This window comes from Silurus aristotelis (assembly GCF_946808225.1).
Source record: "Silurus aristotelis genome assembly, chromosome: 5".
Classification (NCBI taxonomy): domain Eukaryota; kingdom Metazoa; phylum Chordata; class Actinopteri; order Siluriformes; family Siluridae; genus Silurus; species Silurus aristotelis.
Window position 1 is genome coordinate 3,386,997 of NC_139578.1, and position 108,439 is coordinate 3,495,435.

The 108,439-nt window shown below is 39.6% G+C and overlaps 2 protein-coding genes and 2 long non-coding RNA genes across 10 annotated transcripts; 2 read left to right on the forward strand and 2 right to left on the reverse strand.

The window, feature by feature from the left end:
- Nucleotides 1-252: 252 nt before the first annotated feature.
- Nucleotides 253-27,249, reverse strand: rem2 (RAS (RAD and GEM)-like GTP binding 2). Of its 3 annotated transcripts, none has more exons than XM_083541848.1 (7): nt 26,949-27,249; nt 24,636-24,960; nt 22,647-22,720; nt 11,924-12,101; nt 2,358-5,617; nt 769-2,221; nt 253-622 (listed from the first exon to the last, which is right to left on the reverse strand). In XM_083541848.1, the coding sequence occupies exons 1-5, from the start codon at nt 26,958-26,960 to the stop codon at nt 5,301-5,303; spliced, it is 906 nt and encodes a 301-aa protein (XP_083397974.1). In that variant the 5' UTR covers nt 26,961-27,249; the 3' UTR covers nt 253-622; nt 769-2,221; nt 2,358-5,300. The 3 variants fall into 3 exon arrangements, with proteins under 3 accessions (XP_083397974.1, XP_083397975.1, XP_083397973.1); XM_083541849.1 differs by having other exon boundaries at nt 769-2,325; XM_083541847.1 differs by having other exon boundaries at nt 253-2,221.
- Nucleotides 27,250-40,512: 13,263 nt separating this feature from the next.
- LOC310726407 lies at nt 40,513-42,960 on the forward strand. The gene is made up of 3 exons (XR_014533742.1): nt 40,513-40,554; nt 42,299-42,391; nt 42,641-42,960. It is a non-coding gene; the product is annotated as an uncharacterized lncRNA (long non-coding RNA).
- Nucleotides 42,961-49,255: 6,295 nt separating this feature from the next.
- On the reverse strand, nt 49,256-107,422 carry carmil3 (capping protein regulator and myosin 1 linker 3). 5 transcript variants are annotated; one of them, XR_014533671.1, is made up of 41 exons: nt 107,200-107,421; nt 105,049-105,143; nt 89,360-89,410; nt 89,223-89,282; nt 88,583-88,704; nt 87,084-87,178; nt 86,838-86,908; nt 86,680-86,753; nt 82,268-82,343; nt 81,618-81,706; nt 81,018-81,112; nt 80,431-80,517; nt 78,055-78,164; nt 77,672-77,749; nt 76,156-76,232; nt 74,912-75,016; nt 72,385-72,454; nt 70,479-70,560; nt 70,014-70,110; nt 69,030-69,084; nt 68,506-68,678; nt 66,655-66,723; nt 65,686-65,779; nt 64,438-64,536; nt 62,496-62,615; nt 62,276-62,389; nt 61,806-61,981; nt 61,620-61,707; nt 60,360-60,467; nt 60,056-60,122; nt 59,142-59,329; nt 58,045-58,124; nt 57,746-57,904; nt 54,030-54,219; nt 53,493-53,727; nt 52,592-52,698; nt 51,885-51,981; nt 50,747-50,821; nt 50,516-50,635; nt 49,915-50,334; nt 49,256-49,849 (listed from the first exon to the last, which is right to left on the reverse strand). XR_014533671.1 is itself a non-coding variant. In XM_083541625.1 (40 exons), exons 1-40 carry the CDS (start codon nt 107,357-107,359, stop codon nt 50,267-50,269), a joined length of 4,176 nt encoding a protein of 1,391 aa, XP_083397751.1. In that variant the 5' UTR covers nt 107,360-107,421; the 3' UTR covers nt 49,256-50,266. The 5 variants fall into 5 exon arrangements, 3 of the variants coding, with proteins under 3 accessions (XP_083397751.1, XP_083397752.1, XP_083397753.1); XM_083541625.1 differs by having other exon boundaries at nt 49,256-50,334; XM_083541626.1 differs by having other exon boundaries at nt 49,256-50,334; nt 50,474-50,635.
- LOC310726420 lies at nt 90,791-94,642 on the forward strand. Its single transcript, XR_014533755.1, has 3 exons — nt 90,791-93,584; nt 93,635-93,692; nt 94,244-94,642. It is a non-coding gene; the product is annotated as an uncharacterized lncRNA (long non-coding RNA).
- Nucleotides 107,423-108,439: the final 1,017 nt, after the last annotated feature.

The following is a 108,439-nucleotide window of genomic DNA, read 5'->3' on the forward strand; positions in this document are numbered from 1 at the left end:
ACACTCCGTCTCCTTGACAACAGTTACCAAGCAACCATCATCAGTCATTCTCCTCCTCCTCCATCACCTCATGTCCCAACCATCTGCCCTTTGGACTGCATGGTCCAGTGTTTGCCCACAATTCAACAGTCGCTTTTATACACATGCTTCAACACCAGTAACGCTACAGTAGCAAAGCGTAGCGGGCCAAACATTCGCACGTAAATAATAAGTAATTTCAGACAAAATCAGACAAGCCAGAACAAGAAAAGAAGGAGTACAAATGATCTTTATTGTCCCCTTTTTGTCCCCCCCCCAAAAAAAAAAAAAAACACCATCCACTACGTTCATCGACAGTGAATAATGCATGAGCTGACAATGAAATGACATTGCGATGTTGACTTCAGAGCAACGTTTCCAGAACGTTTGTTTGGTGTTGCATAAGCGTGTGTGGCCAGCCCCCACAATGGTGCTCTCCGAGCTCTGATTCAAGTACGAACATGTAGAAAAAGGGATGAGCTGAAATGTAAGGACAAAACATTCAAATGAAATGCCATAAATGGTTTGCTATTTATCTCTCTAAAGCCAGGGTATTTAGTTAAAGTTATGTAACGATAGAGTTACATAAATATATAGTATATAACTATTATTATAAGTTCACCTTGGGTGAACTTAAGGTTTTTCAATAGTGTGTTCAACAAGACAGTGTTGCAGTTCAGAATTTTCTGTGATGCTGTTTTGAGACAATGTCTGTTGTGAAACGCGCTATACAAATAAACTTGACTTGACTATTATAGTTAGTCTTTGGACATATATACATGGACCTATATATATATGGACAATTTAAAATGGTTGTGTTTTGATTTTGGTTCTTTATCGTATCAATTTTCAACTCTATTTTGAATTCAAAGCAGAAAATTAAATGCTTCATTGTCTAACATTCTGTTTTCATCTTTGACCTTTGTTGCTAATGAGATCAAACGAAATTTCAATGAACGCATGTCAAAACTCATTCCTTGCCTAATCCAGCCTAAACATCCAGACTGTGGTCCGAGTAGCTTTTCTTTTTTTTTTTACCTGTTAGAAATCAGACATGATTGGATAAAGCTAGATAAAGATAAATTGGATACAGCCTTCCGTTCACACCGAGATGTGTTTTCGTTCAACGAAAACAGAGCTTTTTGAAAATGCGCTCTCGCTGATGCATTTTTAGTCACTGCGACATTTCAACGAGCCAGAAATTAAATAAACGGCAGGTGGAAACGGACCAATAACGGATTACGTTTTGGCAACTTTTGGGAAACGATTGAAAATGAAAGTGTGGACGCGAAGCGTTTTTAGACGTAATCACCGTTTTTCAAATGTATCCAGTTTATTGTGGATGTAGCCTAAAATACTTTCTTCTTGTTTCGGCTTCTCCGCCACAGCGGATCATCCGTCTCCATACCCCCCGTCCTCTACATCTGCCTCTTTCAACCCAACTACCTGCATGTCTTCCCTCACCACATCCATAAACCTCCTACTTGGTCCTCCTCTTTTCCTCCTTTCTGTCGGCTCCATCCTCAGCATTCTCCTACCGATATACCCCATGTCCCTCCTCCGCACATGTCCAAACCATCTAAATCCTCCCTTATCTTGTCTCCAAAACGCCCTACATGCGCTTCCTCTAATAAATTCGTTTTGAATCCTGTCCATCCTCATCACTCCCAACGAAAACCATCTTTTAGCCTAAAATACTTTGCTGTCGGTAAATCCAGACCGTCGGCCACCAATTGATGACCCCTGTTGATTGCCTCCTTCGAAAGTGAATCATACAACACTGTGGCTTACTGATTAAATAAACGTGGTTAAAGATTACATACCAAACCCTGCATTTCAACAGTGTTTTGTGGCGTTTACTCTCGTTAGGTTCACGCATTTTCCGTATAAGCTGTACGTATTGAAAGTTTGGTTCACACCTACTACATTTGCAGACTGTATGCGGAAGGTTCACGTGTATGTAAGTTATGGAATTGCTAAAAAGATTATGGTAATACGTGTTCATTTTAACCACAAACCGTGTGTGAACCATTAGCCATTCCCCCTAAAAATCCAATGCTGCAATGGGCATGGGCATTGCAAACGAAGTACACATGAACCTCTGCTTGGAATATGTACCGTATACGCACTGCAAGCAGGGTACACGTGAACCTCGGCTTGGAATGTGTACCGTATACCCACTGCAAACAGGGTACACGTGAACCTGAGCTTGCGAAATGTACCGTATACGCACTGCAAACAGGGTACACGTGAACCTGAGCTTGCGAAATATACCGTATACGCACTGCAAACAGGGTACACGTGAACCTGAGCTTGCGAAATATACCGTACGTGTAAACCTGGCTTTGCAATATGTGCTTTATACATACTGCAAAACAAAGTACACGTGAACTTTTCATTCGAAATATTTACCGTATATGTGCTGCAAACGAAGTTGGCCATTTTTTGTCTTTATTTCACATACGTTATTAAACATATTAACGTTTATGTAGCTATACAATCTATGGGAACTACACGACACAATTTTCTATGTGGTTAGTATAGAACTCCCCGTTGAGTTTATGCCTAGTCTAAGTTTTTTTTTTTTTTTTTTTTTTTTTTGGTTCAAAGACAAGAGCTTGTGTTTAAGTTGGGGGCCTGGATGCTAGTAATAGGATCTATTATCTATTATCTATTCAAAGAATCTCTACATCCAGTAGATCCAGGAGATTTTTGTAGACGAAGTACACAAACCGTGTACTCGAATTAAAATAGAGATGCACTGTATGTGCTCCCTTTGAACTTTCACTTGGGTAAAAGTACAAAAGTATTTGCCCTCAAATGGCTATAATCTTCCTATTAGCATTGTTGTCACAAGACGTTTTTTAATATATTTAATCAACTATTTATGTTAAGACACTGTTACTTTTAGCACACCGATCTATTAATAGAATGATGTTAACACTGATTAATATCTGTTAACGTTATCATGAGCCCCCCAAAAAAACAAACAACAAATCATGTGAAGTTGTGGCTAGTTCGAGTGCGCGCTCGACCCTGATTGGTGGCTTGCTGTGTGTTTGACCAGTGACTCATTAATAAAAAGGATTGACTGATTGTAGTAAAAAGTACGAGATTTGACTTTGAAATGTAGTGAAGTTTAAGTCAAATGGAAATACTTCAGTAAAGAACTGTTATGCAAAAAAAAAGCTACTTAAGTACAGTAACAAATTACATTTACTTTGTTTCTGTCCATCACTGGTCTAAATAGGACACCCAGACTAAGCGCATAACCCGACTCTGAATACGAGGAACTCTCCTCAAGTAAATCCTGACGTTTCTTTTGAACTCGCCTCAACAGACATCCAAACGTTCCCAGAACAGGATTGGAAAACGCAGGGTAAGACTGTACGTAAAGACGTCGGACTTCCGTAGTATTGCTTCCTTACTGTATATGTAACCAGACAAAAGACACACGGAGACAATTCTGGATATTTCCTTGCCTGTTTTGGATTTGTTACGAGTTTGTTACTCTCGGAGCATGGCTATAATCCATGTCTGTGTGGAACGTGGTTTTAAGTGCAAGCGTTGGTCTTGGAGGTAAAGTGAACAGAGTGAGAGTGTGTGTAGAAAAAAAATAATGATAAAATGTTTCTCACAGAGATTTGTCTGTCGGCCTGTGCTGTCCATTCATTTTTTTTTTTCGTTTTTTTTTCGTTTAGTGCAAAAGTTAGTGGCTGAAAGACTAAAGTGAAAATTGTCGAGAAAGTATTTCCACCACCTCACGTGCCAAATCGTATTGCTTACGTTGATCTATATATATTTTTTTTTTTTGGTGGCAGTGTACCGCCAGTTCATTCAAGAATAATAAGAATAACATTCTCCCGAATATTAAAGGGAATGCAAAATTCCTAAGATTTTTATAGATAAATATATACAACGCGAAGAAGAAGAAGAAGAAGAAAAAAAGTGTTCCCCTATAATGCCCTACATTCTTACGGGCACAGTTTTTAAATTCTATTTCGAAGACTGTTAGGGTCCATTTAGGGCGGGGTGGGCTATATGAAAAAAATCTACGTCCATGCACTAAAAACTATCGCATTTCCAGCTTCGTTTTGTTTCTTTTAGCATAAAGGTTTTCGACAAGCTACGCTACAACTGCTCGTAAATGCACGTTAAGGAGATTCTTCGTTTCGAGTAATGATTTATGAAACGAACAAAATATTAATAATAAACTTCAAAACACCCTGGAAGTCTGTTGTTATATACATATATATTGGTGTGGCAGCCTGGGAAACTCCTTGATATTTTTTCTTTCCGACGGTTTGTTTGCGCACGTCTCGAAGGTGTAGCCTTCGAAAAGCCTCGTAAAATTGGAAATAGGGAAAAATTCATTTTAAAGCGTTTAAAGCTTCTGGTCTAAGCCGACTGACAGACATCGTGCATACGTACTTCTACGGTTATAGCCTGATCTATGAGCTAAGGACTAAATTTGCAACCAGGAATAAGTTCTCGCTTTATTTATTGCCATCGTCTACATTTCTCATCACCTGAGATAAATAAAAAAATCATTTCTGTTGCCTTTTTATCAGGCAGGGTTGGGGTTTCTGATAACTGTAGAATCTATGCACAAATGTTTGTGGACAATGGACAACTGACCTTAAGATTGATGTGCTTTGTGAACATCCCATTCCAAATTGAGTCCCCATTTGCTCTTATACTACCCTCCCACTCTTCAGGAAGGATGTTCCACCAAATTTTGGAGTGCGTTTGTGGAGATTTGTGGTCATTCAGCCACAAGGGGGGTTTAATATAGTCAGGTAGTGAAATAGTTGAGGTGAGGATCTCAAAGGCATTCAAAGGGCTTGAGGTTAGAGCTTAATAGAAGGCCACTCAAGATCTTCCACTCACTCCAAGCCATGTAGATACCTTTATTGAGCTGGCTTGGAGACACGGTCATGCTGGAACAGGTTTGAGACTCCCAGTGAGGGGAAAGATTGAAGGGAATATTTCACGCTACCACATTATAAAGATGTTTTATACGTACAATTGTGTTTCTCGAACTTTGTGGAAACAGTTCGGTGAATAATTACATATGGCTGGAAAAAGTCGTGTCCTAATATAATAATATATATTACAAGCAGAATTAAAAACTTTGGTTTTTCAGAATACAGACTTTTTTTTTTTTTTTTTTTCCCAGACCGCCACATATAACAAATGCCAAAACAAAACATTATAACAGCTTTTTCTGGATTTAACCTGACAAGTCCTATGCACTGTCTACAGTTACGAATCCTTCCCCTCTACAGCAGCGCACTGAGGTCATGGCAGGAGCGCGATTTCTGCCGCAGCATTCGGCTGCCTCTATGGCGCTCCTGCTCGCGGATACGCTCGCGGCCATGATGTGAGCGCGGCACCAGCCCTGACAGAAAACGTTTGGCCTTGCTGGTAAGGCTTTCACGACGACCGCCTCCGGGGGATCCTTCGGTCCAGCCAGGTCCTAGGCTGTGGCCCCGGGCGGCCCTGACCGCCGTATCCAGGAGCTCGTTAGTGCCGTGATCCAGCGAGACCGAGAGCTCCAGGAAGACGCAGTCGAACATCATGGCGTGGGAATGGGCTTCTAGAAAAAAAAGCACAAGGAAGCAAGAAATCAGTAAATTTGTCTATAGCTTCGTTCTCAAAGTTGATATATTATCTTAGTGTTTTGTTTGGTCCGATCTACTAAATCTGGATTCGGAGGATCTTCTTATCTGCCTCAAAGATCCCTTAAACTATCAGTTTAATCTAATGAACAAAGCAGAGGCAATGGTGGTAAGGAAAATAGCCATGAGATGAAACCTTGGGAGGAACCAGACTTGAGCCCATCCTCATCCTCAAATGATCTGTACAACTGTGGTGAGAAGAAAAGCATGCACATCACTTAAAACCATTGGATGGATTTGCTTCAAAAGCAGAAGAAAATACCAGGGTCAAGGCAGGAAAAGTGGATACAAGATTGGAAAACTTTCTCCTTGGGGTCAACAGAATAAATCCATGGCCCCAATCTGCCTTGTCAACATTTCAGGCTGGTAATAGGGGTGTAATGGTGTGGGAAATAAATCCATTTGAAGAGGTCACTATAAAGATCACCACTGGCTACAGTGGGGACAGGTTTGCTGAGGTAAAACTGGAAAACTGCCTTCTCCCCTGATGAACCCTTGTGTCTGAAAAGTAAATCCATAGCCCCAACCTTGCCTTGTGCAGCATTTCAAATCCAAACTGTAGTTCACACCAGAAAATACTGAAACCATGCACTATTAACACGACTGAACATTTTGACAATCGTTTGCTAACAATGAGCAAATGAAAATTCAGAAAGATGAATTTCTTCTGAATGGCATCTATGAATTGGGGATTGGGGGGAGGTAACTCTTGGGAACAACCGATCAAGTCTAGCTACAGTATATGAAATTGTCGATACGAAAGGTTGTACCTTATACCAAGGTTATATTATGCATTTGTACCGACATTAACTCCTGTTAAATCTCAAAAGGAATCCAAGTTTTGGATTCGACAACTTTCAGACTCCATGATGAAAAGCAAAAGGGGGTCCTATTCAATACTGGGTTCCTAATAAAAAGTAGCAGTTCGGAATGAATAAAAGCCTACAGGAACCTTTCACTCTGAAATGCCATTGTGCTTCGGGAAAGGCTTGTATTTTCTTCAAGAAAATAATTAAGATAGCTGGGCTGAATATTCCATCCGCCAATTTTTCTCATGAATTTCATATTAACGCATGCGTTCCGTTCGGTTATTGAGAGTGCGCCTGAAAAAGAGAGAGAGAGAAAAAGAGATTGCTTTGATGAATATTAACTTTGACACTCCTCTTAGCTCGAAGGCTTTAATAATTTCTCATCCCCAAGTCCTTAGTACTTCGTCAGACAGGCCACAATTTTCATGATCCATTTTTATTTAAATAGCTCTGTCACAAAGTAGCTTCGCAGGAATCCGGATATAGATCTAGATTGAGCAAGCCAGAGAAGATGGGGGAAAAAAAAAAACCACACCCCGTATTAGCTTCTGTCATGAGCTACTGCTACACATAGAGAGGGGTCCGCCACTTTGCGTGATAAGGGAACCGATTTCGGAATCGAGGCCCGTTTATGGGCCTGGTTAAATGAGCTGTAATGCAAAATAGACTGGGCACAAGTGTCCGTTTCTGCAGGAGATGAAACTTTAAAAAAAAATTTTAATAGGCTTTTGAATGCTTTAAATACTCAAATAACTTCGTTTCCGTATGTAGTACTTACTCTAAGGCTCTAAAGCATCTAGCTTGTAAGGTCGGACTAGAAATATTCAAAAAAATATTAGACCATAAGCGCTTTAAAATTCTCAAACTGGACTACCACCAAATTTATTACAACAGGGCTCCAAAAATGTGTTTTAAACCTATAACATTTGTGGGAGGAGTTTCAGTTCAATTCACAGTGTGGTAGTGAAAGTCTGCATTGCAGGGGAACGAAGAGAAGAGAAGAGAAGAGAAGAGAAGAGAAGAGAAGAGAAGAGAAGAGAAGAGAAGAGAAGAGAAGAGAAGAGAAGGGGAGAGAAGAGAAGGGGAGAAAAAAAAAAAGAAAAGAGAACAGTAGAAAGAGAAAAAAAGTTAGAAGAGCAGAGAAGAGAAGAGAGGGAGTGAATAGAAGAGACAAGACGAGAGAAAAAATAAAAGAAGAGAAGAGAGTAAGAGAAGAGAGGTGACAAGATGAGAAGAGAAGAGAAGAGAAGAGAAGAGGAGTGGAAAAAAAAGAGAAGAAAGGAAAAAAGGAGAGAGAAAAAAAGAAGAGACGGGGAGAAAAAAAGAAGAGATGAGAGGAAAAATTTTGAAAAAAGAAAAGAGAAAAAAAAAGAAGAAAGAAGAAAAGAGACAAGAAGTTGAGAAAAAAAAAGAAACGGGAGGAGAAAGGGAGAAAAAAGAAGAAAAGAAAAGAAGGAGAACAGAAAAGAGAAAGGAAGTAAAAAGAAGAGACGAGAGGAAAAAATTAGAAGAGGAGAGAAGAAAAGAAAAGGGGAGAAAATAAAAGAAGAGAAGAGAGAGGTGACAAGACGAGAAGAGAAAAGAAGAAGAGAAGAGACGGGGAGAAAAAGAAGAAAAGAGAAGAGAAAGGGAGAAAAAAGAAGAGACGAGAGGAAAAAAGTTAGGAGAAGAGAAGAGAGGTGACAAAACGAGAAGAGAAAAGAAGAGAAGAGACGGGGAGAAAAAGAAGAAAAGAGAAGAGAAAGGGAGAAAAAAGTAGAGACGAGAGGAAAAAATTAGAAGAGAAGAGACGAGAGGAAAAAATGAGAAGAGAAGAGAAGAGAAGAGAAGAGAAGAGAAGAGAAGAGAAGAGAAGAGAAGAGAAGAGAAGAGAAAAGAAAAGAACATCCTATACAATTATGTGCCTTCGTGGTAAAAGTTTGTGAAGAAGCACATCTGGCTGCACTTATACTTTTGTCATTATACAGTATTTATATGCGCGTGTGTGTGTGTGTGTGTGTGTGTGTGCGCGCGCGCGCGTGAGGGAAAAATTGGTCTTTGACTTGGCACATCTGCTAAATGACAAGTAGACACAGAGAGACAGACATGAGAGTGAATAGGAAAAAAAAAAAAAGAAAAGAAAAAAGATAGCCATCATAAAATTGTCATATTCCCATAAACCCACCCGAATGAGAAGAGAAGATTTACAGAAAGAGGAGCAGAGTCCGTGATCGTGCTGAAATGAAGACGGCATGTGACACGGTGAGTAAAGATGGGCTTATATTGCTAAACGGTATCTTCCCTCCAACACAGCGGAGAGAGGAACCAATCGTTTTCTAATTTACGACCGTATCTCGGTCGGGAGCCAAATATGCGCTCAAAGTTCGATAAAAGAAGAAGAAGAAGAAAAAAAAAAGCGCGCCTTGGAGCATGAAGACGGAGTCTAAAAATATCCACGTTATAGTATTAGTGAAGAAGAAGAAACAAATAGGGTCTTCCTTCCTTTACTAATCTCTAACTCCTATAATATATATCTATATACATCTCACACACTATATTGCCAAAAGTATTGGGTCACCTAGTCATAAGAATGTTCTTTTTGAGCATCACATTCTACATTTAGTTCCGATTTGCTCTTATGATTCCCTCCACTCTTCTTTGTAAAAGTTCCACTAGATATTGAAGTGGAGATATGTGCTCGTTCAGACACCAGGGGGTAAAGTAAACTCGGGTACCGATGTAGGTGAGGTGAGGAGGCCTGGAGTGCAGTCAGCGTTTACATTCATCCCAAAAGTGTTCGAAAGGGTTTAGCTCTGAAGCAGGAGATCTTCCACTTTAACCCATACAGAGAATATCTTCATGGAGTACATCTTCTACAACTGTGGGCCTTCGGTTTTTTGAACCACATGGCCGGGATAGTCGGGCGACCCAATACTTTTGGCAATATAGTGTGTATACATATGATGCATTAACATACATTTGAATTAGCTAAAAAAAAAAAAAAATAAAAAAAAAAAATGTAAACAAAAACAGACGTTCTTTTCCTGTTCTGTCTCCAGGAAGCTGAAGCTCTACCTCTGCCATGTTGATCTGTATTCTATGTGACGAGGAGTAAGGAGAAATCGATCTACATATAAAATATTGGTCACAAGCGATTGGTCCCAGTCTAAATATTTTTAATATGGCGTATCCTTTAATAATTATATATAAATAAATTATAAAATTATAATTATAAAAAAAACTATGCATCTCATCATCCCTGATATATATTCAACAAATTCTAAATTCAAATTTTTTTTTTTACAACATCGGGAGCATAATTAGATCCAGACCAGAAACCTAAGAAGCAAACAATTTAGACAAGGAAAGGAAGTGCTCATGATCAGAAGGGTCCTATATTCCAGCAATGTCACTATTAACGAGCTCTCCCTCCCGACCACTACCTTATATTTATTAATAAATATCAATATCTCATCATTTATTATACTCCAGCACTTGCTACAGACTGCAATCGGCAGGATGCAGACCTACTTATATCTTCTTACGGTGTACTGTTGCGGTGTCCTCAGAAGACCTTGAGCTGGACATGGTTTACTAAGTACATGGGCGTTAAAATGGGACAGTGATTCCCGTTCTTGCTCCCAGGGGGATCTGTGTACCTCATTCAGTCAATTATCGAGGCGATGGAATCAGGTGCAATCAAACATGGAACTGTTCACAGCTCCCTCAGGTCTCTCTTCTGCGCACTCAGAGGACTGGAAAGCCAAATGCTAACGTTTGGACAATGTGGCATGTTGCGGAATTCGCATGATTGGGCCAGATGAGGCTTAAAGAAGAAGCACGTCAGGCAGATTTTAAAAACGGCATATTTGCGGTTTAGTTGATTCGGGTGCGAAAAAAAGTTGGTTGTTGCTTTATTTCTGATTGTTTATTATATACAAACGATTCATAACCGTCTCAAGAAATTTGATATCCATGACAATACGCTGGCTAAGCTAAAAGACAATTTGACTTGTATACGTATACACAGGTGCACCGAATGCAACACCTTTTACGTGCGAAACATAAAAATGTATTCGTATTAAGTGGCGGATTGCGAGTTTGGTTCGTCTCCGCCTCGCATTTTGAGCGCAGAGTCACGTTGTTATTTATGGATATTTATTATTATTATCATCAAACTTGCAGACATACACAACAATGAAAGAGGTATTAAAAAAAAAAAAAAAGAACTAAAGTTAGCGCAGTGTCACTACTTTTACTCACTCTATACGATAATACGATTCGTAGCACAGCGTTAAAAACGTGTTTTCCGCATGCATTGAAACGCTGCCAATCGAGTTTTTACGACGGTCTAGGGATATGGATTCTTTTGCGTTTTATTGAGTTTCTCTTAAAAAGGAGAAAATTCAGAGAACGGAGAGAATCTTTGGGGAGTTAAACATGCGCCAGGGTTACCAGTATCTTTCTTCTTTCCTTGATTTATCATGACGCCCTTCCACCGAATAGAGTTCCCTTTGATTTGAGAGCACCAAGTACAGCTGACAATGTTCTCCACAAGAAGATCCATGAGTTTTTTTTTGGAAGATTAAGAACCATGAAGATGGATTTGGACTGTGATTAATGTGCTTTGGTGGCTCAGGGCTGCAGTTGCCATGAACAGTTTTGCATTGAAGTGTGCATCAGAGAACAAAAGCGCAGTCCAGGGCTCTGATTCCAACTTCCTGACAGGTAAGGTATGTGAAAACCTTAGGGGCATGGTCACACAGTGGTTAAGGCTCTGGGTTACTGATCGAAAGGTTGAAGTTTCAAACCCCAGCACTGACACGCTGCTATTCTTGGGGCCCTTGAGCAAGACCCTTGACCCTTTGCACTGCATCATGGCTGACCTCAGCTTTCTAAAATCGCTGGGATACGCGAAGAAGGAATTGTAAAATGTGACAAGTAAAAAGCCTCTTTAACTCTTTCATAACGAAGGGACATTCGGTGTCCCCCAGATGACACCTTTAGAGTCTGGTTCCTCTGAAGGTTTCTTCCTCATCCCATGGAGTCTTTCTCTCTCTCATTGGGACGAACGTATAGGGACTGATTTATACATTTAGATTGTAAATTTGCAATTTCTTTCTATCTGTAAAGCTACTTTGGAACAATGTCCATTTTTAAAAGCGCCATACACATCAAATTGAACTAAAACGGACCGTCGGAGCAGACGGAAGATGTACCGCATGGTATTACGTGTCCTAAATTATTCAATTGAAACAACGCAAACAAAATCGATGTGCAGTCAGGCCGGTACGGTGAACGCAAGATGGAACGAATCAGGTGACCGTACTAACACCAATCAGATTCAAGGATTCCAAAGCGCTTATGTCGACACTGCTTATTACTAATTAACTAGGTGCCTGTTGAATAATTTAAAGTGCCCGCCTCGGTCTTTACCCTCTGTGCTGATCTCACGAGAGCGCACCAGGTCACTCTTGTTGCCCACGAGGATGATGGGAGTGTTGGGGTGGCTCTCTTTCAGCAGCAAGCGCAGTTGCGACACGCGGTGGAAACTACGGCGATCCGTCATCGAGAACACCAGTAAGCACACCTCGCACTGGAGCGCCGAGAGGTCCTGATAGATCACACAAAGAGAACCAGGGGGTTAGTCAGGAATACGACAACTCTGAATCGAGTGCAGCCTGAAAATTTTTCTATATAATTATATACGTTGTAGTAATACCTGAAATAAAAAACGTGGAAAAGTGGGAGGGAGGTGGTAGTTCAGCGGTTAAGGCACCGGACTTTGGGTCCGAAGGTGGTGAGTTCAAATCCCAGCCACACAACGCTGCCACTCCTGGGACCCTGAGCAAGGCCTTCAACCCCACAGCTGCTCAGTTGTATGATTGAGATAATGTAATTGATAACGGTGTCTACCAAATGCCATTAATGTAATAGAAACCACCTATTCTATGGAACTCCATTTGTGTCAAAAGTTACAAAGAAAATGTCTGTGGACACATGACTAAGTTTGTATGCGGTTTGTGAACATCCCATTCAACAACGTGTTCCCATTTGCCCTTAAAATAACCTTCAGGTTTTTGGTAACAGTTTGGACCACATATAGCTGCAAATGTTGTCCATATAATGTAGAGCCTTAATATCCCGAAAAAAACAATGTGCAACTCTGGAAAAGCAGAAGAAGCTTTTCTTATTCTCGTCAGAGTTCCCCCCAGATGGATGCTGAGCTCAGGTGTGTTCTATCATCGCCCCACTGCTCAAATCCCTCAATCCTTCCTTTGGCAAGCTGTAACTCAGACAGGCAGAGTGAAATAGAACGAGTGCACCTGCTCCCCCCCCCCCCCTCCAATCACATCCGTCAAACTCTGAGGTAGAAATACGGCGCTTCTTTATTTTATTGTTTCCTCCAATGTTAGTAATCCTGCAGACAGACGAAAAGCTAAAAGAGAAAGAGGTGCAAGGGGGGTGGCGAGCACCAGACAAGGTCAGTGTCATTTTCTTTAGTTTGTTTCAGGTGAAGTCCAAATACTCAAGAGAGGCCCCTGTGAAAAACAGGCACATCCCCTCATATAAGGCCTTTGAGATGATTTACAGGCCTGAATCCATTTTGGTAGAAAGGGGAGTTGAAAAGGAGGAAACTGAGGGCACACACACACACAAATAGCCAAGCCATAGCGTTTAATCCTGGATGGACAAGGATGGGCCAGATGACGATGACGATTGCGCCTCTTTCCTGAGATGGTTTGTAAAGGGCAAGCGGCAGGGGTGGGGTCGATAGTGTGAGGAAAGATGGGCAATCTCTGGGGAAAGCCTGACAAAAATAAAAGGTCTTTTCATCACGAGATGGATTTATACACTCACACAACCGCTAAGGGCCTTGCACTGGTTTATGGCTGCTCTTGCCATCTGTCAGTGTCCGCCTGCTCATGTACACACACACACACACACACACACACACACACACACACACACACACACACACACACACACACACACACACACACACACACACACAAAATCTTAGCTTTGGAGAGTCATAAATACAGTCACAGCTTTGGAAAATGAGCACACATTCAAATAAAGCTCAGCGTCTTGTAATATTTGCGCATAAACACTGAAACATTGCTTAATGCACTCTGTAATCACAGGCATTTCACAAAAAAATAATAATAATAAATTCCCTTTTCCTGGGCATAAGATTAGAAACACCAATTCATATTTAACTTGATTGCTGTAGTATTGTGTTCTCAAACGCACACAAAGCCGCTATACAGAAATCCGGATGTAGATTTAAAGCCCAAATAAACAAGCCAGAGGGGGGAAAAGCCCTGAGGAGGAATTCGCTATCTCTATGCATAGCCAACGATGGCATACATTAAATTTCAATCCAACACAATGTGAATAAATATGATGCTCTGCAATTGAACATGGTACAGAGTTTATTTCTTTGGTTCAAAGAACAACTGCCTTTCGACTTCTAACGCATGGCCCCTTCACAAACAGGCCTTTGTAGTGCAAAAAAAAAGGAAGAAAAAAGACCTGTTCGGTCTCCAGAAAGACACAGCTCTACCTCCACCATGTTAATCTGTATTCTCTGCGACTCTCAGAAATTAATGGTCACTTTCTAAATAATAAAAGTGTAGCGCATCTACTAATATTTATATATGGATAAATCATATTCAAAATCATGTTTCCAATGGACACAATTAATTTTTTTAAACTTACCATCCCTACTTTAAGAGGCCCAGACTTAAAATAATTCTTAAACTCAAATGTAATCATTCAAACTCCTCCTTTAATTAGACATCTGCTTATAATCGGGTAAAAACGGTTCTGTAAATCAATGCCACGCTTCCATTTAATTCAGTTGCATCCTTCCTTGTTACTTAAACACCTACAATGTCCTCTTTCCCTTCTGGCAAAATTAGCAAGCCAGGCCCCTTATCTCTTGCTAATCTTGATGCTTCAAAAGGAGTCGGTCGCGCCAAGTAAACAATAGCAGCTCGAATCAATTAGTTGCGACCCTAAGTTCATTTTCATCTTGTACGCCTGAACCTTTTTATTGCAATTACACAGTGCATAGATTTTCCATGCGATAGGCTACGAGTGTAACGATCGATAGCCAGGAGGGCTAATCTAAACTGGCGTGCAGCTTTGCTAGGTCTCCGAACCATTTGCAACGGCAATTACTTCTTCAAGACGAAGCACATAAGGCATAAAAAAGTAGGACAGAAACTAAAAATCCGAAAGGGAAGAGGGAGTCGCTTTTTGATTCTGGTAAGTATCCCACCGCCGTGTACACGGATTCTGGATTTGTATTTGGGATGAAGCGCATGAATCGCAAGACATATTCTCACATATATGTGCTGTGAAACCTTTCCAACTTACAAACCGCCATCAGCGAATTCAGGATAAAGGTTGTGGTAAATGGTCAAGAGCCAAACCATAGAAAACTGAGCAAATTAAGGCGTTGTGTGACTTAAGATCTCCCCAATCCTGGCACGAACCTCTCGCAGGCTAGGCGGGGCTAAACAGCAAGTTAGTCTCATTTGCTAGGGAGATTTGGATCGACAGCTCCTCAACCTGGCAGTAGTTTTAGGAAAATTTTGGATGCCGTTCTCTAGAAAGTTTGTAGTGAAAGTTCTCCAAAGTTTGCACCAACGAAGTCTTTACTTCCTTCAACTCTCACTAACCAATAAGAGTAAAGTGCTGTTAAGCCCCACCCTTTTCCAGAAGTTGTGTCAGGATGAAAACCCAGGCGCAATAATACTTCCCTTTGCGGAGTTGTCAAACTTTGGCTTTAGGAAGGAGCCTGAAATCTTAAACAACAAACAGGAAGCAAACGAGTTGGATGCTCACTCTGTATTTTTGATGAGCCTGTGCATTAATTATGCTTTATTGATTTTTTTTTTTTTGTGTTGTTTTGGTGGTTCTTTTCTTATAAGAATTTCTTTGAGTGTGAAAAAAATGAAAAGTAGAGCTCTTTACTGCACTGCTTTATACCTCCTTAATTCTGTTATGGACACCAGGGTATCTCACACACGCACACAATGTTCTTAAAAGTTGCTGATGCATTACAAGGGAGTCATGAATCTTTAACGCGGAACTCGCTAAACACTCTTTCCAAGCCACGCTTGTGCGCACACCCACAAAATAAAACACCCCTGTCCAAGCGTAAAACACACGTCTCTGCCAACATACAACACTTTAATTCTAGCCAAACAAAAACGAGACGCGGAAAACCACGCTGACATTTTAAGAGCACCTCCGTTTTTCTCGCACTGACAGGGTGTTAAAGCGTTCGGAGATCGACAACCCACTACGATTCACAAACGAGGAGCCATAAACAAAAAGAAATACACGCCACCACTCAGTCGCGCACAATTCATCTTTCGGAAACGAAGTGCACGGCTGTGGCTAGTGCTCGGACGTCCACTGAAGCGTAACAACCGAGAGATTTATTGATATCATGCTAAATAAACTGTTTCTTGCTAATCAGTGTCGGTCAGAATCAGGAAATATTTGTGCACTGTGGTATAAGAGAGAGGTTGTCTTAGGGATTTCCTCTCATTTCCTAAATTCAAGTGTGGTGTTCACCTTCAGGTCCCAGACACAGATGGAAAAGGTTGATGGTCTTTGGCTAGCTAACAGTCAAAGAGGAAGTGGATATAAGTGCAGGTATTTATTTTAAACATGCATGAACAAAAACTTCAACCTCAGCATAAGTCAAGATGGAAAATGAAGGAGAGATGAAGTGTACAGCACTATATGCTAATTATCTGCTAAAATCAGGTCACCGGGTGCAGTGGCTAATGGGAAACTTGCAGTGGTTTGTAAGAAATGTCCAATGTCTATTACAAACTAATCCAGACTAATACTACCTATTTCTATTTCAAAATTTAAGTACAGTTCATTAGCAAGTGTGACTTAAATCGTTTAAGGCATTCATTCAGTTCAATAGTAGAGGTCTGAGCTCTATAGAAGGCCACTCAAGATCTTCCACTCAAACCCATGTAAACCCTATTTTTATGGGAGACAGCTGAAGCTGGAGACACATAGAGGCATTGCCGTTCTGGAACACGTTTAGGTCTCCTAGTTCAAGGAAGAAGTAAAATGCTATGCTAATGCTAAAGAACCACTAACTACTGGAAGCAAAGTCAGGTGTCCTAACGCATGTCCATAAAGTATAAATTTGTGTCAAAAGGATTCACCTTGGATCTCTGTCCACACAGGCTGCTCAGGTGCTTGTTCAGTCTCTTGTCATTTCGCAACTGGACTACTGCAAGCTCTCTGCTGGCAGGTGTTCCTCTAAACGCTATTCGCCCACTGCAAATGATCCAAAATGCAGCTGCAAGACTGGTTTTCAACCAGTCCAAGTTCTCCCACACCACCCCACTGCTGCTACTCCCCATTACTGGCTTCCGGTAGCTGCACCCATCAGATTCAAAACACTGATTCTTGCCTACAAGTCCAAAAATGGACCAGCACCCTCTTACCTCATAGACCTTATTACTCCTCGCACTGCACCACACTGCCGGAGATCCTCCAGCACTACTCGACTGGTACCACCTTCTCTCAGGGTAAGGTTAATATACCATTAGGCTCTTCTCTGTTCTGGCAGCAAAGTGGTGGAATAAACTTCCCCTAGATGTCAGAACAGCTGAGTCAATGGCTATCTTCAAGCCACCCGAAACACTAACACTTGTCCAGGTCTGCTTTGTCTTTAAAAAAAAAAAAAAAAACTCTATAGGGTTGTAGGCTGATTTGTCTTAAGTCTGTAAATCAAGCGAACCAGTGTAGATCGATTCAATGCTAAAAACTAGAAGCACTTTCGGACGTCGCTCTGGCCGAGGGCAACTGCTAAATGGCGTGAATGTAATTGTAAGTATACGTCAAGCAAATTGGTTCCCGTCACGTTCCACTCTGTTGCCAAATCTTTCCATTCGTTTCTATGGAACTTTAGTACAAATATTTGAAACACTGGCATTTCCTTACAATGACAAGATGCGAAAATGAAACGCAATGTCAGCAACATAGTGTGGCAGTTTTACAACGCAATGTTTTTAGAGCAATGTACACACACACACACACACACACACACACACACACACACACACACACACACACACACACACACACACACACACTTCTCAAACACCTGTCCTTTTACTGCGTAGTCATCGTTTTGTCTGGGCTGAGTTTAGAGTGGTAAACAAAGCACAATGTTGTGGCTACACACCACTTTCTGCATACAGTTACGTCTGGTTTTCGGTTTCAGTCAAAGCAGACATGGACATATCATACATTTAGCTTGTTAATCTACAGTATTGTACAAGGTTTATTATATATTTGGGTCATAAAATACAGCAAGCTATTCGAGCTTCACATGTAACATAACCCCTGAGATCTTCCTGAGTGTAGTTTTTCAGTCAGAAACAGATTACTACTGAGGTGGATGGCTCCAGATGAACAGAAGGTTAGACCCAAGAAGTATGAAGATGGATTTAGACTGGAATTAATGTCTTAGGGCTACAAATGAATCAACAGTTCTGCACACAAGTATAACCTCGACAATGATGTAATTATAATGAATGGAGTTTCGGTGTCAACCGAATAAGGACAAGGATTCTGCCTCATAAAATCTCAAGGAGTTTTGCCTTGCCGTTGGTGCCACTGGCTTGTTCGTTAATAATAACCTGAAACTAATCTATAAAGTTAAAATGGCGTCAAAATATAAAGTGGCTCTGGGACAAAGTTCACTGGTAAAAGCGCTATACGAATACAATTGCACTAAAAGTAAACTGTGCAAAGACAATGTTAGCTAGTAACCCGTTGACAGTCTCTTTTGAAAAAGTGAACGGGGTAATAAGGTGGCAAAAAGACATGACAACCATGAAGACAAGTTACAAAAAAAGAACAATGAATGAAGAGAAATAGAAGAAAATTCAAACATAGCCCAAACAACGTTCTTTGCTTGCTATATGGCTTCCAATATGGTTATACTTAAAGGAAAGACATTGTCTGGGTCTTGTATGTAATAATAATTAAATGTATTAACCCAAGTGTATCTAAAAACCAAATGTTCCAAATATTAAGGGGTATTTTTATAAAAAAAAATTTCTGACCCACTTAATGTCCAAAATGAATCTTTCCCTTTACACCTCTAGCAAATCTGCCATTTTTGGGACAATTCCTGGGTAAGGTGCAGCAGTTATCCGCTTGGAGTTCGGTTTCCGCACCCAGGCTGCTTCTGAATAATAGAGTGAATTCGTTAGCCCAGTACCACTGGCTGACAGCAGGGACGGGACTGCTCTCTAACACGTGTAAGGACACGCTGTCTATTTTTGGAAACCTGGATGACTTATTAAAACCATTCCACTGCTACCTTCTACCTGCTGTCAGGCTCCTTTCAAGCCTCCAGGAGACCCAAAGCAAAGTCTACTCCAGGCAGTGTGCGCACATTTGGGGGTTTGCGTGTAGAAGCACAAGTGCATTTAGCATGTGGCGTATGCATGCGAGAGTGCGATGCAAACATCTGCATGTGCACGAGTGCTCGTGTATTAGGCATAGCGTGACGGCCGATTTTGCGCGTGCTTTCCTGCATACGTACGCCGATTATAGTGGATTCGGATGGCTGTCGGTTAACCAAACACTTCAGTAAGGTCATCAACAAAGAAACAAATCAGGGTCCCTAATCAGTTTGCGTTCCGAGTCACTGGAAACAAAATGAACTCCGTGAACGTGATGACAGGACGCACTGGGTGCATGCTTATTAAGGCTGCTTTAAGCAATCAGGATTTGCATAACACAGTTCAATCTAAAAGTAATTGGACTGTGTGCTTGAGTCAACATTGCACTTAAATCTATAGTTAGAATGAATGTGTAGGCTTCTCATGTAGTCAGATGATGGCATTATTCTATACCATGTTTTATATGTGGCTCCAAAAAAAAGTACAGATTTCCTGGATGGAAGTGGATTTCCCTCATCCAATCTACTGATGGAAAAATCCGAATTTAAACTCAAAATACAAACCCGAATAACTCAAAGTAAAAAAAAGATGGCAAGAAACTGTCAATATATTTACTCTTTTTATATGTATAGACCTAACGCAAGTCATTTGAGGTTATTTGAAATGGAATTGAAAATGACATGTTCCCAACCTGAATAAACTTTCTTTCGGCTTCTCCCATTAGGGGTCGCCACAGCGGATCATGCGCATGTTTTGATTTGGCACATATTTTTACACTGGATGCCATTCCTAACGCAACTCTTCCCATTTATCCAGGTTCGGAACCGGCACTAAGAGTGGCTGGAGTTGGTTCCCTGACCGTGGATCAAACCCGGGCCGCAGCGGTGAGAGCGCCGCATCCTAACCACTAGACCACCAGGGACCCTCTCCCAACCTGGATATATGCTTTATGATTGTATGCAAATAAATTGGTATGAAAAAAAGATGGTTTGAAACTATAATTAAAGGCAATTTTAATTACAAATTTTGAGCGAAAAAGGTTTCCATTTTTCCATCATTTTCAAACAATAAAAAATGCATTGGACAAAGACTGTACTGTCATGTTTGCAATTTTACAAGCTAAAACAATACACATTTCTTTATGTTAAAGGTGAATTAGCTAATCGGCATGGTGAATAAATTTTTTTACTTATTGAGCCTGGCCCAATTTCCACTCATGTACACAAAGCTCCGCCCCCAAAACCTCTGTTGGTCCAAACACGACTTACGTTAGCGAGGACACTCAAACATCCGAATGTTCAGCTAATAGACTGCTTTGTGTTATGAAGATCTTGGAACAAAATATCATTGCTACATAGGTTTCCAGACTGTACTAGTAAAAATAAAAAATAAAGTAAAAAAATTTGACTATTTAGAAACTTTGGCACAATGAATATTGATATGATTCAGTTTTCTTTTAAGACATTAATTTTACTATTTTCGAAGGAATCTCCTGTATCAGGAAACACATTTCTGAAGTGTCTTCAGGACTATTTTCTCAAAACTTCTGGTTCTGATTTTTATTTTTGGGAACACAGCTTTTTTTTTTTTTTTAAGAATTCCCAAGCACATTTACAACACATACATTCCCCCCAAAAAAGCAAAGGAGCTGAAAGCAAAAACACGAACCGATTAAAACCGAATATTTAAGCGTAAACAAACCGTTAATAGAGGCCCATTGGGGTAGGTTTCATGCTGCCCCATGCTCAAAAGACAAAGCTGAGAGTTCTACACAAATAATTAATTACCACAGCTTAGCAATGTGTTTTTTTTTTTTTTTTTTTTTAGAAACACAGGTTCAGGTAATGAGGTTATTCCTTAATACGCTGCTAAGACAGCAATTATTTATGGCCTCATCCGTCAGCTCGTGGGTATTCGGTTTAAAACGTGGCCTCATCTGCTCTAGAGGCAACACAGAAAAAAAAAAAAAAACACAGCATTTTCTGATCCATGGCCTACATAAAAGACACTACGATCAACCATGTTGAAACCGAAGCATTATTTGCATTAATACCACAATGTTGTTGAGTTCTTGATTGTGATTGGTCAGAACGTGTGGATTCGTTTTCTATGGAAGCTCCTTCAGCAAGGCAATTTTTTTTAGTTACAAGGCTGGATCGCGTTGGATCTACTAAACATCTCCGAGATTTAATTTCAGTTTGGACAATGACAAATCAATATGGAGAGTAACAAAAGGTTTATGTAGACTAAACAGTACCAGATGTATAGGCAAACACCTGTGTTTGGGAAAACGATCGTGATCGTTACACAATTATGCGAAAGTGAAGGTTTTGATTAACACGGCCGCCTCGACACAGGATTGTTCGCAACCTTTTAAACCATGAAAGGCAGGACTCTTGTTGTTCAGTCAGTCAGGATGTAATTAGTTGTCTTTGGCTTGTGTAGGATCCTTACTGATTACGCATAGACACAAAAAAAAATAAATAAATAAATAAATAAAGTTATGTAAAAAAAGTAATGGCTCTCGGCTTTTTCTGTAACAAAAGTGGAACTAAATTAGATGCGGAAAAGAAAAGTTCGTTTTAAAAAAAGGAGAAAAAGAAAAGCCTGGGGATAAAGTGAACAGTAGGCTTTGCATTACAAAAGAAACATTTCTAACTTAAAAACCTTTTTGTTTTGGGGACAAACTGGTGTGAAACATTTCAAAGTATCTGCTTGAGAGTCTTTTGGCATCTGTGTTTGCTATTCCCTCGCACATGCCATTTGGTCTGTCTGCTCCACATGAATATTGGAGTGGCGGCGTTGAATAAACATGTGTCAATGAGCGCAACGCAAGCAGCGTCGGTGTAATACACAAAACAGAGCGTAATAAGGGTTTTTTTCTGGATAAAAGTTTGTGGATGCCCGACCACAAGAGGTACAGACGCTCCCCACTTTACGAACGAGTTCCGTTCCGAACGACCGTGAATTTGTTCGTAAGCTGTTACTGTTTTCGTTACTGACTACGCATATCTCCTAATGATTTAAGAGCTATAAATGCTAGTGGTTAGGATGTGGCGCTCTCACCGCTGCGGGCCAGGTTCGATCCCCGGTCAAGGGAACCGACCCCAGCCATTAGGGTTGCACAAGCCTTAGTGCCGGTCCCAAGCCCGGATAAATGGGGAGGGTTGCGTTAGGAAGGGCATCCAGCGTAAAAACATGTGCCAAATTAAACATGCGGATGATCCGCTGTGGCGACCCCTAATGGGAGAAGCCGAAAGAAAGTTTTTAAATGCTATCAAATAAACAATAAAATATACAAAAACTAATTCAATTACTGTATACATATATCTTCGTGGAGGATACTTTGTGCACAGGGGACAGGTTTAGATCTCCTAGACCGTCCAGCCAGACAATGATGACCTGAACGCCATAGAATAGAAAATAGAAAACAGTGGGAACTTCAAAATTTGGAGGATCTAAAGAGATTTGGTATGCTCAGAATGCAGATCTATTGAAATATCTTTTGCATTATATCACGGAAGAAGATTCGAAGCAGCGCTTTTGGCAAACAGAGGTAAGCAATATATTGACTTAAAGGACGCCAATAATTGTGACCCGTATATATTTATCAGCGCTATTAATTCAAATCCTTTGCTCATATCTACCAAGGGTGCCAATATTAGTGTAAAGCAGTGTGTATGACTCACCTGCTTCCAGTTGTCATACACCAAGATTGAGCTATCCTCATCATCTATAGTCACCCGTCGAAGATATCCCTCATCTATAATAAATAAATAAATAAAACATTTTATGGCAATTTAAAAATAAATTCATAAATAAATCTTGTGTAACCATAGCTAATTACATAAAAAAAGTTATTAATATTTTATTGTTTATTTATTTTACCTATTCACCCCTAATCAACTACATTAAAATTGATATTTTATCCATTTCTAGTTACAATGAGTTTGAAAAAAGTAAAAACTAAATAATTATTGAAATTTTATGCCATGTAAAGTGTAAATAAAAAAAATAATTAATCATTAAATTATACACAAAATGATTATGAACGTTTTAAAAAGTTCTTTATTTTTCTGAATTTTTTTTTTACCAGTTGATAAAAAAATTTTTTTTATTGAAAAATATAAACTATATCAGCAAATACATATATAAATAAATAAACTGTTACAACAAAGTTTGAGGCACACAATTGTATAGGACGTCTTTGGATGTGGTCGCTTGAAATTTTCCCTTCACTGGGACTAGGAGATTCAAACCTGCTCCTTTACGTGGGTTGGAGTGGAAGATCTCGTGCTATAGAGCTCTGAACTCAACCCCAAAAGCTTTTGGATGAATTTGAACATCGAGTGCACCCCAGGCCTTCTGACCTGACCTACATCAGCACCTGACTTTACTAACACCCTTGTGTCTAAATGAAATATCTCAAATCTCCACAAGGACACACCAAAATCTGATAAAACATTTTCGCAGAAAAGTGGAGATTTGAACGGTAAATGGGGACTAAATGTGGAATGGGATGTTGAACAAAATTTGTGCGTGTTGCTTCGTTTTGCATCCAACATAGCAATTGTAACAGAAACGTATTAGAATGGATTTACCAACAATTTATTTTTCCCCAAAAAATAATTAATTCAGCTGCCATTTCGAAAAACAAAATCTCTAACCTGGTTAAACGAATGAGACGGATGAAAGACTCCGTGATTAGAGGAATGCCGCTGGCTTTTGAGATCGTTTCCCTGCCTCATTTTTCTATTTCCGTTGCACGTGTGTGTGTGTGTGTGTGTGTGTGTGTGTGTGTGTGTGCGTTAACGCGTACAACAGCTGTGGGGTTTGGTTCGAAATCAAGAAACAACCAAGCGAATGAATTGAACGTAAAATGTAATGTTTACGGACTGTCGTTAGTCTTGTTTGAGGAACCAAATCACAAATATATACTCATTCATATAATATATATATAAATTGTTGTATGATTGTATGATGTTTCAAATTTAGTCCCTGTTTGCTCTTAAAAGAATATCCACTCCTCTGGAAAGAGGTTCCACTTGATTTTGTGGAGATTTGTGCTCATTCAGCTACAAGGGTGTTAGTAAATTCAAGTACAGGCTAAGGAAGTTTGGGGTGCAGTCAATGTTCCAATTCATTCCAAAGGTCTTCAATAGGTCTGAGGTCACAGCTTTAGAGCAGGCTAATCAAGATCTTCCAATCCAACCTATGCAAACCATATCTTCATGGAACTGGCTTTGTGCACAGGAGTTCGAGATTGTCATGCTAGAACAGGTTTGGGTCTCCTAGTTCAAGTGAGAAGAAAATTTTAAGCTAGTGCATCCAAAGTCCTCCTATACAATTGTGTGGTTCCAACTTTGTGGTAGAAAATTGGGGATGGCTCATGTATGGTTGGTATTAGCCAATTGGCAGGGGTAAAAGAATGGCCAAAAAGATCATTGGTCAAGATAAGCAATCACTATTCCCAAGAATCTGGTCAAGCTGCTTATAAATAGTGCACCTTTCGACCTTCATAGGTGCTGTACCTATATATTTATGATTAACTTCCCATCTAAGTGAAGCTCCTATTGAGTAAATTGCAGGGGACAATTTGAAATTTGGAAGAACAAACACTGAAGCTAACAACAAGCTGGGTAGAAGGACCAAAGGACCGAGGAAGGTAGTTTTTTTACCGCTTGCTTGCGTTTCCGAGTCTACTGAAAGCGATCTGTCTGATAGACCGGCCAGAGAGAGGGCCAGAGACGATTTGCCCACTCCGTTCTGCCCCAAGAGGACGATTCGCAGAGGCCCGTGGTACTTCTGCTCTGGGGCCTTAAGAAGAAGCGGCGTGTCCTGAGCATCGCTGGTGCCGAGTGATGGAGCGGAAGGCTCATCAAGCCCTGGCGTCCAGTCGTAATCTTCAGTGACCGCTTCCTCCCGCCTTAGCAAGTGCTTGATCGGGAGTGGGGTGCTCCCTCGGCGCAGTGGGGGTGCAGCGGATAAAGTCAAGCCGTATACCTGAAGAACAGCACAAGAACAAAGCTTTTGCGAAACAATATATTCATAGGGAGTGTGGGGGTCATTTCTACAGGTGACTTCTAAAATTATACCATTGATTCACTTGAGCAGTTGGGTGAAAGATGGTGCTCAGTGGTTAAGGTTCTGGGTTACTGATCAGAAGGTTGGGGGTTCAAGCCAAACCGCCACCATTAGGGCCACTAAACAAGGTGCTTAACTCTCCGTGGTATTACTCAAGTTTTTGCAGTGCCTTGATTCAAACTCACAACCTTCCAGGCAGATATCTTACCCCCTTAAGCTTTGGATTTAGTTGCATAACTTCACCAGGCAATTTCCTATATTCGTTTCCAAGGAAATTCGCTAGCGACTGGCAAACCCGAGAATCTAAAAATCGATCTGACCCCCTCTCCTTGTTGGGATTTGATGAGCTGTGTGCGTTACATGGAAGTAGGTCAAAACCTTGCATGTGCCTTAAGATGGACACAAGCTCCAGCAGGCAGAAATCTATATGTATGAACCAGGCGACCCCGTAAGCAACTGGCCCTTTTTCTTTTTTACCTTTGGACAACTATCAGGTCCTGCGCAATGATGTCACCCCATGGCATTAATATTAAGCAATAATTCAAACCCTGGTGCTGTGTTTGTGTGTGCTGAGAACGGAGTTAGGCCAATCAACTACCACCACACAACACACACACAAATATGAACTCAATTACACAAATTGTAATAGGCTAATGAATTCATCTCGGTCTATTCTAAGGCGGATGTTGAGACAAAGTCGACTAATGAATTCATCTCAGTCTATTCTAATGCGGATGTTGAGACAAAGTCAATCTGTTCTGTCAAATCTGCAATTCGGCCTCTAACCCTGGGGTACGTTAAAGATTTTAGCCCACGTTCAAAAAATGCCGACCACAGGATTACACAGGAGGTACGTCTAAAATATTTAACAAACCAGTACACTTTTCCTACCTCCACTGCTTCCTTTGTTGGGACCTTTTAGGTTTAACAAATATGAAATACATTTTTAAAACCTTTAGCCCATGGTTTCTAAAGCTCTGCCCCCAGGATTTTAGGGTGGTCCTTGGAGTATAGTGTGTATAAACTATAGACTGACATAAATGTCAAGTATTCACTGCCACCCATATCGGGTTTGCAAAGGGACTAGCTATAAACATTTGGGACTGGAAGAACATTTTGGTAGATTTGCTTGATTAAAAGAGTAGAAATTAATTGCATTCAATCTGGTGGCTTTAATTGAGTTTATCCTGGATCCGGGACCCCCCAACTACATTTAAGTTCTCTTTTATAGGCTAACCTGCAAGTTTGTATTTTCCCAGTTTATTCCCATTACTATCTGTTAATTCCCATGGAAAGTTTCCAGTCTTTTCAGCAACCCTACACCCAATACACTAACTTTTTTCAACAGCTTTCTTCTACGATCTTAAGACTAGGTACAAAAAAAAAAGAAAAAAAAAAAGGTGTGCAAAACAAACAAACAAAAAAAAAAACACCCAGTGGTTTGCTGGAAGAACAACTGCCTTGTGGATGAGAGCTGTCAAAAGGAAAGTGTCCAAACCACTCCAGATGAACGTGGCTGCTTTGGGGTTGACTAGTGTACTTTAAATGAACACTTTGTACAACCATGGTGAGAAGATCAAGATTAGCTGATTAGATCAAGATTTGAATTCCTGTAAAGATAGAATAGGAATCTAAAACTAACACAAAAGCATGCAATTGATGATGATGATGATGATGATGATGATGATGATGATGATGGAGAGGTATGAAATGCATTTTTTAAAGGAAGTGTGCATACCTTGATATGGTGCATTTTTCTCTACATCTATAATTACATAAATGTTGCAGAGATTTGAGTCTTGTGCAATTGCATTTATTCCTGAATGGAGGTTCAGGGTGTGTGTATTCAATGCAAACCCGATTGTGTGTGTGTGTGTGTGTGTGTGTGTGTGTGGTGCTTGTCTTACCTGCTCCGACATCGTTGTCTGTTCGTGTGTTCTCCCAGGGGCACTCTTTCACCAGCTCGAGCTCCATGCACGACCTGACATGCCAGCGCGCATCCTCCTGGTGCGTGTGTTTTCTTTCTTCCCTTTGTTATATTGCTCGCATTTGTGCCTCCGCGTGCATGCACCAGACACCAGTACGGCGCGCGATGTTTTTGATGCTGCGCGGCTCGAGCGCTTGCGGATTACAACTACACCTGGCCCGGTGGCGCGCCGTGCGCGCACTCGTGAAAGCCTTTTGAAGCGGCTGCTCGGTGGCTCCGCCTATTTCCCCCCCTCTGCCGCGGCCATACACCTGCCTGCTCTTTAAAGTGGGAGGGGTAAACAAATCATGACCACGCCCCCACCCCGTGTCTGTTCACACTGCAATCCTGACACACTGAAATTCTGAATAGGTTTTTCGAAATGCCCTGAATTCTATTGTTTGGAATGAGAATAGTAGGAATTTGAGGTTAATATGATCTAAGGTTTGTGCACCCCTGACAACAAGCATTATAATATAACATAGAAAAGATTGATAATAGATTGATATCCTTACATTTCTAAAATTATATAGTTTTCGATTCCTTTTCTTGTCTGGCAGGAATTAAATAACTGATCTAATCAGGCCAGGTTAGACTTTTTTTTGCACAAAACTGATGTAAAGAGTGGGTATTTGTGATACCACAACCAGCCATGGAAGTCTCTACTACTTACAGAACTACCACTCTCTTGTTTTTTGTTTTTTGCACCATTCTGTACACACTCTGGGCTAGAAATGTTAAACAAGGCTGTAAAACAAGGTTTTTAAGAAGGTCAGCAGTTTCTGAAATACCAGCCTGGCATCAACAATGACGTGAAGTCTATAGATATAAAAAAAAATGTGATTCCTTTTTTGCAAAAATCAGTTTGAATGTATGAAAAATTATGGATTAGCTATAATTATTATAGATTTATTACGATACTATAGATGGATCATGTAGGCTAAGCTTATTTTCTAGTATATAAGCTTGATTGATATATATATATATATATATATATATATATATATATATATATATATATATATATATATATATATATATATATATATATACAGTGGGGAAAATAAGTATTTAAACACCCTGCTATTTTGCAAGTTCTCCCACTTAGAAATCATGGAGGGGTCTGAAATTGTCATCGTAGGTGAATGTCCACTGTGAGAGACATAATCTAAAAAAAAAAAAATCCAGAAATCACAATATATGATTTTTAAACTATTTATTTGTATGATACAGCTGCAAATAAGTATTTGAACACCTGAGAAAGTCAATGTTAATATTTGGTACAATAGCCTTTGTTTGCAATTACAGAGGTCAAACGTTTCCTGTAGTTTTTCACCAGGTTTGCACACACTGCAGGAGGGATTTTGGCCCACTCCTCCACACAGATCTTCTCTAGATCAGTCAGGTTTCTGGCCTGTCGTTGAGAAACACAGAGTTTGAGCTCTCTCCAAAGATTCTCTATTGGGTTTAGGTCTGGAGACTGGCTAGGCCACGCCAGAACCTTAATATGCTTCTTACAGTGCCGCTCCTTGGTTATCCTGGCTGTGTGCTTCAGGTCATTGTCATGTTGGAAGACCCAGCCTCGACCCATCTTCAATGCTCTAACTGAGGGAAGGAGGTTGTTCCCAAAAATCTCGCAATACATGGCCCCGGTCATCCTCTCCTTAATACAGTGCAGTCGCCCTGTCCCATGTGCAGAAAAACACCCCCAAAGCATGATGCTACCACCCCCATGCTTCACAGTTGGGATGGTGTTCTTGGGATGGTACTCATCATTCTTCTTCCTCCAAACACGTTTAGTGGAATTATGACCCAAAAGTTCTATTTTGGTCTCATCTGACCACATGACTTTCTCCCATGACTCCTCTGGATCATCCAAATGGTCATTGGCAAACTTAAGACGTGCCTGGACATGTGCTGGTTTAAGCAGGGGAACCTTCCGTGCCATGCATGATTTCAAACTATGACGTCTTAGTGTATTACCAACAGTAACCTTGGAAACGGTGGTCCCAGCTCTTTTCTGGTAATTGACCAGCTCCTCCCGTGTAGTTCTGGGCTGATTTCTCACCTTCCTTAGGATCATTGAGACCCCACGAGGTGAGATCTTGCATGGAGCCCCAGTCCCAGGGAGATTGACAGTCATGTTTAGCTTCTTCCATTTTCTAATGATTGCTCCAACAGTGGACCTTTTTTCACCAAGCTGCTTGGCAATTTCCCTGTAGCCCTTTCCAGCCTTGTGGAGGTGTACAATTTTGTCTCTAGTGTCTTTGGACAGCTCTTTGGTCTTGGCCATGTTAGTAGTTGGATTCTTAATGATTGTATGGGGTGGACAGGTGTCTTTATGCAGCTAACGACCTCAAACAGGTGCATCTAATTTAGGATAATAAATGTAGTGGAGGTGGACATTTTAAAGGCAGACTAACAGGTCTTTGAGGGTCAGAATTCTAGCTGATAGACAGGTGTTCAAATACTTATTTGCAGCTGTATCATACAAATAAATAGTTTAAAAATCATATATTGTGATTTCTGGATTTTTTTTTTAGATTATGTCTCTCACAGTGGACATGCACCTATGATGACAATTTCAGACCCCTCCATGATTTCTAAGTGGGAGAACTTGCAAAATAGCAGGGTGTTCAAATACTTATTTTCCTCACTGTATTTACAATTTTTCTTAGCTGTAAAATTAACCCTTGAACGTAGAAAATCGTTTTTTTTTGCTTCCTGACTTTTGAATCGAAAATCTTTTCATTTTGATGTCATAGCACAAGTACTTTAAATACATTTTATTTGTACAGTGTTTTTAGAATATAATAGAATAAAATAAAATAGAATAGAATTTATTTGTCACATATATATTACAGCACACTGAAATTCTTCACAAATCCCAGTTTGTTCAGAACCTGGGTTTAGAGCGCAGGGTAAGCCACAATATGGCCCCCCTGGAGCACAGAGGGTTAAGGGCCTTGCTTAAGGGCCCAAGAGTGGCAGCTTGCCGATACCAGGGCTTGAAACCCTGACCTTCCGATCAGAACAATGTAAATTGTCCCAAAGCAGCTGTACACAAATATAATAGATTGCGAATATAAATCAATAAATCAGTCTAGGGTTATCAATCTAAGATGGTGGAGAAACCTTGGGAGGAACCAGACTCAAAAGGGTGACACCTCAACTGTCCATTCACTATAATTCCATCATTGTTGAGGTGTTAAATGAACCTTGAATGCAAAACCTGTTCATGGTAATTGTTGTTATAAGCCATTGTAGCAGATTATGTTAATTGAAGTTCAAATCCATCTTCATTTTTCTTAGGTGTAACTCAGGTCAGGAACTTCATGGATCTTTAAACTGTTAATGGAGAACAATCTTTAGCAGTAGCCAGTGGTTAAAAGTCTTTTCTGAAATCAGGGGAATATTAGCATTTTCTGTCTGCCATTTTGGGCATAAATGTTGCTAGCCGCTAGCTGAAAAATTAACGAACACCTATGGCTACCTAGCTTGACTGGCGTTTAAAAAAAACGAAGGCAAACAATCGAACAGAGCTTTATAGATTTATATATTTACGTATTTAATGTATATAACGCACATTGTTCCACCAAGAATTATGAATATATACACTTCGGTTACGTTTCATTGTTGCAATTAAGCATTGCTGCGTTGTCCAAAAACAGAATTTTATATATGTTTATGTATACTACAACTGCCTAAAAGCCCATGATAAATGATAAATGACCCATTTATCATTTAGCATTGAAAATTTACACCTTCGCTCGCTATTTAGATCAATTATGAAATAAATCAATAAGATATATCCCTGTTTTTTTTATATATTGCATAGCTAGTGATTTGATCACAGCTTAATAATCATAATGTGAGGGAAACATGTTTAGCAAGCCAGCAACAAGCCATTTTTTGTCACACTGACTGATTTCCTCAGGTAATCTTTGTAGAAAATTTGATTTGCCAAAGCATGGTAAAGGCAGAGAATATTTATTATTTCGTTTTAGCCAGTTAAGTCCAACTTTCTCCACAAATTCCGTCAGTCAGTGTTAGCAAAAGTCACAAAACATTATTGTAATGGTGGTTGAACAGTGCACTGCTGTGTCCATTTTTAATTAATGCATCTCTGAAGATTTGCTTACAAGACATTTTTCGTTAGCGGACACCACTAAGTGGGCCGCTAAGTCAGCTCTGATCTTTTCAACACCCATGACTATGGTGACAAGCTCATAAATAATGCATTATATATTTTTTTCCTTTGCTGTCTTTAAACTATGTAAAAAAGTAATCAATAAGATCAGGGCCTTGGTTACAAAAGAACCTAGATGATGATGCTTGGTTTTAACATATACAGTAAATGAATATACTGTATTTATTACTCAGGTTTAAGACACTTTTCAGTTCAAGAACATTTTCTAATGAACCTACTTGGTCCTATTACACAAAATTCTGTACAAAACCAATTTTGACCTAGTAACCATGACCAGGCAGTAGTTAAGGATGATAAAATGTTAAATCCATTGCATAGTGACTCAGGTTACAATGCGATACAATAACAACTGTGGCCTTAATTCATCCTAAAAGGTTCCTATCTATCAGCTTGCACCGCAAGCTTCATATCTCACCATTCTTGTATCAATTATACATCTAATATATACAGGAAAGCTCCATAGATAAGATCTGCATCACTTGGCCACAGTAAATAATTACATTGTAAAAAAAAAAAAAAAAAAAAAAAAACCGCAAAACCATTTAAAGGCTTTGATTTGCTTGCTGGAGGTTTTTTTAACGGTTTGTTGAAAATATTTTGTATGCTTGCGTGTGTTAATATTGAAATGTAGGAGGTTTTAATGATTGAAGGGTTTAATATGATTCAAAGGTGTAAATGGTGAGCATGTTGCATTAATAATCATCTAAATGGATTAATGGATTTACACCCTAAGTGCTTCCTGATGTGGTTAAAAGAGTTTTTTTTCATAGCATGTCTTTATAGGAAGTAATAATTGAAGGCAAAGTGTAATGTAAATGTAGGATGTGTACAGATTTTCCACATGGACTCTTTTAGTAAATAGGGTCTGCCAAAAAGAACGGCTGTATGGACATAATAGGGAATAGACAGCAGGGTCATTTTCTATAAAACCTTTATTGAATATATATAAAACATTCGTTTGGCACAATGCTGCTCCTTGAACTCTCAAACTTCAGCACAGAAAAGAACAAAACGTTAACCACTGGTCCAATAAATCTTTACCAACCCAAATGTGTTCTGTGTGAGTGAAACGTTATATGTTTCCTATTTTGTGTATTATTAACTAGTCATTCTACAGCCAGTATATTGAGCCATTCAAAGATCCACTGATTCATCATCATTCATTATGCTATTCAGGGTCAGAAACAGTGCGGGTGGGAATATACCCTGGATTAGACACCAATCCATCAAACACAGACAAATTCACACCTTGGGGCAAATTGTGAGCAGGAAATCCATGTGGACTTGGGAAGAACATAGAGATCTCGGGATCAAACTGCAAACAAAGAAGCTGTGAGGACGCTACATGCTGCGTCACCATGCCGCCCAACCTGCTGCTCAACATGCATAATTTAATATGCCAACCTTAAAGAATGGAGTTCATGTTACTGAATGGTATCTGGTGTACCCTTAGGTAATGGTCAGAATCTGGGGAGTTCATGGATATTATAATAGAATAGGATGTTTTGATGGTATTACTATCAGGCAGGTTTGTAGAATGGTGGAATACTTTATATCCTAAAGTGCACTCAAGTCTGTGTTATCTTGTAGCATTCTTATTTTTTGCCAGAGTCCCTGCTTGGAGTCTTGGTCCAAAAGGTACTCTTTTAAACCAACATAAAGAATATGACTCTCTTAACATTTAGACTTGCTGATTCATAGTTCATTAGAACTTACCCTTGTGACCCCCTTTTTTGATGTTGTGGCTGGTTGTTGCAAATGGAAACACTAAAGATCTCAAGAAGTCTGACCTAGAAACCGTTGTGTTGAATAGTATATTCTATAGTTCAGTACTCTGATGTATTCATGTGTGCAGAGTGCTACAGACAAGTTTTTCCAGTGTAACCAACCAATCAGAGTACGGAAAAATGCTGACACTATTCTGGGCCAACTAGCTGCCCTGTGAAATCTGATTGGTTAAAGAAACAGAGCTTATTCTTAAGGAGACTATAATAAAGAAGCCAACAGTAATGACTTTGAAGGCCTTGGGCAGATTAGATTGACATGGCAGCACATAGAGGCTAAAATGTGATTGGAAATCTAACATACACATACTGGAAGCAGTGCAGCCAAGAGAAACGCTACGAAATGAAGTTGGGAATAAATTAACACAATTCCATGAAACAGATATTAGAATTCAGGTTGTAAATGTAGGTCAGAGCTTTTGATAGTGTTTGGGCCAGCAGAGAAGGCTTTGCTGGCCCTGACCGCCCACCACTGCTATAGTATAATCTCTAGTGTTTTGATTCACTTCACTACTACTACTACTAAGTCAGTAATATGCACTGGAAGAGCTGTTCCCCTTGAAGAGTTGATTTTGTAATAATCAGTTGCATCTGCTCAATTGAAAAGCTCCTATTCAGTGCCAATGACATGGCACGGTTTGTGGCCACCGCTCGGTTCTCATGCCACACATTTCACTAGCGGTGCATGATTAGTCTGCAAGCTCGTTTCATCCGCAGTGTTTTAATTACGCCTCATCAAGCCTCAGCAGCTCCACGTCGAGTATGAATAGCGCTTGATCAGAATGATGAGGACTCAAATTTATTCCTTAAATCCTTAAAAGTAATTACGCTCCTGTAATTAAGGAACATGTTGCATGAATCGAAGTGTGATCATAAAGCAGAAGTGTCACCTGTGGAGTGGACACCTGTATGGATGCCTGCTTATCCAATCAACCAATCATGTGGCAGCAGCATGGATAATAATTAGGGCAAGAGTTTCAATTCAGGTTTAAATCCAACATCAGAATGAATGAGGAAATTTGATCTGATTGTCCTGTCCAGGACGCCAAAAAAATATGTTCTACTGGATCAAACTACTATGTTTTAAGCTATCCTCAACCCCCTTGCCTTGCCTACAATATCCGACCACACAGTTTCATTAGTGTTAGCATGACTTGCATAGTAAATAGCATATTGTCAGTACACAACATGAAATGAGTCATTTAGTTGACCAGCCATAACATATTTTTTGCCCTGTGGGCTTGCTAATTAATTCATGATCTGTCCACACCATCTCATTCTGAGGTAAGTTTAAGCACATTGAATATGTGACACAAAAAAGATGACAGCAGAATCCAAGAGTGTACGAACCACATCATAGAAACACTGACAAGATGTTAACTCGAATGTCAGCTTCTGACTAGACTTACAGGCTGCAGATAAGCTCCATCACAGAGGGTGAAAGCTTTGTGTTTTGACACCAATTCAAACGAGTAATTGCTCTGTCTGGAAAGTTAGCTGGCACATAATGCTATATTGCCTGCAGAGAGAATAACAGGGGAGTATCAAGTGTCAGTGCAGTGTTGATTTATGGTGGAGGCTTTGGGATGAAATGATGGATTGGTCCACAGCATCACACCAGGACCACAAACATAGTAGACCCACTGGTTTAGTGTAAAGGTGAAGTACGTTTATTGGTACCTATAAACTGAATTAAAGGCTCAGCTGAAATCATCTTCAAGGTAATAATATATAATTAAGGTATGTAAACATATAATTTTACATTTGGAATCAGTTTATGTTTAGGTTACAAAGTTTCCTTACTGATTAAACATCTTAGGATCTCTTATAGAATACAAATACTTCATTGAGCTTTTTTACAAACACTACGTTTTAAAGCCAACGCAATGCATTTAAGCTTTTTGCTTGCAGTTCTTGTACTCATTCAGTTTAACCTTTGTTAACATTAATGTTTGTCTGGGGTATTGTGTGTGTGTTAGTTAAATATTGCACATAGTCTAAAATAGTCTAAGGACATATTGCAAGGTGTACAACTAGGAAAACCACCTAGGGGGAATGCAAGATGTTGCTTGATGGCACTCTGCCTTCCTTCCTTACACTTGTGAGTCCATGTGAGTCAAGAATGTTTTTATTCAACAAATCATGTACAAACAAATCTTTCATTTTTTAATTATTGCCACAAATTTTTCAGCAGTATTGAGTTTGGATCCTGTGCACTACAATTATAATGTAATGTGTACTACAATTATATGTTTACATAACTTAGTTATATAGTATTTCCTTAGGGATTTTTTCAGCTGTGCCTTTAATGCAGTTTTATACTTTCTTCTTCTTCTTTCGGCTGCTCCCATTAGGGGTCGCCACAGCTGATCATCCGTCTCCATACCACCCTGTCCTCTATATCTGCCTCTTTTACACCAACTACCTGCATGTCTTCCCTCACCACATCCATGAACCTCCTCCTTGGCCTTCCTCTTTTCCTCCTACCTGGTGGCTCCATCTTCAGCATTTTTCTACCAATATAATTCATGTCCCTTCTCTGCACATGTCCAAACCATCTCAATCTCGCCTCCCTCACCTTGTCACCAAAACATCCTACATGTGCTGTCCCTCTAATAAACTCATTTCTAATCTTGTCCATCCTCGTCACTCCCAACGAAAACCTCAACATCTTCAGCTCTGCTACCTCCAGCTCCACCTCCTGTCTTTTACTCAATGCCACTGTCTCTAATCCATACAACATCGCAGGTCTCACCACAGTCCTATAAACTTTCCCTTTCATTCTTGCAGATACTCTTCTATCACAAATCACTCCTGTCACTCTTCTCCACCCACTCCACCCTGCCTGCACTCTTTTCTTTACTTCCCTAACACACTCTCCATTACTTTGCACTGTTGACCCCAGGTACCTGAACTCCTCCACCTTCTCCACCTCTTCTCCCTGCAACCGCATCACTCCACTGCCCTCCCTCTCATTCACACACATGTACTCTGTCTTACTCCTACTGACTTTCATTCCCCTTCTCTTCAGCGCATATCTCCACCTCTCCAGGCTCTTCTCAACCTGCTCTCTACTCTCACCACAAATCACAATATCATCTGCAAACATCATAGTCCAGGGAGACTCCTGTCTGACCTCGTCCGTCAACCTGTCCATCACCACTGCAAACAGGAAAGGGCTCAGGGCCGATCCTTGATGCAGTCCAACCTTCACCCTGAACCAGTCTGTCGTACCTACTGCACACTTTACTGCCGTCACACTGTCCTCATACATGTCCTGCACCACCCTCACATACTTCTCTGACACACCTGACTTCCTCATACAATACCACAACTCCTCTCTCGGCACCCTGTCGTACGCTTTCTCTAAATCCACAAATACACAATGCAGCTCCTTCTGTCCTTCTCTATACTTCTCCATCAACATCCTTAAAGCAAATAAGGCATCTGTGGTGCTCTTCCTCGGCATGAAACCATACTGTTGCTCACAGATGGTCACCTCTTCTCTCAACCTGGCTTCCACTACTCTTTCCCATAACTTGATGGTGTGACTGATCAACTTAATTCCCCTGTAGTTACTGCAGGTCTGCACATCTCCCTTATGCTTAAAGATCAGTACCAGCACACTCCTTCTCCATTCCTCAGGCATCCTCTCCCCTTCCAGAATCCTGTTAAACAATCTGGTTAAAAACTCCACTGCCATCTCTCCTAAACATCTCCACGCTTCTACCGGTATGTCATCTGGTCCAACCGACTTTCCATTCTTCATCCTCTTAATCGCTGCTCTCACTTCCTCCTTACTAATCCTATCTACATCCTGCTTCACCAACTCCACATCCTCCAACCTTCTCTCTCTCTGATTTTCCTCATTCATCAGCTGCTCAAAATACTCCCTCCATCTTCTCAACACACTCTCCTCACTAGTCAACACATTTCCCTCTCCATCCTTTATTGCTCTAACTTGCAGTACATCCTTCCCAGCTCGGTCCCTCTGCTTGGCCAATCGGTATAAATCCTTTTCTCCTTCCTTAGTGTCCAACCTCTTATACAGTTCCTCATATGCCTTTTCCTTGGCTTTCGCCACATCCCTTTTAACCTGCTGCCGCATCTCCTTGTACTCCTGCCTACTTTTCTCATCACTCTGTTGATCCCACTTCTGTTTTGCCAACCTCTTTCCCCTAATGCTCTCCTGCACTTCCTCATTCCACCACCACATCTCCTTGTCTTGCTTTCTATTTCCAGATGTCACACCAAGTACTTTTCTAGCTGCCTCCCTCATCACTCCTGCAGTAGTTGCCCAGAGTTGCACCTCTTCACCACCACCGAGCCCCTGTCTGACCTCTTCCCTGAACCTCACACTACACTCTTCCTCCTTCAGTTTCCACCATCTTATTCTTCTTTCAAACCTTACTTTCCTCCTCTTCTTCTTCGCCTACAAAACCATCCTACAGAACACCATCCGATGCTGTCTAGCTACACTGTACCCCGCCAACACCTTACAGTCTCCAATCTCCTTCAGGTTGCATCTCCTACACAGAAGATAATCCACCTGTGTGCACCTTCCTCCACTCTTATACGTCACCCTATTATCCTCTTTCTTCTTAAAATACGTGTTCACCACTGCCATTTCCATCCTTTTAGCAAAATCTACCACCATCTGCCCTTCCACATTCCTCTCCTTAAAACCATACCTACCCATCACCTCCTCATCACCTCTGTTCCCTTCACCTACATGCCCATTAAAGTCTGCCCCAATCACCAATCGTTCTTTCCTAGGTACACCATCTACCACTTCATCTAATTCACTCCAGAATCTTTCTTTCTCCTCCATCTCACAGCCAACTTGTGGAGCATATGCACTGATGACATTTATCATCATCCCTACAACTTCCACCTTCACGATCATCACCCTATCAGAAACTCTCTTCACCTCCACTACACTCTTACTGTACTCTTCCTTCAGAATCACCCCTACACCATTTCTCTTCCCATCCACACCATGATAAAACAGTTTAAACCCACCTCCAATGTTCCTGGCCTTACTCCCTTTCCACTTGGTCTCCTGAACACACAACACATCTACCTTTCTCCTCTCCATCATATCAGCTATCTCTCTCCCTTTACCCGTCATTGTACCAACATTTAAAGTACCAACCCGAACCTCTACTCTCCTACACTGCTCCTTTTCCTGCCGTCTCTGTAGACGCCTTCCTCCTCTCCTTCTCCTCCTTCGGCCAACAGTAGCCCAATTTCCACCGGTACCCTGTCGGCTAACGATACCTGTGGCGGTCGTTGTTAACCCGGGCCTCGACCGATCCAGTATGAAATTCTCATTTGTGATCCGCATATTTGATTTGGCACATGTTTTACGCTGGATGCCCTTCCTAACGCAACCCTCCCCATTTACCCGGGCTTGGGACCGGCACTAAGAGTACACTGGCTTGTGCCCCCCTAATGGCTGGGTTTAGGTACTAATAAATGTCACAAAACTAAGATATTTTGGCTACTAGGTTTTTTTTAATGCTAAAAGAAAAAGATGATATCCACCTCTATAACAAATACGGCTTGGCATGACATTTCATAAAGTCTACTGAAATTAGTTTTAAATGAGCTTCGCTCTACAGTGCTGTTGTGCCCTCAGTATACTGCATGTGCTTTGATAAGTAGATTCATTTTCATTTATACTCATAAGCAACTCTTATCACTTTCAACAAGCCACGGCGTTCATGCAGCCTCGGCTGAGAGTCGAACCCGCGGCTCACCTTTCACGCTAATGAACAGCCCAGATGCTGAAAAGAAAGGTTCCATTAAAGCATTTTATTGAATTACGTTACATGAGTACCAGTATCGCTTACGTCTATTTTTAAAAAAGGGATAAAATGGCTTGTATATGAATGAGTCAGCTTTCAACTATCATCTGAAAGCTGACTCATTCACTATAAAAAGAATACAGACATTTTTATCTGTTCTAAATGTACCTTTAATTAATACATTTCAAGCTCTTAATTCTCCACAACATGGGCACAAATATGGCTGCTTTATGCAAATGTGTGTTTATTATTAGTAAAATCAAAACTCAACATGGAGCATGAAGACAAAATTATGGTGTTTTATTTTATACTATAATTTTATACTATAATTTTATAAATCATCAGGACACCAAATGGAACTTTTGCTATGTTTCCACACGGACTGTTTTAACTGCCGGTTGTGTTGCCGGATTTTGATGCTTGATTTGAGACTTGGCGCATCAGTAAAACAAATGTCTAGTGATTTAAAAAAAAAAATCTTTTTTTTACCTTCTGCCCTCTAGTGGATTGGAGGCTTTACTCTCCTCATGTGCAAACTATATATGTATTTGTGCTTCCTAAACATCCACATTTAGTCCCCATTTTCTGTTAAAATATCCTCCACTTTTCTGAAAAGATGTTCCACTAGATTATGGAGTGTGCTTGTGGACATTTCTGTGAGATTTCATTCAGCCACAAGAGTGGTAGTAAAGTCAGGTACTGATGTAGGTGAGATGAGTATGCCTGGGGTTCAGTAAACATTCCAATTCTCACCAAAGATGTTCGATAGGGTTGAGATCAGAGCTCTATAGCAGGAGATCTTCCATGCCAACGCATGTAAACCATATCTTCATGGAGCTGGATTTGTGCACAGAAACATGCTGGAACAGGTTCGGATCTCATGCTACCACCTCCACGACTTCCTATACAATTGTGTGCCTTAAAATTTGTTTGGGGAAGAACCACGTATAAGTGGGAAAGCCAGGTGACTAAATTCTTTTGTCCATTTAATATCATTCTTCAGCTTTTGTTCACGAAATCAGCGAATAAAAGACTGCATGTTCATCTCTATACTTTCTAGCGCATTCACTTTCTTTAATATTGCCCGATAAATTTTTTTTCCAATTAGCATACCTAAATATTAAGCATTCGTCAAACGTGGAAGCTTGTGATGTATGTCAAGTGAAGACATTAGAACGAGTGATTCGAGGCGGCGTGGTAATACTGAGAAAGTGTCTCCGTGATTGGCTTAATGACTCAACTCTGTGGTTTAGAGCACAGCTTGAAGTGTGCTTTTGTAGGTCTGAATCATCGCTTTCTTTCTGATTATACAAGGATGTCACGATGCAGAGATTTGGGACAATGCATTTTCTGTAAGATGTTTCTTTCAGCGTTCATAGAAAGGAGTCTCCAGTGTCAGTGCTTACTGCAACGTAGTTTTTGCTTTGCAAATTCTTTATATTGACTTATAGAAAAAGCATCCAACCACACTCAAAAAAAAAGAATTCTGCTGCATGTTTAATTGACTTAAATGTAACATACATTCCGTACAATATAATTTTATGTTTATTAAGTATACGCAAATAAATCATGTAGGATTTTCTATAAGGTCAATGACTTAGCTTTTAATAGATTCACTCATGTCAAAATAACGTAACACAATCAAACTCTCACGCGCTTTCGGGAACTTCACCGCCGATATCGTGAAATTTAAGCAAAGCATGGCTTCGGGATTTCACCTGTTTTACGCACTCTTGTGAAAAGGTAAGAGCAAATCTTGTTATACACTTTTAAAATGAATTAAAATGTAAACTAAATCACTTTTAACTAAACGTGTTAGTCTTTTTTTGTTGATGATCCACGGAATGCAATGTTTTTCGTTGTCAATCGACAAGATGTAACGTTCATTTAGGTTAAGAGAAAGCGAGCTAATTACTGTACAGTTCACGATTAGCATGGTGGACTTTACTGCAGGTAATGGCATGAGCAGTTAAATTTTATAACATAATGCGTTTACTCGTTAAACAAATACACTCATTTAATTAACCATCCCTAAAAATGAGGCTCTCCGTTGTTTTGCCAATAACAGGGCAGTAGTCAGATTAGCATTAACTGTCGCTTGTCTAAACTACACGTGCGGTATAAGTGAATCTTTCACACTCAGCTCAACAGGAGAGGGAGAGACCTTGCACAAGTGATTCTGCTCGTTAAGAAAGAAAGAACTGTAATAAAAATGGAACGATTTTCAACAGAACGAATAACAGTATTAAAAGTTCACCAGCTGTAAAGCCAAAGTATGATAGCCATAATGATTTACATGATAAAAATAAGGGAAGGGGGGAAATAAAGTTTTACAGGAATTAATAAAGGAATTGGGGAGTGGTGGCTCCAGCGGTTAAGGCGCTGGGTTATCGATTGGAAGGTCGGGAGTTCAAGCCCCGGTATCGCCAAGCTGCCACTCTTGGGCCCTTGAGCAAGGCCCTTAACCCTCTATGCTCCAGGGGACCCTTACGAGAAAAATAAACCAAGGACCGTGACGTCGGAGCGTCGTGGGGCCGCCTTCCCGTGGGCTCACCACCTGCAGGAGGGACCGTAAGGGACCGGTGCTGAGAGGATTGGGCAGCAGTCGAAGGCGGGGGCCTTGACAGCCCGATCCCTGGACACGGAGAAGTGTCTGGGGAGTCTGCTTAGACTGCTGCCCCCGCGACCCGAATTACAGATAAGATGATGATGATGAGGAATTGATAAAAGTAAACATAAACAAAGATTAGATTTTTGGTAAAACAAACAACACACAGAGGCTGAACTATATACAAAAATCTAATAAGTTAAGGAGAAATAGAATAGCTATAATTAGAATGGTCACCAAATACCTTGTCAATTTGTGAGTGAATACTAGTTATGTGGTTATGTTAGATGAGATCAAGTTCAGTACCATCAGAGGTCATTTCTAACAGCTGGTAGGAGTGTGTAAACTTTTTGCTTTGATTAGGGAGATGATTTGATGACATTCTTACTTACTGACATTGCTCTATATGGTATTAGGAGAAAAGCCACACATCATGTGTGAGTTGCCATGATCAAAGTTTGGAAGCTGCTCTAAATGTGACCTTCACAAAATCTCTTGATTTGGAGATAAACTACACATGCTGTCTGTGTATCAAGTCTTAGCATCAAGCACAAGCCGGATCCTAATGTTTCATATACTATTGTAATAGATATTGAATCTTAGGTCTTGTGGACTCTCTCAATCTATTAAACATATTTGGGTTCATTTAATTGTTGTCCAAAACATTTTAAGAGAAATAATGAATGAGAATATTTTAAAAGGGGGGTCCAAAAAACTTATGTCTAAACATATTGTGAAATCTAAATGTCATTTCTATGGTGAAATTGTATCCTTGATAGGCCATATTTCTTCCTGTTATATTATAACTAGTTATATAATTTCATGATTTCATTTTGCACTTCCATGTAGAAATTCACGTGTTTATTCTCTGATTTGCAGAACAATAGCATTGATATTGGACGTGAATGCATCCTAAAGGGACTTTGTGTGTACTTGAATGAAGATCCGGAGAAGCTGGTGAAGGAATACATGGTATGTTTTTATACCTTTTAAGCTTCAGTAAGGAAATAGTCTCTGTGATAATTTAAGGGTGTTCGTTGTGGGTCACATCAGTTTTAAATATGTATAAGAGAGGCATTTCAAAGATCTGGTTATATTTTGTGATAATTTAACTGTTAGCAGTTGTACATTAATATGTTTATAACATGTTATGAAAAGAGATGTCATTAAGGGATGAGGTGGGATGTAATTAACATCAGGGTTTAAAAGAACTGATTATAGGCAGATGATGTAAGCAGACACACAGCCATGGAAGAGACGCTCTTTGGCATCTATGTTGTTCGACATGAAGGTGATGAGCTTACTGATCCCCCCCCCCAGAGGATGTGGGTGTCATTCTAGAGGGAGTGACTGTACTCTGTGAACTGGGGAATGTACCTTTTGCCTTAGCCAAATTGTTTGCCTTAGTATAATCTTTAATTCTATGCTACCCTCCAGAACATAAATATACGTTTGAAGCTTTGCAGAAAATAATTTTAGAGCTGAATGGGAACAGGCTTTCTGCAAAAATACACGATCTTAAAACAATTCTGTTGCGTTGAAGATTGTCCACTTCAAGTAAAGCGAATATTATTTAATCATTCCTTTGTTAAAGGTTTAAGGTTAATTTGAAGTTGAAACAATACCAAATACTATGGTTCATCCATATAGTTATAAAAAAAAAAAAAAAAAATTTCATGTTTTCAAGAAATTTGTAATGTAAAAATGTTACAAAACCAACAACTTTGTGCAAAGAATGGTGTGCACTTATGTGAATCATTGCCCTTTGTTAATTAAACTTGATGACCAGTGGTTTTGTGTTCATATTTCTACACTTAACACCAAGTAGATTTTGTGCTTCAAACTTTTAATGTCAATTCAAATGCAATACTTTACTTAGAATGTACTTAAATCGATCATGGAAAGTATTTCCATGTGATTCAATGGCTTTCTTTCAGCATTACCTAATTTTGTTTGGCCAACTTGTTTAACTGTATTTTTTATTACTTAATACAATTGAGTTAGATCGTCCCAAATAAAATCAGTATAACTAAACATGAATAAAAAAGTTGAATTAACACCAATAGATTGTGTTAATCCAGCTAAAACTAATAAAGTTGGAAGGAAACTTTGCAAATGAGTATAATGGAGACTAAGAAATTAAGTTGAACCAACTTAAGTATTACAAGTTGGCTGAAAATGATTGCTTAGTGTTTAAAATAAGAAATTTAATCATGTAGAAATACTTTTCATGATTTTTTTAAGTTAATCCAAAGTCAAATTTTTTTTGAGTGCACATTATACCACTCTTCGGGTGATTATTTTGTATATCAGAAAATGTGTGTGTATGTGTGTGTGTGTGTGTGTGTGTGTGTGTGTGTGTGTGTGTGTGTGTGTGTGTGTGTGTGTGTGTGTGTGTGTGTGTCAGTTCTCTTAACACCACAGCAGATTCTACATTTGTCTTCAAAAAATGACGCGTATTCATCATTGTTTCAGACAAAAGCTTCGGGCAGATATGGTGTGAAAGTCAAAATGAGTAAGCGATTAGGGGTTGTGAGCATGTTTGTGTTTGTGTGGGTGAAAGAGTGAGAGAGAGAACAGCTGGTGTGTTACGGGAATGAAACACGAGGCTGTGATTTAAAAAGCAGCGCCTACAATCTGATGTTTCTGGATCACCTTGATAGCGTTACCGAGCAACTTTCAGTCCGAAGCATGATACGAGAGATGTGTGTGGGGGGTGTTTGGATTAGGCCATGGTGGCAGTCCCTAATATAGACATATAAGCACTTAGCAAAGAATCTGTAGTAGGGTTAATAAAATGCCTTCCAGCAACGGGCCGAATTTCAATGCGAAGTTCATGCAGCCGATCGTTATCATGAGGATGAAATTTTTAATGGAAGCCTGATTGGATCAGCCAGGAATTCCTAGCAGCAGGCATGTGATAATAACAAAGCCATGGGAAATTGTAAAGCGGAGGAGACACCAAAAAACATTTTCCAAAATAGAAACAGTTGAGGTCATGGGTTTTTGACATTGCAGTCTTTTTTGGGTATTTTTGCAACTTTGAATCAATATATATATTTATGTAAACATCTGCAAAGTCAAAGAGCTCAACAAAGCCATGTTATGCCAATAGAAACACCAAAAATGTAAAAAAAAAAAAAGTAATGTGCAAAACGGGTACATTTGATCTCATGACATTTGCAATTTTCGCATATTTGACTGATTTTGACTGGAGGTGGGGTGTGCAAACTTTTAAAAAGGATGATGATTTCACATGCAGCATATCAGGTCCAAGGCATTGAATAAATGGCTTTTGGTAACCCTGCTGGCACATGTTCATGGTTGATGTGGTTGTTGAAACATTGAAATAACGCTGACTCAACCTAAAATGCTAAATGGTGGTAAAAAAGGTTTGAAAAATAATTCGAATCCTTATAGAAATTTTATATGGAATCAAAATAATGTCTTTAGCAACATCGAAATGTGTGGCTTTAAAAATGATTAACGATCGTTATGATTCTTTGGAGGTTTTTCTTCCATATAAAAATTTCAAAGTCTAAAGCTATTGCCTTGAAAGCCGATGCTCCCTTTTTCAATACTGGTGCAATCAGTCTGTTCTCAAAACACTGTTGGAGGTGAAACACTGGTACAACATTGCTGTTAGGCAAAATAATTGGTTATCCAGGCAGTGCTCAGATGTCAGGATGCAGCAATTCACACCTAATCCAGAGTAACTGCTTCTCATATTTCACTGAGTCACTGTAGAACATAAAAAAAAAGAAACCAGTGAACACTACCAGCAATCAAGACTGGATTGGCATTCTGGTTAGAGCAATGCTGGACAATAGAATTCTTTCCAGAACCAAAGCACAGAGGCCTCTTCAGAATTGTGGTATAAATGCTGGTATAAATGCTGCTTCTGAATCACTGCTGCCATGTGTGAAGCAGTTTGCAAATAAAAATGAACAAAAGATAGTGGACACCTGACCATTTGTGCTTCTTGAACATCCCATTCCACATTATTGCCCATTTGCTTTAATAATAACCGCCACTCTTCTGGGAGATGTTCCACCAGATTGTTGAGTGTACCCACAAGAGCGATAGTAAAGTCAGGTACTAATGTAAGTGTGGTGAGGAGGCCTGGGGTGCAGTCAGCAATTCAATTCATCCCAATGGTGTTCAATAGGGTTGAGGCCAGAGGTCTATAGGCAATTCAAGATCTTCCACTCTAAACCATGTAAGCCATACCCTGATGGAGCTGGCTTCGTGCACAAATTCGGGCATTGTTATGCTGGAATAGGTTTTCCTTGTTAAGGGAACATTTCATTCTACCACATCCAAACACATCCTATACAATATGGCTGAAAAGGTAATATCTCAAGAAAGTATTTTATCAGTGCCGTGCATTTATTGGTAACATAGCAAATGCTATCACAAGACAGGACCTTTCAGAACCATTGAAATATCCATGATTGTCTAAATAAATATGGAAGAATATCACAATTTAAGTCTTTGTACCAGGCATCAGGAAATCTTCATGCCATTTTAAAATTGACAAAAACACAGGCTCCCTCCATCAGATACACATTTGAAGATGAGATAAAGATAAGCCTTTAATCCTTTTCTACCAGCTCAATATAAGCTACAAAGCTACAAATCTAGTTCACAGGCTACTTCCCAGATTCCACATGAAAACATCGCACATCATTTCCGCCATGTGTGCAATGATGGAACAGCTGACATCATCCAACATATGGTCAAATCCCCTGGTGAAATATCACAGCTGTCGCATCAGATGCCCTGCTTTGTTTTGAATTTCTACCCTCCCCATGCCTCTTTCTCACACATAACAGAATCCTCATTTTTGCACTTGCGACTGCCAAGAAGGCCAGACTGCCTATATGACATAATCTATAATTATTCAAATAATGCTGTAATTTTAGAGAGACCTTTGCTTAGCAAAAGAGGGGGGCTGCAGATCCTAGAATGAGATTTTCAAAAGCCCGTGGGCATCAATACAGTACCTTGTTTGACATTTGTGTATAGAAACTATTTATTCATTAAGTCAGTCATTTTCCTTCCACTTTTCCTGGTGTGGGTTGTGGGGGGTAACAGTATGAGAAGGTTAGCTCAGGCATTCTCTTTCCCTGTCCATAGACTCTCACTAGGGGAAACAGAGAATTCCCATATCAAACTGTGAGATATATGCACTTCAACTGGTCCTCTTCTACTCTGACATGAGTGATAGAAGGTGTTGGCTGGGGGGCATCATTGTATGGTGCATAAACCATCTCAAACCTTTTTGAGGACCAGCTAATCTAAAGCAATACTCAACTGTGAAGCCAGATAGACATGACAGAAAGAGGGTGCTGTCTGGGGGGAGCATCATTTCGAGGTGCCTAAACCACCACAAATGGCCACTCAGCCGGCCTACGTTTGTCGAGGACCAGCTAATCCAAAACAATACCGGACTGTCAAGTCTGTTTTTGGAGGAGCAGATAATATAATGCAATACAGGTCTTTCAAGCCAGATAAACCACCCAAAATTGTCACCTTCGCTGGCATCGTTTTGAAGCAACAACTAACTTAAGGCAATACTGGACTGTCAAGCCAAAAAGACATACCAGGTAGAGGGTGCTGGCACTGGGCATCATTGTAAAATAACTAAACCACCCAAACAGCCACCTTAGCTGGCCTATCTTATTGGAGAAGCAGATAATCTAATAAAATACTGGACTGTCAAGCCAGATTTGCATGGAGGGTGCTGGCTGGGAGCATCCATGTGAGGTGCCAAAACCTCTAATGGACACCTCAGCTGGCCTATCTTTTTGGAGGGGCAGCTAATCTAAGGCACAACTGGATTGTCAAGATCCTAACCCTATCACCGTGAGAATGCTTAACAAACCATTTACTTCTGAACTTATTTTTCAGGTCAAGAAAGGGTACAATCATAGCTCTGAAGAACGAAATAACTGTCTTGAATGGATCCACTATCAAGCTAGAAAACAAATGCATACTGTGTTAGCATCATCCAAAGACTCGCACAGCTGTGCGAAGATTCGGGAGCAACAATAATCTCAGTCATAGAGATTTTAAGTGCTGCTTCTTGAAGCGAAGTTACTGTGTTAAGGAGTTTTTCCAGGTGTTCTTAAAGGCGTTCTTTAAAGTCAATCAGCGATCTTTGCTACCAAGTACACTTATGATGTAATGAAGTACTTTCATAATCTCCCACATGAGCAAGAATGCCCTCCAGTAGCACTCTGGGGGTCTGTCGGAGAAACCCTCTAAACCACCTGCTCCACTTTCTCCAAGAAGGCTGCACACATCAAACTATTTGATTTGCAACAACAGTTTTCCTTTATAGGCTTATAAATCTCATGATTGTCCATTGGGATATGCTGCAAACTCAGATTGAAAGACACTTTAGCTAGGGACAGGTGAGTATCCCCACCTACCATGAGGTCCATTTCTTGTGGAGGACCTGATGTAGCAGAGAGACCACCCGGATCTAAATGCCGTTACTTCAGGGTTGAGTCTGTGTAAGGCCATGTCCACACTAATATGTTGTCGTTTGAATGAACAAGAACAAAGCTTTTAGAAAACACTCTCCAAAGTGGATACATTTGAAAACAAAATTTTCACAGTGTGGACAATACAGCGTGGCTTTCGAAAACGATGACGCATTTTAAGTCATTGCGGCAACATTTTAAAGAGCCAGAAAGCAAATAAACGCAGAGCGGGAATGACGCAAGTCAAATCGTCTTACGTGTTTGCTCATGAGCAGTACAGGGACATAAACATTTTCAGACTTTTTAATGTGAATAATAAAACTTGTATGGAATACACCAGGCCATAAAATGTTATCAGAATATTATTTTTTCCTTGTCACTGCTCCAGAAACATTAGCCGTGTGCGTGTAAGGCGTCGAGGGCTCAAAGAAGACAGCTGCCTGGGCTTTCTTGTTTCATCAGATAGATTTTAGGGTAGTTTAGCAGGCATGTGCAAACAGTAGCAAACCTGCTACGGCTCATTGGGCTTTCACAGTGTGCGTAACTGCATGCGATTAAATGAGACGTTCTTAATGAAATGATTCATGAATACCTTAAACAGGCTCTTCAATGTGTGTTACTGAGAATTAAAAAAAAAAAAAACGTTTTTTGTAGCAGACATAATTGTGAAGGCAGGGAACATACATTATGTTGTGTTTCTGCATTTCTTCTACAAGAAACTAGGAAAATATTACCCAGACACTTGCTGTCCATTACCAGACCCAGTTTAAGGTCCAAGAGGTCTTTGTTGAAGGTGTCCTGGAGGCTGGATATTAGGTCAGCTCTGATCACTGTGACTGTTTGGTCCATTCCAAGTTCTCAAGGTTATAAAGGTCCCTCTGATAAAATTATGGCTTGATCATGCAAAACCTTCTTATTCTAGCTGTATATTTTGGGTCATATCAGTGCCCAGGACAGGTTTAGCATGCCTAATCCCGTGCTGTTGGCCTTTGTCGCCCTCGTTCGACCAAATAAAGAACTACATCCTAAAATGTCTGTCTGTCTATCTATCTATCTATCTATCTATCTATCTATCTATCTATCTATCTATCTATCTATCTATCTATCTATCTATCTATCTATCTATCTATCTACATATAATTCTCTATCTATCTCTTTCAATCTGTTCATTTCTATCTATCTATCTATCTATCTATCTATCTATCTATCTATCTATCTATCTATCTATCTATCTGTCTATCTGTCTGTCTGTCTGTCTGTCTGTCTGTCTGTCTGTCTGTCTGTCTGCTTGGAATTGTTGTCCCATTCATTTCTGCTTACAGAAATGATTAACCACGAAGCAGCATTTTCATTACTTAGATTTAGCTTTTTATTCATTTTGCCACATTCACAACACCAGTAAAAAATAAAGCTCATTTAAATACAGCAGTTCTGCTCAATATGGAAGAGCGTAAAATACATGTGACTGATTTAAGAAAGAAAGAAAGAAAAAAAAAAAGGTGCAAAATCGGCGTACTCGTAGTCGCTATGGAGAAGCTACACAGTGACATCCTGCAGGTTCTGGAAAACTAACACAGGGGTGTATGGGAACAAATCAGAGCCATACAGAAACAAAAATTGTAATGAAGTAAATTAACTTCATTGCATCTTACATCATTCAAAAACAACAGGACACACTAAAGAAGCAAAACCTCCGTTGCATCCCGTTACAGATCTTTTGATTAATCATGGACGTGGGGCGAAATAGGAATGTTATTCAATGGTTTATTAAGGGTTATGACTGGACAAACGTTTGCGCTTCAGTGCGGTCCGACTGCAATGTGCTGACCAAACTGAAATTACATTTACTTCAGAACCAAAGATTGAATTGAATATTATTTTTTTAAACAAAAAAAGCAATTCTGAGTTGATTATTGTTCCAAGTACCATTTTATTCCCCCTCAAACAACCCCCCCCCCCCCCCCCCCAAAAAAAAAAAAAAAAAAAAAAAAAAAAAAAAAAAACCAGTGTGATTGCTTTTCGAGCCAGCAGAGAATAGAAATTGTGGGGCGAATCTGGAGGGCCGTTACATGAAATTCCAAGGTCAGAGCAAGAAGCCGGGCAAATAAATAAAGCTGAGGAGCGGAGAGGGAATATATTGCTCTGTATATCTTTGAAAGGAGTTGCAGCAGGGAAATGAGAGCACAGAAAGCCGGAAAATAGAGAACGAGTAAAAAAACTGGATTGAAAGACTAAAAAAAAAAGAAAACAGAAAGTCGGGGAGATGATGCAAAGCAAGAATAAGTGAGTGACTCATTGAAAAGGATATGAAAAACCCCAGTGGGTGTTTAAAAAAACATGATTGGCAGATGTAATTTCATTCACGCGTACAATCGTTCCTTGAATCTTCGTCACTCTCGTTGCTGGGCTCTGGACTTTGTTGACCTGCAGAGAGAGAGAAAGAGAGAGAGAGATAAAGAACGACAACGAGAGAAAGACATGACCTTATGTTACCTCATGAACTAATCTGGATTAGTTAAAGGTCAGCTCAAAGCCATCTGCTAGACTGTAAACGCACACTCACACAAACACCCCCACACACACATGCACTATGTGTGCACATTACCAGGACTATCGCAAGATTTGTTTGCTCTTGAGGGAATTCGTGGCTTTTTCACCGGGGGTTTAGGGTCAGAGGAGATCTCCACTTCCCCCGTGCTGTCTTCCTCTATGCCTGAATGAAAGCCTTAAAGTTAAATGCAAAAATAATAAAGAGCGTTATTCTAGTATGCTTTGGTATTTAAGGTCATTAGAATATCATTAAATGAATAATATTAATAATAAGTCAGAACCTGACCTGCCTCACAGGAGTGGATCTTTCGGTTCCTGTGAGGCCTCGTGGTCACAACAGAGTAAACGACTTCCTCATCACCTAGCCATTCATACCAGTTCACATCCATACACCAAGATCATCATCAAATATCATGGATATATTGTATGTACTGTACAAAAACATCCCCGGATGTAATTCAATAATTTAAAGTGATGTTTGTAAAAGTAATGATTCCTGACATCAATGAAGCGATTTGGATGAACCCCAAAATTGTAGGTTCTGCAGGTAGTACTTTGTTTTCATGCCAATAAGGAGTCCACGCTCTGCAAAGAACCTTGATGTCGAAAGGTATCATTCATGACTAAAAGAAGTTAAACAACAATAGTTGTACCATGGAATACCATGAAGGTCCAGATCAGCAACTGGAGAAAACAGGGTGCGATCTTATTCTTTACATGTCTGGGCTAAGGGGTAAGGTGGATAGATGGCAGGGGGTAGGGTGGCTAGAGGGCCTAGGGAGTGGGGTGGCTAGAGGTTTACTGGGTAAGGTGGATAGATGGCTAGGTAGTAGGGTGGCCAGAGGGCTAGGCAGTAGTTTGGCTAAAGGGTCTAGGTTGTAGGGTGGATAGATGGCTAGGGGGTAGGGTGACTAAAGGAATAGGAGGTAGGGAGGATAGAAGGCTAGTGGGTGAGGTGGATAGATGGCTAGCGGGTAGGGTGGCCAAAGGTCTAGGCGATAGTTTGGCTAAATGGCTTGAGGGTAAGGTGGATAGAGGGGTAGAATTTACGGTTGCAAGACGATTAGAGGTAAAGTGAAAAGAGGGCAATGGAGTTAGGGTGGCTAGATTGCTAGGGGGTAGAACAGCTAGAAAGCTATGGGGTAAGGTGGCTAGAGGGCTAGAGGGTAAGGTGACTAGATGGCTATGAGGTAGGGTGACAAGGGTGACCCAGTCAGATCCAAAGGTCTGAATCATCTTAAATTGGTTTGAAGAAGGTGGGCACAAGGCATCTTCTCAGTCTGATCTTTTGCAAAGATGAATCGGTAGGCGAAAAATTTACTGGCTAATGTAGATGTTGTATATTCTGATTCGTTTTTCATTTAAATTCTGTCAGTTGCACAAACATTTCATATGATATGAGAAAACGTCTGATTCTAATGTACCTTTAGGGACAGCAGAATCTATGGATCTGGATGCAGGCTTAACCAGGGCAGGCATTACCTGAGGCTGCATGGTGAATTTCTCTGGTGAATTATCTAGCTGGGGAACAACATTACAAACGAATATGAATTGACCAGTTACAAGGCTGCACTTAGTACTAAAGGTACTATAGGTATGTATTAACATGCACGCATATATACCAATCAGGCATATTATGACCGGTGAAGTGAAAAACAATGATTATCTCTTCAACATGGCACCTGTTAGTGGGTGGGAAATATTAGACAGCAACTTAACATTTTTCTCCTTAAAGCTGATGTGTTTGAAGCAGGAAAAATAGGCAAGCGTAAGGATTTCAGCGAGTTTGACAAGGACCAAATTGTGTTGGCTAGACGACTGGGTCAGAGCATCTACAAAACTTCAGCTTTTGTGGGGAGTCATCAGTATCTATCAAAAGAGGCAGGAACAGTGGTGAAACGGCGACAGGGTCATGGGTGGCCGAGGATCATTGATGCACTTTGGGAGGGAAGGTTGGCCCATGTGGTCCGATCCAACAGACGAGCTCCTGTAGCTCACATTGCTGAAATAGGTAATGCTGTTAATGCTCGACAGGTCAGAACCGTTTTGGCAGCAAAAGGGGGACCAACACAACATTAGGCAGGTGGCCATAATGTTATGCCTGATCAGGGTATAAACACAAGCTATACACCTTTTCAGAAATGGGAGGAGTCTGTCCTTCTGCTTTTTGCTCGTCTTGACTCGGAATTGTGTCTTTTTCGTCGTTCTCTGCTCCAGTGTCCTCTTCAGTGCTTTCTCCTGCAACAGCAAAGAAAAATCAGCACCAAGCACAATCTCAGTCGAACTTCACCATCATAATCGTCGTCATCATCATCACGTTCTAACTAAACTAAAAAAACTTTCTCCCATTAGGGGTCACCACAGCGGATCATCCGTATACATGATCCGCATGTTCGATTTGGCACATGTTTTTACGCTGGATGCCCTTCCTAACGCAACCCTCCCCATTTATCTGGGCTTGGGACCGGCACTAAGAGTGCACTGGCTTGTGCAACCCTAATGGCTGGGGTTGGTGCATTTCAACTAAACTATATGGACAAAAAGGTTGTGAACACCTGACCATGAGAAGCTTTTTGAACATCCCATTCCACATTCTGTCAAAATTGGCTGTTATAATATCCTCCACACTTCTGGGAAGATGTGCCACTAGTTTTTCGTGAAGGGGTTAGTAATTTAGGTAGCGTTATGGGGTGAATAATACTGGGGTGCACTCTGCGTTGTAGTTCATCCCAAAGGTGTTCAATAGGGTTGAGGTCAGAGCTCTATAGCAGGAGCTCTTCCACTCCAACCCATATAAAGCATATCATATTATATATTTTTTTTGCACAGGGGCATTGCCATATTAGAACAGGTTAGGGTCTCCTAGTTTAAGTAAAGGGAACCTTTCATGCTACCACATCCAAAGAAAATTTATACGATTGTGTGCCTCCAACTTTTAGTTTAAAGCAGAGCCACATATGGCTTGGAAAGTCAGGTTTTTCAAATTTTTTGTTCATAAAGAATTTTTATTATGATTTAAATGCCTGCATTACCGGAGCTCTCAACCAGATGGTGCTGTTTCATGTTACCCAGTCTCGGCTTGGTACTCTGAGGAGGAGGCTCTGGTCTCTCGAGTCTCTTCTGCAACTCTGCCATGACTTCGTCCTCCGTATGAGTAGAGGACGAGGTCGAACACTGGGCATGCTGATCTTCTTGATTGTCATTAGAAACTTTCTGTCCTTTATTGGCTCGGTTTGAGGAGACGAGCACTTCACTGTACTCGTTTAACTGTTTGAAAATATAAGAAAGAGAGAAGAAGGCAGATTCTCATGACTCATGGACATATCATAGGATCATAGAATCATGCACCAGAGGTCATGGGGTCTAGTTTGCTGTTGTAATTTAGTATAAAAGGAACAAATCACAACAGCAAATTAGACCTCATGACCTCTGGTTTTAATGGAAAGGGGTTTTAATGGAAAGGTTTTTTTCCCTTATAATCCAATTCCATACTTTTTCATACTTTTCATACATACACACATTCATACATATATGAATAGGAAACCCTGTATAACAATATTTTGTCGTACTTGTCTCGGTGCGATGGAGGACGGGCTCACCGGCCTCATCCCGGGCAAGGGAATGCCATGAATGGTTTGGCATAAGATCTGAGGAGATGCTTGATATCCCGTCTCACCGTTGTCTTCCTCGCACGATGCGTCGGCCCTCCGCGAATTCTTAGGGTGATGAATCACAGCGTACAGGTTCTCGGTGCCAGCGCTGCCATTTAAAGAAGAAATGATCAGCAAACACAACCCTGTAGTGATCTTAGAGTACAGAGAGTACTTTTTTTAAACACATTATGTTTGGATGGATGACAGATTTTAGGATGTGTGACAGTTAAATGAGGGATGAGGAACGCCGACTGCGAATAAATAATTGAATAAATAAGCAGGGAAAGAAGAAACAGCCTGGAAGAAAGCACACGATTTTGTGCCGTTTGAAAAGTGCTTCAGTCGTATTCTTTGCTATCTTTAGAAAACTTGCCAAAAAACTTGCCAAAGTTCCAATTCATCCCAGAGCGGTTTAATAGGATTTAGGTGCGGCGACTGGGCAGGCCATTCCATGACAGATAACACTTTGCTCTCTAAATAATGCTTACAGTGATTTAACATTCAACAGGTCACTGTCTTGTTGGATAAGAATCAGAAATAGCTTTATTACCAAGTTTGTTTACACACACAAGGAATTTGACTTGGTGACAAGAGCTTCCAGTGCAGGAGAAAGTACTGACATATATAACAAAATATAACAGACAATTAAACAATGCAATACAAAATGAACAATTTGGTTTGAAAGAAGCAGATGTAGAGGACAGGGGGGTATGGAGACGGACGATCCGCTGTTGCGACCCAAAATAAGTATTTTAATTGTTCAGCCTATGGGGAAAAAATAGTTTTTGTGCCTGAATGTTCTGGTGTACGGCCCTCTGTAGCGCCGACCAGGAGGCAACAGTTCTAAAGAGAGTGGGCTCGTAGTGTGGGGTCCAAAGTGATTTTCATAGCCCTTTTCCTCACTCTGAATGAGTAAAGATTTTGGAGATTGGGAAGTGGGGCACCAATAATCCTCTTAGCAGTCCCGACCCTTCCGCTGTAGCCTCTTGTTGTCTGATTTGGTAGCTAAACCAAACCAGACAGTTCTAGTTGTACACAGGACAGACTCAATGATGGCCGAGTAGAACTGTTTCAGCAGCTCCTGTGGCAGGTTGATTTTAATCAGTTGGCGAAGGAAGTACATCCTCTGCTATGCCTTTTTCGCAATGGAGTCAATATTATTGTCTTGCTTCAGGTGAATTCAGTTCCAATGAGCTGCAGTCCAAATAAATAGTATGGTGTTGAAGTATGGAATGGTTGCCATGTTCTTTCCTTTTACCCAGAATAAGCCTCCAACCTTCCCTGCTCCAAAACAACCACAAACCTTTAAGCTTCCACCTCCATGTTTGACTGTGGGCATAAGTCAGTCTGCTAACATCATCTCTCCTGTGCTCCACCTCATATAAGTTCTCCTAGAGAATGAAATGTCCAATTTGGGCTCCACAGAACTTTCCTCCAGTCATTGTCATTGTCACTGTCCAATTTTTGTGTGTTTTTGCCATTGACAATGCATGTGTCTCCAAAAACCCCCAAACCTTTCCAAACTTTGCACAAACAAACAAATGAAATCAATAAAACAATAATATGCAATTTAACAATTCATATTAACAACAATTCATCATCATCATCAAACTTCTGCTTGACATTTAAATGAATAAAAATTGGAATTAATTGAATAAAACCATGCATAAAACATTAAATCAACATCACAAACCCCTGCTTCCCAGTTTGGAATTCCAGCTCCCAACAACCACTGCGGCTTCCAAATCTGGCAGCAGTGAAACTCCAGCTCCCAAGCCACACGGACACACACACGAACACTCTCCACACACACTCTCCATCTCCAATCTTCTGAATAAACGGTCTGCTCAATTACACACCCACACACACACACTCAAATAAAGACTTAAATTCTCTCTAAAGTAATGTTAAATGTGACCCTCTTCATTGACTTACCAAGTTTTATAATACAAAAGATTCCAGTCTAGTTTTGTAACATGGCTGCTGCACAAGGCTGCACGCACAGTCACAGGGAGCACCGACCTTTATAAGTCAGTCCTTCAAAAGCTAATGTCCTGTGCACATCTGGAGCTGTGCACCTGGTGCTATTTCGACCACGTGCGTTACCACATCGGCCATTCTGACCCCGTACGGACCCAGTCACCGAGCTCTGGGAGCGCTGTATCGCTGTGCAAGGGGACGATTTTGAAGCATCTACAGTTGTGCGAGTTTCACGATGATACGGGTTTCCATTTCAGACGACAGAAATATACCGTCATAAAGCTGGTGGTTAAAACTAAATAAATAAATAACTTTATCAGCGAAGCCAACTTCCAAATTTAATGTACCAGCTGAAGGCAAAAGACATTTATACCCTTAATGCAAAAATGAACAAAACAAACGAAAACATATAATTATGTCTGACAGATGCTTCTTCTTCATCACAAGCAACAAAGAAACAGCTATTTATAGTGAAACAATTACAATTCTATTCGTGTTGATGGTGGATTGGCTGGGTAGTGATGTCCCAGGGAGCCCTCATGCCTGTGTTACCTTCTGGCTCTCTTCTTTTTTAGTATTGCAGTCACAGGCCAGACCTGCCAGAGTTCCTATGCGTACAGTTGACACCTCTTAAAAAAAGAAACGGTGAAATACACTATATGGACAAAAGCGCTTGGACACCTGATTGGATTTCAATGTTGTTTTGGAGCATCTATTTCCACATTAAGTCCCCATTCGCTCTTATAATAACCTCCACTATTCTAGGAAGATGTTCCACTAGATTTTAAATGGGCTTGTGGAGATTTGTGAGATTTTATTAAGCTAAAAGCAGGTTAAAAAAGTCATGTAGTGAAAAGAAGACTTTGAGGACACTTTCCAGACGTTTCAGGAATGCTGGGAGCACTGTATTGCTGTACAAGGGGACTATTTTAAAGGTGATGGTGCATAACGTACATAAAATACTTCCGTGTAACCAGAGCGAAGTCTCAAAACTTTGATACTACCTCGTAAAATCTAATGACATCCTAAACAATTTGTGTTTTTCCAAAAGCTTTAGGGAGGAACCAAATATGGCTGGAAAAATCACATGTTTAAATATATTTGTCTAAGAGCTGGTTACTATATGAGGCTAATTCATATTCTGGCACAGATGGATCCCAAAAAAGAGAAAAGAATATCACCACAGGACCAAATCTTACCCTTACTTTAGTAAACTATCAACATCGGATGGTCTGGATTTTGCAAACAAGTGTCCTCATTAGTTTTCAGGGAGTTTTTCCTTGCCCCTCTCAAACCCTCTGGCTTGCTGAGAAAGAGTGTCTGTACTGCATTGTCTATCTGATATTAAGTTCAATTCCTTTTCGAGAAACAATTTCTAAGTGTGTCTGAATGATTTATAGACACTCTGCTAACTTGTATGTATGTACCCCCTGCCTAATAGTGGCCTCCTTCATATCCTCCCAGAAGCTATCGATCTGATGTAAGTAGCATAGTAGCATGCCTGAGTGCTGGATGAGGTTTCTAAAGAGGAACGACAGATGAGAAAAACGAGAGGATGAAAACGGGAAGAGACAACACCAATTGTGTGCACTCCGACAGTACGGTACGTCTTGACAAAACTTGTCTAGGTGACATTGAAAAGAAAAACGTACTTGGTGCGACATTCGTCCCCACACACTTCGCCCTGGATCGCAGGCTCCGGCTCTTGATACGATGCAGAGTAGCGGTTCTTCCTGAACCCCGAAAAAATGGACAACACGTTACGCCTCTTTTTCCGTCTCAGAGACTGGACGTGATGAGAAGATATTTGACTGTAAAAACAGACAAAATCCACAACAAGGCTTTTTAAGATTGTTTTGTTGGAAGTCTCCAGTATCAGCGGTAAAACTGTAATTGAGTTTCCAGTGCCCCTCTAGAACAAGAAATACTTTGCGACATGGAAATGGCAAACCTGTCTGGTAAGACCCTCTTGGTGTAGAAATCAGGAAGTCCCTCATCCAAAAGGTTCACCCCACCATTTTCAGACAAATGCTGCAAGATAAGTGGAAAGAAGCAGTTAGGATCACAGCATGTCCGTTTGTTTTAAATCTAAGGCCCTTTGCTGTTTTTGATAATCCTGCAGATTTTTAGAATAGTCATGCTAAAAAAAAAAAACAAAAAAAAAAACAAGTGCCTGCGTTTAGTTCACGGATGAATTCGATTAGCAAAGACAACCAGATCTGTAGTAGAGCAAAAACAAAAATGCAGCTCCTTTAAAGTAAATTCGGTTTCAGAGATTCAAAAAACAACAACAAAACTTCGACTAACATTTTAGCTACACTGTACAGACAAAAATTTGTCGATACCCGACCAATAGGCTGAACTAATTCGGATAAATTTGAAAATGCTAAAAAAAAAAAAAGGCTAAAAATAGTGTGGACATAGGATCGGAATGTGATTTCGAAACATTCCATTCCACATTTAGTCCCAATTTGCTGCTATAACATTTTCCGCACTTCTGGGAAGATGTTCCACTAGATTCTGGAGGATGGTTGAGGAGATTTGTGCTCATTCATCCAAACGGGTGTTAGTAAAGCCAGGTTCTGAGGTAAAGTGAGGAGGCCTGGGGTACAGACAGTGTTCCAATTCATCCCACTAGGGTTAAGGTCAGAGCTCCATAGCAGGCCAACTAAGCAAGATCTTTCATTTCCACCCATGTAAACCATATATCTTCATGAAGCTGGCTTTGTTTGTTGCCAATTCTTAAATTTTCCAGAGCTCAGTTCCCCAAAGCAGATGGATACAAGAAATATGAAAATCGTTTCTAAATATAGATTAATAGATAAAAGCTTAAGCAGTACAACTTATGTAAAACACTTCTAAGGGCTATGCGTGCAAGCCCTAAGATATTTAATCAAGGCCATGGTATCGTAAAACGTGTTTTTACTGTTGGCGAGTTAGTCGCACTTTTTAAATATTTTGAATTGAAAAAATACTAACGCCAATATTTTTAAGTATTATCTGACTAAGCATTCCATCTAAGCTTCCAGCTCAAATTCAGCCTTTTACCATATCTGGAGGGGTGTGTCCAGGCCTGTGTTTTCTTGGTGGGCGGGGACGGATATGAGTTACGTGGTGCAGAGGCGTGCCTTGAGTAGGCAAGATGGACAAATTGTCCCACAAGGCCATCCGAGAAAGCGCAACAGATGGACGAGGCGCAGACAGCGAAGGAGACAAGTTCGGATCATCCCCTAGACCTAAAAGGAAAAAGCAAAAAGTTAAAGAAGACGTTAAGACAATTGCGATTTAAAAGGGTACTGAATTGTACCCTTCTTGAACATCTTTCATCTGGTGAATTTTTTAAATGATGGACGACACAGGATTAAATAGCTTGTAAAGCAGTGTTCCAGTAACTCAACTGACCAGACTATGTGGAATCCAGATTAGCAGGTTATTGAGAAGGTCTTGTAATCAGAAGGTCTTGAGTTCAAATCACAAGACCACCAAACTAGGGCCCTTGAACGAGGCCTTTAAACCCTTGACGGCTCGTAAGTCACTCTGGATATGGGGTATGTGCCAATGCCATGACTATTTATGGCATTTGATAGACACCTTTATAATGATCTCAACTATACAACCGAGAAGTTGAGGGTTAACTCCTTGCTCAAAGGACTATCATGGGCAACCTGGTGGTGCTGGGTTTTAAACCCACAACCTTCGAAGCAGACATTCAATGTCTTAACCACTGACCTACCACCTCCCCATGAGCAAAATAAAGCAGTCATTGTGACTTTGTACTATATACTTTAATTGTTTTTAACAGCCAAAGGTGGCTCTGTAGCAGAACTGCGATTTGATCTCGAGGGTTGAGTCACTGGCTGACATTCGTCATCTTATTACACCCATTTCTCATCTGTGTACTGTACATCTTCTGACACAGATGGGTCTAATAGTCCTAGAGGCAGTTGTCGACAGTGACTCACTCAGTCTGGTGGAGACGGGCCGGATGCGTCGTGTCCTGGAGCTGCGCTTCTTTATGGCTATTGTATCCTAAGCACAGAGGAAGCAGATGACTAGCGTGCTCACGTCAAAAATAACAAAACGAACAGAAAACAGACGGCAGCACCACGCGTATTTGTTTGTTCCCAAGGCTTGTTTTGGGAGGTAATGGACATTAAATCGATTTCAAACCATAAACAACAATTTGAAAGCACTTATACTGTAAGACAGACATTAGGACATCCATTTGTTGAAAGCAGCATGTGGGATGCGGACACATTTTCTTACGATGCTGATTGTGAAATCGTCCTCTGGGATATCAGAGTCCGAAGTTCGTAGCGTGTGTCGGATCATGGCGCTGTCATCCGGTCGCCTTATGCGAGCCACCTGCTGAAGCTGTATACATAATAATTACATATAACGATAACCAGGACCATATTATTAACCATTTGTTGGTGTAATTGGAGTGTATTTTTTATTATATGATATACTATTAAAATAACAATAGCAACATGGTCTAGTAATGGTAAAAAATATTTTTTACAGTGATGTAAATTTCACCAAAACCTGGAAACCTTGGCAACAAGAACCTATATGAATTTCTGTAATACAACTGTCTTTTAAAAAATGCTGGAAATGTAGCAAAAACCTGGCAACCCGGAATAAGAACATACTGATTTCTTCAGTGCGAGTGTCTTATTTTATGATGCTAAATATTTTTGCAGAAATCAGGCAACCATAATGGCAACCCTAAATGAGGACGGATACCGATTTCTCTAGAACTAGAGTCTTGTTTTTTAATGACGCTGGATCTTTAAGTGCAACTTGGCAACCCTGAATGTGTCAAAGATAATGATTTCTGAAGTACCACTGTTTTTTCTTAAGATGCTAGAAATGTTACTGAAACCTGTCAACCCTGAAAATTTTTTGTAATACCATCTTTTTTTAAGATGCATGAAATCTTACAGGGACCTGGCAACCCTGAACAATAATTAATTTGGATTTCTGTAGCACCAGTGTCTTATTACATTTTTTTTTTTTACAAATCTAAAAAGTTTGCTAAGATCCTGGATACCGATTTCTGTAGTACCATTGTCTTTTTTAGGATGCTGGAAGTTTAGCTGAAACCTGGCAACTCTGAACAAAAAAAGATACAAATTCTTGTAGTACCAGTGTAATTTTTTTCTTTTACAAGGCTTAAAAGTTTGCAGCAACCTGGCAACCTTGAACAAGGACAGATACACATTTCTGTAATTTGAATATCTTTTTTTACGCTGCTAACAGTTTAGCTAACCCTGGCAACCCTAAACTAGAATAAATACAGATTTCTGTAGAACAAGAGTCATTTTTTACTTTTACTTTTACAATTTTCAGGAACCTGGACACCCTGTCTTTTTTATGATGTTGGATATTTTGCTAAAACCTGGAAACCCTGAAAGAGAACACATACGAATTTCTGTGCTACACCATCTTTTTTTTTAAAAATGCTAGAAATTTTGCTAAAACCTGGCAACCCTGAACAAGACTAGACACAAAATTCAGCAGTACCAGTGTCTTGTGAGTAGCGTAAAGCTCTTGAAGGATCTGGTCCACGACCGAGTTGGTGAGATAGGAAACCACGGACATCTTCACTTCTCTGAGAGGGAAAAGCGATAAGTCAGTGACAGTTACAGTTGGAATATTAACGCCGGAATATGTGGCATGTTCGGGCATAACTTAAGCCCCGTCTCTTACTCTAGTGCTTGGTTGATGTCCTGGGCTGCTCTCTCCATCAGCGCAGTGCGGATGGCAGAACGAGGGATGGACACATGCTCAGAAATAGAGGAGAGAGGTGTAGAAAGATGTTCCGCAGTAGCCGATGATAGAGGACACAATTCCCGACATAGAGATACCATGGAATCCACGATCACCTATAAAAAAATTACATATATGTAATCTTAAGAATTAATGCAGATCTTTAATAATCTCCATGACTGGATTTGGCCTTTCAATTATACACTACCGTATATATATATATATATATATATATATATATATATATATATATATATATATATATATATATATATATATTAGGCCAAAAGTATTAGGACACCCGACTTTTCGACCATATGTAGTTCCCTCGACCACCACAAAGTTAGAGGCACACAATTGTATCGCATGTCTTCGGGTGTGAAAGAAAACAAAACAAAAATAAAACTCACTTGCAGTTCCTTGTCAGCTGCTTTAGCCAGTTCTCCTGTGAGAGACTCCAGTTTTTGCCTAACTGGCCCATCTACGGAAAGCACATGAGCCAGCTCACACAGAGAAGGGTACAACTGGGAGACAACATAGACAACGGTTATTAAAAAAAAAAAAAAATCACCCACAAATAACTGCGTATAAACGCAAATTGTTTGCTTCTCTGGTGAATCCACGACTCACAGCTCGAGAGTTCCTGGCTTCCTTTAGAGCTTGTCTAGCAGCCTGAAGTTCCTCTTCATCGCCTGCCGCTCTTAATGCACATACCTGCTGCTGAACGCGAACGCACAGACGCTCCATCACCTAAAACACACAAAAGTCAAGAAATTGTTGGTGTATCCCTCAAACAACTACATCATACTTACATGATATGTATAGCTATATTTAATGTTATGTAAGACATGTCCCCTGTCCTGATCGTCCCTCCCTTACAATGCAATGACACTAGAGATTCCTTCCATGAATGCAAAATTTCGTTTTTGGTTTCCACTGCTGTACAATTCGTGTTGTTGAAACAATGTTGTTATGAACGATAAGGTAAGAAAAACATGCAATCTAGATTAGCCATAAAGAACTATTTGAACTTCTGGCCAATCAGAATGAAGTATTTCGAAAATCATCTGTGAGTTATGGATAAATTGGCCCATATATTCGAAAAACATTTGAGAAACAAGTTGTCCATAGGTTTAAAATGAACAATCATAAAAAAAAAAAAAAGGCAGAAATGGTGATACTTATACTAATAAATGAAAGCAAATTGGAATGGAGCGAGTTTCTATTTTGCTGTATTGGTTGACAGGACTTGAATGATGTACAGTACAAAAAAATTTCTGTGAAAGTGGCTAAGACTTGCCTCAATCACTGGACCGAATTGCGTAAAAAGTGTACAGGCGGCTATATATTTAAACTAATAATAATAATAATAAAGAGTAAACATATAGTAAGTATTGGGACCCCACACTTTTTCACTTTTTCAAGACCCCTAATAATACTAATCATAGGAAAACATATAACCACTATAGTGTACCTATGCACCTTTGGTGCTTGGCCCCCTAATAAGCAAGCATTTGCACCAAATGTGTGTAGGCAAACTATAGTGATTGCATGTTTTTTCCTTATTATTTTTAGGGGGCCAATCACCAAAGTTTAATAGGTACACTAATAAGAAAAAAAACACATAACCACTACATTTTGGTGCTTGGCCCTATATTATTACTAATAAGACAAACATATATAATCACTAGGGTGTACTTTTCCCCTTTTGGTACTTGGCCCCCTAAAAATAATTAGGAAAAACCAAGTAGTCAATATAGTGTGGCTACACACAGTTTGGTGCTTGGTCCCCACAATAATACTGATAAGATGAAAACATATAAAAACTATAGTGTACCTATACACCTTTGGTGCTTGGCCCCCCTAATAATCAATCAAAATAGAAGCAAAGACAAAAACCAAGCAATCACTATAGTGGTACCGTTGGTGCTTGGGACCTAAAAATAATAAGAAAAATACAAATAACCACAAAGTGCATCTACACACATTTTGGTGCTTGGCCCCCTAACATTACTAATCAGAAGAAAATATATAATCACTAGGGTGTCTTTATGCAGATTTGATGCTTGGCCCCCTAAAATAATAATAATAAAAAAAAGCAATCACTATAGTTTGCCTACACACATTTTGGTGCTTGGCCCCCTTAAAAGACAACACACTATTCCAGTAGGGTTTCTACACACCTAATAATAATAATAATAATAAGAAGAAGAAGAAGAAGGAAAACATTTAGTTCCCAGTTCTTGGCCACCTAATATTATTAGTAAGAAAAATACAAATACTATAGTGTACCAGCCCACTTTTGGTGCTTGGCCCCCTGAATAAGAATGAAAATATGCAACTATAGATGTTTTTTCTCTACCCTCTGTTAGTCCAATGCCCCATGCAAAACAGCATCCAATGTCTTGCCTATTCACGAGTCCGCTCTCACTTCCATTTCCATATGAATACCTTATCGGACATTAACAATCATTCCTGTCTTCCAGTCACAGCTGTCTTTGCTAACAAACTCGGATCTCGGCAACCCCCTGCCGCCGGTTGCATCACCTGACCGTCGGCGTGGTGAAAGTACCTGCTCAGCAGTGCTAGTCACCAGACCCTGATGCAGTCTGAGAGCCTGTTTCTGAGAGAAGCGCTGAGTCTGGTTGTTTCTTAACAATGCCCGCTGGATCTGACAGATGGAAAAAAAAGACATAGAATCGGAGTTAAAACCTGAATGCCCGACGCCGACAGCGATGTTCAGATAAACGTTCCAGTCATATGGAAATTAGCCTTATTGAATGTTTGGATGGGCAAGAAGTGCACATTTTCAAAGTTTAAAGTGTACATAATTTACATCAACTGTGCATTTTCAGTATTTTTCAATAGAAAGTATAGTTAATACAATATATATATTTTTTCTTGCTAGTACAAATTACCCGTGATATAGAAACTCCTTTTGGGCAAGAGCACAGCACAAGCAGATAATTCTCCTGTCAGTAAAATAATCTCTGTTTACTTTGAAAAGTAAACGCAACAAGAAATTCCCTGATCAACCCTTGTCAAATGCACCTTTAGGTCAACTCTAGTATGTGATAAAGATGTGTAATTCAAGTAAAAAAAGGAATCTGTAGTTCGGCCCATATGGACCATGAACCATAGGTTGAAATTTTTTTGGGCCGGTTTTGTGTAAATCTGTATTCATAAATCATTTCTAAATGTATTTCATACTGTAAATCTGCTTTGAGAAGTGGGCAAGTTCTGGAACCTGTTATGTCCATATACAGGACTACAGCAGAGACATAGTGTACTGAGACACAATAATATAGGATGTCTTTGGATGGGGAAGCGTGAAATAATCTCTCTATTTGAACTATGAGACCCGAACCTGTTCCAGCATGTCAATGCTTCTGTGCACAGATCCATGAACATATAGATTACATGGGATCTTGCCATACCCTGATGTAGGTAGTTCTTACGCTCCGGTGTTTTGTATTGATTTAAGATTTATAATCAAACTCTTGATATCACCCAAACGACAATGGGTTCCCCTATTGAGTCTGGGTCCTCACAAGGTTTCTTCCTCATTCATCTAAAAGAGTTTTTCCTTGACACAATCACCCAGAGATAAATACACATCGTTCACTTTAGTTCTTAAGTCCTGTAAAGCTGCTTATAAAAATAAACTTGAACATGAATGTTCAAAAAGCACATACGAATTTAATGAATTTAATTGTCATACACATATTGTATATACACGATTATCATCAGCTTAGTTGCATAGTTTGCAAATGCTGCTTGTCTCTACCAGTTAATATCATAATGTTTTCGCTTTGCTCACCTTCGTAATTGCCTGTTCCGTCCGCTCGGGGGAACTGCGGTACGCCTGCGAAACGTCGCTCAGCGGCACAGGCATGCATTGCAGAGTGAAATTACTGGGCCATGAGAGAGAAAGAAAGAGACACAAGGCCAGAAATGTCGATATTAGGGACGATAAGATTCACCAATTCGCATCGTTAATTCACTGACGCATCGATTTAAAAAGTGACCAATAATTTGTGTTGATGGATTTCTCCTCGCTAAACTGTTTCACTACTGCTGCGTGAATATGACGTATCACAACACTACAGAGAACGAGGCGTGTCCTGAAAACCACATAGAATACAGATTAACATGGCAGAGGTAGAGCTGTAACCTCCTGGAGACACAACAGCAAAAGAACGTCTGTTTTTATTTAGTCTTCTTTCTTTATTGTTTTTTTTTTTTTGTTTTGCACAAGAAAGGCCTGTTTGCGAAAGAGCCATGCGTTAGAAATCAATTTCTGACTGCGTGTCTGATTAAACCAAAGAAATAAAAGCAAACTATCTGCACCATATTGAGTTACAGAGCATCGTATTTTTTTTTATTGAATCGTATTGCATTGTATCTGAAATCGGATCGCACTGCATAGTAATGGGGTGAATTGTATCGCGTTACATCGGTAGCTGCCTTATATGTATCTTTAACATGTCGTATTGCTGGCTATGCATTTAGATACGAATCGCATCAGCCTCAGTTACAGAGATGCACATCTAGTAAATATGGCTCTATAAAGCAGGAGCAACAGATGACAGTATTCCCAGCGCTCCAGAAAAAAAAAAAACGATTGCATTTTCTACAGATGCTCAGATACACTGACTTAACAGAGCTGAATAAGAATCCAAGGTCGAGTAGTTGGAACTAGAAATTTCTATACAAAAATAAATAAATAACTGAGCCGTAGAACAATTTGAGTGTATTAAACAGTGTGAGTGCATGGCTTATGGCTTACTGCTCCATAGAGCGTGCTACATCCTGGAACCCAGCAGCTGTGGTATTGTTCCGATCCCATGTCACACTCCTAAGAGGCGGGGGGGAAAAAACAAGGAAATAAAATGAAAATACAACTGGAATGCAGGCATGAAACACTCAATGGGAGGGTGAGAATCATCATAGACTTCTAAAAATTAAGGAGCGCATCATATACATTTTTTATCCGTTTACATTTACATATATTGTCGTAGAATAACAAAGCATCTTCAGATTTACTTTATAACAACTATAAACACCAGGGTCACGTTTTTTACTCTCGCTTATAGTACAATGCATCTTGCGTCAAAATGCAGCTCCATCCTGAAAAAACTTTCCTGTGGTAGAAAAACCTCAAGATACTATAAAAAAAAATCTGGCACAGGATATTTATTTAAGCAATGTAAGATAATTTAGAAACGTCTAAATAAACAACCAATTCCTCAACAGTCTTCTTTCTGGCATGATTTCATTTTATCGCTTTTTGCCGATCTCTCCTGCTGCCTCAGCACTTTTGGTCTAATTAATCAATGTCTTATTAGTCAGTGTATTCCCACCCCTTATTTTCTGCATTGTCAAGTCAATTGGCTTTAAGGTGCTACAACACAATGAGACAATCAACACAGTGACAGTGTAGCACTGACCAGTATCATAAATGTCAACTCTTGAATGTATTTATACTGTCGCTCTTAGTTGTGTTCCCCGGTATCACGTCTCTTTGTTCCGTCCCATACTAGTAAAATCACTAGTGTATGGTTTTAATCACATTTAACTCAATTCAGTTTATGAGGTAAATTTATGTTTTCCAAAAATGGGAATAACCTTGAATAACATTTACATTTGCGCCATTTAGCAGACTCCCTTGTCCAGAGCGAGGTACAAAAGTGCTTTGAGTCTCTAGCAATGAATAAATCTACACTGGTATGCTAAAATACAAACTTAATATAAATATAACGCTTGAGTTCTACAAAGCAAACTTGGAAAGTGCTAATTTAAGTGTTTTAGAAAGGAACGAGGAAAATCATTGGTTATAGCTACAAAAATGCAAGTAATAACCTGACATGTATAAAAAAAAGTACAGTAATGTACAGTAGAGGTGGAAAGTTTGTGATGTCTTTAGAATTGTTTTATTTCTGTATATAATGTAAATATAAAATATAACCAAAATCACCATCAACGTATACAAAAAGAACCTAAAACAAACAAAGAAAAATAACTTAATTGATGTGTAATTATTTTATCATTTTTCTCAATAAATAACACAAACAAATATTACAGTAGGTTATTGGGAAAACTTGAGAAAGATCAAAACTTCCTATACCACTATAGCACATTTTGAGTTGTTTTGTTTTAAAAACTTTTAATAAAATTGTTAAGTTGAATTTTTACCGAATTTGGCTCGAATGATCTTCAAACAAATCTACATCAATCGTATCAGAAGGATTTTTGATTTTCAAAACCATTTTTATAAATTTACTGCCAAACACGACATCAGACTGTATATCAAATAATGGCTCAATGGATCGACATGAAACTAAGAGTGCCATGTTAAACTATAATTGCCATGATATTTAAGCATTGAGGGGTACTAAAATGTAAAAAACCTATGATATGATGTTTGCTTTAGAATAATTTGAAATAAACTTAAAGTTTGTGCTTCTTCAATGTGCAGATTTTTCTCATTCCAGAAGAAAAATATAAATAACAATATATTTTTGCCATGCTATATAATGCTATGAAATCACAGTGTTTTAAAAAACTTACTTTACTTATCAAAGAAGACCCAAGAATTATCACATCGAGTCATAGTGGAGGATTTTGAATCCTACTGTACCTCAGTGAGGTGTTAATCTGCAGGGCTTTGCTCAACATCCTGGCCCCGGTGTCCTCCAGACCGTTGCCGCTCAAATCCACTTTCCTGAGACATGCATTGCTGCCGAGCATGTTCACTAGCACCGTTCCACGCGATCGCAGTCTAGAGTCAGCAAGGGACAAACTCTGGAGACTCTGAAGAAGAGAAAAGAGGGGAAATAATTACCATTGTGGGTCGGTTAGAGAGCTAAGGGCACCGGTATTGTGTGCATGGAGTGTGATCGGCATAAACGAAATAAGTTCGTTGCTATCTGCTGTGAGAGGGAAAGTCTTGCAAGTCAAGGAAATTTAACAAACGACATACTCTGAGGGAGTCAGGGATGGAGAAAAGAGAAACAAAGCGAGCAATCAATTATTCAGGTGCACTGTAACGAACACAACAGACTCTTGAGTACATGCTTGCATAGGAGCAGTGACGAGAAGAAAGTGTGTGTGTTTTTGTGTGCCCAGGGAAATGTCTGATAGAGTGTATCTCAGAACGCTCACACATTCTTCTTCTTGCACTAACTGCACTAGTTTTTGCAGGATTTCATCCAGCAACCTGTGGAGAAAAAGAGACAGAGATAAATAGATGCTATGATGCCTAGGTAATGGATGTTGCATGAATAAACCAAATAGGAATTCAAGTTCTTAAATACAGTCTGGTCCGATTTTAAAAACTTATCATATACTGTAACCTTTAAACCTACTAAAAGTTACTTTGAGTGACGGACTTTTTAGATTAGCGAATATATACATTTTTGTATGTATGGTCAGCGGAGTTTTACATCATATAACAATATAATGCTACATATGGACAAAAGATTGTGTTGCTCTTATCATAAACTACATGCTTCTGAGAAGATGTTCCACTAGATTTTAAGGTACGTTTGAAGAAAATTGTGCTTATTCAGCAACAGCAACACAGTGGTGTTAGTAAAGTCAGGTTCTGGAGTAGGATGAGGAGGCCTGGGGTGTATGCAGCATTGTTCCCAAAGGTGGTTCAATAGGGTATCAGAGATCAGAGACTTCTAGCAAATCACTCAAGACCTTCAACTGCAACAGTTGGTAACAGTTTTGAAAGAACCTCATATGCCTGAAAAAGTCAGGTGTCTTACAGTAATTTCGTCCATATACTATATACTATTCCGTATTGACTGAACAAACTCTTCAAAGCTTGCTGAACTCCTGAAGCAATATAGCCTATCATGAATACGCCTACTGTTAGTCCTTAGAAAGCTATACACTGTAGGTGGATAACACATTCAGCCTAGCAAACTAGATTCCACCTCATTTGTCAATCCAAGCGTTCGATCAATAAAAGAGCAGCCAGGTAATGTTTTATAACCTTTCTAAGGGTTCAGCTTTCATAACAGGCCGACAAATCTCAAATTGAAACCAAGTCTTTTGAAAGGTTAGCCAAGCTGCAAAACAAGCTCTGCACCCATGGACAAAGACTATTAGTAAACGTCTGAGCCATCTGCTCCATACCTGCCCTTGACATTGAAATTCTTGCCCAGCAGCAAATGCTTCAGGGAGGGGTGGCGAGAGAAGGCTGGGATGACCGAGTAAAGATCAGCATCCAAGCCTGAAGTCAATCAACAGAATCAGAAAATGGGTTATACACAATGAATGCAGAGTTACATCAATATTTATATGGGGGAATCATATAAATATATATCCAGAATCCGATTTTGGCGATCCATTGCCATATGAATAGTTCTCCTTGCAATGATCACAATAATTGGATCATTGGAAAATGACAATTGAACAAAATTGCTTCCGGCTTCATTATTCATCAGCTTATAAAACAGCAACAGATAAAGGTACTGGTTTGCTTTATAAGATGACCAAGCACGCTAAGTCTACAGCTCAATTATGAGTATTGGATCCTCTGAAAAACCGTGAATACGTCTCGACTTATGAGTCATGTGTTGAAAAAGCACTTTTTCTTACCGTTATCTGAGATGTCCAGGGTACTGATGGAGGAGACTTGGGGGAACAAGTCCTTTATCACCGCCGCTCCTGCTGATCGAAGCTGCGAGAGAGCGACAAAGACATAGAGTATGAAGCATGTGATGATGTATTTCATTTTATAGGGATGAATACATATTAAAACCAGCATACGAATGATCGTTTCTGTAGCACAAGCTCGTAAAAGGGTTTAATTAGCTGCACTCTGTCTCAAGGCAAGGGTATGAATGGCTTTATAATGACTCGGAAAAAAGATTAAAAGGAATCGAAGAAAAGAAATGTCAGTAGTGTCATACTGCGGTATATTAAAAACGTTCAGGATGGTAGAGAAAGTTTTTTTTAACCGCACACAGACACACACAGAGTATAAAAACACAATCACAATGAGGCTACTGTATATAATCAAGACTTACAATCTTATTTCTAGCCATAAAAATCTAGCCATAAAAATCTTAACTTCAAAAATGTTTTTTAGACTTTTTTTTTTTCTTACTTAGTTAGTAAAGCTTAAAGATTTGAGCTTAATGCTTAAACTATCAGAGACATTATTTGAGGCCTGTCTTTTAAGACTTTATTTTAGCTGTATTAACTGGTTTTAAGGTTGGCCAGTAAAAAAAAAAAAAAAAGCTCAATAATCACACTAAGGACTTCATAAATATTATTAATTCCAAATGCTTGTTTTATGTCGACACCAACATACTAATTTACAAGCTAATAACAAATTATAAGAGTCTTAGTCTTAGTCCAGTACTGAGTCAGCACAATCTTTCCAAAAATTATCCAGTATAATTATAATTTTTTGCAACTTTGAATATCTTCGAGTGTTCAGTAATGACAAATTCAATGTTTTAAGTTGAAGTATTTTTAAAAAAGCAGCAGGTAATGATTTTCGCTTTGTTTCAGCCTCGTAAATACTGTGTTACAACATTAATTTGTTTGCATTTGAAATGTTAAAATGATTTGTCAATTTAAAAACAATATATAATAATAGTTTTTTAATTCAAATTTATTCTTTTGTTTAGTAGCTCTGGTTTTAAGTCCTTTTCACACAAATTAAGTAAAGCAACCTGTTTAAAAAGCTAGTTTTAAGTTCATTATACTAAATCGACTGCTTAGAATAAGTGTTTTAATGCTTAGTATAAGATATTTTGTTCTTTTCTAACGCCAAGATATGTTTTCTTATTTTAAGAAATATTACCAAGTGTAATTATCTAACTGGCCTGCCAGATAATTTAACTTGTTTCTAGTCTGTATCTTCTCAAGTCATGCATTTATTTCTTATATTTATTTTATACACTATTTGCTATGCAAATTCATAAAACTAAATGAAATGCTTTGAATTGGGTCTCCTCAAGGTTCCTGCCTCAAGCCATGTCAGGAAGGGTTACCTCACAAAGGTGCTTATGACACCTCAAAATTAACGCTTGGATTTCTGTAGGCTAGCAACAATGTCTGTGCAAAAAAACAACAACACACAAATAGAATTTCATTGCTTTTCTGTAATTAGATATAAAAAAACAACCAAACATATGTGCCTGTATATTAGATTCAATTTTAAAAAACGGGATATTTTTTCTGCCACTACCTCCCACGTCTTGTCCGAGGCACCCAAAATAACAACACTAACTAGAGCATGTTTCTTCCGAATCTCATTACTGTAGACATCTCTTAAAACTGCTGCTTATGCAACACTATGGGACAAAGATGATGGAAAACTGGCACAGACTGGAAAATATATAAAGAGCTGATGATGGTGGTGGTGGTGGTAATGGTGGTTGGGGGTGTGTGGAACAGACGGCTTGGATTTCATGCATGGATTTGGTGTGGTTGAGCCCAAATTCCAAAAAAGCATACCAACAAAGAGATGTCATGTGTGAGATGTGTGTACCTCGCAACCACTAATATCCAGGTGCAGGTCAGAGATGTGAGGGTTGGAGGACAGTCCCAGGAAGAGAGCCCTAAACAGAAAGAACATGCATCAAGATATCAACCCAAGGGTTTAAAAGCCTTTCAAATGCGCCTCATGCTAAAATATACAAACATTTTTGAAAAACTGACCTTTTACAAAATATTAGCATAAAATTTGAGGCGCATATTTGTGTTCAATGTCTTTGGAATTGGTAGCATGAAATTTTGCCTACTCTTAAACTAGGAGGCCCAAAAGCTTGATGAAGATATGGTTTGCATAGGTTGGAGTGGTATATCTTAAATGGCCTGCTACAGAGCTCTATCCTCAACCCTATTGGGATGAATTGGAACCCTTACTGCACAGCTACCCCAGTACCTCACCAACCCTTGTGGCTGAATGAGCAGAAATGTCCACAAGCTCACTTCAAAAAGGCGTTAAACTTCCCAGAAGAGTGGTGATTATTATAACAGCGAATGGTGACAATGTGGAATGGGATGTTCAAAAATATACACTTACAATTGTATAGTCAAGTGTCCCCAAACTTATATCCAAATAGGATTTAAATTCAAATGTAGAATGTTCGATGAAGATTCAGTATTGGGGAAATGTTTCTTCTGAAATGGTCCACATGGTAGTGTGCTTCTACATATTCAACCCATTCAAATTAAACTGGCAATACTGAATGTAGGTACTTGAACAAGGATGAAAACAATCTGAAAAAGTTAGCTTTGGTTCACTTCATAGTGCAGGAAGTACACCAAATTTGCAGTGCAATTTCTATTTATTTTATTTTTTGTAAATCAATGCTGCATTAGTGTGACTGGAAATCTGTTCCAGCAGACAAACAAATCCTGGATGCGATCCTCATTTACTATTATTATCTAATCCATTTATTTAAGCCTGACACCTTGTGCTCTAGGGAGGTTCTCCGTGATTTTCGGAGTGCTAAGCAAAAGGGCTAAGCAGATTTAGAGAAAGTCTTGTTTTGGTCTTGTCAAAAATAAGAGCATTTTTATAATTGGTGCTCTGGGACACAAACTGAATCAAATGAACACAAAGTGTTCCTTTTGTTCGTAGATTTTTTTCTTAACTAACAGGAATGGAATCTGTTGTGGCACATTCCCTACAAGATTTGATGTGTCCTGGGGTGTTTTTCTGATCTGGAGCAATTATTTAAGTTAATGTAGTAATAATCTTTTTTTCACATTTCACATTTAGTCCTCATTTGAAGAGATTTGTGCTTGTTCAGTTGCAAAGGTGTGAGTAAACACAAAGGTTTGGATGTAGGGTGAGGAGGTATGGGGTTCAGATGTTCTACAGGGTTGAGGTCAGAGCTCAAGAAGACCACACAAGATCACTCAAGCATTTCATCCTGGAACAGGTTTTGGCCTAAAAGTTTCAAGTGAAGGGAAAATTCCATGCATCTGAAGGCCTATACCGCTGTGTGGTTAAAATAGCACATATGGCTTGTTACAATAGTTTTGGATATACAGCATAAACCCTAGTTTACTAAAACAACCAGACTCTGAAATTCCCTGGAACGTCTTCCCAGACGCCTGGAAGCTATTATAGCAGCAAATGGGGCCTAATGTGGAACAGGAAAGACTACATGTGTACACCCCCTTGCAAAAGAAAAAACCCTCATCACAGCGAAGCACGGTGGTGGGAGCATCCTATTGGACCTGTCCTTCTCTGACTAATCCCCTCCTTTCCCAGCCACTAAATTTAGTCAATGCATGAGTTTATGCATTTGCACTGCTGCTACAGCGTATTGGTAATGATACATTTAGGATGTATATACATACACTCTATGGCCAAACTATTGGGACACTTGAATTTTCCAGCCATATTTGGTTCTTCCTCAAACTGTTACCACAAACTTGAAAGTACACCATTTTACAGGATGCCTTTGGATGTTTATTTTAGTATGAAATATTTCCTCCACATGAAATAGGAGACCCAAACCTGTTCCAGCATGATAATGACACTGTGCAAACAGCCAGCTCCATGAAGATTTTCTTACATGGTCTGGGAGACGTGGAAGATCTTCTATAAAGCTTTGACCTCAATCCTATTGAACACCTTTAGAACGAATGCTAACTGAGCACAAATCTCCAAAATCTGGTGAAACATCTCAGAAACAATGCAAATGGGGACTAAATGTGAAATAGGATGTTCACACAGAAAGCTTGCTCAGGTGTCCACAAACTATATATTAAATATAGCATATATGGCTTTATGGTACAACAAAGGAAATCTAATACAAAAGATCTCAGATTTTCAAGGAATACTTTATCGCATGTAAGCGAGATCCAAGAATGGAAATGAGCTAGCAATAATTTGGTTACGTATGCTAATTCGGTGTGGGCGTAAGAACAAGACAGAAAGATAACATATTTTATGTTTTACTTTCCCTCACACTGTAGCGTCGTTACTTCCTTGTTTGATAATACACAAACATATGTAATAAAAAAAATGTATCTTATATATAATAAGCTAGCTTTACCTGAGCACATCTGGGGGCATTTTCATGGAGGCTATGCTGAGATGGGTGAGGCTGAACGCTGAGGTAAAGAATTGACGAAAGGTGGGCAACGTGTCTTTCACTTTCCTGAAACAAACAAAGAGAAAAAGAAAGAGGGAAAAAAAAGGTCAGAGGATGAAATCCCTTTTCAGGTTTTTACTTTTTTTGTATTTATGTCATTCCTCAAGAATCAATCAAAGGAAATGAAATAAAACAAACCATAACGGAGGATGAAACCCTGAGAATGTGGGCATGCATGGGGGGGGGGGGGGGGGGAACAGACGTTTGTGGACACCATGCTATTTTATAACATTCCAACATTTAGTCCCCATTTGCCATTAGAATAACCTCCACTCTTCTGGGAAGATGTTCCACTAGATTTTGAGGTGTGGTTAGAGATTTGTGCTCATTCTGCCACAAGGGGGTGGGTCCTGTGGTAGGATGAGAAGGCCTGGGGTGCACTTAGTGTTCCAATTCATCTCAAAATGGTCAATAGGGTTCATGTCAAAGCTCCAGACTCCAAAATGTTTATAACAGCAAATGGGGATTAAATGTAAAAAGGCAAAGATTGCATGCATACACTGCATTGCATAACAAAGTGAAGCATGGTGGTGGGATCTTCATATTAAATCTTTGTTTCTCTGTCTAATTCCTTCCTTTTCTTGCTCAGTCATTAAATATAAGCATATGGCCTTCTTTAGGTAGATGTTGTTGCGCAAAATTCTTTCCGTTTAACTGAAATCCGTGGGGTCCTCCACAGATTGATGCATTTTTTAAATCAGAGAAAAACAAGAAGAAATGGATGAAACTCAGGAGTTTACATTCTAGAGCTAAATTCCGAGTCTCATTTTTCATAGAATGTCTCGTAATGCAATTACGGCGCATAGATGCTATTGCGGTGGTGGTTTCCAGGGGGAGTTTAGGCAAGCAGATATACATCATTGCGTTCCTGTATGTCTGCACCCTCTGGCTCTACTTTTCTCTGTCTTATACACACACACACACACACACACACACACACACCCAATGCTGACTGATAGAAGAGCCACTCTGTCTGAACCAGCAATGTTCGAGAGATATCATTATACAGAAAGTGCTTTTATGGTCTACTAGCGTGTTGGGAGACAGCGAGCTTGGAAAGCAAATGCACAAGCATGCAAGACAGAAGATTTATTGGAAACCAAAAGGTGAACCTGATTCCTGATAACAGTTTTACTTCGAGTTACCTGGGAGAGAAGGAGTTCTTTGAGAGATTTAGGTAGGACAGGTCAGCACAGCAGCCTCGGAGTAAAGGGCCGAACAACTGCAAAAAAAATAAAAATAGGAGAAGAACAAACACATTTATTCCAGTGCACCAGGAAATTTCTCAAATCTGTGTGTTGATTCGATTTCTATAACGGCATATTGGATAGTGGCGGGGGCTGCAATATAAATCGCGGGATTGTTCTGAAGAAATTGAAATACCTCTTGTAGATAGAAACGATAGAAGACATGGGGCAAAGTCTTGCTGTTACTAGCATGTGACAGTCGCACTGTGTATTCGATTATTGTTTTGTAATCAATTTATGTTTGTAGTTTTGTTGTCTTCTTCTTCTTCTTTCAGCTTCTCCCATTAGGGGTCGCCACAGCGGATCACCCTTCTCCATACCTCCCTGTCCTCTACATCTGCCTTCTTCACCCCAACCAACTGCATGTCTTTCCTTCTTCCTCCTCTCCTTCTCCTCCTTCGGCCAACAGTAGCCCAATTTCCACTGGTACCCTGTTGGGTAACAATACCTGTGGCGGTCGTTGGTAACCTGGGCCTCGACTGATCCAGTATGAAATTCTGATTCCTGATCCGCATATTTGATTTGGTACATGTTTTATGCTGGATGCCCTTCCAAACGCAACCCTCCCCACTTATCCAGGCTTGGGACCGGCACTAAGAGTGCACTGACTTGTGCAACCCTAATGGCTGGGTTTAGTTGTATTTACTTTAAAAAGCCTGTGTGTGTGAGTTGGTGTATCTGACTAGAGTTTTAGAGCATTTAAGTCTCCAGAAGGAGTCTTCTGATCATGTGTGCTTTTTGAACTTGCAAGTCCACATTTACTCTGCATTTACTAATAAAATAACCTCCAATCTTCTGGGAAGATGTTTCACTAGATTCAAAATTGCGTGCTTGTAGAGAATTTGCTCATTCAGCTACAAGGGTTTTAGTACTAATGAAGGGTGAGGGGGCCTGACGTGCAGTCAGGATTCCAATTAATCCCAAATGTTTATTAGAGCTGAGGTCAGAGCTCTAAACCAGGCCACTCAAGATCTTTTACATCTCCCAAACCCTGTAAAGCATATCTAAATGGAGCTGGCTTTGTGGTCAATTGCATTGTCGTGCAGGAGTAAATTCGAGTGAAGGGGAAATTTCATACTACCTCATTCGAAGATATCCAAATATGTGGTAACAAATTGGGGAAAAAACACATACTGTATGGCTGGAAAAGTCAGATGTCCTGATACTTTTCCCCAAATAATGTAGCTAGACTACACACAGTAAAGCATGGTGGTGGTGGTAGCATCATGTTTGGCTTTGCTTCTTTGACTAATCCCAAATTGTTTTGTAAATGGCCTCCTCAGGGCCGATAACAAGAACTAATCTGCTTCTGGAACGTTCCACAACACCCAGTTCTTGATTATTGTCTTAAAACAGTATGCTTCACTTTATATTTTGCTGCATAGATTATTATAGGATGCTTTGGAGCACTTACCGATTCCACGGCGCAGTCAGTGCCTGAAAGATCCAAATGCACCAAACAGTTGGGCTGAGCCAAAAACAGGTACAGATTCTACACAGACGAGAAAGCAGACATATATAACTACTGTATATGTTTGTATATAAGTGTGTAAGAGACAGACAGTCAGCAAGCAAAGGTCTGCATGTCGCTAAGCTCCTGAATAGAAAATGATTTTATATACGTCCTAGATCTAAACTAGCGTGAAGTTCATCCCTAGCCTGTGTCTTATGCTGTGTCAAGTGCTGTGTTTCGTATTAGATCCTTGCTTTGTGTTTGGATTAATCATTATAAAAACAAGAACCAAGACAAAACCCTACGCTTGTGAGGTTCTTTGTTTTTTTTGAGTGTAGTCTAACCGTAGCATCCTCGCCGGAAAGAATGCCCGGGTTCTTGCTCAGGTCGAGATGCAAGAGAGAGCTGGAGTAGTCATCACTGGAGCACAAAGCTTGAGACAGCAAACTCGCACCTGAGGTAAGAAGAAATCATAAAGAAATTCGAATGCTAAGATAATGTGCTAAGATAATGTGGTAATAAAAGTGAATAAGATCTTTTTAAGTGTATCTTTTTCCATGATGAGCGAGCGGGTGGCGACAGTGGCAAGGAAAAACTTCCTGAGATGGCATAAGGAAAAAACCTTGTGAGAAACCAGACTCAAGAGGAAACCCATCCTCATCTGGGTGTCCATGAATAGCCATTTATTACAAACGATGTTGAGGTGTGCAGAGATGGTGATCAAATGTGTAGTCCTGAGTCAGTGTAGCAGACTGTTGACAATAAGTACAGATCCACAATGTTTTATTATAAAGCGTCAACCACCATGCTTCACTGTATAGCTACAGCCACCATACTTTATTGTTCAGCTTCCACCACAATGATTCACTATGAAGGTACCACCACAATGCTTTATAATAAAGCTACCACCACTAGGCTTCACTGTGTAGATACCACCACAATGCATTATTATAAAGCTACCACTGCTATGCACTGCTATAACCACCATACTTTATTGCTCAGCTACCACCACCATGCTTCATTTTGTAGTTACCGCCACAATCCTTTATAATAAAGCTACCACCACCATGCTTGACTGCACAGCTTCAACCACCATATTTACTTTGTATAATGTTAAGTCATTTATTGCCTATTGACCTTCAAACTGTATTGCGTTGAAGAACAGAATCATTGACAATCCAAAGCTACCACCACCATGCTTCACTGTTTAGCTACACTCACCATACTTCAATTTCAAGCTACCGCCACCATGCTTCATTGTTTAGTTACCACCATTTTACTACAAGATACCTTACCGCATTTTACTACAAGATACATTGTATTAACAAAGGTTTGTGGACACGTGACCATAAGATTTGTGTATTTTACGAAGATACCATTCCACATTGAGACACCTTTTTTTCTTTTTTTCAGGTATTGATGTTGGTGAGGAGGTCTGGGGTGTAGTCAGCATTCCAATTTATCCCGAAAGTGTTCAATAGGTTTGGAGCTCTATAGCGGGAGATCTTCCACTCCAAACCATGCAAAACATATCTTAATGAATCCAGCTTGTGGAACAGATTTGAGTTTCCTTAGTTCAAGAAAAAGAAAAACCCACCCTACCGCATCTAAAGACATCCTATACAATTGTGTGCCTCCAACTTTGTGGGGACATTTTGCGGACAGACCTCACAGGGCTGGAAAATTCATATGACTTTTCTCCATAAAATATATAAGGAATAATAAAGACATTAAATTAGGAGAAAGACTTTCTCTGGAACATTCCAGAGCTCTGATGTATCCCTTGTTACATTGTCTCCTTTTAAATATTGTAAAGGAACACCAACTCTTTTTTTTCCCCCCACAAATCATGGAGGATCGCCCCAGATATGGAGATGGCGCTGTGCCACATCCTCAAAGAGCATGCCTCATCAAACGCAGCTAACAAGGCCAACTCGGTCCACCTCACTTCCCGTTTCAATTCACTTGCTTCCACAGTGTATGCTCTGTTAGAGGAATGAAAGGATTTAGATACGAGCGTTAATCAGCCGAGCCATTTTCGCCATACTGTAAGGACTGACTGAGTTATTGGGGGTCATTGGGATTACATGGGATAATACAGGAAAATGCAATTTTAATTTTTTGTTTTGTAGTTTGTAGTGCAAACAATTTACAGGATATTTATTATATATATCTTTACAAGCACACTCCAAAATCTGGTAAAACATCTCTGAAGAGATGAAGCTGATCATTGCAGCAAATTAATACTAAATTAGCTGAACCCTGCATGACATCTTACATGAATAGTGACTGTAATCGAAAATAAATATGAATAGTTCTATTACCATATATGTAAAATATTTTTCCCATATATACATATATAAGGTCTGTCAAAATTAATGCATTAATCATAACGAAAATTCATTTTAACGGCACTAATTTTATTAACACGCGATTATGTTAACGCGCATTTCTGTTTTACCTTTTTTTATTATAAAAAAATATAAAACAATACACATATAACTGAGATATACTCAGATATAAAAAAAAAAATTATAAACTCAATTTTAAACTCTAAATCGTTTTTAATTACTTAATATTTGTTTTACTGATGCGCCAAGTCTCAAATCAGCACCAAAATCCGCCTTGATGCTCACATCCGGCAATTAAAAACCGTCCGTGTGGAAACACAAATACAGTATATGTATAGAAATAATTATTTTGAAATATTTTAAGTAAACCTTTAGAGGAGAACGAGGTCTTGGAGAGGTTGAGCAGACGGAGGCCTTTGCTGAGCTGACACACCTGCTGGATGAGGTTTGACACTCCTGCGAAATCACCCATGCGAACAGACACACACACACACACACACACACACACACACGCAAACTTGATTCGTTTAAAGGGGGAAAAAAAAGACACAGCAGTAGGCATGCTGCTGTCATTGGAATAAAAATAACTAGTTTTGTAGGTTGTGTCCACACACACACACACACACACACACACACTACTCTCTCTGGCACAATCACCTACACACTTACACACTCTCCTATTTTCAAATACTTGATTTCTCGACTTTCTCTCCCTCTCTTTCACAAGCACACACTCTCTTTTATTCACACACCTGCATACAAAAGCATCATACACACACTTTCAGGAAAGGCAGAACCCATCGAGCACTAACATAGTAAGCTTTCACTGTGTTTGTTTGTGTGTGTGTGTGTGTGTGTGTGTGTGTGTGTGAGACACAGAAGCTTGAAGGACTGACAAACTCGAATGAGCACCCAAAAATAAAGAAGAGCACGAGGTGACAGTCGTGATGTCACACCTTGATTGTCGAGCATGTTGTGGGCCAGGTTGAGGGAACGCAGCACTGACGCCGGATTCTCTGACAGAGCGGCAGCCATTTTCTGAGGAAAATCTCTGAAGGGGATAAGAATGGGACCAAAGAAACAACAAAACAAACAAACAAAACCGAGTCATGACTGTTGAGAGAAAAATGTGCACAGAATGTAAGGTAAAGAGGAGACAGAGAAGGGAAGACGATAGATAGATAGATAGATAGATAGATAGATAGATAGATAGATAGATAGATAGATAGATAGATAGATAGATAGATAGATAGATAGATAGATAGATAGATAGATAGATAGGAAAAAAACTGAGAGACATAAAAAGTGTGAGAAGGAAAAAAGAGAGAGAGAGAACGAGAGAGAGAGAGAGAGAGAGAGAGAGAGAGAGAGTGAGAGAGAGAGAGAGAAAATAGACAGAAAGACATGATAGATAGATAGATAGATAGATAGATAGATAGATAGATAGATAGATAGATAGATAGATAGATAGATAGATAGATAGATAGATAGATAGATAGATAGGGAAAAGAGAGAGAAAGAGAGAAAAAGGTAAAGAAAGAAAGAGAAGATCTCACGCTTTAAGGCCGGCATTCTCTAGAGTGAGTTCTTCTAGACTGCTGGACTTACTGACCGTGTGGAGGACCTGGTCCACTACTTCTGAGTTCTGGAAAAACACACACACACACACACACACACACACACACACACACACAAACAATCGCACTAATATCGTCAAGGCCTTAGTGATCCATATGTTACTGTTATCTTCGCCTCATTGGACCACTTGGCAAAAGTTTGTGGACACCTGACCATAAGATTTCAGGGCTTTTTGAACATCCCATTCCACATTGAGTCCCCATTTTCTGTTACAGTAACCACCACTCTTCTGGAAAGAGGTTTCACTTAATTTTGGGACAATTTGGGACACCCAAAACTATTCCAACATAAAATGACCCTGTGCACAAAGCCAGCTCCATGACCATTTCCTTTACATGATTTGAAATGGAAGATCTTGAGTGGCCTGCTGTAGAGCTCTGATCTCAACCCTACTGAACTGGATGAATTGGAACGCTCACAAAAATATTTCCGAAATCTAGAACATCTTACCAATAGAGTGAAGGTCATCATAACAGGATATGGGGACTAGAATGTTCAATGCGATGTTTAAAGATTTTTATTTCTATATATATATTTATGCAAAATAAATCAGTTATGAGATATTTACTAAGCGCATGTCTTTGCAGTACAGCTTGGTGAACCACGTATTGTACGCCATAGAAGCCACGATGACCGCAAGGTCTCTGCAAAACACACAGAAGAGAAATCGAATGAGACAGAGGCGAAAAAAAATATAAGCACTCTTCACACAAACACTAACACACACAAAAACTGCCAATCCTTCTCTTCGCAAAGTGAATCCCGAGACAAAGTCCCAGAGACAGAAATAGTACAGAATGACACACTGAGCAGGAAACGCTCGCTTTATGAGACAAGGGGAAGAGAGGATCGATGGGGAAAATTATGCCAGAGCAGTAGGCTACTTAGCACCGTAGCTCTGTGATATGGCTTTTAATCCTGGCTGTGGGCCTAAAATCATTTTACCCTGAGGTAAAAAAAAAAGGATCAAGACGGTGGCTAGTCATTTTCTATTCTTCCTTCGAGAAAGGAATCCAAGAATAAAACTAAAGCATGGTTTGTGATTGGGATCTTTTCGGGGTTTCGGAAGAGTGTGATTCGTTCAATTACCACAAACATGGAGGCAAACAATTGTATAGGAAGTCTTTGGTTGTTGTAATATGACATGTATAAGGTCAAAACCTGTTCCTACACAATGTTAAGACAAACGTCTGATACTGAGATCTTTAAACAACGTGAAAAGATGGCTAATATGTGCCTGTTTTTTCTTTAAGCACCGATTTCGAAATTCTCATCACACATCCCTGACAATACCATATTAAAGCTTCACTTTCTGCAACAAGATTCTTGGCAAGGCTCCACAACTTTCTTTCTTGGAAGGCAACACAACAGATAGAATAAATCATATCACGGCTGAGATCAATGGCAAAAAAATAAAAGGTTTAGAGCCGGGTAAAAGAATGAAACAGTGGAAAGAATTTGACAATGAAAATATTAAAAAGAAAGAAAGAAATAAAAATGGTGGGCTACAGATAGAAGCAGAATTAGCATGGCAACCGTCCATGGCAAACCCACCGACCTGACTTAAGAATCCGCATTGCAGAGCACCCAGATTATATAGACAAAAGTATTGAATCAGTACACCTGACTTTTTCAGCCTTACTTTATGTGGGTTTTTCATCAAGCAAAGTTGGAGACACATAATTGTATAGGATGTCTTTAGAGGTCACTATCAAAGCCAGCATAAACATATGGTTCACATGGGTTGGAGTAGAAGATCTTGATTGGACTGCTATAGAGCTCTGATTGCAACCCAGGCCTCCTCAATCTACATCACTATCTGACTTTACTAATGCCCTTGAGGTTGAACAACCACAAATCTCTATAAATACTCTCCATAATCTAGTGAACCATCCTCCCAGAAGAGTGAAGGGTATTACAACAGCAAAAAGGGACTGAATGTGGAATTGGAACACAAATCAGGTGTCCAATATAGTCAGTATAGTGTATCTTACAGTGAAGTGCATGGTGCTGTAATATATATTTATAACAACACATTGGGTGGTAACTGAACAATGAAGCATGGTGGTGGTAACTGAAAAATGAAGTATGGTAGTGGAAGCTGACCAATAATGTATAGTGGTGGAAGCATAACAGTAAAGCCTTGTTGATGGTAGCTTAACAATGAAGCATGGTGGTGGAAGCTGAACAATAAAGCATGATAATGGAATCTGAACAATGAAGCAGGTGATGGAAGCTAAACAATGACGCATGGTGGTGGTAGCTGAACAATGAAGCATGGTGGTGGTAGCTGAACAATAAAGCCTTGTTGGTGGTAGCTGAACAATAATGCATGGTGGTGAAAGCTGAACAATAAAGCATGGTGGTGGTACTGTAGCTAAACAATGAAGCATGGTGGTGGAAGCAGAACAATAAGGCATTTTGGTGGTAGCTGAACAATGAAGAACGATGGTGGTGGAGGTAGGTAAACAATAAAGAATGATAATGGTGGTGGTAGCTGAACAATGATGCATGGTGGTGGAAGCTAAACAATAAAGCATGGTGGCGGAAGCTTATAACATATATATATACATTTCAGATATATTGGAATATTACACAAATGTCTATGTTTTTAGTAGTACACCCCTTTCCTGTAATTGCCCCTGTCTTGTTACATGATGTTGTTCTCCTGTTTTGTTTTGGTCTATAATTGAGCTTTGTTTTCCTTAATTCATACTTCATAATTACATTTTTGGTTTCCTTTGTTTCTGTCCTATGGACTATCCTAGTTTATTGTTGCCTGACCATGTATTGAACACTATGGACAAAACATTTACATGTCCAGTTCTTGGTTGTTTAGACTTCTATTGACTTTTCATCACAGCTTTCAGGCACATGTCAGACAAAAATACAAAGTCACAAAGTCATCCTAATGTCCATTTCCTGTTTTGTTGATTGCTTTTTTTATCACGCGAGATACCTTGGGCGTCAAATTTCTGTGACCAAGGTGTCAAGATTTGGTGCTATTTAAACCCAGCTGAAGGCGTATGCAAATCGAACAGGAAGTGAAACTGTCTGACGTTACCTGTTGGCCTAGACAAGCGATCTAACAGGAAGTCATTAGAAATGCTTGCGGGCTGCAATAAGATCTCATATATGTGTGAATGTTATTGTAAATCAAAGATTCACAGATGAACCACTGCCTTATTTGAGTACTGATCAGCAAATAAAGGAAACATTTGCTTATGTCGAACGGCACACAAAAATCATGGTTTGGTACGCACCTTTTTTTTATTTAACGGTTTGGTTCAATTTCGGTACAGTAATGAGAGGAAGAAATGCAAAACATAAAATTGGTTGTTTTTTTATTATATTGAGTAAATTGCACAAATTCAATTTATTAAATTAAATTAAAAAGATTAAAAAAACTATTAAACAGTTTACATTTGTTGTGTGTGTGTTCCATTCAATATACAATTTTCTTAACTTATTTCAGCATACTTTAAACATGTCTTCATTCCTTCCATTCTTCATTCATTCACTCCCTTGATATGCGGAATTATCAGGATTTTCTCTTTTTAAGAGGAACTCTTGAATCTGTAAATAAAACGCAAAAAAATCCATAGCGCAAGACTGTCGAAAAAATTTTGCCGATGTCAGGAGACAGTGACACTGCGCTAACTCTGGTTTCTGTTTTATACCCCCTAGTGTATGTTTTTTAAGTTTAATAGTAAAATTAATAAAAGAACAGTGACACAGTTCTAGTCTAGTGTCTAGACTTCACTGAGGCAGAGACTAAACAAACTCATATATGTTCATGAGGGAACTCAGATTTTAACTATGTTCTGCACGTAAAAGCATTGAGTTCGGAATACATGTGCACCGAACCGAAAGCCCCGTAACACACCGTGTAGGTACGAACATGTATATTATTACACCCCTTATATATAAAGAGTCCATTGAAGGGCTGAATGATAGAATCATTCAATGCAAAAACAAAAAAGAAATACTGACAAAAGGAAAAGAAAAGAGAGCATCAAATCTCCTTTTTCTTTAAAGCCACCCTTTTAGTCACTATTCCTATTCATGTTGCCGTTCTTTCATCACGTTCCCCCAATCTCTCTTGGTGGAGAAAGCTAATCGCCGAGTCGTAGGATACAGCTGGTATTTGAACCTAGCTCCAGGGAAATAAATCACAGAATCACAGACCTTCACTTATTTTTTTTGTGTGGGAGCACTGCAGTGTACTCTGGTATGACTAAGGCACTCCAAAATGCTGCTAAAAAACTTTGTATCGCCTACCCAATTAGAAGTTTTGACAAAAAAATGACAAATGAGCTAATCAGCATGATTGGTGTTTCGCTGTTTTGGAAGATTTCAAATCCCAGCAAAACTAATCTACCACTGCTTGGCCTTTGAGCAAGACCCTTGACCAACTGATCAGTTGTTTCAAAAATGGCATAAATGAAAGTGGCTCTGGATAAAAAGGTGTCTACCTACCTTTTACAGAACAATGAAATCTTTTCTTCACATATCCCAGTGGTGTTAGGAAACTAGGGTCAGAGCGCCCCAACAGTGGCAGATTTGCGATACTGGGGCCTTTACCACTGAGTTACCACCTCCTCCGTTGCCATTAACCGTTGCAAACGTTTTATAATTTCTATTACCTCAGAGCTCTTGAAGCCCGACTTCCTTCCACCATCTTTACTATTAGTAGTCTTTCAGCTAGAGCTCTCATTTTGCTTGGACAAAAATTTTACACCTGAGTATAGGATTTTTGAACATCCCATTCAACATTGAATCCCCATTTGCTCTTATATTAACCTCCATTCTTCTGGGAAGATGTTTCACCAGATTTTGAAGTTTGCAGGTTGGGAATTCCGATGCATCCCAAAGGTGTTCCATAGGGTTGAGGTCAAAGCTCTATAGCAGGCCATTCAAGATCTTTCACATCTCCAAACCAAGGTAAACTGCAGCTTCTTGGAGCTGTCTTTATTTTACCTGCTCTCCAGGTGAGCGAAGTCCAGCAGATTGAACTCTCTGTTGTCTTGCGAGTGATATATCGTGTCCACGTCCTTAAATTGAAAGGCAAGAGAGAGATTCCGATTGATTTCCGATTGATTTTTGAGCCAAGATACCGCATGACTTTTACATCTTACCCATTGCACTTCCTCTTTGCAGCTTATGCCGTTGTAGTCGCAGAGTGCCGCATATGTCTCGGAGAAGCCTCCTGGGAAAAAAAAACAAAAGTCACAGGTGTCACAAAGTTTGAGGGAGTCCATTTCCCACCAGTCCTCATAACAAATGAGAGACAATTCGATGCTAAGTATAGGACGTTTTTGCGAGCAACAAATTAGCACAAATAATTGTAAAAATTATTGGGGTAGGGGTGGGATTTTCCTCACCGCACGCTCTTTGGGCCTCCACCGATGTTTCAGAGCTCGGTGAATATTTGTGCCCTCCGTCAGATACCTCACCATCTGTTTGATAGATAGAGGGCCTGAAAGAGAAACGTCAATTCAGCCTAGAAAAATAAACACTTAGGGAAATAATGCACCGAAACGAAATCAATCAAAGTGCGAAAAGAACTTTCACATTCACCTTTTGCTCGAAGCGAAAACAAAATGTATGACATTTAACATACGAGGGAAGGATTCGGTCAGGTTGGAAGCCTGCCTTCTGAAGCTCTAGGTGGAGATTATTATTAAAATGACTTCAAAGCCATAAAAAAAGAAAATAAAAATGGGATAAAAAATGCGGAGCGACGAATCACAAAACACCCAAACCATTCTTCAGCATCTATAATGATGTACAATAAAAGAATATTCATCCTAACATGCATGAGAGATTCCAGGATTCGAGTGCACAAATCTTTTGAGGCATTTTGAGGGAACGTGTCAAATGGTGTCACGTGAGCTTGATGTCGATATCATGCAGATCATGCAAATACGTATGTAGAATCTTTCTTTGACAGGATGTCAAGTAGTTCGTCTATGGTGCCTTGTAGTATGAGGGGTTTCAAATGATAGCACTCCCACAGCCAGATGGTAACGATGGGACATTTATTTAGAACAAATTTTTCACGCGACTCCTTTTGCCACGTGACGACGTTACAAGGAAATTCGTTCACAATTCCCAACAAATAGTATTATTCTATTCAATCTTTCTATTCAATTATCCTGTATGTAATTTATTGTATATCCTTGACTACTCTCAAAACTGTATATCATCTGTATATACACTGCGTATAACATAACATAACATAACATAACATAACATAACATAACATAACATAACATAACATAACACTCTTTACTGTGGCAAGGTAGCAATTATACATTTTTGCCTTAAAGATGACGTGTTAGAAGTAAGAAAAATGGGTGAACGTAAGGATTTGAGCGAGTTTGACAAATTGTGATGGGTAGACGTCTGGGTCGGAGCATCTTCAAAACTGCAGTAGTCAGTATCTATTAAAAGTGCTCTAAGAAAGGAACAGTGGTGAACCGGTGACAGGGTCATGGGCCGCCAAGGCTCATTGATGCACGTAGGGAAAGAAGGCTGGACCGTGTGGTCCGATTCAACAGACGAGCTCCTGTAGCTCAATCTGCTTAAGAAGTTCATGCTGTTGATGCTCGAGGGGTCAGAACTGTTTTAGCAGGAAAAGGGGGACCAACCATCCATTAATCCATCCAGCCATCTATCCATCCATCCATCCAGCCAGCCAGCCAGCCAGCCAGCCAGCCATCCATCCATCCATCCATTTATCTATCTATCTTTACCACCTTTTCTATTTTGATCCAAATAGAAGAAGACATGTTGGTGTAATTTGGCGAATTTTGCTACAGTCAAATGTTTTGTATGACGATTTGTTCATTCGATCTTCAGTGTCACAAAAATAACTCACACGCAGATGGAGTTGTTGAAAATGCGCGAGAGAGTCAAGTTGATGTGGCCAAGCATCTTGTCCATGTGGTCACTCGACTGTAGCCTGAAGACGTAGGTGGACTTTTCTGTCTCTATGACGACCTGAGAGAAAGACACACACAATGCCAGAAAGGGTTTGTTTGTACATGTACACTTTTCAGACCAAAGTATTGGGACTTCCCCATACTTTTACCACAAATCTGAAGGCACACAATGTATAGAATGTATTTGGATGAAGCATGACATTTTTCCCTTCGCTTCAACTAGCAGACCCAAAACTGTTCCAGCATGACAATGGCACAAAGCCAGCTCCATGAAGATATGCGTCACATGGGTGAAAGATCTTGAGTTAACTGATATAGAGCTCTGAATTCAAACCTATTTAACATTTCATTTTCATTTTGAACACCCCAGGCCTCCTAACCTTACCTACACCAGTACCTGACTTTACTAATACACTTGTGTCTGCTACGCAATCTGGTGGAACATCTTCCCAGAAGATTGGAGCAAATGGGGACTCGATGCTCAAACAGCTCAGGTGTCCACCAACTTTTTATTCACCCAGTGTATATAATACAAAATAAAATATGAGTAGATTCGATGTGCAGAATGGCCCATACCTGGTTCTCTGGATGAGGGATGATCGCACGGATCTCCAGGTAGTTAAACGTTTGCTCCACCTGAACGCACAATAAACACAAAAATTTAATACCCCCTGAACACGAAGGGCGTTAAATGTATAAATACACTACTGTACCTTAGTTGGTAATTTTGGAGCCATGAGGTAAAGCCGCCATGTAGCCAGGACCTGAAATATTTAATAATAAAAGCAGCAGTCAATTTGATTACTGTAACCTACAGTAACCTTGTAACATGGTAAAGTTCTACAAGACCAGGTGTTGCGATTTTGAGGATCCGGTGATTATTTCTCTTACTGAATATCCAATTGACTCAACAATGTTCATAGCAACCATTATACATTAATAGCAACATCTAACATGTTTGCAAAACTTGCTACTTCCTGTTACGTTTTAAGCTAGCGCATCTATAATGGTCCTTCCCTAAGCAGCTTCTCTCTTTTTTTTTTCCAGGAAGTTATCGAGGTAAAAATATGCAGCTTCAAATAGCGACCTTCAAGCGCAAAGTTCGTTTTACCATTACAAAGCTTGTGCACTCTTTCCTAAACGTATTTGGACCAGGCTTTGAGGATTGGAGGATTCACCAGTGCTCGATGCTCCGAAAGAGAGTTCCAATGTGATAGTAATGAAAGCCGCTAGAAGATAAATAGGGTTTGAAGCGAGTCTCTGAGAAAGTCAGTTAGATCGCCACATAAATTACAAATAGTCCATATTACCTTGTCAAAGCAGGGTGTCTATTAAATAAAAGGTTGGATTTAACTAGGCTTAATGAACATCCTGAACGCCAGCCAAAAAAAAAATGCTCATCCCGGGATTTATGCATGAGAGATGTACTACTGAAGCTGTATCAGCCAGACCTCCTTTTTTTTGTGTTTTTTGGTTTTTTTTTAATCATGTTTTGAGGTACCTCAAGTGTCAACTACGAGTTCTTACAAGTTTCTGATGATACTTTAAATTGGAGGAACCAAGTGAATTAAGTGAGCAGTAAAATATGTAAATCTACTGGTATAATAAGGCGGATTGGGCATTTTATTACTACAGAATGACTTCTCACGCTTTTCTATAGTTTAATAGTTTTAAAAAATCTGCTTCTTTTGATTTCAAAAACTTCAGGTTCTTACTATTTATTATATTAATATTTTTTCAAATGTGTTTTCATGTATAAGATATATTTAAGTAAGGCTAGAATTGCAGAACATTTTTGAATTTCTTCACAATCAAGTAACTTCTAGATTTTTGGGGGGATTTTCATCTTCCAAAAATTCTTACAGGTAGAAGTCAAAATTTGATACGATGTAGGAGTCTAAAATTATGGAGTGGTTTATGCCATCTAGCAAAAAAAATTAAATAAATAAAATAAAATAATTTAGTATGCTATATTTTCTTATACACTTTATGTATTATATTTGTTTTTGAAATATTTTATTAGTTTTTTTTTTTTAAGCATGTCATTAATTTGTAGTCATTCACACATTTGTTATTATAATTAAATTTTCTTTTTTTATTATTCCATTAGTTGTTTTTGGATTTCTTTATTGTTTAGGTGGATTGTACTTTTTTGTCTTCTTTTTTTAATTGTATATATTTTATTTTTGTCCAAAATAAATGATAAAAAAAAATCTACACCTACAATTATATTCCTACACCAGTCGTGCTTCTCAGCCAATGTCCAATTATCCCTACAACAATTATCGACTGTTCTTTAATCTGTCGCCATAGTTATAATGTCATGAGAAATCCGAAACGCCATCCGTTATCATAAATTATGTACGCGTCGTGGATTCCAAAATCAATTCCGTCTCTCTCTCCACCTGGAAGTCCTATTAAACAGGCACTGCAACACACAATATCAATAGACAATTAAACAATATCATCATACTTAAGGGGGAAAAATAACGAGTTCAGAACCAAAGCAGACAGATTTGTAGTTGCAATGTTTGAAATCTCAATGAAGAAAGGCAGGGTGTTAAGATGATACTGAGCCAAATCAGGTGAAGACTGACCCAGAAATTGGCAAAGGTACTGAAAATAGATTTATGCTGTAATTGTAACTTTGGACCATTAGGCAATGGCAGACGATTCGTTGCCTAGACTCAAGTTATGATTCTGAAGATGCCTTCCAAGATTTTGTCAGTGTAGCAAGTACTTTCTGAAAAACATAGGCTCGCATCCTATTTGGTGGCCTTCCTGTGAGAATTTCTCAGCCAAATTTGGTGTATGATGTATGCCAAATGTTGTGTTGTTTGGAAATCATTTGTAAGCAAATAGCAAGGGCAGGTGGTAGCGTAGTTGTTAAGGAATTGGACTTTGAAGCTAAAGGTCTTGAGTTAAAACCAAACTACCACTCCAGGGCTCCCTGAGCAAGACCCTTAACCCTATAACTGCTCAGTTGTATGAATGAGATAAATGTAAGACACTCTGGATTAGGGAGTCTGCCAAATGCTGTAAATGTAAAAATCTAGAAATTTCCCCACTGTGGGTCGAAGAAACGTTTATCTTATCTTATACAAATCAATGATGGTGGCAAATCAAAGTGGGCATCAAAGAGTGCTCAAATGATTGGACCACATATTCACATTTATGGCATTTGGCACATGCCCTTATGTAGAGGACTTGCAATTATCTTATTTATACAAGCAGTATAAATGAAGCCTTGCTCAAAGGGCCCAAGTGTGGGAGCTTGGTGGTGCTGGGATATGAGCTCATAATGTTCCGATCAGAAGTCCAACATGTTACCCATTGAGTTACACATTACCCCAATATGTTTCAAAAGTTATAAGCGCCCTTCCATAAACCGCAAATGTACCTAATTAAGCAGATACTCATACATCTCAAAACATGGGATTACAGCTGTAGTTTGGGGTTTTTAGATTCACCTTACAGGTTTTTTCAAACGGTAAACAAAAACCAGCAATAGCCAGCCTTAGTCAACCACTGGTCAGAAAATGAGCAAGATTTTGGATTTAAATGTATTTTTGCTGGAACTAATATTCATTGGTGTGTATCTGATCAGTAGCATGAGATCAAGATATCCTCATTAGTGAACAGTTTATAACCTTAATATACTGTACATAAACCACAAACATACTTCCACAAACGTCTAAAAATTACTTCTAAATGAATCCCAATTTTGACCACTGGTGGCACTAAAGCATTTGCAGGGTTTGGCCTATATTTAGTCGAAATGTTTCCCAGATCCACCCCTATCAGTGTGCCAAATTTCAGAGCTTTTTATCATTTGGTTTTATGGGCTGCCACAGACGAGCAAGAAAATTAATAGAGTGATTAAGCAACTTTGGTGCTTGGGCCCCCCCTGGATGGACTCCAGATCCACCATGGCCCTGACAGTGGTCAAGCACTTAAATGTTTGCAACTGTTTTATGGACATCAGTCCTTATTCATATTGGAATAAATTAGACAGGCAGCAAAGAATAGTTAGACATGGAGAATATATAGAATAAGGTGAAGAAAAGAATGGCTTTAGTTGCAACTCTATTGACTCAAAAATGGATCACCATACCAGCATCTAAACTTTTTCTTTCTCCACACAAACATCAGTCTACTTCCTTTTTATCTTCCCGTTCTAAAAGGACTACTTCTACTCATCTTTCGTTCGCAGCGTGACACTTTTCCTACACCTGATCCTCTTTTTTCCCTTCTCACCAAGCGCCCCTGACACACTTAGATCTTCACAGATCTAAGCAACAAAGTGAAAAATATTGCTTATGGCAGAAACTCTTCTGAAAAAATCTCTGAAATGTAGCTTTTTTTACAAGCCTCGATTTGAAACAATCAATGAAACTGTCTACTGTTAGCGCACTATAGGAAATTGTATTGATCTTTAATAATACACTATGTATGGTGTCTATGGACAAGTTTGTGGACACCTGACCATTCGGAAAAAAACTTATTTGAACATTCCAGTTCACATTCTGGGAAGATGTTCCTCTCGATTTTAAAGTGTGCTTGTGAGGATGTTTTTTGCAAAGTCAAGGGTGATGTAGTCTAGTGATGTAGCTGTGGTGAGGAGAGCTGGGGTGCATTAGCATTCCAATTCATCCCAAAGTTTATCATTAGGGTTGGGGTCAGAGCTCTATAGCAGGAGATCGTCTAAACCAGGGGGCTCCAATCTTTTCCAGAAAGGGCCAGTGTGGGTGCAGGTTTTCATTCCAACCAATCAATGGTCACACCTGATAGTCATTGAAAATAAAGATCATTAGATTTGAACAGGTTGAATTTGGTGTGGACTTGCTTGGTTGGAATAAAAACCTGCACCCACACTGCCCTTTCTGGAAAAGATTGGAGACCCCTGGTCTAAACCATGGCATTGTCATGCTGGAACAGGTGAAATTGTATGCTACGACACCTTATACAAAACCAGGTGTCCTTATTAGTGTTGGAAAGGGGCGGAAGGTTCCGGTAAACATTCCATCTGGGGAATTTGATTGGAAAGTATTTTTTGGGAAATGTATGGGAATTCATTAGAAAATTTGGCAAAATGTATAAAAAACTGTATCATATCCAAACAAATTTTGTCTGGTCATGATTAAAAAAAAATGACATTTTCGACTTTAATTGTTAGTATCATTTTGTTGCGCATTTGCTTACACACAGCACAAGGAGGAATTGAACACCACCGTTTGCGATATTTATTAAATTCAAGTAAATTCTCGGCAAGATGGACATTTGTTGACATTACTTTGCAAGAAATTATGGTTATGTTATAGACGAATGCACAGTGCATGTAGGGGGTGTGGCCTCAGTAGCACTGCAGTGAGTATGCTATGTGTGTGTTTTAACCAAGATTATCCTGCAAGATGTTTTTATCAACTACATATAAGTATCCCTTCCTGTGGGCTCACCACCTGCAGGAGGGACCGTAAGGGACGGTGCTGTGAGGATTGGGCAGCAGTCGAAGGTGGGGGCCTGCTTAGACTGCTGCCCCCACGACCCGAATTACGGATAAGCGGGAGAAAATTAATGAATGAATGAATGAATATAAGTATCCTCTTATAGGCTTAGCTGCAATTTTGTTCCCAGTCCCAAATTTCCAATTTATTCCCATTAATTCCTATGGAAATTGAAAAAAAATCTTGCTGGAACTTTGTCTATATTGAGGTTTTACTAGGTAAAGAATACTTATATAAACAAATAATTTACACCCTTAAAACCACTGACACTCGATGGCCTGGTAACAATGGCACCTGTCAAGAGGTGGAATATATTAAGCCACGAGTCAACAGTCAGTTCACAGCCTTACAAAATATTTCTCTAAACCGACATGACCTCTAAAAGTCCAACACAATCAAAATTCAGATTCGATCATCCATGCAGCCATGCCCAGACTTCTCACCTATCTTCTTTTATCTCTTCCTTTCTTCTCTGCCTTCCTCATTTCTCCCTGCCATTTTGTGTTCTGCTCTGTCATTTCCAGCTCCTCAAATCCTCCAACTAATGATTCAGTAATGGCTCCCCGGGGAGAGACGAAGCCGCAGGATGGAGACACTGCGAATCCGGATAATAAAGACTTCATCTTTTCGTTTTGTATTCTTTTTTTTCTTTTAACTTGTTTAGCCTGCTCATCTGCTCTTCATGGCATGATTGTGGTATGGAGAGGAGGGATGCGATGGAAGCATCACGGTAGCAAAAATTCAATTTATAAATGTATTATTCAAAATGGCAACACAATACTCGAGTTTCTGTATTTTAATTTACATTTTCCATTTCCGTAGGTGCAAAGTTTGGTGCGAACAGAAAATTCTAATATAATATTTCCATTTTCCGTTTCCAACAGTAATTTTTATTTGTAAATCACATACTAATTTGAACGCTTTCTAAGTTGCGAAAATACAGTTACAAACCATTAAACAACGAAGCGGCTAATTTATGGATTTTTCCGGGGTTTTTCCCGGTTTCACAAGCTTCAAGACAAAAGAACTGAGCCTCATAGCATTAGACCAATGAAATTGCCGAACGGGTATGAAAAAACGCACTTCACCTGTGTTCTGATCTGCACGGCATCGGGAGAAAAGCTTCACCAATGGTGATTTTAAACGCACAACGATGCCAAAAGAAAAACTCTCGAGAAAAATTGTTGTGAAAGGAAGGAGGAAGACAGTGAAGAATGACTTTCTTGGTAGGCTACTGTTTAGATACAAGCCGTTGTAACGTCATGGTCAAGGGATAGCTCGCACAGACAGGTTTCCAAAACTCGTGCTTTTTATTTTTCTTGGCAACAGCGTTACGGGTTAGTCAAAGAAACTTAGAAATGAGAATCAGAAAATAATAAGGACATATTCCTCAGCCTTGCACACATGCAGTAATACCGGAAAAATGCGGCGGCAGGCAATTCCCAAAATGCCGCTCTGCTCTCAAAGGAGCCACAACATATTTCACCCGTTACACTGTGTAACAGGCACTGTCTTTCGTTAAAGCCTTTGTAAAGTTCATTAGTTTCAGTGTAGACACCTGCAACTTAAAGACAGGTGCGGCTTAATAATGTTCAAAATAAAAATCTTTGTAAAATTCAGTGGGTGCGGCTTATATTTGGGTGCACTTAATAGTCCGGAAATTACGGTACTTCAGTAGAATACAGATACGTGAAAAAGCTACTTAAGTAGTCACATATACAGTATGTGTAACATTTCCAGGCAGAAATAGCAGCAAAATGATTTAATTGTTAACACGCCTCTGTTTTTATCATAACGGCGTGTAAAAATCTTTTAAAATGCGTTCTCAGCTAAAGGTAAAGCAAAAAGGTATGCACTGACGCTCACACTGAAGACGTCCAAAGAAAAAAAAAATTTTTTTCAAATAAAACCCTGGGACAAATGTCGTTAAGTTGATGTGGTTTCGAAAATCCATTGACCACGCCCAACCTACGTCACAACAAAATCTGTTCTGCGGCCTCTCCGAGAAGCTTCCTCGATGCTTTCACAGGGTGTTAAAGTCTCAGCACAGGAAGTCTCCTGAAAAACCCTGAACCTGTCAAGACTTGGACAGGTTCCAAAATAAAAAAAAATAAAAAATCTGCTGTAAGGATGACAAGAGAAAAACAGCTTGATGAAAACTGCCTGAGAAAAACCTCTGCGCCTAAACAGACGCATTAATTATTAATGCGTCTTGTTGGGCTTGAAGCGATTTACTACGGTAGATCTGTATACCGATGCATTAAACAAGGGCACAAAGAGCATAGAAGTTGAAATGTATGACAGATTGAAAATTCAGGAAGTTTCTGCGATTTGATATCAAGCAAAAGAGGATCGTTTTGCTTTTGAATCTGCTTCCTTTCCATCCGTTTTTAACCATGCTGTTGACCCAGGGGATTTTTACCTTGCCGCTGGCTCACTCATTAAGAAACCGACCATACGTCCGATTTCCATGCTTTTGATATTATTATTGTTTAAAGCACTACACAAATAAAAGTGAATTCGCCTACAGTGTTTGTCACGAGTTTGGAAACACCTTGCGTTTTATAGGTTTGCTTCTAAGCAAAATCCTAGGCAGGTAAATGGAATGAAAATTTGCATTGGCTACCATAAATATAAAAATGTACAGATTGAAAAATCTTTCCTTAGCATAAATAGAAGCTTTACACAATCTTGGCATCTGGAAATTTCATTTCTCTAAATATACATCTGAAATACTTAGCATTGTCCCTTGGGTAACTTGCTAAAGGTGTTTATTACTTTCTTTCCTTTTGATTAGGGTAAGACTGGAAACTTTCCATAGTGAATTCACAGGAATTAATGGGAATAAACTGGGAATGTACAAAATGCCAAGTTAGCCTATAACAAAAAACTTAGACGTTAGTTGAAGAAGAAATCTTGCAGTATAAACTGAGTTAAATTAACCAGATTTAATGCAGTTTCACCCCCTCCATGCAGTGTGTATTCCTCATTAGACACATCATTTGTCCATCTTCACGTAAATGACATAAATATTAAAAACTTGCTATTTGTGCTAAACTAGTAAGCTATTGTGCAACCAAATTATACTATCAATTAAAATCAAACTGATTTTTTTCAATTTGTACAAGTTTCCATGCTTGTCAGCTTAGAGACCCTTCTTGCGATCCAGTTCATCCCAGAGCAGTTCAATAGGATTTAGCTGCATTGACTGGGCAGGCGATTCCATGATAGAATGACACTCCAGCTGACATTCGTTGATTTATGTTGAAGTCGTTTCCAATGAATCGCAGTCCAGACAGAATTGCATTGAGTTCAATTATGGAATGGTAGCTATGTTGATTCAGTATTCCTTTCATTACATTACTTTCAATTCCATGTTTGGCTGTTGGGGTGAGGTAGTCTGCTAACATCTTCTCTCCTGTTCTTTGGTTTACACAAGTTCTTCTGATAGTGCCAGAAATGTCACATCTGGAGTTTTTTCATAGAAACAAAGGTGTCTCAAAAAACATAAAAGACGTTTGACAGGCTCTGGATATTCAAGATATCTGGATCTTGCTAAAACCTGAACAAAACACAATTTTGTGCTCCTGTCCTTCAAATAGGATTCTGAGGTCATTGAAAAAAGCCATTGAAAATGTATTGAAAGTTTAAAAGAGAAAGAGAAAGAGGCAGGCAGACAGACAGAGAGAAAGAGCAAGCAATAGATTACTCTGGTGATAGGGCTTAATGCCCCGTATCATGGGCAAAGAGCTTTCTGTATTGACCTGTAAATCACTGCGCCATGAGGAACTGCTGACTTCAAAGGAAGATCCGGAGACAGCGAGAAAGAAATAATGAATTAGAGGGGAGAGGGCCGATTTGGACAGAAGGGGCAAGTACTGAGCAGCAAGTGACACGAGTTCATTAGTGGACTTCACTTCAAAGATAGAATTCAAATGATGCCAAAAAAGCTCCCAAGAGACTGCGTGACCTAGACAACCCGAAATCTCTTGTCTCTTTTTTCTTTTCTCTTCCTATCTGCTTCAGTTCCAACTCGCAGGTTTCCATCCACCTGTTTCAATTCCAATTTAAATTTTGCATATGACAACTGCATACTTTTGTGTTTCATCTTGCTTTTAACTGTGGAGAAAATCCATCCATCCAATTTCTCAATGGAAACCAAATAGTGTATTTGTAGTCGGTTGGTCGCAGTCTTCATCAAATCTTTGGGGACACCTGCCTACAAATTGTTGCCATAATTGTGAATGCGCTCTATTGTATGTTGTAAAATTTACAATACCTTCACTGCAACTAAGAAATCCAAGCATGTTCCAACACAAATCAAGGTCCATGAAGACGTGGTTTGCAAAAGTTCAAGAGCAAGACCTCCACTGGCCTGCAAAAAAGCTGAGACTTCAACCCCAATGAACACCTCTGCGGAAGGATTGAAACACCTCACTTCGCAGGACTTCACTCTCTGACATCATTAACACTCTTTCTGCTGCTAGAAAATCCAAAGATTCTAAGAAAAGCCTTCCTAGAAAAGTGGTGGCTTTTATAATGACATTCTTTATAGTTTGTCAATGGATTCTGTCCTGTGAACACAAGTTGAGAAGATACATGCACATATTCACAGTACAATAGTAGCTAGTTCACATCATGCACTGTTTGTGAAATGTAGGAGGAAAACGGAGAACCTAGAGAAACCCCAAAGAGGCATTTAACCTTGGATTTTTTCCATGTTTTCACAATGTCTGCATGAGGTTCCTCTAGGTTCTCCTCTTTCTTTTGGCTTCTCCCGTTAGGGATCGCCACAGCGGATCATCCGCATGCTTGATTTGGCACATGTTTTTACGCTAGATGCCCTTCCTAACGCTACCCATTTATTCGGGCTTGGGACCAGCACTAAGAGTGGCTGGGGTTGGTTCCCTGACCGGGGATCGAACCCGGGCCGCAGCGGTGAGAGCGCCGCATCCTAACCACTAGACTACCAGGTTCTCCTCTACACCTCCAAAAATCGGATATTATTAATTGTTCCTAAGTGCGAATATGTACACAATAATGTCAAAAAGCTGGTAGCCACAAAGCCTACACATCTTCAGATAGTTTAAGTATGTCCAGGGTGCCCTGTGATGAACAGGAAATCCCAAACAATCTGTATTCCTGGATCTATTATTGGATAAAGACTTAGGGTAGGATGAAAAAAAATTGCATGAGCACCCCAACAATCAATATTTAGTGGAAAAAGGTTGCGAAAGATCTTGGGCTACTCCTCCATGCAAAATTTTTCCAGCTGCTTGATATTCTTTAGTTTGTGCACACCTCTTTAAATCAGACCACAAGATTTCAACAAGGCTAGAGTTCTAAGACGGATTGATTTTGTGGTGTGTATCGTTTTGCATGAATGTTATAGATATATAACTGAAAATGGGCATCGTTTTTGCTGCACACTGCAATAATGAGCAAAAACCTAAATCGAATCTAAGTCAAGGATTCCCTATAAGGTCATATTAAAGACCACCAGTGTCAAGCCTTTTGCATTCTACAGACTGTGAAATTTCAGCAACGTGTATCTAATAAACGTGGGTATGCAGATATGTAGACTGTACGGTGTTGACGTCTATTAAAACGTAGGCTATGACACAAGTTACAGAAGAATAAAACGTCAGTATGCACTACTAGCATAGAATAAGGAGGAGAATAAGGTGAACTTTATGGGGAAACAAAAAGGACTGCACTTGTATTGCTTGCTTCTCACCCGGGAGCTGCAATTCCTCTACTGTTTGTTTCCATGCTATATCTTTCTTGACAGGGTCATGGTAATAGCTAGAAGACATGTCATACAAGTAAGACCTCAGCTGCCAAAACTACTCAAGAATTTCATCCTTGCTGGAATCCGGTACACCAATATTCCTTTAGCTCTTGTTTGCCTACTTGGTAAGTACGTTTTAGCACCTTGTGTTGATCAATACCTCATTTTATGTGGCATTGTTATTAGCTAGTAAGAAGACGTTGGTTGTAGCAGCGAGGACACTGTGAGGCGCTCATCATGAATTTCTGACTGAAAATTTTCACAGGCTAACTTTGACTGTGACAGTGATCCTCCGTGACTTTTGAACCTCCCTCACAGTATGACATTAGACCATTGTTTACGAGGCCAAGACTAAAGATCTTTTTATATTGGTCATCTTTCGTCAGGGACAAGCTGAGAGGGGCAATGAGAGGGACAACCGAAGATGATAATGACAAATCCTAGGAATTCTAGGACTGATATAGAGCCAAGACCGGGTCTTGGGCTTTATTTGGCTGAGCCCATGTCAAAATTCAGAGTCAATCCTAAAGTCAAAGTCAATCCTAAAAGAAAACATGTAAATATTAAGACCAAAAAGCACCAAATACTTTTTTTGAGGCCAAGCCTTTACTTCTACTGCTGCTTTCAACGTTGTATTTGGGAAAAAAAATGAATTAAGACAATTAAGACAACGTATTTAGCAATATAGTCTTTTACAAATACCTTTAAGTCAAAAAAAATCTGGAATGGAAATGAGACATTATTCAAATCTAAGAGTGGACTCGAATCGCCTAACATCTGGATTTGTTATCCATGACTGAGCTTGTCTGATATCAATATTTAGTGGCACACAGCAATTCACCACGTCTATTTGTTCAGATCAAGGAACACCGACTTCATTACAGCAATGTGTTACTCCAATGAGGCTAATAGATTTAATGTCCACATGAGGATATTAGATCTGCCTTGTCAATTTAAAGCAAACTACAATGACCTGAATCAAAATGAGCCCAATAGTGAAATAAACAGACTGAGGGGGAGGATGCAGAATAAAAATGAAAGCCAAAAATCTCAGACTGGTCACAGCTGCCACTCAGCCTCTAAGATATGGATGGGGACAAGACACATACTCATCGAGGTGACAAGAAGCCCAGAGGGACACATCACATCACACTGCACCCACATAACCTTTCTGCCCCCGCATGCTTTTCTTCTTTCTCTTTCTGTCTCTTATACACTCTATGGGTCACAGCTGCTACATCAGATTTGTCTCAGTCGGAATGAACTTTTTTACCCCTGACCACTGCTTTCGTTCCGAAGCCGATCAGATCGAAAGGCTACCCCTACATTCAAACACAACTAAATACAGTACGTGCCTGACATATTTACAACCCTACCTATTTCTTCTAAAGACCAAACAACCTCGCCTGACTATCAGTACTACAATTTCCACCCACCAGCTTTAATGTAAATTTGTGCCGAAGGCAACGGGAATTCAAATACTAGAATTTTCAAGACAAAACCCTGAATTAACCGCCTTTATTTTAGTGCTTGATTTGCCAAACATTAAACTTCAATTGCTTCATTCAGAACAGGACACTACCCTACTTATTAGCATGCCAAATTATTATAACATGTTACATATTATTGGCAACAAATTTTCAGTTATTATTTATAGCCACTTGGTCAGGTTCCCTGGTGGTCTAGTGGTTAGGATGTGGTGCTCTCACCGCTGTGGCCCATGTTCGATCCCTGATCAGGGAACCAACCCCAGCCACTCTTAGTGCCGGTCCCAAGCCCGGATAAATGGGGAGGTTTACGTTAGGAAGGGCATCCAGCATAAAAACATGTGCCGAATCAAACGTGCGGGCGACCCCTAACGGGAGAAGCTGAAAGAAAGTTTATTTATAGCCACTTGGTCAAGTATCACCCCCTTTCCGAACTTTTCCACATTTGAAAGTGTTTCAACCTAAAACAAAAAACATTTACAGTACTGGGATTTAAAAATTTTATTTATACGATATAGACAAAATACTTTGGGTAAAGCAAAAAGCATGTTATGTTAGTTGCATAAGAATTCCTTATGGCATGAAATAGAACCACCACTGCCAACAATCAAGTCTGAATGAACTATCTGATTTGTTGTTGTCAAAATTGCTCACGTACTCTCATGACGAGGCTTTTTAACGAGGCTTTTTAACGTGTCTTGCCCTGTATTTAGCTTCATCTTTCTTCAGCTTAACCCTGACAAGTTTCCCAGCATGATATGACCACCACCATGCTTCACTGTGGGAAGTGTTCTCAAGTCTGCTAAAGTGGATCTTTGCGCCAGGGTCAAAAGGTTTTTCTTTACCTCATAAAACCAGACAAACATGCCTTTTGGAAGACTTTGAACAGAACTGCACATGGTCTTTTATAATATTGCTTCTTGTCAGCCCATTATTTCCCAGCAAAATCAGCAAAATCTGAGATTTTCTCATTAAATTAAAATTAATACTTCAAAATCGAGTTCATACATTAGCTCGGTTTTCTCATATGACTCAACTTATCCTTGTCAGATGGATCAACAAGAACTACCACCAATCAATAACCACAAGGCCAAGGTATTAGACCCCATATTTTGTAGTCTAGGTGAGTTAGGAACACTGCACATTTTAAATGTATGATACAATTCCTCAATCGTGCGTTTCGTTTTATTCCTGTTTTAAAATGCTTTTGGCTATAGGTAAAAACTTAAAGAAATAATGTCTTACCTTAGCCCACTCTCCCAATCTACATTTTTTACATACTTCTTAAATACATTTCTGCCAACGTTTTTCCATGTTAAATTGCACTAATTGAAATCCAAGGAATCCAGGATGGTTGCTTTTGCAACTTGATATAGATATAGATAGAGTATTATTTGATACAAGATATAGATATAACCTGATATAAGATATACTGTAGATATTAGCTATAGATTGACGTAAGTATAAGAAATGGTTCACCCTACCCCATGCTCCCCATGTACATTTTTATATTATTCAGCCTTCTGCCAACTTTCTGGCCGTTTCCTATGTTAAATTGCACTATTACAAAAAACGTGGAGGAATCTAGTGGACAATTTCTTCTAGACATTAGGTGTTTCTGACCAGTTTCACTACATAAGAGCTAGATGGCATTTGCAGATTTTTGGTAAGATAAACCTCTAGAACATGATAATTACCTTTGCTCGAATCTGCTGTGCAAATGTTTTGGGTAAGGAGATTGGGTAACCTATTTTTTTGGCTTTTTTCTATCATATTTTTAATTAGGGAAAGAACTGACTTATGGGACACCTCAGGCCTTGGCAAAAATTCTCTTCGCAGCAATTTTCTGGGGGCGACAAAGCAGGAAAAACAAGAATAAGTGGACTGTCACATCACGCTGCTGTAACAAGTGCACTATCTAATTGTTAGAAGATGGCAAAGTATGGGGTGGGACACCTGAGAAAAAGCAGAAAAGGCGGAATGGGATGAATAATATTTCTCCGATTTGTTCTGGGTCCACTCCATTGAGTCAACACCCAGTGTCTAGGAATATCCGATTGTTGTCTCCACATGGGGACCTTTTCACATAATAATTATGATAGTGTATGGTCCTCATAGGCATAGTAAAACAAGGGCATGTGTGTGTCCATGTGTGTGTCCAAGTCTTTCAGACCAAATATTTCCTGTGTGACCCAAGGCCCTGTGCCGACGTCTTCACTGCACACATCTCACACACAGATTTCCACTTGGAGACAAGGAGAAAGGGTGGCAGACAGGGTGGAAGTCCAACATCAAACAGATTGTGTGTATGTGTGTGTGCCATAAAATGCACAAAGCCAAAATGTCCTTTTGCATACAACAGCAGAAACACCTAATAACTAAGAATGTTATATGATAGAACACTGAGAGCAGGAAAGAAGAACTGCAAACGTGCATAAACCAGGGGTCCCCAAATGAGTGCCACATAATTTTAGCTTTCTTTAATGGGGGTCGTTCTTTAACAGAAAATTACATGGGCTTGGAGTGACTACCAGTATTATTGTGAAGATTTTATTATGATTTTAAATGTATTTCTAATGCCTCCTAATGCTACATTATTTTGTGAGGCTCCATTAACTTAGTTATGCATATGCATATGATCGGTTGGTGAATGTAACAAATAATTAGGCTACGTTATTAATTAGAGGTCGAACGATTTTACAGATATGGATAGCTAGGTTTGCTCGTACTTGCTGAAAACTGGGTAATTAACAGTTTTTAAAATGGATATTTTATAAAACAGTACTGCAATTTATTAAAAAAAGAACAGAATCATGAAAATGCTTAAGAAAACAAATACTAATATAGTTATTAATAAATGTAATTATATATTTAATACATTTAAAAGAATAAATGTAACGTAGCGCACTCCGTGCAGCGTGCAGTCTCTCATGTAAAAACAAACAGCACTTGGCATCAGTAATTCGCCCCTAGAGGCCACTCTCGTAATGACAGCAGACCGGAAACCGGAAAAACTATAAGTATATACTTATAAGTATTTTTTGCGGATAACCAATCTGTGCCTATACCTCTATTGAAAACTAAGGAAAATTTAATTTTATTATCAAATACAGATATGGTATGAGTATAAATATATATTTCCAAATGTGGGGGCAGACCTAATTCGGCCCCCGAGGGCCATACTTTGGGGACCCCTGGTATAGAGGAAGACAAGAGAGACAGAGTGAATGAGACAGGGATGAGACGGAGCTGATTGAAGGAGGAAAACTAGAGAAAAAGCATAGGGGTTTGGCGATATGGCGAAAGAAAAATGGACAGAATGAGAACAAGTAGATACATTGTGTATTCCTAGAAGAATGGCTTCAGAGTATGTGATATTGTATGTCCTGAGCGACTTTATGTTATGTTATACAACTGACTAAGGAGGTTAAGGGCCTTTGCTCTGGGGCTCAGCAGTGGCAGATTGGTGGTGCTGGGATTTGAACCCATGACCTTCCTATCAGAAGTCCAACATCTTCTCCACTGAGCTACTGCTTCCCATTTTTAATTCTGCCATCATATTTCTAACAAAATCCATGTTCTGGGCATTCAAAGATATCAATGATACAAATCATCCTTACCAATACCCTGTCTTCAGATTTCCCATTCTTGGTTTCGACTTTGATGGCTTGTGTAAACTTGACGGACGGCTTGTCGATCGCTCTCTTGATGCTTTCTGTAAACAAGACCAGACTTCTGTTACTAAGCAGGAAAACCTTTTTTTTTTTTTTTTTTTTAAATCTCTCTTTCAGAACATTCCTTTGTCCTAGAGACTGTTCGACATCCACAGAGACACACTCCCACACACTTCACACATCACGTGCAGGCTGAGATAGAAAAACCTGACTAAGGTGGGGGGGGGGTTTCGAAAGTGCTCGAGATCGGGTTGCAAATATATATCTTTAATAATTCGAATGGGGGAAAAAAAACAGTGTTGATTGAATTTGTGTCACAGTTAATATACGTTCCGAAGAAGAGAGACTATGGATTGAGGGGGAATAACTAGCACAAACAGAAAATTCGTTCCGAGTCAAGTTTTAAACAGAATCGCTAGCTAAACCTGGTCTTCCTTGTGGACAGCCAGGACATAGGCGAGACATCAAGATCTGGAATTTGGCATATTTTCCTATAGATTTAGGGACGATTGAATTAAGATTACCATGTGTAAGAGTTCTCGTGTTTCCTTCAACCACTTGAGAACATGCTAGGTGGTTTTTGTTTTGCACAAATATTGCATTTTTGTATAAACGACTCAATGAGACTACAGATTTTCATCCCTTTATTCCAGCCTCGAACCCAGTTCGTCCCTGGATCGATTCCAGACCCTCCTCCTACCCTGACCCTAAGACCAATAAAAAACAGCTTACTTGAGACGAACGAACGGCACCATATTGCATGAACAGAGGATAAGAGACAAATCATTTCCTAGTGGAGATTCATTATCACAGTCAGCTTGTCTGAGTGATTAAAGCTGAGAGGCCTCCACACTGGCACCACGCACTCCATGTGCCAAAGATATATGCCCTCTCTCAAGTGTGTGTCTGTGTGTGTGTGTGTGTGTGTGTGTGTGTGTGTGTGTGTGTGTGTGTGTGTGTGTGTGTGTGAGAGAGACTTACATGTTTGCATATGAGGTGTCTGGGAAATGCACAGCCTGGAGATCTCAGAGAATGACCTGCTTCCCCAGACATTAGATGCACACACACACACACACACACACACACACACACACACACACACACACACTCTGCATGCACAACTCCAATTCGAGACACTTCAAAGGAGTGCGCCATTTCGCCCGATCTCTTTCCCTCCCCTTGCTACCACTACAGACACACACTTAAAGGAAGACTGGCATGCACAAGCACACACACACACACACACACACACACACACACACACAAACACACACACACACTGATGAACCGACATTGCTGCTTTAGGATGTTTGGGTGGTGTTAGGCAGAAAGATCTAAATCGGTGGAACGTGTTTGATCTCGTTGCGCACACTTTTTATACACGTGCAATGCGGTTTGATACACAACATGATGTAATGCGCAGTTTAATGCACAAGTGCAATGCACAGTTTAATACACAACACAGTGCAATACACAGTTTAATACACAACACAGTGTAATGCACAGTTTAATGCATAACACAATTTAATGCAGTTTAATACACAATACAGGGTAATGCACAGTGTAATACACAACACAGCGTAATGCACAGTGTAATACACAACACAGCGTAATGCACAGTTTCATACACAACACTGTGTAATGCAGTTTAATACACAATACAGGGTAATGCACAGTTAAATACACAACACAGTGTAATGCACAGTGTAATACACAACAGAGTGTAATGCACAGTTAAATGCATAAACACAGTGTATTGCAGTTTAATGCACAACACAGTGTAATGCAGTTAAATACACAACACAATGCAATGCAGTTTAATACGCAACACAATGTAATGCATAGTTTAATTGCATTGCACACTTTCATCCCCCTAAAACAAACTACTTCACGAGCGTACAAATGAAGCTTCCCAAAGTCGGTTAAGTTGCAGAAGGGGACCGGGCACGATTCTAATTCACCGCCCTGATACGCAATAACCTGAGATCTAAAAATAAGTGCATGATTTTTATTTATTTATTTATTTATTTATTCACTTGTGCATTGCGTTGCAATGCATTGCGTTGCCTCCGGCGCGCGCACGTGCGGAATAATTACCTGTCATCTCGCGGCTCACGTTAAGGAAGCTCGCCGGTGCGCTGTCCTTCGCGGCCATCGTCGCGCGCGTGCTGATGCGCCGGAGGTCCCGCGCGCGTCTCCTCGTCCTTGGGCTAACGAGCGGCTGCGTCCTCAGTGCGTCCCGAATGCCTGCGATCATATCTCATCATATTATATCAAAGGCAAGAGGAAGCGGATATGCAGAGACTGAGAGAGAGAGAGAGAGAGAGAGAGAGAGAGAGAGAGAGAGAGAGAGAGAGAGAGAGAAGGGGGGGAAAGTAGAGAGGAGTCGACTCACTTTTTCAAGTCGACTCTTCAGAGTCGAATAGCGAGTCGAATCCGTGCCTGCTTTCATTTGATCACAAAACTATACATTATATCCAACAAAGAGTCATAAATATACACCCATAATACACGATTTAATATAATTTTATACAGAAAGCTCAAATATAATACAAGTTTTCATTTTCCTGAGTGCTGAGTCAAACGAATCCGAATCTGAGTCACGCGAGTCATTTGAACAAAATCGAATCCTGATGCCCTTAACCCATTTTTAGTTTATAATTTAGTTGATTGATTGATTTTTTTTATCAGTTTTTAGTTACTTTTATTTAATTATACTGTTTCACACACACACTGCACACAAGCTGAAATCATCACGTTTACTCGAACATGAGAATAGTAAAAAGAAAAGTCATCAATAAAAACAAAAGTTATTAAATGTTTTATTTAGATAAGTATAATAAACTTTTGGGGCTGAAAACCTTCAATATGTTTAATTGGTATTTTCCACTTATTTAAAAAAAGTAATAGTAGTTTCAAAGAGAAAAATATATCACAATAATGTGTGATTTTATTCCGATTATTAGACTTTGGACACAAAATATAAAAAAAAAAAAAGCACCACAAAGGAAATGTAATACTACAGATTGTTAAGGAGATGTTAAGCTGGGGCTGATTTCTTTCCAGCCCAGGCTGTAGATTCAATGAGTTAACGTATTAGCTACAATTGTGTGAAGGGTCTAAACAAAAGAAAATGCGTGTTAGATACGATTCTGTCTTCACTATTATAATATTTATACCGTTGCCATAACAAATCCTTGTCGCTTTGATAAGTCAAACTGCAGCTAGAAAAAGTTGTTCGTAAGAACGCTACAAATAGGTGGATAAGGTGATGAGATCTTTCAAAAACAAATGGTGGCAATGATGCCTTGCACTTCCAGATATGGTAGGTTTATAG

Excerpts from the sequence above, each read along its gene's own strand:
- rem2 (XM_083541848.1), bottom strand. Across the intron at positions 22,721-24,635 it reads CTCGGAAACGCAAGCAAGCG|ATGAGGGATATCTTCGACGG; the intron begins GTAAAAAAACTA and ends TATTTATTATAG. Across the intron at positions 12,102-22,646 it reads TGTATGACAACTGGAAGCAG|GACCTCTCGGCGCTCCAGTG; the intron begins GTGAGTCATACA and ends GTGATCTATCAG.
- carmil3 (XM_083541625.1), bottom strand. The coding sequence starts at position 107,359 with ATGATCGCAGGCATTCGGGACGCACTGAGGACGCAGCCGCTCGTTAGC. Across the intron at positions 78,165-80,430 it reads GACCTCGTTCTCCTCTAAAG|GTGCGAGTTTGCTGTCTCAA; the intron begins GTTTACTTAAAA and ends TTCTTACCTCAG. Across the intron at positions 68,679-69,029 it reads TAGTGCAAGAAGAAGAATGT|AGTCTCCAGAGTTTGTCCCT; the intron begins GTGAGCGTTCTG and ends TCTCTTCTTCAG.